We start from the raw sequence: 144,179 nt of genomic DNA on the forward strand, positions 1-144,179 counted from the left end.
AAAAAAATTGGGTGTGCACTAGGTGCGCATATTTTAAGTGAAACTTCTTCTTACTTTCGTCTGTCTGTCTGTCCGTCTGAGGGACTTCATTCGGGTATCTCTATCCACGTGCCGAGTATGGTTCCAATCGATCCATAATTAAGAAAAATCCTGGGTCCGTATTCTGTAACTTTGAAAACGCTAAGTGCTTTTAGACGCTCAACGTATATGACGTTAATTTTCGCTGAGCGCGCACTTAATTAACGATTTCGGTATTCTCGTCTGACGCGCTCAGCGTCATTACTGATTGCGCTGAGCGTTTTGAAAACGGTTGCCGTCAGTGAAAATCGAAAAAATTGTGATTTTGTGCGTTATCTTGCTCTTTGTGAAAATTACTACTTCTTCTATAAATTCCTCAATAAGTAATTGATAATTTACGACTTGGCAGCTATAAATATTGTTCAAAACTTCTAAAATGCTGAGAAGCGTCTTCAACACTTCCCTCGTATAATAAGAATAATGACATACCCATAGAAAAATAGCTTGACATAACTCAAAAATAGGTTATGAAATTCACGTAACATTGACATTTTTCATTGTTACATCCGTCAGTTATCAACTTTTGACTATTAGCTACATTAGAAATTGTGATGTTGCCAATATGTGCTCAACGCGTATCCTGAACACGATTCGCATGACAACGAGAATACCAAAATCGACTGCCTTGCGTTTCGCTGATCGAATACTTGCGCTCACCGCCTAGAAAGCGTAACGTTTTTGTCACAGTTACAGAATACGAGCCCTGATGATTTTGTCTATTTAGAGGTATCGGTTCGAAACATCGAGAGTGTCATTCTCAGCCCGTCCCCAATTATGCCAAAATCGTCCCACATTTTTCTTCAATATCGAATCGTTAGTCCCACCCTGATGAAGATGTAAACGTAACGTCCAACGTATCCAACTTTGCAGGGTTGGGCGTTTGGCACCGACACTCACGTTGGCTACCTCCAAATTTGGTCGCGATTGGCCATCAACTTTTTGACGTTTCTTACTTCAAAACCAACTAATCTATATTATTACATTTTTGGAAGCTACTTTTATTTGTCATAGTTGTTATATCTTTAACATTTTTCTCTATCTCTAATATTTTTTGAGATTCATTCTCTATCTCTAAAATTTTTTGAGATATTAAATAAAACATGTGTAAAATTGACAAAAACATGATCTTGAATAATCATTGGTAAAATCATGTGTTCAACATTTTAAAACATGAAATTTCGATTATACGTTAAGAAAAGTCGATACATGTATGTATAGTTCATACCAATTAAACTTTTAGTTACACGATTAAGCTTGAGCGGCACAGCGTTGCCCACTTTTACATGTTTTTTTTTTAATCAAAATATTTTAGGAAATAAAAATAAATTAATTATAAATACCGGGTGCGTCTCAAAAGTGGCTCACCCCTATAACTTTTTTATTTTTTCAGATCAACAAAACGAGATTTGGTATGTTAGTATATGACATTAATACACAATATGACATTAATACAAATTAGGATTGATTGCGGTATTCAATTGTTTTCTGTCACTTCCTGTTTCACCAGAAATGACTACAACTTTTGATTGTTAAATGGAACCATCGGTATATTTTTACTTTATTTGATAGAAAATGACACTTTGAATAGAATGACATACCATATGTCAACTTTTTTGACATTTTGGAATATGGTTTATTTGAAATTGCAATATGCGATTTATTACGACAATTTGACTCGAAATACCAAGTGTGTGATACTAAATTATTCGTAAAAAAATGCTTTTTCCAAATATGCTAATGAGCCACGCTCGTTCCATTTGAAAAAATTGAGATATGATTACAAATACGATTTGGGCATCTTTTAACCGGCCAGGACAAGACACGAATAACATTAGACGACCAAATCTATTTTTCCAAGGTTCCTTGATTACAAATTAGTGTTTTTAACACAGCCATGGCACTCTAGATTGAAATTTAAAATCCAATTTTGTTTTAAGCAAATATATCAAAAGTTGACATATGATATGCCATTCTATTCATAATGTTATTTTCTATCGAATAAAGTAAAAAAATACCGAGGGTGCCATTTAAAAATCAGAAGTTGTAGTCATTTCCGGTGAAACAGGAAGTGGCTGGAAAGAGTTGAATATGTTAATCAATCCTAATTTACGTCATATACTAACATACCAAATTTCGTTTTTCTTTTATCTGATAAAATAAAAAAGTTATAGGGGTGAGCCACTTTTGAGACGCACCCGGTATATAAACAGTCATTATTTACATCAACTAAACCATAGATAAAAGAAAATAATCTTCTATTAAGATAGATATGAAACTTAATAGTAAAATTTTGGTCAAAGCGCCCCTCCATGTTTTTAGTAGAGACCTTTAACCCAGCGCCTTCGCCTTTTCTGCTGCAAATATTTTTTATGTTTATATTTGATTTCAAAGGATTTAGTTTTAAAGTTACACTGATATATTAGTATATCAGAGTAACTTTAATAAAACATAAGAATATATATATATATATATATATATATATATATATATATATATATATATATATATATATATATATATATATATATATATATATATATATATATATATATATTTATATATATATATATTTATATATATATATATATATATATACTGATATATTAGTATATCATATATATATATATATATATATATATATATATATATATATATATATATATATATATATATTTTATGTTTATATTTGATTTCAAAGGATTTAGTTTTTAAAGTTACACTGATATATTAGTATATCAGAGTAACTTTAATAAAACATAAATATATATATATATATATATATATATATATATATATATATATATATATATATATATATATAAATATATATATATATATATATATATATATATATATATATATATATATATATATATATATATATATATATATATATATATATATATATATATATATATATATATATATATATATATATATATATATATATATATATATATATATATATTTTTTACAGTTTATTAAATATATATTTCGACTATAGGTAGTAACTTTAATAAAACATAAAAATATATATATATATATATATATATATATATATATATATATATATATATATATATATATATATATATATATATATATATATATATATATATATATATATTTTACAGTTTATTAAATATAAATTTCGACTACAAGGTAGAAAGTAAATCACAATATTTGATAAAACTTATAAGTATACCATTTTTACAGTTAATAAATAATAAAACTATTTCTGACTATGATATTTAAAATTTAGATAGATACAGTAAAACTTCCCATTTCGGCCACTTCTAAAAAGCGGTCACTTCTGTTAGCGGTCAATTTTCAGTTGTTTGAATTAATCTTAGGGGAATTCCTATATTAAAATATTTCTCAATAACGTTAATTCCGAAAGCGGTCACCGGCCGCTTCAAAGGTACATTTTAGGGAAAAACCCATTAAATTTATTGCCCCAATACCGGCCAAAAACCGAACCCTTCGAACCTTTTTTTTTGTCTAACAAGAGCTGTTTCAGGACACTTTAGGAAATTCCAAGCAATAAACATTTATAATTTGTTTGAGAAGTAGGTACAGAGAGTGACAAATACAATACAAATTCGTCAGTAGTTTGCTGAAATTTTTGGGAGATATAGAATCAGTTTAGTTTCTTACTCTGAAAGAACAGCAACCATGTCTTTGAAACGTAAACGTTTGTCTATTAAAGAGAAATTAAATATTGTCGCGGAAAGTGAAAAATATAACAGCAGTGCTCGAAAGTTGGCGGAAAAGTTTGGTGTTGGAAGAACGCAAGTGAACGACATTTTAAAAAACAAAGTGGAATTAAAAAAAATGTTTGAAGAAGAAGGATGCAATGCAGATAAAAAACGAAAGTTTCCTAAAACAGAAGGATTTGCAATCGATCAACTAGTTTACGAATGGTTTTGTAAGGCAAGGAACAAAAACATACCCATATCGGGAACCTTAATTCGGGAAAAAGCTCTTGAGGTATCTACATCCTTGAAACTTAGTGAATTTAAGGCTTCAACTGGCTGGTTAAATAAGTTTTGCAAGAGACATAATATTAACTTCAAAACAATTTGTGGTGAGTCTGCAGATGTGGATGAAGTGACTGTTGAAGACTGGAAAACAAAATTAACAGCAATCATTAAGGAATACGACACTAAAGACATTTTTAATGCAGACGAAACAGGGCTTTATTATATGGCAATGCCAAACAAAACCTTTGCTTTAAAGAATGATAAATGTGCTGGCAAAAAATCAGCTAAACAACGAGTGACACTGCTTTTCTGTTGCAGCATGCATGGTGAGAAGGAAAATCCGCTAGTTATAGGTAAGAGCAAAAACCCGAGATGTTTTAAAGGAGCGCATGTAGATAAATTGCCGATAGAATGGGTATCCAACAAAAAAGCTTGGATGACGACAGATATAATGACATCTTGGCTCAAAACCTTTGACACCAAAATGAAACGGCAGGGTAGAAAAGTTCTTTTATTTTTGGATAATGCCACGTCTCACCCAAAAATAGAACTTGAAAATGTTCGTATAATTTTTTTTCCTCCAAATACGACATCTCATTGCCAGCCGTTGGACCAAGGAATTATTCAAAATTTTAAATTAAAATATCGTCAATTTTTTATTAAAAGACTTTTGACTTTTACTAATACCGAAGAAACGATGGAAAAGGCTAAAGAGAGCATAAATTTGGCAAGTACTATGGTGTGGATAAGTACAGCATGGAAAAATGTTACATCGAACACTATAAAAAAATGTTTCCAAAAAGCGGGATTTGCAACCGTCAAAGGGGACGATGCATTTGACGAAGAGGACGACATTCCTTTAAGTCAGTTATCTTCAATTTTAAAAAACATGCCAGGAAGTCCAGATCTTAAAGAATATCTGACAGTCGATTCAGATGTCCCTACGGAAAATCCTAGTTTAGAGATGCAGGGAATAATCCAGGAATTTACAAACAACAAGGACAGACAGGACTCCACTCAAGCCGAAGAGGAAGAAGATGAAGGCCAAGACATTCTGTGTTCATCTATAAATAATATGAGTGAAGTATGTGAAAAATTAAGAGACATTCAGAATTTTTTGGTGATTCAAAACAAAGACGTACTAGCGGTTGATATTGCCCATACTTTGAATAAATTTGAAAGTGTAAAATACATATGTATACATTGTAAGTTTTTTTTTCAAAAATTCTTATGTAATAAAGTTTTTTTTGTAACAACTGAATTATTTTTTTGTGCCAAAAATCTAAAACTGAAGATCATTTATTAACACTTATTGTGTATTTGTACTACATGCTCGTACTTAATTTTAATTACTTTGCACGTTTCCAAAATAAAGGCATTTTACATTGGTATCTGTATTTTATTGTTCCCAATAGTGGCCACTTCCCTTAACGGCCACATTCCTTTGAAAATTTTTGTGGCCGCTATATGGAAGTTTTACTGTATAATATTAAAAAACATACCGGTATTTGCAGACGCAGGCCCAAATTCAATAAAAATAAAAAAATTTCCTGCGAAAATCGGGCTTTTTTCACAGAAAAGGTATTTTTTGATTTACCAACAATCATTGTCAAGTTGACAATATACAGGGTGTTTTCTAATTAGTCTAAAAAATTGTGGTGTGATTCCTTATGTGTTCTTAAAACAATTTTTATATAACCATTGGGTCTTCCTTTCTGATCTACAGGGTGTTAAAAACTAAAAAAAAATCGATATTTTGCTTAACATAAATGGTACACTACGGCTTTTTTAAAGAAAATATATTTTTTTCTTGACTGGCCATCCTTTTTCAACAAAATTGATCTTTTGAGTTTTTCTTGTTCATCAAACGGTTGCCGAGAAAAAAATAAATATTCTTATTAAGAGCCCGCCTTAAGCCGTTTTCAAATGATTTTTTATTTTTTAGATTAATTAGTAAACACCCTGTATATGCATATCACAGGCAACCAAATAAACTAGTAACCTCTAAAAATTATTTTTCCTGTTTTTAGTGAGTACTAAATTATTTTATCAAAATTTCACCATAAAAGTTTCCAGGCAATGAACTAAACTCACCTCTTTAACAATATTTAAGGGACATAAATGCCATTGTAGTAATGCTACCGTTCCAAATATTCTAATCAGGTTGCGATGGGGTTTTTGCATTAGCTATTAAGCTATACTTCGCACTAAAAGAGGTTCTAAAAAGAACAATGTTCGACTGCGACGGCTGCCAGTAAATTTTTTTAAGCTTAACACAATTCATTTAAACCAGAAACTTGTAATACATAACTAAAGTGTCAAAACGAAAGACAATGTCAGGAAATAAATAAGTAAATGTGGTAACTTGAAATTTTTTACAGCAAAGCTACCACCTGAATCCCCAGTGGGAAATTTAAATTCCAGTCAGTCAGCTTGGCGCCGAATATGTCCATGGTTGGCAACAATAATGAATTTAAAAATCGCGCCCTCGATTGCGTAACTAGAAGTTTATTTGGTATCACAAGGGTATCACTTATATTCGATCTGTCTAAATGAGCTTATTGGGTATTATCACAGAGAACATGTTCTCTGTGATATTATACAGGGAGAGCAAGAAAGTTATTTATTTCCGTTTGTTATAAAATTGCTCTATCTAAATTCTAAATTGATCTATTTAAATTTAACCCTATGCATGTTATTTAAAAATTCAAAAGATTAATAAAATACCTTTGCAGCGATATATCATGTACCAACGATGTATTCTATACCTAAACCTTCCGATTTCTTAATAGAGCTATTTAATAATGTTTACTGTCTTATCTTCCAAGAATTAGTTTAAGAAAAATATATGGTTATTAAAAATTAAAAAACAGCAAGAATTTGAAAATATATTTTTTAGGTTTACCACCAATAAGTTACAAATTCAATAAATGATTCTGATTATAATGACATCTTGAAACATATAAACGGAATACGCAAAACAGGACCTAACACCTAATGCAACATACTACAATAAATAATAATTTCTTTGTTTCAGTGCGTTTTTTCCAATATATTCATGTCACATTTTATTCTTATATTAATGTAATAATAGAAATGATATGTTCCATTTATAAACTTGATTGTTCCATTTAAAACATCTTAACTTCTTAAAAAGCTCCTTTGGAGTTCGTCACACTGTACTAATAAACGTAATCTCCACATAGCTCTTACATAACTCCTAAATCTATGACTAGCATTTTTCCTAAATAACAGAGAATTTATTAAGGGTCTGTTTTTCATAAAACATTTAAAATAATAAACATTTCAAGTTAAAAATGACTTTATTTAGTTGCATTAAAAAATCACAGACTAACAAAAATACAAAAAAAAATCATATAAACAGTCTAATAAAAAAGTCAAATCTACAATAGATAATATCAAAAAAAATATTATTCCTCCAAATGTGTGTGAATAGACTTAATAAATTAACAAAACACAACCAATACACTTTTAATATTACAACATTTTTGGAATGTATAAATATATAATTTATCACACTTTACAATAAAGAAACGCAAATAAAGTAGTATAACCTTTAGTCAATTCACTTCCAGAAAATATGAAAAGAAAAGACAATTTGATCTATCAATTTTTGGCTCATAATATTTTGAAGTTATTTGTTTTTTTTTTGAATAGTCATTTATATCCACAGCCTGTTTTACACCATTAAATTTCTTTTATCAGTTTCAATAGCCCCTATACACCAAATCTGCTGATAAAACTTTGTGTTTGTGTGGTGAGTCAAGCCTGTGACGAGCATATAAAAAATATTTATTTTTTGTTAAAAAAGTATAAAATAACAGCGCACTAAAACAGCTGTTAGTACACGTTAAATGCATTTAGTATAAGTAACTCTATGCTGAAGATCTAATAATGTAAAACAGACAATAGATTTTATGACACAAAAAAATGCCTATTATACAGGGTGTCCCAGAAATAAGTGCAAGTATTTTAAGGGGTTGTAGATCTGGTCAAAAGAAACATTTTTGCTCTTTACCATTTTTCAAATAAGTCCAAAATAACCGAGTTATTTTACTTTGAAAATTTAAACAAAAAATGCTTTTTTGCTTAAATTTTGAGAACTAATGGATCTTTTCTGGATTTTCTTTCATGTAAATTTAATATACAACCTATGTTGCCATATTATCAAGAAATTATGTTTTTTAACTTAAAACTTAAAAAAAATCAAAAACTTTTTCAAAAAATTCCAAATTTTCAATTTTTTTTTCGCAAAAAAAACTCATAGACGTGTTTCTGAGGCCGAATTTACTACCAGTTAAAATACTTGCACTTATTTCTGGGTCACCCTATATGTAGTCTCTCTGGAAACTAATTCAAACCAACTAAACCAAACCAAACTAAAAGTTCGAGATTGTATTAAAGTTTATAGAGGCCATACGACTATACTATTTTCAAGTTTTAAATAGGTACTTTCAGATTATACCAGAACTACATGTCAATTTCATTACATTAAATATCAAAGCGTATTGTAAATAGCAAATGACAACTTCTCTCATAGAGAAAAAGAGCATCAAACCTTAGACTTGTTGTTTTCAATTATCGGAAGGTTTCTTTCGAGGTAATGTTCCTAAATATAACTTAATATAATTCCTTAAAATAGATTTAATCTATGACTGATCTGCATTGTAAAAGTGTCTTTAGTTGCCGTGTAAAAAAATTTGCCATAAAAACAGTCATTTGTGGTACTCTACAGGATGGTCTGAACTGTATTCCAGAACTTCGGCAGTATATTCTGCAGATAAAAATAAATAAAAAAGTTCATATAAATGTATGTCAATGCTTAGTTTTGGAGATACAAGTGTACAAGTTTCATTTTTATTTCGATTTTTTTCCAAATAATTTATGAAGCGACATCAATATACAGGGTGTCCCAGAAATAAGTGCAAATATTTTAAGAGGTGATAGATCTCGATAAAAGAAACATATTTTCTCTTTATCGTTTTTCAAATAAGTCCAAAATAACAGAGTTATTTTACTTTATTATTATTTATTTATTTTTTTGAAAATTTCCAAAAAAATGATTTTTTGCTAAAATTTTGAGAACCACTGGATCTTTTCTGGATTTTCTTTCTTGTAAATTTAATCTAATATCTATGTTACCATATTATCAAGAAATTATGTTTTTTAACTAAAAACTAAAAAAATTTCCAACAAATTTTCCAAAAAATTTCTTTTTTGCGAAAAAAACCTCATAGGCGTGTTTCTGGGGTTGAACTACCAGTTAAAATATTTGCACTTATTTCTGGGACACCCTGTATAGATGAAAAATTAGTGTCTGGGTGTTTTTTGACATAAAAAATTTGATTTTGGTACCAATATGACTCCTATTTGTAGGAGGCGCCACTTACATGTGTTTTAACTGTTTTGAAGAGTAATATTTCTTTTATTAATTAATTTTCCGTGATTTTTTACGTAAAAAATATCTCTTGGTAAAAATCGCTACGAGCAACCGTTCTCAAGATATTTAGAACAGAAATAGTATGCCATTATTGACAAAAAATAAATAATGTCGAACTAGAGGAGGGGTTTTCTTTTCTTTCGGTTTTTTCCAAATAATTTCTGAACTATAGTCGATATTTGGATAAAAATTGATGCCGTGGACATAAAAAAATTGATTTCAATGTCAATATAACTCGTAGGTGCAGGGGGCGCCACCTACATCTGTTTTAATTGGTTTGAAGAGTAATGTTTTCAACCGTACCTGTATAAAACTACTGAGTGCAAAATAAATATCAAGTTCGGATACACCCGGAAGTACTGCAATTTTGAAAATATAGCCGAGTGGCATAAAAAGACATTTTAAAATTGAGAGTTTATTCTAAATATACTTTTTTGCTATATCAATCAACGAAGTGTCTTCAAGATATATAAATTAACCAAACTGAACATAAGGTTTTCATCTCCAATTAATTATATCATAACTGATATTTTATTAATGTCGTTAGTTCCAAAGAGCAATTAAGTTATGTAACTAAAACATATCAAAAAAGTAAATATGTTAAATGTGTAAACAAAAATGTAAATAAGGCCCACTAAACTCATAAACTGCTTTCTATTTTTTTGTAACATTGAATTAAAATTGGTAATCTTGGATTACTTAATTGGTAATCTTGCAAGCAGTCATTATATCTCTTCGTGTAATTTCCATTTAGGTACAAATATTGTTTAAAGACAAATGTTGTCAAAAGACAAAGATAAATAGTATCTTAGAGAAATATACAAGCATACAAAGTTTCAGGCAAGAAACATATAAGTGTGAGTTTACATGCATCCGTCATGTCTCGTCTGTCATTACGTCACTCCAGTCGTATTTAAGTATGAAATGTCATTTTTGAAATAAACCAATAAAATTTCATAAAATTATCGACGGACAACGCATGCCGAATCCATGTAAATCCAAACTAAAAGAAATACAGATAAATAGTAAGATTTTAAACTTAAAGTTTAATTAACTTAAGTTCCAATAAACTAATAATAATAATTAAGTTAATATTAATGAACCTACCCCAGAGTGACAAAAATAAGAAATAATAACCAATATAACCTTAAGGTATCAATTGAAGCTTACCAAAATAAAAAAATGATTTTCTATAATCTTACCAATAAGCAGAAAACTTTGTATAAGAGTAATTTCTCTTTACTGTCAACAATCTTACAGAAAATCTGAAAACCCCAAACTGTTTAAACAACCAAATATATACAGCAAAAAAAAATACATATGAATAATTGTTTTTAAAATTAAACTGCCACAGCCGCAATCAAACAGGACACTTTATAATTATTATTCTAATTCATTTTTCTCTAGCAATAATTTGTACATGCATAGCAAAAGTCTAACTTTCATCTTTGGTTGGTAATAGTTTTAGTTATTTTTATCCATAAAGTGTAAAAAGCAAAACTAATTAAAGTTACTGTAATCTTCATCACTTCTTACAAATTATAAAAAGTTACTATATTGGAGCTGTTTATTGATAAGGCGCGACTCGTAAAGGTTCAAAGATGGGTGGGATATTTACATGTAACTAAAACTAATTGAATGGCATATGTCAAAATATGTTATTTTGCTACTGGACACACTGGTGTAAATCAAGGCAAATAAACTGAACAGGTTTTCTCACTCTTCTTCTTACTATGGTTCTTCCTCCATAGGAAAGGAACTACCATCCTAAGGAACCGCGCAACAGCCTGGCTCATCTCTACCAAAGCCCAAGAGAGGGAGCGAGAACTTCTCACCTCTGGTCCGGCAAGGAGAGTAAAAAGCCAGGATGGAAAGCAGTCCAATACCGAGCAGGCAGGGACGTATCACTAGCTATGGCGCTATTGCTGGACAAGTGAAAATGGCAATGCTGCCAAAGGATTACCCAGAGGTTGTACTGACCACCGACAAGCAAACGCCTCTAGAAGGCGATATTGGACGAAGTATTAGCGAACGCATTGCACCGCAACGGTCAAAAAAATGTGGGTAAGCTGCGTTTTGCAGGGATACACTTTCGGGTGGGCATGCTCTTCATATATTGTGATTCTCAAAAATCGGCGGATCGGTTGGTGGAAACGCACCTAAGCTTAAGAATTGGAAAGGGCCGGGTTGCAGTGAAGGGAGAAAACATCTCAAAAGGAGCGACCATCATACAATGGAAAAGATACCATCTACCTGCTGACCCTTATCCATGCTCAAAACTCCAATGTGAGGATATCGAGTTGGCGAGTCATCAACTCGAGGGAGGAGGGTCAATAGAGTCAACAATGAGGCAATAGAGGAAGAGGGCCTCCTCTATTATAGATTCGGGACAACACCGTTATCAGGTCTAAGGAGAGACCAAGTTAAAGAGGTGGAGAAAATGGAGACGTGGGAAGGTGTAAAAACAATTTTGTGTTATTTTTTGTCCTATTCTTATTTTTCCATCCTTTTGAAATTAAATTCATGAAAACGTCTAAATAAATTATCAAACCAAAAAAAAAACACAAAAAAAAATCGCAACATCATAACAACGTTAACATCGACAACAGCAGCTCTAGCCCATTTTGTTTCTATGTTTACCATATCGCCAGCATACAACACATCTTACGAAAGCTGCTCCGTGAGGTAACATGCTAGAAATCATAGGCATTACGACTAAACGGTGAAATAAAACAGCGAATTATCAGCTCAGCCGTCGATTTTTACCTACCTAGAGCTATCTTGATTTTAAACAGAAGAAAATAATAAAAATGTATTCATCGACAATCCTGAATTGCCCAGAGTTACAAATTCAGTTACTATGTTTGTTAAGACTCTTACACCCTAATAATCCAGTCCCTAATAGTCCATTTAAAAAAATCAGATAAATCATCGACCAGATGATCTTAAAGACGAGTCGCGCCTGTATCAACCTTAGTAGTCATAAATACTGTAAAGTAACTTGTTTTCAAAGTTTTTAACAACTCAATCAAGATTTCATCTTCAAACAGCGTTCCAATTTTCAGCTCTCCATAACAAAATAAACATGTTAGGCTTATTTAAATAATTTGTATAATTTGCTGACACCGGACTGGGTAGGGGTGTTCCCACCGGCAACGGTACGTCGGTATACCTAGAAAGTAAGTTACGATAGCCCCTTCCTATAGTAGCGATAAGAGGAATGTTATCGTGACTTTCGTTGTTGCTCTTCGGCACTGCTAGAGGAACAATCAGTTTCACTTCTTCTTCGTACGGCCTAAATATCGTAGCTGGGCGCAGAGAATTTCTTTCCGCTATAATTATACAACCCCAAGTTGTTCCTATATAAAGCTCGTCGTTGAGAACTACCAAACTAGATACCTAAAATAAATTAGGGAATTAGATTTCAAATTAACGTAGATTATAAATTCAAACACATGCAAAATAATATTTTGTACGCGTTTTTCTTCAAAATTGATGCAGATTATCCTAAAAAAAATAAATATTATTGGTTATACACCTTTATAACAGTTTCGTTATCAATTAAATACTATCGAGGGACTACTCCAAATGAGATCGGATCAAATGACCCCTCTTTATCACTACCACAAACCATTCGAGGTAAATAAAATGGATTGAGGAATGTGGACAGATACAACATTCCTTCAGGATGGCCTAACCTGGTATACAGACGGTTCAAAGAGCGCTGAGGAAACAGGAGCTGGAGTATTTAAGGAAAGACCGAGGGTAAGCTTATCCTTTTCCTGGAGTAAATACTCAACCGTATTCCAGATAGAAATCTTTGCCATTCTACAATGTATGAGACAAAACAACAGAAGAACTCAGGTAAGCTCATCAATATATGCTCAGGCAGTCAGGCGGCACTTCGGGCGGTTATGAGCCCAAAGGTATTGTCGAGACTCGTCTGGGAATGCCTGAGTGAAATGGCAGGCTCTGGCACGAAGGAACAGAATTAAATTATTCTGAGTGCTGGGCCACAACGGCATCCAAGGCAACGAAAAAGCCGATGATCTAGCTAGACAAGGATCATCAGCTACCTATTTTAGACTAGATCCAGTACTTGGAATACCCAAATGTATGATCCGTAGTGCAGTAAAACTCTGGATCAGGGTAAAGCAGAATGTCCACTAAAGAAACAGACAAGGGCACAAGCATACCTAGCATAGGACCTAGCTCTAAAACCACAAAGGGATTGCTAATGCTTAGCAGGAATAAGGTGCGGATTACAACTGGTCTCTTGATAGGACCTATGGTATATATGGAGCCTTTGCTGCAGACTAAGATTTGCGATAAAGATCCTGAAACAGCAGAGGGCATAATATGTCACTGTAAGGCTCTGGATCGCAAGCGACACTTTTTATTTGGGCAAGCAAGGCTCTAACCGGAGGAACTATGCTCCCTTCCTATCAAGGACCGGTCTAATTTGGTGCAGGGTACACGTATAGGAGAATGGGTGCAGACATAGAAAGGGGTCAAACATAATAGGCCTCACAGGTCGCAGTGTTTCCGGCGTAGGACCGGCCCCTTATTAATGGCAAAAAAATCAGTTAAATTATTTCAATACTTTTTAAGACTAGAATAGTGACAATATCAACGTCACTAATCAATTTCTAATAAACGACAATTTTATATAAATAATATATAGGAAAAATGTTGTGTCATCAAAAAACTGTCATTTTACATTTGTCAGCCAAAGTTCATTTGTCATCAGCCCCTTTTGTCGCCATAATACTGACAATAAAAACAGTACACACCTAAATATTTTCTTTGGCTCTATTGCGTTTCTTATATTAGTTGAGCTTCATTTAGAACCTCAAAATTAGTAGAATAAATTAGTAGTTTAAATTAGAGTAGATTTTTGTTGTACTAGTAATTATAGTACTTTTCAATTAATAGAAAAAGTCAACAACAACTTTTAACCTTTTCTACTAATCATAATTGAAAACACTATTTCACTTGTGCAAGTAATGTAATTTTCCACCTGTCAAAAGAAATTGTAGTTAGAAATAAAGTTTATTGTTTTATAAGGAAATTATCAGGTTTCCCTTTAGATACAATTGACTACAGCAAGCTGCTGCTAGGATATTTTATTAATTTTAGCAAAATAGAACACAAATTTACCACAATACACCTTTACTTAAACCTTGTCCTGTGATGAATTAGTGTTTTATTTTGCTGTTGTAACACCAACCGGTTCAAACCCCAACTAATCTATTAATTTTAATTGGATTTTTTAAACATTGTGATTGCTCTCTTAAGTACCTATAGAGAAAATATTCATTAATTTATATATTTCCACTAATTTTTAGGTTCCGAATAAAGCATTATGGTTTTCAGTGCCTGTTTTGCTTGAAATTTTTATTATTATGATACACGGTTTTTGAAATATATCCGTCATTATTGTCAACAAATTGACCAGCGCAAAAAGACGGTTTTATTTCTGGTTCGTTTGTCAATTATATGAAATTTAATATCTGCCGACTCAGTTGAAGAATTGCTAAGTATATTATTCGATCATTATGTGGTTGTTATTACTAATTAACGATGTGTCAAATAATATCAATTACCTGGCAATTTGTCGGACTTAAATGTTCTTCAATGGCAATGGACTTGAGACTTTCTGAACAAGGTACCAACTTAGAACAATCCAATTTATTAACTATAGATCTTGATGTCACGTCCCATTGGTAAACCACGCATCCAGGTCTAACATACGACCATACAATGTTATCGACAGATACTAGGTTTATGACATCAACAATATCTATGACAGGCTGATAGTGATTCAGTACTTCATGACCTGTTACAACCTGATCTTTGATTAGGTAAATCGTTATCTGGCCATTGCTTCCGCCACACCATAATTCACAATTTCTATAAAAATCAATAATATTTTATTTATACCCTATAACAATCATAAAGATTGGCTATACCTTTCGTCTTTTATAATGGCACACATGCAGTTAATCCCTGAATTTAATCCTAACTCAGTCATTACAAACGTGCCCTCAGCTGCAGTGGGTGTTACAGGCCTTTGTTCAGAATTTACTAAAAATAATCTGCCATTTGAAAGTGCACAAGCCACTCTCTTCAAGGACGGGAGATAAAGTAGAGCTTGGATTTTGGTGTTTGGTTCAGTCTCTAAAGAGTAAAAGAAGAGCTTCCTTCCGTCACTGGAACTAAAATTTTATATTTTTGTATACATTTCAGTTTTTTTAATTGGCATTTATATTATGAATATTTATTTATATTTTTATATTATATTTATATTATTTTTTATATTATTGTTACGTTTTTCGTCGGTTCCGTGTGGATAGAAAGTCACAATTTATTTAAACACTATTTATTTAACACTAATTAACAAAAACAATAACGATAAAAGACTTATACAACTATTTACAAACGATTTATAACTAAGAATTTATTTTGAATTTTAGCGCGTCAACTGCACTGGTATATTTATAACTGCCCCCTGTAGGCCATTGCCGCCGGCTTTTATACCGACAGGTAAAGAACTCTAGAATAGTCCATAGATCGTTAGGTGCGTAGAGAAGATTTTCGAATGTTCTCGTATGTACTAGTCCATTCCAGTGGGACTCATGGACGAACATATGAATCATTGCGGTGTCTATGCGATGTTAAGGTCATCCGAGGGCGGGCCATATTGTGAGGTTAGGTCGAGTCCACACCGGCCCGCAACACTGCCCCCTTCTTAGGCACATGCTCGTCCCGAGATGTATACGGTGAATGAAGGTATTTGCAAAGCTGGCCCCTGGTACATTGCGAAGTCTGGTAGAAATAGCAGTCTACAGTTTTCTCTCCCGATCTCAGCTTTGGGTTGTAGCAGCAAACGAGGATCTCGATTCCCGTAAATCTGAACAAGACTTCAATCATGTTCCGGATTGTACGCCAACTCAAACCATCGAGTCCACACGCCAGCTTCGGAATGGCTAATCGTGCAATGTTGTTGTTTAGCAGGGCTTCTCTCAGTTCAATCAGGGTCTTCCATAGATTGAGATAAGTCGGCTTACTCGGGGACCATTCCTTGGTGACCAGGTAGAAGATGTGCCTTGCTTGACCATGTGCATTGTCGGTTAGCCTCAAGACGCTTCCAACCTCTGGATCCTGTCGGCGTAGTTCTCCGACACGCCCAAACTTCTCATTGAACGTCGCAGCGATTCCTCTGGACATCCGCAAATCTCGAGCCACACAATGAGCGAGCGAATAATCAGGAGGCACGGAAAAGAGGTCTCGTTGATCTTCTTTGGTTACACCATAGCGAGCCTTCTCACTGCTGTTGTATCGGGCCATGAAATCGTCAAAGGACATCTCCGAATCAGGGGGATCAAAGCTGCAGGTTCTCACGGTCCCAGCACGATCTTCTATTTCGCCTTGGTAGGGGCTCAAACGGTTGAAATGGACTACCCTCGGTTTTCCTTTTGGCAATTTTCTGATACGGTATACGACGTCATTAATTCTATCCATGACTTCGTATGGCCCTTCCCACGAGGATTGTAGCTTCGGAGATAACCCACGACGTCTCTGCGGGTTATATAGCCACACCAACTTCCCTGGTTGGTATCCTCCATGCTCAGCTTGAATGTCGTAGTGTTCCTTCATTCGGTCACTAGCACTTTGAATATTTAGGCGGACTCTCTGATGAATGTCGTCCATCCTTTGACGTAGTGTGTGGACATAATCTTCTCCGGCGACTTCTTCTCCCGGTCGGCAACCAAATTTCAGATCACAGGGTAGGCGCACTTCCCGTCCCATAACGATGCTGGCTGGAGTTTGCCCTGTAGATTCTTGGACGGATGAACGGTAGGCCAACAGGAACAGGTGAAGAAATTTGTCCCAGTCTCTTTGGTGGTCAGAGACTACTTTGGCCAGATAACGGTTGATAGTTCTGTTCATGCGTTCAACCATCCCATCGGATTGTGGATGTAGAGCAGTCGTCCTGGTCTTGCGGATGTTCAGGACTTCACAGACGCCTTGGAACAGATTGGACTCAAAGTTTCTTCCCTGATCTGAATGAAGCTCCATGGGAACACCAAACCTGCAGATCCATTCTTTAACAAGGGCATCAGCAATCGTGGACGCTTCTTGATTTGGCAACGCGTAGGCCTCGACCCATTTGCTGAAGTAATCCATTACTACCACAATGTATTTGTTGCCATCGTTCGTCTCCGGGAAAGGACCAGCCACGTCGATCGCTATTCGTTCGAAGGGACTACCAACATTGTACTGGCGCATAGGGGCTTTACCACGCTTTTGTGGCCCATTAATGGCTGCGCAAATGTCACATTTCTTACACCAGGCCCTCACATCTTCTTTGCAGTTCACCCAGTAGAACCGTTCACGCAGCTTGCCAAGTGTCTTGGTAACACCAAGATGTCCACCGCTGGTTCCATTGTGAACTTCCTCCAAGACTTCTGGGACCCTCTTCTTTGGAATGACGATCTGCCTTATTTCTTCTTGTCCCTCCGGTCTCTCGATCACACGGCGAAGTAGTCCGTTATCTATTACCAAGGAATTCCACTGAGCCCAGTACGACTTTACGTTCGGCGAATGTCTGCAAACTTCTTCCCACGTTGGTCTTTGGCCTGCGTTTTTCCAGTTAATTACTAAACCTAATTCTGGGTCACTGGTTTGGTCATTTGCAAGATCTTCGGGTTGCCAACTATCATTAACCACAGTTGTTCTTAGGAGTTTCACTTCTTTCTCTTCTGCTCGGGAACAATGCTTACAGTCCTTAGCGCAAGGTCTTCTGGAAAGTGCGTCGGCATTTCGATGGATTGCCCCAGCTCGATGTTCTGTGTCGAAGTCAAATTCTTGTAATCGTTCAATCCATCTAGCTACCTGCCCTTCAGGATTCTTAAACTGCAACAGCCATTTCAAAGCAGCATGGTCTGTTCCTAACAAGAACTTTCTTCCATAGAGATACTTGTAGAAGTGTTCCACGGCTTTAACTACTGCTAGTAATTCTCGTCTGGTTACACAGTAGTTCCTTTCCGGTTTTGACAAGGTCTTACTAAAATAACCAATGACTTTTTCTTGACCATCCTGGATCTGAGACAGAACAGCGCCTAACGCAACATTGCTAGCGTCGATATCCAATATAAAGTTTCCATTGCCAAGAGGGTAGCTAAGTATGGGCGCACTAGTCAGGGCCTTCTTCAATTTTCGGAATGCCTCGTCAGAATCTGAGTCCCAAGAGAAACGCCTCTCGCCTTCGGTAAGTCTGGTCAATGGTATTGCGATGGTGGCGAAACCCTGTACATAGCGTCGATAGTATGTGCATAGTCCCAAAAAGCTTCGTAGTTCATGTTTATCTTTAGGTATCGGCCACTCTTCCACTGTCTTGGTCTTCTGTGGATCTACCGCAACTCCTTGGGAGGAGACTACATGGCCCAAGTAGTGTACCTTTTCTTGACACAGATGACATTTCTTGGGGCTAAGTTTCAAACCAGAACTCCCTAGTCGCTTGAAAACTTCTTCCAAATTCTTCAGATGATGGTCAAAGGATTTCCCCACCACTATGATGTCATCCAGGTACACTAAACAGGTAGTCCAGGATAGTCCCTTTAACACAGACTCCATTAGTCTCTCAAAGGTAGCTGGCGCGTTGCACAATCCAAAAGGCATGACGGTAAATTGCCACAGTCCGGAGCCCACCGAGAACGCTGTCTTCTCTCTATCTTTCGGCGCCATGTCGACTTGCCAATATCCACTTTTCAGATCTAACGTAGAGAATATCGTTAACCCCGCCAGCGTGTCTAGAGTATCGTCTATCCTCGGCAGGGGATAACTATCCTTCTTGGTAACATTATTGAGCTGCCGATAATCAACACAGAATCTGGTGGTACCGTCTTTCTTCTTTACTAGTACTACCGGCGATGTCCACGGGCTGTTAGATGGTTCGATGACATCTTCTTCTTTCATTTCTCGAAGGATTTTATCAGCTTCTTCACGTTTGGCGAGCGGAAGTCTTCTCGGATTTTGTTTGATTGGTCGCGCATCTCCTGTATCAATTTTATGTTGTACTAAATTGGTACGACCTCTCTGTCCTGCTTCTCCTTTATCAAACACATCTTGATACTTGATTATCAGGTTTCTCAATTTTCTTCTATTTTCGGGAGATAATCCTTTAACGTTTACTAACTCCTTCACCATTTTGTCCGGAATTTTTGAAGTCGAAACTTTGGAGGCTTCCACGCTTCGAATGACTGAGGAGACCGAACAGCAGTACCCTAAAAGGGTTCCCTTCTTCAAGGATACAGAATAATAATTCGTGTTCATTATTCTCACCGGTACAGTTTTCTTCGCTCGCAGCAGGGCTTTTCCAACAGCGATCCCTCGTCCTATTTCGCTGTCATGGTTCCTTGGCTCCAACAGAATAATTCCAGGCAACCATCCAAAAATATCCCACAGCGCTCAGGGATCGAAACATCTTCTGCTACCACCACGCGAAGCGTCTCCTCACATTTTCGATGTAGAACCACTTCTTCTTCATTTATTTTTAAAATTCCCTGTTTGAAGTTTAGTTCAAAGCCTTTAGTGGTCATGATGTCCATTCCGAGAATAAGTTCATCTTCGATATCTGCTACTAACACTGGATGTTCAAAACTGGTGCTCCCAATAACAAAATTAAGGTTTACTTCTCCATGGACAGCAGCGGAGCCCCCCGTAGCAGTACGTAGTCGCCATTGTGTTGTTTTAACCTTCTTCGATGTTTTAAGAATGTCCGGTCTGATGATAGTTTTCGTCGCACCTGTATCCAACAGCATGGTCCGAACTCTCCATCAACAAAACCATCCACAAAAATGCTGTTGAATTTGTGTTGTAGCGAGGCGACTTGAACAGTTTTCGTTGGGGCATGTTGGGTACAGGTCGACGTGTGCCCCTTCATTTCGACCCTTAGTAGTTTTCCGACCTCGACGAAGCCGGTTCTTCGTTCTTCTCCTTACAACGGCTTCGCACGTGTCCCACCTGTCCGCAGTTCCAGCAACGAATCGGTCCCTTCTTGCCCATGTACTGGTCCATTATCTTCCGAATAATCCCTTCCACGGATTCGTCAGAACATTCGTCGATGGCCCGTACTCTTCCTAAAGACCGAGAACTTTGTTTCGCGGCCTCAAATTCTAGGGCACGTGCTAAAGCATCCACCAAGTGCGTTGGGTGGGCTAGGAGAAGTGCTTGTCTTGTCTCGTTGTCACGTAAGTCGTCGGAGAATGCCTGTACTGCCAACCGCTCCATAACATTCTCTGGCGTAGCAGGGTACGCAAGGCGAACGAGGCGGGCTACGTCGGCTTCAAACTCCTGCAGAGACTCATTTGACTTTTGAATGCGATTTTTTAGCTGGGAATGACATGTTCCAAATGAGCTTGGCCGTACCTCATTTCTAAATGTCGTACCAATTGCTGATAATCTCCCTGTTCCGATGGTGACAATGTCTGCAGAATATCAGTCGCATCTCCTCGCAGTGCGACAGTCAAAGCGGTAGCCTTTTCAGCGATTGTCCATCCGTTCGCTCTCGCAGCGGCTTCAAACTGGCAAAAATAATTGGCCCAAGCGGTTTTTCCGTCAAACTGTGGAGACTTAATAACTGACTTTGAGATATACTTATTTTCGACTAGTTTCGGCACCTCCGATGTTTCTTGACATTTTGGTGAATTTGACTTCGCTGTTTCTTCTCTTAAAATTTCGATTTTTCTATTTACATCTTCCTCAATCTCTGTTATTTTATTGTTAAAACTTTCTTCCAAAATTACTATTTTATTATTAAAGCTGGCCTGTATATCTTTAGAATTTTCGATGATCTTATCTTCTAATGTATTGATTAAATCCTGGGAATTTTCCATAATTTTATCACTGATTTTATTATTCAAATTTTCTTCTAATTTTTGTAAGGACGAGTCAAGGTCACCTTCCAGCTCAAAGCAAAAGGTGTCAGGATCCTCACCTTCTTCAATCAAAACGTCTCTCAGTCTGGCTTGCAGAATGCTTTTCTTTCCATCTGTCTCGCATTCCCTCTCTTCCAGTATGCATTTTAATTCGGACACTTTCAAGTCTTTCAACAATTTCTTCGGAGCCATTGTTAGTCTTTTTATTTTTTTAGTCTATCACACACGCCACACTTGACACCAATTGTTACATTTTTCGTCGGTTCCGTGTGGATAGAAAGTCACAATTTATTTAAACACTATTTATTTAACACTAATTAACAAAAACAATAACGATAAAAGACTTATAGAACTATTTACAAACGATTTATAACTAAGAATTTATTTTGAATTTTAGCGCGTCAACTGCACTGGTATATTTATAACTGCCCCCTGTAGGCCACTGCCGCCGGCTTTTATACCGACAGGTAAAGAACTCTAGAATAGTCCATAGATCGTTAGGTGCGTAGAGAAGGTTTTCGAATGTTCTCGTATGTACTAGTCCATTCCAGTGGGACTCGATTCTTCTCGAACGAATGAATCATTGCGGTGTCTATGCGATGTTAAGGTCATCCGAGGGCGGGCCATATTGTGAGGTTAGGTCGAGTCCACACCGGCCCGCAACATTATTATAAAATAATTAATATTTTTCTGTCAATTTTTCAATGTCGTCTGTCAAAATCGTCCCTTTTCTCGTTGGAATAGGCTGTACATAGATTCTCTATACACAAATAAAAGAGAAGCTTTAGCGCAAGTTGAAATGTCTCGTGAAATTACACTACAATACAGTAACAGTTATTACGGACGGTAAATTACGGACGTAGCGAGCCTCGGTCTTATATTTACTATGAAATAACAGCAAATAAAATTCAGCTACTTTCTTTAAAAGGTGTTAAAATATAAAATAGAGTCAGTTAATATATTGTTGCAAAAAAGTTAATATATTGTTGCGGACCCGACCTAACCTAACTATATGTCCCGCCTCCAGATGACCTTAATATCGCATTAAAGAATAGACACCGTAATGATTCATTCGAAAGTTCGAGAAGAATCGAGTTCCACTGGAATGGAGTAGTACATACGAGAACATTCGAAACCTTCTCTATGCACCTAATGATCTATGGATTATTCGAGAAATCTTTAGCTGCGGGTATAAAATCCGACGGCTGGGGCCTGAAGAGGACAGAAATAAATAGACGACTACAGTTGACGCGCTAAATTCAAAATAAATTCTTTCTAGATAAATAGTTATAAATTGTTTGTAAATAATTCTTTAAGTCTTTTATCGTTATTATTTTTGTTAATTAGTGTTAAATAAATTGTGTTTAAATAATTTGTGACTTTCTATCCACACGGAACCGACGAAAAACGTAACAATATTTATTTATTATCAAAAATACTGGTATGCTACTGAAGACATTAAGTAATACACAACTCGCGTATTTTAAGCTGACAAAAAAAATAATTTTTCAGGAACTGTCAAGAGAAAAGCCAAACAAAAGTAATAAAAAAGATATCGTCGTCTTAAACGTATGAATTGAATATAAAAATAGTATTTTACTCCTTCATCAGCCAAATCTAGTTATAGTCGGTTCAACGAAAAGACGGTAGACAGGTATCTGTCATATTAATTCACAGCCAAATTGAATTTTCTGTTATTTTTTGGATGTCAAATGTCGACATCTTTCCTGATTCTTTGGCATCCTTAATATAAAATATACTTACGAATATGCGTGAATAGTTCCACAACAATCGCCTATCCACACTGTATCACCTACAGTGCATGTAGCTGAGGGCCTTATAGGTAAAGACATAGTATGGTATTGCAACCATCCACGATCCGCAGCTAACAATAAATCCACTCTTGAATTTTCGCACATTAACCACATTTCAGAACCAGAAAGTCCATCATCTGAAAATCATCCATCATATAATTAAAAGAAATATATAAAATGTAAATAAAATATACGTACCGGTTATGTAAGTTAGAGCTGCACTTGTAGCAGCTACAACCGATGCTGGATGTTTCAGAGATATTATATCACATAAATGTGTAAATTCGGGAGCGCTAGCAATAGAAACGATTTGACTGGCAGAAGGTCTATCCTTGGGCTGTTGAGACCAGCAAAGTACCATCAAGTCCAGAAAATAACTTGGGTATAGAGTTTCCTAAATAAAAATGAATTGGAAATTATATTTAGTATCTAAAAAAAGTATTTAAAAATAATTAAAAACTTTTTACACTACAAAAAACATCGCTTTATATATAATTTTAGAAAATTGCACCAAAAATGAAAATTTAATATACGGGGTCTTTCAAAAAACATGTGCCGTCTCTCGTGGGGAGATTCCTCACGTAAAAATAAGATTTATTTTTCATATCAACATAGGTCCGATTCTGCTTTGTTTCCTAGCTACAGGGTGTTAAAGTCTTAATAATCTTAAAAAAAATTATTACTATTTTATTTTGTAGATTTTCTTGCAGTGCAGTGGCGAAATACCCATAAGATTTTTTTTGGACAGATGAATCCGCCACATAGATATAGACATTTTTTTCTTAATAATCTTTCGATTTATTATAATTTTCTTCCAAGTACTTTTAGTGATTCAAATAAAATTTTTTGGACAGATGAATCCGCCACATAGCTATAGACATTTTTTTCTTAATAATCTTTCGATTTATTATAATTTTCTTCAAAGTACTTTTAGTGATTCAAATGAAATTTTTAGGGCAAAAGTTACTATAAGTGCTACATATTTTAATGCTAAAAAAGTGTCGATAAATTTATCAGGAACGTACATATGGGTTATCACTGGAATATTTTTCCAAAAAAAACGTGCGCCACTGACTTTTATTCTTTTGATATCAAAATTGTATAGGCCGGTTAATACCAGTTAAAAGTATATCAAGAGATAACTTTTAATCGGCATTAAACTGCTTACACTATATCGCCAAAAAGAGAAAGTCAGTGGCGTACAGGTTTTTTTTTAGAAAAATATTCCAGTGATAACCCAAATGCACGTTCCTGGTAAATATGTCGACACTTTTTTAACTTTAAAATATGTCGCATTTATAGTAACTTTAACCCTCAAAATTTCATTGGAATCGCTAAAAGCATTTGGAGGAAATTAGAATGAATCGAAAAAATATTAAGACTTTAACAACCTGTAGCTACGAAACAACGCAGAATCGGACCTATATTGATATGAAAAATAAATCTTATTTTTACATGAGGAATCTCCTCACGAGAGATGACACGTTTAGAAGTCAATATTAACTAGATTTAAAGAACATTCAGCTCAGATAAGATATGGTAGACCGGATAAATCTTGCGTTGCTGAACATATTGTTGGTAAAGAACATTGTATAGATCTTAATAATTTAAAATTAATTAAACAAGTCTCAAATTACAGGCAATTAGATGCATATGAAAGCATCAGAATTAATAAATGTAAAGATAGTATGAACAGAGACAACGGTCCAATTCCTTCAAGTTCTTTGTTCCTGCTACTCTAGTGACGAAAATCTAATTGTTACGCTCGGTGGGCTCTGACTCGGTTGGCTAGATCTTGTCACGCCCACTCGGTGCCCACTGAGCGAGTATATACGAGTATATACGCTCAAATTGTAGATTGTAGTTTAGTTTTTAATCATCTGCTGATGATGCTGACGCTTGGTTAGCGAAACGAGCGTCCAGTGTAGAAATAAAAGTGTTTTGGTGTATTGTGGTGATTTAGTGTTTTATTTTGCTGTGTAACACCAAAGGTTCCAACCCTCAACTGTAATGACACGTTTTTTGAAATACCCTGTATAAGCGATACCAAATAAACTTTTAGTTACGTCACGTGTTGTGAAACTTTAAACTTAATTTTTTTTTACTAGCAGACCTTGCAGTCGACAATTTTTCTTTTTAGAAACGCTTTAATGGGGAGTGTACAAGATGCCAAAGCCGTTGATTAAGACCCGTTGAACGCCGTTTTTAAAATACATTTGGAGTGACTAATAAGTCTGATAATTATTGATCACTGAATGAAACAAAACGATTATTACAAACCACTTACTCTGTAAGTTAGTGGTGGTCTTCCGCCATCTAATATACACTCTTTAACAGACTCGTGGCCCTCAAACGGTTGGTGTAAAGTCAAAAGTTCATAGATAAACATTCCAAATGAGAAACAATCTACTTTCTCTGTATATTCCTCTTCTCCATTATATCTCATAATCTCGGGTGCCATAAATCCTTCAGTACCTCCAAATCCTTTTGTACCTGAAGGTAATGTTAAACGACTTATACCTAAAAGAACGTAACAATTTATTAATACAAAAGAGCAATACGGCATGTTATTTACCATAATCTGCAACTTTAATATGCACTGCCTGATCTGCATCGTCAACAAACGGAGGGGGCATTTCCCATACAAGAACATTTTCAGATTTTAAGTCCCTATAAATTATATGTTGTCTATGTAAATATTCAATAGCTTTTGCTACCTGGAAGAAAAAGCAGTTATTAATTCTATTTATTTATAAAACTAACTTATATAGAGATCGGGGAAGTTAGCAACTCATTGACAGCCGGAATTATAAAATACGATCCTGTTTGGGCTGCTAGAATCCTGCTTTATCCTGCTTCAAATCCCAACCCAGCCACACCTACCAATTTTGAGCTATAGTTACTTTATTTTGGTTGCTGACCAGTTGGCAACACATGAGAAGCAGGATCGCCGAAACTGGTTCCTGCTTGCGTTGCTATACCCCTGTTGCATCCTGCTCTAAATTTCATCCCAGCAACACTTGCTGTTTTTAAGATACAGCACGTTTAAGATTGGTGACGTCACACATAGCAACACAATAAAAGCAGGATGGCTAAAACAAGTTCCTGCTTTTGCTGCTATAATCCTGCCTCATCCTAATTCAGCTTACAAGATTTGACCAGAACAAACATACATAAAACTATAAATCATGAAAGATGACCATCACGTGACAATTGTACTGTTTATCAAAAACAATCGATACCGCCAATTCAAATGTATTAGACAGAGACAAAAACAAACAATCCAAAAACCACGGGAAATACATACATAAAGTAAAAGCCACGAATGTTTGGGAGTGATTCATCGGTCGCTACCATGTGAACTAATCTGTTCAAGGTCACATAAAACTTAATTCCAGTGCCGTGGTGCTTCAAGTCATATAATAATCAACATATAATCTGTTGTAATTTGTTGTTTTAACTGTCAAAGTCTTCTCAAAACATATATTTGGTTATAAATATAAACTGGAATGCCCCATTGGTCGCACTGCAAGCACACCAATTGACTGACGCACAAAAACGAATAAATCAAAGAAATGCGATACAGTATCGTCTTTGTCAATCACGCTAACATTTTAGAATAAGTAGGAGGAGCGCAGGCAAATGATTAGACCGGGCCTTTAAAACCTACGTCTGCGGTAAAAATTTACGTTTTTAATATAAAAATGATAGCGCGCATGTCGATTCTAACTTCATCAAGCGATGATTCACTCCCAAACATTCGTGGCGTTTACTATACCTACATACATACATACATTGCAAATTAAATAAAAGCTTTTAAAAACATTTACAACAGCTTTTATTTAAATGCTCTAAAAAGAAGAAAATAATTTTCTGTAACACTTTTACTATCAAGTTATAATCTCATTACACAATTTATATGATATAAAAACTTGTTGCTGACTTGTCCGCTAGGGCACGGAACGAAACGTAAAAAACAAAAGTTTAAGGATAGATTGACCGTCAAAAATACTTACGTTTCTTTAAAAAAACACACACAAAATAACACAAATCACACTTGTAAGAACTATTAATTCAAATTCATAGTAGGAAACTGGAAAATTTGAGGTTATGGTTCGCGTGTTAATTAAGGCGCTTTCGGATGCCACACTAAAAACTCTAGAGTTACTCTTGAGAACACTGAACCTGCCTTATTTTGTTCAACTGTTGGGAATAATTATTTATGGCTTGGAAGCTTATACATATTTTAGGCAAATAAAGCAAACAAATAGCAGCCTAAGCTGAAACTTATCAAGTTAAAAAAATCATTCCTAATCTTAATGTACAACTGATTACCAGGAATCCATTCGTTCTATTTTAAAAACGACAAGAGTGGCTGGTATAGGCAGGATTATAGCAGCCAAAGCAGGAACTTGTTTCAGCCATCCTGCTTATATTGTGTTGCTATGTGGGACGTCACCAATCGGACTTAAACTTGCTGTATCTTAAAAACAGCAAGTGTTGCTGGGACGAAATTCGCAGCAGGATGCAACAGGGGTATAGCAATGTAAGCAGGAACCAGTTTTGGCGATCCTGCTTCCCATGTGTTGCCAACCGGGAAGTCAGCAACCAAAATAGAAGTAACTATAGCTCAAAATAGGTAGGTGTTGCTGGGTTGGGATTTGAAGGTTGGAATTTGAAGGAGGATAAAGCAGGATTGTAGCAGCCCAAGCAGGATCGTATTTTATAATTCCTGCTTTCAATGCGTTGCTAACTTCCCTCACCTCTTATATAGGCGTAAAATAATATTCTGGGCCGAATTTTTTATAATTTGGTACGCTGTAGAAATTCAGCTGCTCTGTAAAAACCTACCTGTAAAATAATAGCCTGCATAGTATATGGGCCAACCTTCGCGCCTGATCTTCTGTAATGCCTTAATACCAAGTCCAACGCGCCCTGTGGAGCTAAATCCAGTACTAAAGCTAAAGGAGACGTACAAACACCGACAAACGGAACAATATTTGGATGTCGTAGGCTTAACAAAATATTAAGTTCTTGTCTGGCAGTACAATAAGCCTTGCAAGCATACTGTAATGGATCTCTGTCCCATTTTCCTTGAGATGCTTTATAAGCCATAATGGCAGACTGCCGTGCATTTGGGCCAGGTTGCACTGGTTGTAACATCTTCATAGCCACATCTATCATATTATTTGATCCTCTAACTTTGCACGTTCCTCTAAATACAAAACCAAAAGCACCACGCCCCAAAAGCCGTCCTTTTTTAATATTCTCTTTTTTAATTATGTATCTCTCGCCTAAATCAAGAAACATCTAAAACAAAAGTAATAAATTATATAAAAATGCAGTCTTAAAGTTTTGATCTGCCTACGATACCTACGAATATATGACAGTGGAAGTTGTGATTTTAATTGAAAAACATCCATAACATCTATACTTTTTTCGTCTGTTAAAATCAATATCGTCTGTCAAAACCGTCCCCTTACGTTTTATATCAAGCGAATTTTGGCGATAACAAAAGAACAATACTAACGGGAAATTATGTTATAACTTTTTACCTGTCAAAATCTAACAGCGCTTTCAGACGGAGCGGACCGTCCACGACGGACCGCCCCTCGTGTTTTTTCAAGATAGCCGTCGGACGAACTCCGTCGGATGGAGCATACGCGCCCATGTGAAATTGTTCATATAAACTCATGGTACTTTATGGTACTTGCTCGAAATAGCGGACGGTCCGTCGCGGATGCTCCGCTCCATCTGAAAGCGCTGTGAGCCCGTTTGATTACATATTTTCTTCAACGGTATTGTATAATATTAAATAAAACAATACAGTAGTTCAGATAATCTATAGCCAAAATTTAAAACAATTTGTTGACCTTGATACGCGTAATCGGATAGATAGGTATTCATACAAGTTAATAAAATCTATTATTTTAATTTAAAGGAGGAATGTTGGAGGCTAAATTTTACTTTATCTATATTATGAACAAGACCGAAATTTGTCTACGGTAATCGCAAAACATTTTCCGATGCTGAAGCATTTAAACAGTCGAAGCAAAGAGCTTGTGGCTTCCCTGATAAACTATTTTAAACGAGGACGTAACAATAAAGGTCCTTTATTATCCTTGACTGCAGTCAGAAAAGTAAGTTGACTGCTAAGTATATTATACCACTTTCAAAGTTATCTCTACGTTAGTTTTTAGTAAATTCTGTAATTATTAGTTTGTGCATTAATGACATCCTCTTGTTATTACTACTTGTGGTGTTGTAAGATGTACATCAATAAATAAATAAATAATTCATAATAAGGCTTAGAATAATCATAAATAACACTTAGAATATTTCATAATGGACTAGTTTATGCCAATATTTGATAAGTTAAATAAGATATAAAACAAATAAATCAATTAATTATTAAATTAAAAATAAAACGTAAAAATCTTTAAAAAATTATATAATAAATATATTGTTTCCCAATTTTACATTAAGATTCGTCTCATAAATCCATTACAATCTGACAGCGCTGTCGCCATCGCTTGTCACTCAAAGCTGATCATTTGCATCGGAAATTGTTTTGCGATTACCGTATGTAAATGTAAAGTCTGAGCAACGAGAGACAAAATACTGTTTTTAACTGTCAAAGTCTACGCCCATTTGATCATAAAACTTTTTGATCATACGAAACTTATAAATACCCTGATAATAAATTAAATAATACTCACAGTATCGGGTGCAACTCTCAGTAACTTAATATCACCGTGCAAAGGACACGTTACAGCTTTTTCAGAATAAGAAGCTAGAATACACTCCTCGACCATCCAGGAGTAATACAATGTATTTCTGGCAGTTTGATCTTCCAAGTGAACTGCAGGATGTCCTTCTACGGAGGCGTTTCGACTAGAAACGTTTGAATCTGGCCCTACGCCACTGTCACACTCGGAATTATACGACTCTTGAGACTGCCTCACTTTGTAATAATCCCTGTTATAATGGGAATTATCTAACTCTTTATCTCGATGCATCATGTCCTGACTCTGCGAACTAGAAGCGTGACTTGGATCCAAATAATCTTGATGACTTTGCCCGAGACACTGAGGACATGGAATTAAACGTGTCACTAAGAATTTGCCTTCGGATGTATGGACAAATCGAGTGCCTAATGTAGGATACCAATCCTCTAAGAGAATGTCAATGTGATCTACCGCCAGAGCTAGTAATTGAGTAGTAGATTCCTGCGTACATTCTATGACAAGTTCGTCTTTTATTTTAAATTGGCTTATATCTGCCCCATCTGTACGTTTTGGCTTGACAACTAGAGAATCAACGGGGAAATATATCTCTAGTATAGATGAATTTTGTAAGTCGACGTCGCACCATAATCCATCTTGTTTAATTTTAAACCTTAAATATAAAAAATGTCCTGTAGTTTGTTTATATTTATTTTTTTTAAACCAAAATTATACGTAGGTATTATGTTTTAATTTTTTTATATTTTTTATTACTTAGTTCATACATACTTTCGTAGATTAAAAATTCTGTCAAATTTTACATAGTTTGTATTTTTTAAATAAAATAAGAAAGTAAAAAATAAAGTATTTTATACATTCTAATACTTCAACTGAATAGACATTTTTTTCTGATATCAAAATTTTGTTGATACACATTTTCTTTAAAGATTTTGGAGAAATAAACAATTTTTGATAACAAACCTAATGCGGCCATGAAAGTGGCCATGTACACCATTTAAAATTATAAAGAGAGATATCTTAAAGCAACAGAGTTTGCCAAACTATCCACGAAACTGGCAATAATTAATAATGTTCAAAATTTAATATCAAATAAGCATTTTTTTTTAAATTGAACACCTTAATAAATATGCAAACTATTTTATTAAAAAAAACAGATACAGATTACAGAGGTATAAGCGATACCAATTATTAAACTTTTAATTACGTCAGCGAGCCATCTTATCCGATAGTCAAGCAGCACTAAACGCGATCAACTCAGTAACCATCAAATCGAAATTGGTCAAAGAATGCTTAGAGAAGCTGAACAAATTACGCAAAGAAAATAGTCTTTCCACTCTGGGTGCCAGCTCATCAAGGGATATAAGGCAATATGAAAAAGCAAATGATCTAGCTAGAAAAGGAGCGAACACTCCACTAACTGGACCAGAACCGTTCGGTTTTTCAAGCGGAAACCAACTAAAGCGGAACTGAAGAACCTGGAAAGCTCCATCCGTAACCTGGAATGGGAGCTAGTGTTCTTTTTATAACCGCTTTTAGTGCGAAGTGTATTATTGCAACTCATCGCAACCATATGAGAATATTTTAAACGGGAAAGAGATAGTAATGGCCTTTTATGTCCCTTAAGTGCTGTTAAGGAGGTGAATTTTGTTGATGTAAATAATAATAGTTTATATATCAGTGGCGGCTCGTCAGAGTAGGCAAGGTAGGCGGCGCCTACCCTAAGATTTTGGCAGAATTTAAGCGATTTATTACATTACATTATTTACTATTAATGTTGCCAATACATAAAAATACTGTTAATACACGGAAGTGTGTTTTAATAATCAATATTATTTTAATATTTGTGGTTTTGTATATTAACATATTCACTACCGCTGGCGTACGCTGGCCGCTGACTGTGCCGCTGCGTTAGTAAACACTTAATTTTGACCGTTGGAGTGCCTTTGTTCGGCGATTTCTACATCGCCTACTATCAGAGTCGATGCACGACGTACGGCAGTCTTCTGTCTCTGTCTAACTAGTAGTAGGTAGTAGGTAGCGACGCGACGTAAGTCGGGGTTATATCGTATTAAGGCGGGGCTTAGGCGAAATCTCCGGTCGCCTTCGCATGAAGTCGTGGAGGCTCGGTAGGCTTAGATGTTAAAGGGATATTCCGGATATTTCATAAGGAGATATCACATTTCGTTAAGGGGATATTTCATGATTCATTATACGTAGCATTTAAAACTTTTATATGAAAATTCAAAAAACGTTTAAAGCAAATTGGAAACATTTTCGGGCTTGTTCGAAATTATTAAAAATGATATAACCGGTTGTATTTCAGAACACGCCACAGAAATAAAAGATCCCGAAATAAAAAAAAGCGCGTTATTTTATTCGGTGCAAGTAGACGATACAAGATATTACAGAAGAAGAAGTCTCTGTGCTATTTCAATTCGATATGTTAATAAAAGCGGCTAAGTCAAATATCTTTGCGAATTTTATTTTATGAAATATTAGATAACATTGTTATACATTTAGAAATAAGGTTTGCAGATAGATACTCGTATGTCTCAATTATTTTTATTTATCTCTTGCAGATCCGAAATTTAAAGAATCCTATAAAAAATTTCCAACGCATTTAACATCTGATTTAACCAACTTGTTATATTGATACATTTCCAACTTCCAGCGCATTTAATAGTGATTTAACAAACAAAAAATGTTATTGGCCAACATAAATTAATAAATAAATTGCAGGTATTAATAATAGATATGATAAATTCGAGCATAAAATAATTTAAGGAGAATAATCCTGGAAATATATTTCCAGAGGCTTTCAAATTGTTTGTTTTGTTTGTTACTACACCATTTACAAGCACTTGGGTTGAGAGACATTTTTCATGTTTGAAATGCATTAAAATTTATAGTAGAGATTCCATGAAAAATAAACGTTTATCGCCACTTGCCTTACTTTCAATCTAAAAAGATCTTTTCACAGCTCTTCAACAATCTGATGATTTTACTGATATAATAATAAATAACTTTTCTTTATTAAGAGACCGACTCATCAATTTAATATATAAAACATAATTATTCTTTTTCTCAATACTACCAATTTTTAAGTTTGCGTGAATAAATAAAAATAAAATAAAATTCTATGATGTACTCCATAGTAATAGATAAAAAAAATAATAGATAAAATAGATTACTAAAAACTATACTTGTACATTATGTCATTACGTTGAATGCTGTTATTTTTGTTTTAGTTTTGTCCTAAATATTTTTGAGCTATGTTAGAGCTACCCAGAGATGACGACCTATATTTACAAACTGGGCTAGGGTATTATGTAAATTAAGGGGGGGGGGGCAAATAGACGCAACTAAAATTTTGTCGCCTACCCAGTCACACAGGTCACGAGCCGCCACTGTTATATATTTATAATTAATTTATTTTTGTTTCCTAAAATATTTTGATTAACAGAAAATATGTAAAAGTGAGCAACGCTGTACCGGTCAAGCTTAACCACGTGTCTAAATGTTTATTTGGTATAATGTACAGCTAAAATATACCTTAACATCTTATACATACTCCAGTATAAAGATATACCTCGGTGAAAGAATGGGAAAATACAGTATAATTCATATTTTCGACTATGAAAAGGGATACTAAGACACATTCATTTTGAAGATATAATTAGCCTAAACAGTTAAAGTTAAGCCAAATACAGTTAAACAATGCCAGCAAATTATCGCGTCTCTATGGCACATATTTTTTATATTTTAACACGTTAAAAGAAATAGAATGACACTGATAAACCGTAATTGAAATCAGATTAAAAAAACTTTCATGTCTAATAACTAAACACATTCCAGTCTAATTTTGTTAACATACTCCTTTTCTGGTCTTTTTATTCAATGAGGTAGTACAATATATTAACATATTTAAAAAATGTCAATTTAAAATCCACAAAAGTAAGTATGGGGTAATCTATGATAGATTAACAATGGCTCCAAATATCTTATAATCAGCTGTAACTATTTCAAAAAATAGGACCCTCTTCTCAAAAACTTACTTAAACTGCCTATAATGAGCTGCACTATTATGTAAAACTTCTTTAATGCGAAATAAGGTTATGTCTCCATATTTCAATTGCAAGCCAGTTTGCCAAAGAATCCATTCAGCCTTTAGATCTAAGCATTTAGCCAAATTAATATCGTGAGCTAGATCTTTAGGCAAGACAAAGAATGACCTAATAATATCGACTATTGTATCATCAGCTAAAATTCTAGACACCAGACGCGACCAAAATCCGGAGGGAAAATAAGACATTAGCAACAATCTTGTCATTGATTTATCTGACTGTCTAGACGAAACTTCATAAAAGATTTCTTCAATTGGTTCTGCTACAAGAACAGTTAAATTAATTTATCAGGTGGCAGAAATAATAATCCATGTACCTATAGATTTATTTGAACTACTTGGCATGGACATTTGAAACTCTTGTGGGCCCCCTTCTTTATACAGTACTGATTTAGGGGAAACAGTTAATTTTTTATTTCTTACAGCCCATCCTCTAGATCTTAAAGGAACCTTAAGAAAAAAATATTTAGTTCTCCAAGACTATACAGTGTGGTCTGAACTGTATTCCGGAAACATCAGCAGCATATTTTGCAGAAAAAAATAAGTAAAAAAGTTCATATAAATGTATGTACTTAAATGCTTAGTTTCGGAGATACAGAGTGTAGTGTCATTTTTATTTCGATTTTTTATAAATGATTTATGAAGAAACGTAAATATTTGGAGGAAAATTGATGTCTGGGAGTTTTTTGACATGAGAAATTGACATGATCACATGATTTTGATGTCAATATGACTCCTACTTACTTTTAGAGGGCGCCACCTACATATTTTTTAACTGGTTCGAAGAGTAATCACTTTTAGTCCGTACCTGTATAAAACCATGTACTGAGTAAAAAAATATACATTTACGACATTTTTTACGTAAAACCAGGTCTCTTGGAAAAAATCGCTACGAGTAATGGTTCTCGAGATATTTGTAATCGAAATTATCAATACCTGTCATCATTGACATAAATTAAACATGTTGACTAAATAGTTATTAGAATGAAATCATTAATTCGAAATATTTTTCTGCCAAAAGTTCGACAGAAACTATTTTATCGTCATTTCTTCGCAGAAAAACTTGATTAATTTAAAAAAATAAAAATTTGCGGAATTTATTATTTCAGTCAAATAACTATCTACTCAACGTGTTTATTTTTTGTCAATAATGACATGTATTCACAATTTCCATTCTAAATATCTTGAGAACGGTTACTCATAGCGATTTTTACCAAGAGACATTTTTTACGTAAAAAAAACGGAAATGTATATTTTTTCACTTTATACAGATACGGACAAAAAGTTATTACTCTTCAAAACAGTTAAAACACATGTAGGTGGCGCCCCCTACAAATAGGAGTCATATTGACATCAAAATCAAATTTCTCATGTTAAAAAATTCCCAGACCCCAATTTTCATCCAAATATTGACGTTACTTCAAAAATTATTCGGAAAAAATCGAAATAAAAATGAAACTTCTACACCCTGTGTCTCCGAAACTAAGCTATTTTAGGACATACATTTTTACTCATCATTTACTTTTATTTGCAGAATATGCTGTTAAAGTTTCCGGAACACAGTTCGGACCACCCTGTATCTTAAATAAGTGCAAATATTTTAAGGGGTGATAAATTTGGAAAAAAGAAACATTTTTTATTTGTCATTTTTATTTAAAATGAAATGAGAATAACGGAGTTATTTACCAACCTTCAGCACTATTTTTTTAAATTGCAATAAAAATACCAACAAAACGTATAATTTTTAATGCACTTTGCAAAATAAACTTCAATAGCGTATTTCGGGGGAGGAGATACTACCAGTTAAAATACTTGCATTTATTTAAGAGACGCCCAAATAAAGTTCTAATCCATTTTCAATAATAACATTATTACAGTACCTTTACTTTAACCATAGGTTGCACAGCTTGCCCAGGATACATTTGAGCAAGTATCATGTCTTCTTCTGAGGGAAGCAGTGAAGGTATTAGCAGTGTTCGGGAATCCCACGTTAGTGCCACCTCAAATTTATTCAGAAGATTGACGACGTAGCCCCTCGTATCGATAGGACCAATATTACTAGCTTTAAAAACGTGTTTGAGATCGTCTAACTTCATGACGCCAGTTCTTGCAAAAGGATTTATTTCTCGAATTGTCACTACGTGAGCTAACATATCGCACAACCACTGCGGATCAAGAAAATAAAGATCCTTCAAAGTAGCGTCATCATAATGAAGTAGTACTCCTAGAATGTAGACAAAAATAGTAGGCTTGGAAAATGTATCTTTCAGTGTAATGATTTTTAGATAAGTAGAAAAGCCAGATATTTCAGAAACTTTTTATTCGAATTTTTTATATAATTCCACAACCTATTGGTGGACATAAAATAAGCAATATAATTATAATAAACTTACCATTGTCATGCAAAAAAAGAGTAGCTTGGTGTAGTTCTGCCCAATCTCTGAATGTTTTGTTATATCTTTGTTGCATTTCTGCTATCACCATAGATTTATACTGCTCAGACGTCAACACTGGATCTAAACCATTTATTCTTCTTTCTGCTGCTATATAATTAACAACGTCTTCTAGAGCTAAATATGTCGCAGGTACCTTTTGTTCTAACAGCAGTTCCTTACTTCCTAAAAAATGTATTTCTCATTGATAGTTTGTTATGAATAGTACTATACGAAAAAAAAAACGGCGTCAGCGATGGCTATGAAATGAAGATCGCTGTCATTTCATATGTAAAATTATATGGAAAATGTAATCGATCGTCATTTCCAATGGAAGCCGTTTTTTTTTCGATCATACGGTATTATCTAATTTCACTCAATCCAATGATTTAAGTTTTACTCACTAGAAGAGCACTTACTCTGATAAAATCACAAATAATTCACAGCAATTTGAAATTTTGAACTAGTTAATAAAGACACACTGACAAAAAAGATTACCAAAAAATAGCAGAATGTGCAATACCAAAATAAAACATTCTGATATACAGAGAAGACCAGGCTACTAGTAACATAGCAAGCTGCCGGACGAATTTACGTTTACCCGATTTGGGTTCGTACTAGAGATTCACTGCCGGCTAGTCGGCTGGTCAGGCAGTACGCAGTTGCAGTTGTGCTTGGGCGGGTCGGTCGTGACACTAGGGATACGACGCGAGGAGTGCCGAGTATTTATTATTTTCATTTTAAGTGTTTACCTTCACTTAAGGTAACATTTAAAATAAAAATACTTAAATATTTATTATTTGAGTGTGTTTACAAGCCAAAATTAAAAATAAATAAATTCTCTAAACCCGAGAAAAAAATATTACTCTAAATAAAAAAAAGTGATAACAAGTGTTCAAAAAGACCACCTTCTTGTGCTAGACAGAAGCCTAGGCGGTCGTAAAATCCCCGTCTGACATTGGCTAACATATTAGGGCTAATAGTTTGGAAAGGCTCTCATATTTTTACTTGAAGCTCATCCAGATTATTAGCCCTATTATGACCATACACTTTGAATTTTACATAACCCTACAAAAAGAAATCATTGGGAGAAAGATCTGGTGATGTAGCGGGCCATAAAATAGTTCCATGTTCACTAATTAAACGGTTGGGAAAAGTATTGTTCAAATATTCTTGAACAATACGGGTATTGTGGGCAGGGCAACCATCTTGTTGAAACCAGACATTGTGGAATCTTTCTCCCAATAACTCACGAATTCTAGCGACAATCTGCTGCTGTAACAAGTCCAAATACTTTGCAACAGTTAAATTACCCTTTATAAAAAATGGACCAATCATATGCTCCCCTACAAAACCACCCGAAACACTTGCTTTAACTCCTGTTCTTCATTAATCAACACATCAGGCATTTTGTGTTTTTGTGCGGACACGCACCCATGTGTTTCAAAATTATTAATAACTCTTGATATAGTAGGTAAAGATGAAATTGGCCTGTTTACAAAAGTTTGTGGAAAAACTGTTTATATATCCCTTTGAATAAGAAGACTAAGGAAGGAGCATAATGCTATCCATGTATTCATGCATGGTGGGCGGAAAAAGGACTCTAGGGTGGCAATCCTTGACAGTTCTGTTTGACGATTCATTTGACACATTTGAATTTGATTTGAAATGTTGTGGATTTGTCAGTTTTTACGGAGCTTATTTTATGTTATTTATTATTTATTCTACTACTGATAGTTGTATAAAGGTAGTAAATCTAGATGGAAATTGTGGCAGAACTTAAATTAACAGTGACACTATCGCGATCTATCGAAAAAGACTCTAAAATAGTTGGTTGTGTAGCGTGCGGTAGATCTCGGCAAAAATCCAGTGAAATAATGGAACAACTTTTTGCTAGTAAGTGACTATATAATATACATACGTGTAGTAAACCGATCATTTATGAAATTCACTTAAATTAACTAATTATATATTTTTTCTTGCATTTTTGCTTTTATTTACTACTTGTCAAAGATTAGATGCCAAAGAATTTAGATACGTCAATTTGACTTACCTGCTTCAGTAGCATATCGGATGTTTATGGTTATAAATAATTATTATAACTTATCTATTTTCATTAGAATTTTATATTTTTATAACAATTTTAATAACAACCAACATTTATTCACAACGTAAAATAAAAAAAATTATTGACTCTACCCCACGTCTACCCCCGACATCATAGTTTTGCATTTTTTAAATAAAATTGGAACGGCACTGATAAACCGGAATTTAAGTCGGCCATATTTGAGGCCCATCGCGGTGGACCTAAGATTTTTGATATCCCCCTTCCTTAGTCGTCTTATTCAAAGGTATATCCCGATAAGACCTATTTTGGAAATACCATTTTACAATTTACAATTTGAATTTTCTCACGAACTTCGTAAACATCCATTATTTTACTAAAAAAAATAAATTTTACACGAGAGCTGTAGCGGGAATCTATGTATTCGTTTTGGCTATTAAAACACGAATAAATACAAATTCTGTAACATTCTTATTACATATCTACCTATTTTTATTTTACGATGTACTTAAACAGCCGTTAAACGGTAGGCTACTATGCCGTTAATAGATATTGTGACGTCGTTCATGTCGGCGGAAAGTAATGCCTAGCCTTAAGCTTTCTGCAAGAGCACCTGTGGGTCAGTGGCTGAGGCTATCGCTTCGTGAGTCGCCTACTAGCTGCGGTACCGTGCGGACGCAGTGTTCAGGGCCACTTGCGAGTGTTTTTTGCACCGATTTATTTATCTACCTCGCGCGGCGCGAAGATAAAGAAATATTTATTTTTTACTGCATTTGTTTTTATAACAATTCAAAATAGATTCATCTGAATCTAACTCAAATGTTTCCTGGATCGGGGGGATGACCCTCGACCATAATATTAACACCAAGGGATCTTCGGCACCAACCCAGGACACAACCAGCAAAATAGTGAAAAGGGCAAATAAGCTTGTAAAACTCTTGCAAACCAACATCAAAACCCGCAATTGTCAACATTGCGCTAGAAGTGTACTGACAATCACAAAGAACGCCACGTCAAAAAAGGTTGATACTGAGGCAATTAGTGTAACCCTCAAAGAAATCGAGCAGCACCTAGAAAAATTGCATGGCATCTCCGATACTGAGCCAAAAACATCCACCTCCCAAATAACCAAGGGGAAACACGAAGAGACTACCACGAGAGAAATGGACACTGCTTCAGTAAGCTCTGATCTATTTGTGAGTCCAAAAATCACAGTACCACTGTCTGCATTAATAAATAAAAGAAAACGAACGCCAGAAACAGCCACGGCAAACAAATTTAGTAGACTAAATAATGACGAAAATCTATCTTCGACAGATTCGGAAACAGACACCGAAACCGAAATAAAACGAAAATCAAAAAGTACGTTTAAGAAAAATTTTGAGAACATCAAAACCTCGAAAAAGAGAAAACCTCCCCCAATTGTACTCCAAGGAACAATCAATGATCACAAAACATGTATCCAGAAGTTCAAAGAACACATCAAAGCAGAATTTTCATTGAAGTATAATATAAATACTACAGTCATTCAAACCAACAATATCCAAGACTATGACAATCTGAAGAAATACTTAGAGAATGATAATTCAGGAATAGAATTTCACACATATACACCAAGAGACAACGCCTCACACGCCTTTGTACTACGCGGACTCCACAAAGATACTATCACGGAAAATATCAAAGCAACCTTAAAAGATGAATTAAAAATACCAATCAACGAAGTCTATAAAATGAAAACGAAGAACGAAAACTACCCGCTATTTATGGTTACCACAAATAAAAACGTCTTGCTAAAAGTACTAAACGAAAAAGCAAGCGTTATCGAATACACTAGAGTATACTGGGAACGTCGCAAAAACGATAGAATAATCATACAATGTCGAAGATGTCAAGTTTGGGGACATACAACCAACAACTGTAGAAGAGCCCCAAAATGTGTGAAATGTGCCGAAAACCACTATAGCTACAACTGTACAAAACCCCTAGACCAACCAGCTAAATGTGCAAACTGCAATGGAGATCATACAGCAGCCAACCCGGAATGTCCGGTATATAAGGAAAAACTACAAAGCTTAGAACACAGAAAATCTGCAACATCAGGGCCCCAAAAACAGACATACCGTTCAGCACCACCACCGACAGTCAACGCCTGGGAAGAAAGAAACAGAAGAAAAGAACAAGAGGCAGCAACGGTTACACAACAACGTAGCACCCAACCACCTAGATCAAACTACGCGAAAACAGACCGAGAGGAAGGTATGTTTAACGCCGACAATTTTATGAATTCCTACAGCGATGTCATTCGAGATGCTGAAGAAATAAATCGTATGATTAATTTTACTGAGTTAAGTCGAGCTTTGGCATCGCTGAAGGAACTCCTAAAAAATGCTCACACGGGTATGGAAGTGATTAGGGTTATGCTTGGCTTTGAACAAAACCAAGTCACTAAATACAACATAATACGCCAACAAGACTAAATTTTACACCTGACAAATAATGACTAAACTGAACATTGTACTGTGGAACGCCAATGGACTAAGACATAAAATGTCCGAGCTTATACACTTCTTATCAATATACAAAGTTGATATCATGTGCATAAGTGAGACTAAACTTACTGACATAGACCGTATAAAAATTAGACATTTTAGTGTCCACCGACAGGACAGGACACAAAGACGCGGAGGAGGTGTAGCAATATTAGTAAGAGCACGTATACCACATAAGCTATTAAACATTAACTTACAAAGTTCCGTAGAACACATCATTATCAAATTAAGTGATGATACTCATATTGTTGCATGCTATAACCCTCCATCCAACACACTGACTCACAATGACTTAGACAATCTTATTTCTCCTTTCCCTCGAGTATTATTAATGGGTGATTTAAATGCGCGACACATAGCCTGGAAAAATCACGTAAATAACACTAGTGGACTAAACCTATATACATATACGCTTAACAATAATGTTGCGCTCTTACACACCTCTACTCCCACCCATATACCCCTCAATGGCATGACCCCAACGTATATAGATATAGTATTAAATAAAAATATTACTCAATATATCCAACTATCCACAAAAAATGAACTTAACTCCGATCATCTTCCGGTATTTTTCTCAATATCAAGTAATATTAACACACAAAACTATACCAACCTAGCATGGACATACAATAATGCCAACTGGGATCAATATAAAAATCTTATCAATCAAAATCTTCAAATAAACAATAATATAAGCACAGCACAGGACATCAATAGAGAGGTGGAGCGTTTTACTGACTTAATTCAAAACGCTCGAGCTGTCATTGGTAAGAAAGTGCGTATCAGGCCTAGAGAAGACGTCTTACCTGAAGAAATAACGGACCTAATCAAAGCGCGGAACAACCTAAGAAAAATATGGCAAAGACATAGACGACCACAAGATAGAGAGCAATTCAATCTATTGTCCGGACAGATTACTCTAAAAATAGCTCAACACAAAAATAATATCTGGCAAACTAAATTACAAGGCCTAAATATAAGAGACAACTCTCTATGGAAAATGACAAAAATACTGACTAAAACATTTCGGACTATTCCGACATTGGAAGACAATAACATAGAAGCTTTTGACGACAAACAGAAATCCGAGATGTTCGCTAAGCAGTTTGCAACAGTTCACACTCCACGACCAAGTACAACTAACGAACAGCGAGATATTGATGAATGCATTACTAATCTACCTAGATCGGAAATGGATGAACAAGCAAAACGCGACACATATATATCACATAAAAACTTAAAAATGGCAATCAGGAGCTTTTCAAACAATAAAGCGCCTGGTCCAGATGGTATTAGCTACCTACTTCTTAAAAAATTGCCGAGAAAAGCACAAGTGCAGTTGCTGTATTTGATTAATGCGATTGTCCGAATCCAATACTTTCCAATTGCCTGGAAAGAAGCAATAGTAATACCAATATATAAAGTAGGAAAAGATGCAACGAAACCAGGAAGCTACAGGCCTATAGCATTATTGAATACAATGGCAAAAGTATCTGAAAAACTTATATTACACCAACTAACAAAACACGCAGAAAATAACAAAACATTGCCTAGTGAACAATTCGGTTTCAGACGCGGACACAACACCACTCTACTTGCTGCAAGAATGATACACGATGCACAGACGGGATTCCAGCGACAGCAGTCTACTCTAGCCTTATTTCTGGATGTGGAGAAGGCCTTCGATGCTGTCTGGCATGAAGGTCTTCTTTACAAGCTCCTCTTTATACATAATTATCCCCTACATATTGTAAATCTAATAAAATCCTATCTCCAAGGTCGTTACTTCCGAGTGAGGGTGGGCAATTCTCTGTCTTCTCAAAAACTTATACGCGCTGGTGTCCCACACAGGGCACAGTAATCGCACCACTACTATACTCTTTATATACCGCTGACATTCCTCGATATCCAAATACAAACTTTGGACAATACGCGGATGACACTGTTTTATATGCTTCCTCTTACTACGTGAATATTGCCAATAAACAACTGAAGTATCACCTATTGAGACTATTGCCTTATTTCGAAAAGTGGAAAATAAAGATCAATTCTACAAAAACGGAACAATTACTTCTTACACAGAAAATTAGTAACGTAACTGTCCATGAACCATTAAAAATTGATGGTACAGCTATTCAGCCAAAATCCTGTGTCAAGTATCTTGGTATTAAAATTGACAAGCGGCTGTCATTCGTATCAAATACGACCTATAGGATACAACAGACTTACGCAGCATTACAGAAATTGTATTCTTTACTGTCACCTAGATCGCATATGACGGTAGATAATAAAATATTGCTTTATAAAACTATACTCAGGCCTACCCTAACATACGCATGCCCAGTATGGATTAAGATCTCAAATAAACAAAGACTGCGACTACAACGGTTACAAAATAAGACACTAAGGAAAATCACCGGATATGACAGATATACTCGTATAGCACATTTACATGAAAATACTGGATTAGAGACAATAAACGAATTTATCGACACAATAGGACAAAAATTTTACAAGACGCAAATTTATAATTCGCCCCTAACATCAAATATAACGCAACAAAGGCAGCACAATGTGATAAATATGAAACATTTGCCGATATACTCACGGCTACCTATATATAGTGAGTAATGTTCTCAGACTCAGAGCATAAATTAAATAATTATAGACGCTGACCACAAAGACACACAAAACGTAACATCAATCACTCCTAAGTTCAGACTACTCTCAACCGTGTACATAAAATATGTACATCAGTTGCAGAATAGACTGAAGACTACTACATCACAACTAAACATACAAACAATAAAATTACCGAAAATCTACTAGATATTACGAAGGTTTTTTTAAGAGTTTTTTCCTCCGATTCTACGGATCTGATTTAAGTAACCAACATATTTATTAAAATAAAACACGTCGGCATTGCCTCTATACTCCCAATACATGTGTGAGCAAAAGCGGAACATGCAGTCCTCGCCCGGTCAATAAAAGAGCTACCTAGGGCAAACACCGGCCCCCCTGTTCACAGGGTTCGCTTAGGTGGTTGAGTGCTTCGTCAGAAGAACAACATACCATCTTATCATGTTATTTTATTTATTGTATATATTGTATATAGCACCTTTTTATTGTATTTAAGGAGACATTCTCAATAAATGCTTTGAAACTTGAAACTTGAACTATCGCTTCGTAAGCGAATGGTCCGGGTTCAAATCTCACGCCGACCAAGACTTTTTTATATTTTTTTTTGCTTATAGCGTGATCTTATTGCATTGGTTTCACTCTTTTTATTTGGGTTGGCTTAGTTAGTTATGGCGGGTTGGTTAGCGTGGTTATTTGGAGGGTGTTAATTCATTGGTTAGTTGATTATTTGGTGGGGTTGGTTGATTTTTACTAATTTATATTTGTTTTTTATATTTTTTATCAGTGTCGAGGTTAGTTGCGTTGGTTAAGTTGATTATTTGGTGGGGTCGATAGCGTTGGTTAGTCCTTATAAAATTTCTATATTTCATAAAGCCGTCAAGTGCGTCACATCAACGACGTCATACCTATTAACGGCATTTTAGTAAGCTACCGTTTAACGGGAGTTTAAGTACAGCGTTTATTTTTTCGCATTTTTTCGCCTGCTTTCTATCCGGCCGACGGGTATACGCTAATTCGTCCGGTTCTGCCTATGTTACTACTACGGTGGTCCGGTCTGTATGTTAATAACATGACATTTGATGTTATTCATAATTCGATTTTACCTCTAGTCCAAAATATAAATAAAAAACCTCAAAAAATATTTATTTTTAGCTATTTAGATTCTGTTAAATCACATTTTTTCATATGAACGATAAAACAAAGCGAATCTAATAAAAATAATTGCTGATGTTCTAATATTATTCCGCTTATATTAATTAAAATTACTCATGTCGTTAGATCGACTTTCTTATTTTACGAAAAAATATAATTATTGTTTCGTATAATGTACTGATAAGTGATACACATAAAACAGATTTCTTAAAAAGTTTTCTCTTTTGTTATTGGTCGATACATTTCTTCTATGCGGTTTTGCCGGATTTTGCACCAAAATTTCAAACTGCACAAGTAAGTAGGTGTTTACGAAAAATGTTGTCTAGGGTTGGGACTTTAATTTTCACAATTAGTTACTCATTTTACAGCAGCTGTAATAGATTCTTAAACAACTGTCGAACAGAAATGAGCATTACTGAATACCTTAGATACATTATCTTTGTTTATTATTTTATTTCTCGTACGAACAGACAACACTGTATGCCGCTTTTTATTTTGTCTCTCTGTCTGTCAACTGGTCGTATATATTTATCTCTGTCGTATGCATTACAGTACAGACCACGTTAATAAAGTGACCAGGGCTAGTATAATATGTAATATCATTTTAAAACTATAAAAAACAACACATTTTTGTTTCCACAATGACTTAATAGGAAAATTAACATATGGTAATCGCAAAACAATTTCCGATGCACGTGATCAACTTTGAGTGACAAGCGATGGCTCCAGCGTTGCCAGATTGTGATGGATTTATGAGATGAATCTTAATTTAAAAGCGACAAACAATATATTTATTATATCATTTTTTAAAGATTTTTACTTTTTTTTTAATTTAATAACTAATATTTTAGTAATTAATTGATTTATATGTTTTATAGTTTATTTTACTTATTACATATTGGCAAAAACTAGTCCATTATGAAGATTATTCTAAGCGTTATTATGGGTTATCTATTTGTTTATTGATGTACATCTTACAACGCCATAGTACTAACAAGTAAGAGGGTGCTATTAATGCACAAACTAATAATCACAGAATTTAATAAAAACTAACGTAGAAATAACTTTGAAATGGTGTAATCTGCTTATCAATCAAACTTACTTCTCTGGCTGCAGTTAAGGGTAATAAAGGACATTTATTGTCACGTTCTCGTTCAAAATAGTTTATCAGGGAAGCTACAAGCTCTTTGCTTCGACTGTTTAAATGCTTCGGCATATTTTCAATATACAATTTCAAGAAATGCAACACAAAAACTCGAAAATTTAGTTTTTAAAAGAACTGTTTGTGCTTTTAAAGTAGTTTTTTTAAAAGACTATGAAAGTAAGCAAAAAATGAGAATTACCCACAAAGATTCAACAACAACACGATATTATACAAAATATAGACTGACATTAGGATAATTGTCAAATAATAAACGATAACCTTGATGAAAACGGAGCAATGTGACCAACATAGCGATAATAAAATTCGGTTTAAATTAATTTTTGCAGCTTTAATCTAAATAAAATATCTGTTACAATCACTTGCTCTATAAAGTCAAATAAAGAGCTGCTCGGTATCAAATTATACAACAAATTTAAACATTTTTGCCAATATTTCATTTGGTCAGGTTTATAGACTTTAGTGTCAATGTCTATATGATTGATGACGTGCATCGAAAAATGGTTTGGGATTAAAATAGCATACAATTATTACATCTTACATTTACCTTACCTGGGGGTTTCAAGCTGAATACTGTATCATAAATTAAATTACATAACAATTTAATGTTATGTTTCGTTTTGCAACTAATTTCAATAGTATCGAGAACTCTAGGCAATCCACATTTTTCAGCATCGACGACATTTATAAACCTATCTCTGATTATTTGCTGATAATCCTCGGATATGTTTGGATTAAATTCTTGCACGACATCGTAATGAGTGCCGACTATAATCACTGGCGAGTTTGGAGCTCTAGCTTGAATATTAACGAGCCATTGTAAAATCTCGTTTATACCTCTATGGCCGTCGGTAATTTTCCAAACTACCAGGTAAAGACTTCTCTTTGACAAGAAATATTGATGTGTGGCATAATATCTATAAAAAAAAATTAAAGTATGCTTCTAAAAAGGAACAGTTTTTACATACTCCCTTTGTCCGCCAAAGTCCCAAGTTCTGAATACAACAGGGCCGTAGGTAGACTGATTTCGTATTTTTTTCTCGTAAACCCAGTCTCCAATATCCACTCCCACAGTAGACATATTAGTACCTTTGGATGTTTTCACGTTTATATTTTTGTTTCCCATTCTCTTTGCCCAATGCTATAAATAAGTATAACATATTAAATATAGATTAAAATTATATAAGGATTCTTGCCACTTAACTGCTGATATAGAAATTTAATTCTACGCTGTGTTTGTCATGATGCGGATCAACCTGCTCTCACTACCGGTTTCGGAGCCCTACTCCATCATCAGGTAAGCCTGGGCAGATCCACAAAATGACAACCACAGCGCAGAGATAGTTAATTCCGACTTGTCGGAAAGTGTCGGTTAGATATTAAGTCCCGAACGGGAGATAGCGGCCTGCGTGCAATGGTAGTACTCTCGTACCACCGAGGCGCACTATCGATAGTAAAAGGATGGTAAAAGGCTTTTTTTCAGGCAAGCCAAATTATAAAATAGAAAACAAATTTCTTGCAGTATAAGTATATAATAAAATTATATAAGAATTCTTGCCACTTAACTGCTGATATAGAAATTTAATTCTGCGCTGTGTTTGTCATGATGCGGACCAACCTGCTCTCACTACCGGTTTCGGATCCACAAAATGACAACCACAGCGCAGAGATAGTTAATTCCGACTTGTCGGAAAGTGTCGGTTAGATATTAAGTCCCGAACGGGAGATAGCGGCCTGCGTGCAATGGCAGTACTCTCGTACCACCGAGGCGCACTATCGATAGTAAAAGGATGGTAAAAGGCTTTTTTTCAGGCAAGCCAAATTATAAAATAGAAAACAAATTTCTTGCAGTATAGGTATATAATAAAATTATATAAGGATTCTTGCCAATTAACTGCTGATATAAAAATTTAATTCTACGCTGTGTTTGTCATGATGCGGATCAACCTGCTCTCACTACCGGTTTCGGAGCCCTACTGCATCATCAGGTGAGCCTGGGCAGATCCACAAAATGACAACCACAGCGCAGAGTTAGTTAATTCCGACTTGTCGGAAAGTGTCGGTTAGATATTATAATTTTATTATATACCTATACTGCAAGAAATTTGTTTCTATTTTATAATTTGGCTTGCCTGAAAAAAAGCCTTTTACCATCCTTTTGCTATCGATACTGCGCCTCGGTGGTACGAGAGTACTGCCATTGCACGCAGGCCGCTATCTCTCGTTCGGGACTTAATATCTAACCGACACTTTCCGACAAGTCGGAATTAACTATCTCTGCGCTGTGGTTATCATTTTGTGGATCTGTCCAGGCTCACCTGATGATGGAGTAGGGCTCCGAAACCGATAGTGAGAGCAGGTTGGTCCGCATCATGACAAACACAGCGTAGAATTAAATTTCTATAAGTTAAGTGGCAAGAATCCTTATATAATTTTATTATATACCTATACTGCAAGAAATTTGTTTTCTATTTTATAATTTTGGCTTGCCTGAAAAAAAGCCTTTTACCATCCTTTTACTATCGATAGTGAGCCTCGGTGGTACGAGAGTACTACCATTGCACGCAGGCCGCTATCTCCCGTTCGGGACTTAATACCTAACCGACACTTTCCGACAAGTCGGAATTAACTATCTCTGCGCTGTGGTTGTCATTTTGTGGATCTGCCCAGGCTCACCTGATGATGGAGTAGGGCTCCGAAACCGGTAGTGAGAGCAGGTTGATCCGCATCATGACAAACATAGCGTAGAATTAAATTTCTATATCAGCAGTTAAGTGGCAAGAATCCTTATATAATTTTATTATATACCTATACTGCAAGAAATTTGTTTTCTATTTTATTAAATATAGATATAGTCTGTTCAATGAGAGAATCCATGAAAGTGACAGTTGTTACTGTCATTTTTTGGATGTCGTCTGTCGAATTCTTCCCTGACTCGTTGGACAGACTAAAATTTTGAACAAGAGACTAAAAATATTTTTTGATATAAATTGCTGTTTTACTAATAATCATAGCAATATATTTTTATATAAATATTACATTAATAATTGTCACGAGCCGCTACTGCATATAAAACCTATAAGAGCAAAAATAACACAAGAAGCTGACATGCTAATGTAATTTAATATTCGTTTAGTTTGTTCACAAGTTAAATCCAATTTACATTGGAGACATTTCTTTTTAATTTTAGATTATCTATTTATAAAATTAAAAGAGCGTTTAAAAATAAATCTAATCAATCTAAGACAAAGTCATATGTAAAAAGACGTAATCATAGCAATAACTATAATCTGTTCAACGATAGAATAATTCATGACACTGATAGTTATTGTCTATCATTTTAATTCAAAAGTAAATTGATTTTTCTGTCAATTTTTGCACATCGTCTGTCAAAATCATCCGTTCTCTCATTGAACAGAACCTGTATTATTAACAAATGTTTCTGTATGTCAAGCGATGGCTGAACCTATTTTTTTATGTATATCAGTAAGACCATATAACGGAGAAAAAAGACCTCAGCGTTCGTTTGGGAAAGAGAATCGCTGCAATCGTTTCATACTGAAGAATAATTAGGTAAATGTATTTTTAGTTTAGAATGATTATATTAGAATAAATGAACAGAACAAACTATTCTAGCGAAATAAACTTTTTACCATATACAGGGTGTCTCAATATTTCGTGGACATAAAACAAACTACGTATTTTTGGAATCAAAATAAGTTCATTGGACACAATTTACCTCTATACAGAAATTCTTCATTTGTCCGTTAGAGGGCATCACACTTAAGAAAAAATAAACACATTTTTTTCAGATATTTTAACAACCGTTATTCCGATTTGAATGAAATTTTGGGTTCTATGTTTTGCTAAGTGCTTTAATATTTGACTTCACAAAAATCAAGAAGAAGTATGGGAAGGGCGAAAACTACCCCCACCCTTCATAAATTTTAGGATAAATATTTTCCAACTCAACCGACGACCAATATTTTTTCGTAAAATGGCCCTTCTAGTATTTACTACATTTTTTGTCTCTTGTAAAAAAAACACCACCGCTCATACTGTTTGAGGAAAAAAAATATTTTTCCGAGGCTGATATCCAAAAAGGGTTTTTTGTCACATCAAGCTATGGAGTTGCATAAAAGCCATTATGCTCTAATAATGTAATTGGCAAAAATATGGAATTTTATGTTACTACCACAAATTATATTTGACAATAAGCTGAAAAAAATAATAATTTTTAAATTAATTAACGTTCGGGTTTATTTTTTATTGATTCAAAAAATACGTAGTTCTGCTATGTCCACGAAATATTGAAACTTCCTGTATATTTTGTAGGTCTGCTTTGGAAAAATAAATTCTCCAACTTTTTTTTTTCAAAAACTATGCGATGCGGCGATTCTTACAAGTGACAAAAAATGAAGTAAACACTAGAATCATTTTACAAAAAGAAAATCTCTCGTCGGTGGAGTTGGAAAATATTTACACTAAAATTTATGTAGGGGTGGGGTAGTTTTCACTCTTGCCGTACTTTTTCTTAATTTTAGTGAAAGTCAAATGTTAAAGCACTTAGCAAAACATAGACAGCCAAAATTTCATTCAAATCGGAATAACGGTTGTTAAAATATCTGAAAAAATGTGTTTATTTTTGAAAGTTTGATGCCCTCTAACGGATAAACGAAGAACTTTTGTATAGAGGTAAATTGTGTCCAATGAACTTATTTTGATTCCAAAATTACATATGTTTTTTTCCAGTTGTATGTTCACGGAATATTGGGACACCCTGTATATGACAAAACTCAAACAATCTATTCTACGCGGTTTATAAATACCGTATGATCGAAAAAAAAACGGCGTCCAGTTGGCTGGGAAATGACGATAGATGACATTTTCCATATAATTTTACATACAAAATGACAGTGATCTTCATTTCATAGCCATCGCTGACGCCGTTTTTATTCGATCATACGGTATTTATTACAATATACTTATTCCTACGTCAAAATACTATATACAGGGTGTCCCAGAAATAAGTCAAGTATTTTAAGGGGTGGTAGACCTCGATAAAAGAAACATATTTTCTCTTTATCGTTTTTCAAATAAGTACAAAATAACGGAGTTATTTTACTTTGAAAATTTCCAAAAAAAAATATTTTTGCTAAAATTTTGAGAACCACTGGATCTTTTCTGGATTTTCTTTTTTGTAAATTTAATCTAACACCTATGTTGCCATATTATCAAGATATTATGTTTTTTAACTAAAAACTAAAAAAAATTCCAATTTTTTTTTTCGCGAAAAAAACCTCATAGGCGTGTTTCTGAGGTTGAACTATACTGCCAGTTAAAATACTTGCACTTATTTCTGGGACACCCTGTATAAATTTCAAAAAACAAAAGATATAGTGGGGACTGTAATAAAAAATGAAGAATGAAATTATTGTGCAAATCCACGTTGCAAATGTGCCTCGTGCCTCGTTTGCTTCCCTTTTTCTTTTTTCAGGATTACTAGTAGTTCATCGTTGCTGATTCCTCCCGTATTGATGAAGCCGGAAGGCAGAAACACTGAGTGTCTACGGGTAGTCATATTTTAGCCATGTCTCATGGTCAATACTGTAGGCTTGCCCAATAATTTCATTCAACTTTTTTAATAAATTTCAAATATATTCAAATTTCAAGATTCCATGGCTATATTGATAAATATATGGTCTGAATTATAAAAATTATACATTTTCTCCAAAAACTTGAAGAGATGGCTAAATATTGTGTATTACAGTTTATAGATGATTAAATTTTGCATCTGATTGTCACAAAATACACAGAGTGTACCATTTAAGAACAAGTTATTGCCGTTTTAAGCTAGTATAATTATTTAAAATTAATTTTAGACACCCTATATATGGAAGTATTACTTTTATTATTGCAGCACAATATTTAGTAAATAAAACAACTTTAGTGCATTATTTGGGTTCAAAAAATTAAATACGCCTAAAGAAATATCTTATTAAAAGTGAAAGGTACTAAATTTTCCCAAAATTGTATATGTTTCAAAAACGGTAAAATTTAAGTGTGGTAAACATTAATCCAATCTACAATTATTTATGTCGTAGAAACTAAAAATGTAATAACTCACAGGGTGTTCTGCTTTAAAAAATACAATTTTAATATCTTTTATTTATTTGGTACACTCTGTACCTTACGAAAATAATTTAATTTTAAATTGCAGCTCTAGTAGTCCCTAACGACCCAAATACTAACAATTTTTAATCGATTTAACTACAATAATTCGCGTAGAAGAGCGCGAATAACAATCTATCTATTACTATCTATTTTATTAAATCAAATAAATAAAAAATAGGTTAGTTGATTCAGTTAATTTCTTTATTCTCTTTTTAAATAACATAAACGCTGAACTCATAGATAAACCACTCAGGGCAAAGCCACAAATAAACATTCACAAGATGTATATTAGTAAATAACCGAACATAACCCCACTTACTTCAGGACGCCTTTTTGTCGTCCCCTCTTGCCTCAACTGTTCCAACAAGCTCGTTTTTCCGATGCCCTGAACCCCGACAATCATCAATTTCATCCTTGCGTAGGGCTTGGCATCTTCCAAGACCGACTTTAAATACCCAATAATGTCCATCGTTTTGTATTTTTTACTTTCGATCATAAATTTCAATGGATCTTGTAGCGAGCAACCACGTGTGTTTAAATTCCACAGGCGCGATAGCAATCCCATCTGAGGTGGGAGCTCGTTGATATCTATAAATAGAAAACGAGATCTATTTATTAATGCGGTGCTAATTTCAAGTTCAGAATGTTTTTAGAAAGCAACGAGATCGTTAAGAGATGAGAAATTACATCGATATACGCGTAATTTAATCAAAGTTTGATGGTTTTTACTGCAAAAAGTTTATAATAAATGTGTTGTTTCATTTTATTTTTGCAGATACTGTTGACTATTAATATTCAGCAAGAAACAACACATAGAGAATTTAAATTTAATTATTTCTCTGTTTTAGTTATATTTCCCACCAGTATTGTATTCAAATTAATTAAATGAGAGAGATTACATTATTTCTTTTATTCACATCCTACGTTTTAATTATAATATTTACACCTGTAAACATTATAAGGTCATATACAAAGTTTAAGAAATGATAAACGATATTCCGTAAATAACTTTTGTGCATATGTAAAATGCAGTTGATTATACAGGGTGGCGCACCTCATTCGCCTCGCTTGATTATACGAAAACGGAAAGATGTAGAAACAAAATATTTTATGGGTATATGTAGAGAGGCAATGTGCATAATTTAAAATTATTTTCAAATGTACGGAGTGTGTCAGAACTAAGATCCATACCAAAGTTATATTTTTTCTTATGCAACACACACCCGGTATTTTATTTCATTTTTGGAGTCTTGGACATAAAATAAGGAATTTATTATAAGGGTTTAATATGTTTAAAAGGTTTGGTTTTTGATATATTTAAAGGTATTTAAATATGCATGCTATAATAAAAAAGTTTGTTAACACCTTGTACATTACTTTTCGGAATTAATTTTTCTGCTGACTTTCAAGCCAGAGGAATAGACTTTACTAAAAAAATTATTGCTTCCTTAAATGTATACAGGGGTATCAAAAACTGCTGGTCTATTTTAAATATTTATTTTCCTTAAAACCTTCGTTATTTCAAATGCAACACCCTATACTTTTTAAAACAAATCGAAGCAGATTTAAATGCTCTTTCAAACTATATTAGGGTTTCCTATACCTACGTGGCTCAGATTTTGAATAAAAACCAATTTTTCAATAAAATTATTATCAAGATGGCTGGTGTCGCCATGGTAATTTTTTAGTGACACTTAGTAGCTATTTTCAAAATCGACATTAATTTATGGACTTTATTTAAATTTATAGCAGGTTATTTTTATTTAATTTACCTACAATAAAATTAACAAATAAGTATTTATTATTTTATCAAGAAAAATGAAGCAGTATCTGCTGGCGGAAGGATTAGTGATTTTATTTTGTGAGGACAATTGCTTGTTGGCTGCTGAAGGGTTTATGCTCAAAGATATCCAAATACTATATGCTCAAAGATATCCAAAGATATCCAACTACTCTTCCTATTTAACGGAGCTGATAGTGTGGTATATGAAAAAGCTATTAGGCAGAAACCTGTCGTTGGAATTGAAGAAAATGAATTTGCCTTAATCGGTTCTTTTATAGAAAATCCAATATATCAACAAGTCATCGTAATCTAAATCAAAGAACTACTTTATTTTTATTGATAAAATAATAAATACTCACTTACTACTTACTAAACTATTGTAGGTAAATTAAATAAAAGTAAACTGTTATAAATTTAAATAAGTCCATAAACTAATGTCGATTTTAAAAATAGCTACTGTCACTAGCAAATTGCCATGGCGACACCAGCCATCTTGATTGCCATTTTATTCAAAAATCGCTTTTTATTCAAAATATGAGCCAGATAGGTATAGGAAACCCTAATATAGTTTGAAAGAGCATTTAAATCTGTTTCGATTTATTTTAAAAAATACATAGTGTTGCATTTGAAATAACGAAGTTTTTATGTAAAATAAATATTTAAAATAGACCAGCAATTTTTGATACACCTGTATACATTTAAGAAAGCAATCAAATTTTTTAGTAAAGTTTATTTCTCTGGCTTCAAAGTCAGCACAAGAATTAACTCTGAAAAGTAATGTACAGGGTGTTGATAAACCTTTTTATTATAGCATGCATATTTAAATATATTTAAATAACTCAAAAACTAAAGCATTTAAACATATTAAACCCTTATAATAAATGCCTTATTTTATGTCCAAGAATCTAAAAATGAAATAAAATACTGGGTGTGTTCCATAAGAAAAAATATAACTTTGGTATGGATCTCAGTTCTGACACATCCTGCACATTTGAAAATAATTTTAAATTATGCACATTGCCTCTCTACATATACCCACAAAACATTTTGTTTCTACATCTTTCCGTTTTCGTATAATCAACCGAGGCGAATGAGGTGCGCCACCCTGTATATATTCTTTTAATTTTCTTCTAAATTATTAAATCATGTAACACATTTTAAGAAATAAAATTACGTAATCACTAATAATAGTGATAAGATATTTATATCAAAAGATAACAATGTTTATTAATACTGCCTTATCTGGCAGATGATTAAAAGTTTTACAAATATCTAGATTTAGGGTACTGTTAAATAAAAAAAATGAAACATTTTTTGTAAATTTCGCCACCCCTTTTGCATAATATACTCCTACATATACCGGGTGTTTTTCAAAAGTGGTGAACCCTATAACTTTTATAATTTTTTAAATACGACATAATTACAAATATGACATATTCAATTAGTTCGTTCGGTTCCTGTTTCACTGAAAATGTGTGCAGCTTTTGATTTTTGGTACTCGGAATTTTTTTACTATATTTGATAAAAAATGGCATTCTGAATAGAATGACATCATTAATATGTTAACTTTTGACATTTTCCCTTAAAAAATAGCATATTAAATTTCAGTCTAAATTACTACGACCATAAATGTAACAACAATTTGACTTGAAATACCAACTAGATATGTAATACTAAATTATTCGTAAAAAATACTTCTTCCAAATATGCTAATGAGCCACTCTAATTCCATTTGAAAAAAATTGAGTTATGATTAAAAATACGATATGGGCACATTTTACATACTACTACATACTGCCATTACTCGCTGACGAGTATTTGACACGCATCAGAAGATGGTCACGCAAGGCGTTTTCTTTCATGAGCCTTTCTGTGACTGAAAAGCCCAATACGTGATGTTATTTGTCTACCGCACTCCGGACATTCAAAAATCTCATTGTTTTGTTGCCTCTTAACTTTTTGGTTCTCGCTGTTAACTGAGTTTACAATTCTTCTCCATTGAGTCTATTGTGAGCTGCTACTTCCCACTCATTCTGCACATTAATCCCCTTTAAGTTTTCGTGGAAAATGTCCTTGTACCTTTTGAGTTGTCCACCTGGCCTCCTCTTACCGTCTACAAGCTCACCGTAAAGCAGTGATTTTGGTATGCGGTTTTCTTGCATTCTGCATACGTGACCAGCCCATCTTAGTCGGGATTTTGTAACCATGACTTCAATACTCTCGCAGTTAGCTTTTTCAAGAACCGATACGTTTGAGACGTGATGGAACCATTTGATTCTTAAGAGTTGTCTAAGGTGTCTCTGTTGCAGCTTTTTTAATGCGTTCATGTGTCGGCGGTACGGCACCCAGGTTTCGCTCCCATATAACATAGTGGGGATTATTATTGCTCGGTACACTGCAAGTTTCGTTTTTGTGCTCAGGTCATGGTTGTAAAAAACCCTGTCTTTTAATTTCCAGAATGCTCTTGAAGCGCTGCTAATCCTGTGCTGAATTTCAGAGTCGATATTGGCCTTTTCCGAAATCAAACTGCCGAGATAATTGAATTCCGCTACATATTCCAGTAGTTCTTCTCCGATTTTTATAGCATTGTTGTGATCTTCCGGGGGAGTGCACATGATTTTAGTTTTGTCGATGTTTAGCTTAAGGCCCAAAGCCTCGTATGCCCAGGTATATGTGTTCAACATTTCTTGTAATTGCTGTACAGTTTTTGCAACTAGAGCGCAATCGTCAGCGTATTGAAGTTCTGTGATGAATTTTGTACGTGTTTTTGCCCTGAGTCTTTTTATGTTGAACAGACCGCCATCATATCTGTATCTAATGCCCAATCCTCTCTCCTGCAGTTTGCTGTCCACTATAATGGAGAGCGCTGCCATGAATATGTTGAATAGGAGAGGCGCTAAGACACATCCCTGCCTAACTCCTGTATTTGTCAGGAAGGGATCGCTTAGTGATCCATGATGTGACACTCTTGACTGGTTGTTGTTATGGAGGCTTTTACACACTGTAAGAAATTTGTTGGGTACTCCGAACTTTTTCATAATTGCCCAAAGTGCATCTCTGTTCACAGAGTCGAAGGCTTTTGTTAGGTCGATGAAGGCAACATAAAGTTTAGACTGCTGTTCTTTTACTTTTTCCTGTAGTTGGCGGATGGAAAATATGGAATCGACGGTGCCGCGGTTAGTGCGAAAACCCGTTTGCGATTCCGGAAGGATTTTTTCTATATGTGGGTGCAGGCGGTTTGACATAATTTTTGCAAGAATTTTTCCGCCGATAGCCAAGAGTGAAATTCCCCGGTAGTTTCCACAGTCCTTTGTTCTTAAATATATTCACTATATTTGCGTTGCAAAAGTCCTGAGGTACCTCTCCGCTTTCCCATATGACATCGAAGAGAGCCTTAAGATGACCAATAAGTTCTTTACTTGCACACTTATAGATTTCCGCCGGAATCGCGTCACAGCCAGCTGATTTGTTGTTTTTAAGCTGTTTTATGGAGGCCTTTATTTCCTGTTCTGTTATTGGGATATCTAATACATCGAGGCTGTTATACTGAGGTATTGTGTTTAGCGCTTCCATATTGGGGTTATTTTCTTGGTTAAGGATATGGCTGTAATGCTCTTTCCAGCGGTTTCTGATTTGCTCTTCCTCTTTTAGAAGTTCGCCATTTTGTGCCATGATTGGGCAGCTTGCCTTCTTGGTTGGGCCGTACACTTCTTTTTACAGCCTCGAAGAATTTACGGTAATCGTGATGCGTGGCGTACTCTTGAATCTGATTAGCTTTCTGTGACCACCAGTTATCTTTTTAGTTGACGTAGTTTTCTCCGAAGCGTGTTGTTGGCTGCTTTAAAGTTGTCTACCAGCCTTGGGTTGTGTGGATTTGCAGTAACTGCTTGATGTGCTCTATACTTTTGTTCCAACAAAGCCTTATATTAGGTTGATTTTCGTTAAACCAGTCTGGTTGTTTCTTTTTGTTGGACTTTCCCAGAACAGCTTCGCTGGTTTTATGAATCGCATCCCTTAATTGTGTCCAGCCTTGTTCAGCTTCCAATATTGAGATTGAAGTTATCGGTGGAAGTGATTCTTTGATGGCTTCCCGGAGGGCGTCGGCGGTATTGTTGTTCTCTAGACCCCGTATGTTCAATCTGGTCATGTTGTTTTGCTTTTTACAGTGTGGATGTTTGGGTTTTAACTGGATTTTCATTTTTGAAATTAAAAGCCGGTGGTCAGTGCCGCATTCGGCATCTATTCTGGCTTTTGTGAGTCTAACATCTTTTAGATGCGTCCTTCGAACGATTACGTAGTCCAATTGATGCCAGTGGCCTGATCTGGGATGTTTCCAGGTACCTTTAAACTTGTCCTTCAACATGAACCACGTATTGGTGATGCAAAGATTATACTCTGTGCATGTTGTTAATAAGCGTTCACCATTGCTATTTACGTTTCCCATACCATGTTTTCCCAATACGTCAGGCCATATTTCCTGTTGTTTACCGACACGGGCGTTAAAGTCACCTAGCAAGATAATTCGTTCGTTCTTCGGAATTCGTTGGAGAGCATTTTGTAGAGTTTGGTAAAATTTATCCTTATCCTCAATTTTAGCGTCTAGGGTGGGAGCGTAGGCACTAATGATGTTGACGTAAGTTTTGTCTGATATGGGATACCTTAGGGTCATAAGGCGTTCGGAGACACCAATAGGTACTTCTGTTAATTTGGTTGCAATTTCGTTCTTGATTGCAATGCCTACGCCATGAATTCTCCTGTGTGTTGCGGGGTGACCCTTCCAAAAGAAGGTGTAATGCTCCTCAGTGAGACTACCCTCATCCGCAAAGCGGGTTTCGCTAAGAGCGGCAACATCTATATTTAGCCGGTGGAGTTCCTGTGAGACCAGTGCTGTTCTTCTCTCTGGTCGATTGGAGTTTGTCCTGTCCAGTAGAGTGCGGACGTTCCACGCCGCAAACGTGAAACATTGATGTTTTTTGTTTCTCCGATGATACGCTCGAGTAGGCACCCCCTCCCGGAGATCCGATTGAGGGGGTATTTTACCTCCGGATGATGATTTTGTCCCACTCGAATGTTCCATCATTGATGTGTGTAAGCTGCGTGAAAAGGTTTAACTGTGACGGTTACGCTGCCGCACAGTTTTGGCTGCAACTGTAGCACGGGATGGCTATGGCACAGTGAGGACCGCGACGATAGTTCCCTTGTGCTACGTTCTCGGCCGGCTAGGAGCAGTTCACTACTCCTCTTCCCCAGAAAGATGGTGGGTCCGAGGGATATATATATATATATATAGGTTATACCGCCTATACTCGGACGTCAGAGCCTCGTTTGTGTAAACAGGGTGCACCACGTGAAGGTGAGGTTGACTTTTGGGTAAGCTAGGCTATATGTATCGCCTCAATACCCCTTGCACCCCAATACCCCTTGGCACATTTTAACTGGCCAGGAAAAGACACGAAAAACATTAATAATATATTTTTCCAAGGCTCCTTGATTAAAAATTTTAATCAGGGCGGTTTTGTCATACGTCATAGCACTCTAGATTGAGCATAGCACTCTAGAATTTAAAATGTATTTTTTTTAATTGAAAATGTCAAAAGTTGACATATGATGTATATGAGTTGACATATATGTGTCAAATAAAGTAAAACAAAATACCGAGGATCCCCTTTAAAAATCAAAAGTTGTAGTTATTTTCGGTAAAACATTAAGTGACTGAAACTAATTGAATACGTAAATCAATCCCCAAATTTATGCCATATACTAACATACCAAATTTCGCTTTTTTTATCAATATGAACAAAAAAATTTATAGAGGTGAGCCACTTTTGAAAATCACCCCGTATATAAACCGTGATTACATGATAACATGTAAATACAACACGATCGAAAAAAGAACGGTATCAAAGACGGCTGGGAAATGACAATCGATAATCATTTTGGCGAGGTACATGTCATTAACTTGGCCCGTAGTCGTCTTTATATTTTAATGGCGCTTACTGCCAGTTGGCTTTAAGAAGGTTGTAATTTATTTTATATACCGAGTAAAAATAATTTTAAATGGTGTAGTCTAAAATTGGAAATAGATTTGTGTGTCCGAAAATGTACTATCCTTTTTTAATGCTTCTATATTACGTAGTATTCATCTTTGACAAGTTCTATGTCAGTTTTTAATAAATGACGACTAGAGATTGACCTCGCCCAAATTATCATCGATTGTCAGTCCCCAGCCGTCTTTGACGCCGTCGATTATACGGTACAATGTAAACAAAATATTGATATTAGAATATTGTTAAATAGGGAGAAAATCAGAGTTGGTCCATTTCTTTGTGTAATTAGGCGTCCACGTACATTAACAAAAAATTAAATAAATGACATCCAAAATATTTTTTATATTGAATCAAGATTTCAGAATTCAATACATCAGCTAGATTGAAAAAAAAACTTCAAAAGTGTTTAACCGATAAGTTCCATATTAAGCGGTCTACACACGTTCAACTAAGTTAACGCAACGGTCGGGCAAACTCAATTAGATATTGCTTCCATATTAGGTACTTGATATATCATGATATAATCAGTTGAATTTCGCTTTCTTTTAACTACTATGTCGTTAAAAAATAAGAAGTCGATCTTTCCCTTGCATTGTCGTTACCTATCACTATAACGAGACAAAAACGAAGGTTATGGACTAAAAAATAACTTGACAGACAAAAATTGAGTCATATATTTTCATTTTTTTATAATCAGAACTGACAAATCGGATGTTTGCCGCCAGTACCCCTCTTTACTCTTAAGTGTGAGTCTGATGCATATCCGTCTTGCATCGTCCGTCGTTGATTTAATACAATTTTATTGGTTTACTTCAAAAATTACAGTTCATACTTAAATATTATTGGAGTGATGAAACAACGGACGACGCATAACGGGTTCATATAAACTCACCTTAACGGTAGGTTTATATACATCCAGCATGCGTCGTTCCTCGTTCCGTCGTTCCGTTACCAATCGTGTTGAGGTATTATCCGTCGTTTATGAAATTAATCAATAAAATTCAATAAAATCAACGACAAAAGACGCAAGACGGATGTACATAAAACCGCACTTAAAAATGATTGATGTAATGTCATTTTAACAGAACATCAACGGTTTATAATTAAAATATCTGCTAAAAACAACAGTGTTCTTGCGAATAGTTGTATCTAGATTTTTTAAATAGTTTTTTTCTTTGCTGTGTTGGAACGGTTTGTCTCCGTTTTTGGAACAGGCCTAGGTTGTTCCACCTTACTGTTATTTAAAATATCAATTGTCACTGCTGAATGATTTCTGAATATTGGTAAAAGGTAAGAGGGTAACTATAAAATATTGAATGGGGGAAAATAGTGACAATAGACCCCCATAAAGGCGACATGCAATAAAATCATGCTTTAAAAATCTAATCGTTTATTATTAATTCACATAAATAAAGGCAGAATACTTAAATGCAGTCTTTTCGGGTCATTATTTATACGTATATACATGTACAATGAATACAAAATAAAAAAAGGGAGGGTTTCGCTCGTTGACATGAGACCTACTGGTTATATATACCGTATGATCGAATAAAAACGGCGTTAGCGATTGCTATGAAATGAAGATCGCAATCATTTTATATGTAAAATTATATGGGAAATGTCATCGATCGTCATTTCATAGCCATCGCTGACGCCGTTTTTATTCGATCATACGGTATAATAAAACACAAATCAAAACGCCGGGCGTCAAAACGAAACAAACCGAATTGCCAAAGTCGGATCCGATCGTGAAATGACCAATGACTTAAACCAACAACTGTCATCACGGTCATCAGAGGTTTTCTAATATGGCGACTTCCGTCCCCCGTTTCTTCTGTAGGTGAAATATAGAAAGCTTCCTTCCTTTTTATTCTTTATTCATTGGACTTACTGACTTATAATAAAATATTTATAATAAAAATTTAGAACTTACCTAAATTTCCACTTATATTAAGGACAGACAAATTGGTCAGCTCATTTATATTAGTAGGAATCTCCTTGATACTATTGTTACTAATATCTAACATAGATAAATTTGGAAAAATCAACCTAGCCTTTTGGGTTTGGGTATTCTAAAATATTTTTAAAATAAAATAGATTTAAAATAAATTAATGAAAAAACCTAACTCACCCTTTCTGTTTCATCGTCCTCAGTACTGCTAATATCACCATCGTCATCAGTACTAAGTTGAATTCTACTTAGACGATTGTCTGCTAGAATTAGAGTCCTTAAGTTATCCAATCTTAGATGCCTTCTATGAACACAGACAGAATGCAAGACTGTATGCCGCACAGATCTTGAAGAATGTCTTCTAACTGAAATTCATACCTTTTTCAGAGCGCATTAAAAAGCATTTATACTAAAAAAACTTGAGAAAAAAAAACCTAAAGAACTTTGATTACATCATTGTGCATTCTGTGCAAACCAATAAGCAAGTTAAATTGGTACATGGACAGATCCAAAAATAAAAACAAACTGGTGCTCAAATTCATTGCAGCAAAGCAGGAACTGAGGACACAAGCATCTAGGTACATCCCAACAATACAAAGGCTGAAAACTTTGCGCTTGCGCAATACGTGCGAATGGCATTAGTAAATTCTGAATAAATTTGAACAGGAAATTAGCAATCTTGCATTAAAACTTTTGCGGAGGAACGAAGTAACGCCTAGCTATAGTCTGGTTACAAAAGCAGCTGTGGCTCCATTTGTAAGGCGGTCATTTCGTGACCGGGGGGTCCCGGGTTCGAGTTCAACAAATATAGAATTTTTTATTTTTTTTATAGTTGTTTTTATTTTTATCAGCTATCGGCAATAGCAATCAAAACACACCATAGGCGTTTTTTTATTGCGGTGGTTAGTCTCTGGGGTTATTTTTTTTTGTTTAGATTGCACGCAAAATACCCGACCCAAAACCAATAATACGCTTGCACAAAGCTTTCCGGTATGTATTGTTGGGGTGTACCTACATGCTTTTCTGAGAAACTTCTGAATTGACAAGAAAATAAGGTTTGTCCAGCAAGAGAACGATTTCGCCAAAAGACATCTAACATGACAGTTAAATTAAATTAAATGAACAGAAAAATTTGACATTTTCAGATTATATGTACATACAGCAAAAACTTAAGTCTGTCGAAATCGTTCTTTTGGAAATCTTCTCTCAGTGGATAGACTTCAGAAGACAAGAATGAAAGAAATATAAATAAAATGGTACCTCCAACTTCCGACAATTTCCCTCTAAAAGCTGTATTATCCATATAACAGGCCAAATTAGCCAGCTCCATATTATCTTTAGCCTCAACCTGTGGAAGACTAGGCCAAACGGTAATCTGATTATGACTCAAGTCCAATTGCTTTAACGAACTCGGATAACTGGTAATGTGCGACATGGACCTTAAAGTATTAAAAGCCATATTCAGTCTGGTTAAGTTGACAGCTAAGCAAGGTAAAACCACCGGTATACTAGTAAATAGATTATGAGCCAGGTTGAGCGAGGAGAGCTGTGAGCATTTTTCGAATAGAGCCTCGTCGCTGTGTAATATTTGTTCCGTGACTTCGACATTTTTACTCCAAAGATGGTGACGATTTAGATCCAATTGTCTGAAAAGAAAAAAGAATGCATATTCTCTCTGTTAACACTACCTTAAAAATTAGAAAAATAAAAATGTTCAAAAGTAAATAAATTTGTCTAACATTGCTATTTGGTGTAATAATCCGATATTTTTTGAACATAAGCTACTTTTTTGTGAAAACAAAGATGCTGCTAGCAAACTTTTCATCCCCCTTAGTTTTCATGATACAAGGCGAATAAGAAAATGTTGCAAAATCACATACCCGTCGCATCTCAAATCTTTTGCAATTGACAACGCAACCAAAAGATAGAAACAAATTCTTATAGGACTTTTTAGCGAAATCCACTTGCTTAGTTAGTTGCTTACTTCCAATTAACCAATTAAACTATATTCGATACCAATTAAACTTTTAGTTACGTAATCGAGGGCGCGATTTTTAAATTCATTGTTGCCAACTATGGCAACATATTCGTCGCCGGGTTGACTAACTGGAATTTAAATTTCCCTCTGGGGATTCAGGTGGTAGCTCTGCTGTAAAAAATGTTAAGTTGCCACATTTTTTCTATTTATTTCCTGATATTATCATTCGTTTTGACACTTTAGTTTTGTATTACGAGTTTTTGGTTTAAATGATTTGTGTTGTGTTATTTTAGGGTTAAAAAAATTTACTAACAGACCTTGCAGTCGAACATTGTTCTTTTTAGAACCTCTTTTACTGTAATAACTTAATGTGTTAACTCTGTAGTAAGTAGCTCTGTATAATATGCCAAATACTAACGTTTATAAAAAAAGAGTTTACGAATTAAAATTGATATAATTATATACAGCTTGCTAAAAAAAATCAGGAAAATAAGGCTAAAAATAACAAAAATATAATACTTTAAATTTGACTAAAATTTTCTCCGTGGCCACTGGATTCCCCGTATAAAGTTCTACCAAAATCCGTTTTCACATTTTTGATGTTTATATCGAAACATCATATATTATATGATGTTTCGATATCTGACATATAACAGGTGTGTGAAACTGTAAAAAGTTGTTTGACAATTTTATTGACATATGAGAAATATCTTACATTGCAAAACATCCAAAATTACCCCCCTGTACAGTGATGCCAACTCGTGGGAAATTTGCCGGTTTGTGGGAAATTTTGAGGTCCAGAGGGAAAAGGGAAATTTCAACTCAAAACACCATATTCATGGGAAATTCTAAACTCATGTATTATTCTTAAAGAATAGTTATCGTATACGCATTTCTCAACAAAATGAATAAATTCAAACTAATATTACCGCAACTAAATACTCATTTTCGGTTGGCATCAGACATTATTCTTATAAACGCCAATATTTCTAGGGATGGTATATTTCGATAAAGGAACATGCGCAAAAAAAATTGAAAAGTATATTTCGAAATTTGTTTTGAAAATTTTTAAATTTTCAGTTAAAAAACGTAATATCTGTATTATGTTGACGACACTATATTGGATTTCAGAACTCTTAGAAGAGAGAGACCTATTTGAGAATTTTTAGAAAAGACATTTGGGGAAATTTTGACCGTCTTCGTAGGAAATTCTATTTCAGAAAGTTGGCAACACTGCACCTGTATCATGGAAATTAGGGACGCTAATTTTCTTTACACCATCTTTAGTTTTACAAAAAAAATAGCTCAGGTTAAAACCATAAGGTTCTATTTTTATTAATAAGAAAAAAAACTCGAAAATTGTAACTAAAATAAGACACTATACTCCTTGAAATACTCGATAATTGATAACTGCAAAAACTAACAACAAAATCCAGCTAAATAAAGAAAATGGCAGATAATGGAAGACCATCTTATAAATATCTCACATAGATATCTCCTTAAACAAGAATGATAGAAAACCCAATAATGCACTAGGTACTTCCCTCAACGCTTTTTAAAACAACGTTTCTTAATGACGCTTGTCTTAGGTTTCACTAAAGATACCACTATAATTTTTAACTATTGTAGCCATGTTGAAAAAGTAACACAGTATATTATACTCTGCAAAAAAAATCCTTTATGGATATCTCGCCACTGCACTGCAAGAAAATCTACAGAATAAAATAGTTATTTTTTGTAAACATTTCTGCGTTAAACCTAAACGGACGCTGCTTGTCAGAAGTTATGTTTACAGTAATACAAATTTGGCTAACAAAAAAAAAAGAAAAAAAATGCTTAACGTTTCGGAAAGTTATCTCTTTCCATCGTCGGAAGCAAAAAAATTACAAAGAATAAAGAAAAAAAAACATTTAAAATATTTAAATTCAACTATTCGAGAACGTAAAGTGTTTTCTTTTTTAAAACAGATACGTCTACAAGAAACCGTTGACGTTCTGTTAAAATGACATTTTTAACTTGATATTTAAACTTCAAAATTAATAATTACTACCTGATAGCAATTACTTAATAAGGTAAAACCAAAAAGCCCCAAACTTTCTGTATGATTATTTTTAAATTTTACGTATGTTATGTTTATTTATGTTATGTTCTTTAAAATCAAAGAAGCGATTACCATACATTACTAACATCTATAGATGCATGAGCAATACATTTATTTTTATTAGATTGAATTAAAAAAGCCTCTTTTATTTTCCTTTTAGAGGCTATCGCTTCTTTCATTATAATTTTGGCGTTATTAAAATTTATTCTGTGCCCTGTGTCCCAGGAATGCTGAGTATAAGTGTAAAAAAAGGTGTTATAAAAAGTTTATATGATAGGGCAAAAATAATATGTACAGACGACATTTCACTAAATAGAGATATAAACCACATAAAAAATACATTAATAAAAAACGACTATCCACCATATTTTATTGACAAAACATTAAACGAAATACAAACCCCAAATCATAGACACAATGATAACAATACACAATATATACAACTTACAATTCCATACATACGAAGCGTTTCGGAAAAAATAATATAACATACGAACATCTTTCAAAACACAAAATACACTTATAATAGATCCATTTTATCACATACTAAACCAATGAATACAGAACAACAAACAAAAAATGTAATATACCAAATACCCTGTGAATGCGAAAAATTTTACATTGGTGAAACATCTAGACCCTTAAATGTTTTTTAGGAGATTTTCACAAATCTAAGATTTGTCAGCATTCCTGAGACACAGGGTACAGAATAAATTTTTTAATAACGCCAAAATTATAATGAAAGAAGCGATAGCCTCTAAAAGAAAAATAAAAGAGGCTTTTTTAATTCAATCTAATAAAAATAAATGTATTGCTCATGATGATGTTAGTAATGTATAGCAATAGCTTATTTGATTTTAAAGAACATAACATAATAAACGCTATGGCTACAATAAACGCAATTTTGTGAGCAGTAATTTTTTTACCTCTGTATTCTTAATCACAATGACATGTTTTTTGGAGGTATTAATACTTACAAATAAAACCTTTCTTTCTTGCGATATCTCACGGCATGAATCGCATCTTCATTACCAATGATTTTATCAAATTCAGTTATTTCATTTTCCGAATCAACTTCTGCAAAGCTAGAAAGATGGCTATCACTTGAGCTAACACTCATTCTATCTAAATCTTCTTTGGTCTAAAAAATTTCATTTTTTTAGCAAGATCGCTAAAAATAGAATAGAAGGTGCAAAAAATAAATATTGTCTATAAATCTTTATGATATATGAAAATGAGATATTACTATCACTAAAGATGCGATCTTTTCTCAAGCAGGTAACGGACGATGTTCCATATTTCAATAGCCCTTAATATAGATATAATATATGTATCATTACAAAGTTTACTTACGTCAACAGATGCTCTAGGCAGATCTTTCAATAAGTTAAATGAAGCATTTAGTTCCTTCAATTTCGGAGCTAACCACATCTCAAACGGCAATAATTGTAATTTATTGTTTGAGACAACTAGAGTTATCAAGTTAGGTAATCTAAAAATTGCTTCAGGTATTTGATCTATCCTATTATCCTGCAAATAGAGCTCTTCCAATACGACGCAAGAATAATTTAGTTCTTTTTGCACGTTCGATTTTTTCTTTGAATTCTTTTTAGATGGAGATGCTTCCGGCAGCGGCAGTTTTTCGATTTTATTTTGAGAAACGTTTAGATACTTTAAACTTTGAAGAGAAAATACAGCCAATGGCAGAGCCGATATATTATTGTTAGAAATGTCGAGTCTTGTAATCGAAAACAAGGCTATATCGTAGCTCTTAGGGTTCTGTTTTAATTTTTGGTTTAAGCTTAGAGCGGCATCTATGAGCCATTGGGTTTTTATCTCAGACAAACCACATTTTTGATTGTGCCAATTTATCATTGTTGGTGTATTGGGAAATAAATTTGAGTATGTTAAGCTGGACACTGTTGAGAATATTGTCATATGAGAGTTAATGTTTTCGGTCATGGACTTCTTATTTATTTTATATTCTGGATCGGGATGGGCCTAAAAACAATAGGTTATTCATTCAATATTTTTTTTATTTGTTGCAAATTTTTTGCCGCAGCATATACAGAGTAATTCAAATTCGACCCCCACCACTGGAATCTCTATCTAGTATATCATTCTATTATTATAGAACTGTTTTATTATTTATATTTCTTTTTAATTTTAGATAGTATAGTTATAGTATGTTATTGTAAATTATAAAATTGTATAATAAATTGTAAATAAACTACGTTATTATAAATTGTTAGAAAACAAAGTTGATGATGATGGTTAGGTTAGGTTAGTTAAGTTCATGATGATGGTGAAAGAAGAAACGTCGGATGAAAAATCTGAAAACACTGTTGTGTAGCTGAAAAAAAAAGCGGCAATGAAAATGTGGCTTTAGTTTTAGGACACCTTGTCAAATAACGTCAGAAAAAAAAATAAAATCCTTAATTTTCGGGTTTTCACGAATATCACCGGAACTACTCGTTTTATATGTTTCTAAACAGCATATTAGTAGGCACTATAATGCACAACTTTATCCTAATTTAACCATCCTTCTTCATCCGATCTTCTATATTTTAAATACTCCAAACCAATGGGCACCTACTTCAGCGTCCTTCAGGCAAAAATATACGCTATTGAAAGATGCGTACAACGTATCTTAGATAGGAACTATCGGAAACAAGAAATAGCCATCTTATCCGCTCGTCAAGCAGCACTAAACGCGATCAACTCAGTAACTATCAATTCGAAGTTGGTCAAGAATCCCTAGAGAACCTGAACAAATCAGGCAAAGAAAATCCAAGTTATCCTACTCTGGGTGCCGCTCACCAAGGGATAGAAGGCAATGAAAAAGCAAATGATCTAGCTAGAAAAGAAGCGAACACTCCATTAACTGGACCAGAACCATTCCGTTTTCCAAGCGGAAACCAACTAAAAGCGCAACTGAAGAACCTGGAAGAGTCCATCCGTAACCTGGAATGGGAGTCATCCAACGATCTAAGACACTCGAAAAAGTTCCTCAGAACTTACGACCGAGAAAAATCAAAAATTTGCCTCGATTTAAGTAAGAACAATCTTCGGATTGTCACGGGGTTTCTAACAGGACACTGTCTCCTCAACGAACACCTCAGTAAGCTCAAGCTGAGAAACAACAGCGAATGCAGATTATGTGGGGAAAATGGGGAAACAGCAGAACATCTTATCACTGAGTGCGCCGAGACGACGACCATTCGTGCCATGAACTTTGGTACGGCTGATGTAGAGGATGGAGAGCTGACTTTTGTTACTGAGTAGTAGTTACAGATACTGGCTTTTGTGGAAGCGCTCAGACAGTATGATGAGTTATAACTCGTTATAACTCAAGAAAGGGAAACACACAATAAATCTGTAAGGTCGAAGTTATTAACTATTAATATTATTCTACAACCTGTAATGGGAACCCTTCAACGGTTTAAAATACTCGAAGAAATTTTTCAGAACTTACGACCGAGAAAAACCACATTTGCCTCGATTAAGTAAAAACAATCTTCGGATTGTCACGGGGTTTTTAACAGGAGACTGTCCCCTCAACGAACACCTCAGTAGATTGAAGCTAAGAAACAACGGCAAATGCAGATTCTGTGGGGAAAATGAGGAAACACCAAAACACCTCATCACTGAGTGCGTCGAGACGATAACCATTTGTGCCATGAAGTTTGGTACGACTGATTTCGGAGATAGAGAACTAACCTCTGTAAAACCGTCTCAGATGCTGGTTTTTAATGTTATAACTAGTTATAGCTCAAGAAAGGGGGACACAATAGATATGTAAGATTGCGGCGATTAACCCCCCTCCCATACATTCTATATCTCCTCTAGTTTTCGTTACCCTGTATATCTGTTAACAAAAATTTAAAAATACAATCGACCATAGAAATAACAGAAACTGAAAAAAAAATAAACAATAATGAAAAATTCGATTTATTAAATTTAACCTCTTTAAGGGCCCGTTCTACAAAGCAAGTATATACCAGATATAACCAATTCATAGAATATCTATAAAAATTTCCGTTCAAAAAGTATAAAATGTTCAGAGAATAGTTATTCAGAATTTATATTTGCATTGTAGAATAGGCCCTAAATGTATATTTTATTTGAACAGATGGTATATATGGGTTTAGGTTAATTATGGGAAAGTTCTTACTTTTGTAGACAGCAATTTAGCTATGAGCGTTTCATCCTTATTGGCAACAGCAACACTTAATGCTTTGCATTCGTCATCTCTAGCACCACGTTTTAACAATAAATCAACTATAGCCACATCGCGATTTTTGCAGGCTTCAACAAGTCCGGACGAAGTATAATTAACATCTTCATCGACTGAACAACAACCTACATCCTAAATAAATATTATGTTTACTTAATCTAACACTTTATGTACTATATTTAACTAGTTTACCTCATTTAAGTCATGATACGGTTTAATTGCAGCATTAGGATTGGCTCCCCCATTTAATAACGCTAAAGTTATGTCATAATGTTTACCCTTTATAGCTGCATGTAGAGCTGTTTCAGTGTTATTATTACAATACATATCAAAACGCAATGGGCAAATCGTTCTTGTATTGCCATCAAACTGTAGATTAAAATAAGTTAAATATTAAAGTACATCTAAAATATGCATACCTAACCTCAGATTCTGGAGAGCTGTCTTTAGTTAGATGCAGTTTTGACATTATATTCATTATGCCGTCAGATATTCGTCTTTTCGTAGGGCTTAAGATTGGTTCAGACAACGGGGTTAAATCATCACCCTACAAATAGGAATTTGTAATAAGTGTTCAGTTGTCATAATTTTTATAATTTTATATATCTACTGGTGTACTGGCACCACTGAGCACACTGTACTTAAACCACTTACTGAACTAGCTGACTCAATAATACGGGTCGCTTTGACTTTAAATTTTAAAATAGCTTCAACCAGTTTCTTGTTACCCAAAAGTGAAGCAACATAGAGGATATTTTGGCCAGTTGCATCGCGTTCGTTTACATCATAAGGCATAAAATATTCCCATTGTTCTGTAGAATCTCTACAATTAAAACATTAAAAGTCTTGAGTATAGCAATAAGCATCTTAGCAGACATTAAGAAAAAACAATCATAGTCTGTTCAGCTAGAGAATACGTGATTTCGACAGAAATATAAAAAATGTGACAAAAATTAAGGTCTACAAATTATAGTCTATTTCTTAAAGCTTGATAGCACAAGACCTTCATTATAAATGCAAAAGGCGATGAAAAGATGGGACCAATTCCATTTGAAGGGTATATGTTCCAATGAAATTCAGACAGCTTAACACTTTTGTAGATGGACACATTCGGTACGTTTGCCGAGAACAATAGTATTCTCAGATACTGACCGCAGAAGTGTCGGGTATTCGGGTTTTAAGATTTAGTTGTTGATGTCATTTGTAAATGTGAAATCAACACATCTCAGCATTTACAATAAAGAATACAAAATGCATTCGGAAGTATAAGAAAAAGAAAGTTCAAAGAGCTATAAATAAAATGGAACGAAAAATAAATTTGTGCAATAGGGAGGGCGGTAACCCTTTTGAACATGTAGAACATTAGAAATTAGTTTGTAGAAGTTAATTTATTTATAATAACTACGATTAATATTATGCAAATTATTAGATCGTAGACTGAGATTTCAAATTCACAATAAAAAAAAGTTAAAAATAATATCTTTAAAATTGCTGACTTAGATATTATTTGTTTGAATCTTTCAATTGGCTCGATTTTCCTTATTCAATGTTAATTAGTGCTGATCAATATTGTTGCGATTAATATAATCAGATTAAATAATTTAAAAAACAAAAAAATATAAGCAAGTATAAATTCGGAATAACTATTCTCTGAACATTTTATAATTTTTGAATGGAAATTTTAATAGATATTCTAAGAATTAGTTATACCTGGGTTAAAATTAGTTTAAATAAATTGTGTTTGAATGCCCGAAACAAAAAAAAATATGAAACTGTGGCATATCATTGTACTCAGGAGACCGAATTATATCAAAATCAGAAATAAAAAATGCAGATCCGTATTTAAAAAAATTAAGTTGGCTTTTGTATCTCACAAATTATCAACTAATTTGAAAATCTAAAAATACTATCAGATAGCCCTGATAAAGTGGCTATGAGAATGTTGTGACGGTTCTGTTTAGTGCGGGCAGTGTATAAATGTAAGCCGACGGCAGTAGCGGTCGCCAGCCCGGTGAAGAGGGGGGCGAGCGGACGAAAGGAGTCGAGGCGGCAGTCGGGTGTCGACCACGATTAGGGACACTTAGACTACGTAATTTTTTAGTATTAAGTAAAACTTTGTTATCTGAGTCAAATTAATAAATCGACCACTTGTGCACATGATTCGTCTTCTCTTCCTCACCCCGAACACCCAGACCCTGGGAGCAGTATCCGTCTAAGAGACTGCTGCATAAATTGGCGCTCAACTAGAGGCTTGAGGTAGAAGTTTGGAAAAAGAAATCCGGAAGGAGTTGCAGTAAAAACAAGTAGGATCGTTTTTTATTTACTTATAGTGGGAGTGTACATCATTGAGTACCTATACTAAAGAAAAATATTCTCTAAAGTGAGACATATAGAGACATAAAAGGAAAAACTATATTATTATTTTATTTGTGTTTTTATAAAAGAAGTTATTGGTTTTTATATATATATATATATATATATATATATATATATATATATATATATATATATATATATATATATATATATATATATATATATATATATATATATATATATATATATATATATACCTATATCATATTAATACAATATTGTTAATTTCATATATGTAAATCTTATATAAAAAGAAATACAATGCCTCCAAAAAGAAAATTGAAAAAGAACAGTAAATATTTTGAGGACAATGTTTCAGAGGAGGAAAATAGTCAGTCCGATTTTTCAGAAATATTTTTAAAATTTAATTCAGATATTGGAAAATTACAAGAAACCGTTGCTAACTTATCTTTAAAATTAGAAAATAAAAATGAACCAAAAAGTGATGTACAACCTCATATGCAGTCGCATACAGACAATCAAGGGCGTAGATAAGGGGGGGGGGTACTGGGGGACAGTACCCCCCCCCCTGACGCTTGACGAGATACGAGAATTGAAATAGTCATTGACTATTAAAGGATTTTTTTTAATTAATATCCGACATATAAAAACACTTTGTATGCTTTTAATTATGTTGATTTATCGTTTATAATATGTTCGACCTAATTAAAAGCATACAAAGTGTTCTTATTGGCCAGGACAGATTAGTGGGGTTAACTCTAATCAATATCCATAAAGATATTGAAATAAATGTTGATGCTGTTATTGATAGGTTTTCCAAACAGCGTACTAGAAAACTTGATTTTGTTTTGTAGTTTTATTTATAGTTTATAGTTTTATAGTTTTTTTTGATAGTTTAGAGTTTTTTATTTATAGTTTATAGAAAATTAACTAACAAACGTCGTTGTTTCATTTTTGTTTATGTTATTAACAAATCTATATTTTAATTTTTGTGTTATGTTTTTATATCTTTTTGAAGACAAAAAAATCGCCGTCGTTTTAATTCGACAAAAAAATTCCGACAGTGATTTTTTTGCGACTTAATCATAGTACCACCCCCATAGCATACACCTATCTACGCCCCTGCAGACAATGTAAACAATTTTAATTTTTATATATTAAACTGGAGAGAATTAGGGGGGTCGAATTTGAGTTTCCAGCCTAATGGGAAAGTTCACCCTATGGTGTTCTTAAGAAAACTCAAGAAAACTTTCATAGATGCTGGGGTACCTCCAGAAAAACAAGCTAGCTTAGCTATAAATTGTTTGAAAGGCTCTGCAGCTGATTGGGCAAGTCTTAGAGAACATACATTTAAAAATTTTAATGATTTTGAAAATGCTTTTGGCGATAGGTTCTGGGGGGTCGATAAACAAAGAGAGCTTTACCTCGAACTGAATTACGGTAAGTTGAAGGCGGCAAACACGCGGACTATTTTCTACACATGGTAAATCAGGCTAGTTTTTTATCAACGCCTATGCAGGAAAATAATTTAATTGAAAAATTATCAAAGCATTTTTCACCGGAAATAGAGAGGGGCATCATCACTCTGGGTTTTAAAACTATTGATGAAATTCAAAATTATTTATATAGATTAGACGAAGCCGACGCTCGGCAAAGCGATTTTTCCTACACGTCTCTAGCGGCGCGGCGAGATCAAAAAGTGAATGTGAACGGCCAAGTTAGACGCGGCGGCGCAGGCGGCGGCGTAGATCGGAGCGGAGACTTTTCGAGAAATAACGGTCGTTGGCGCGACAACAGTGATAGGAGGCCGAATAATTCGCGCGATGAAGGAAGGCAGGGCCGTATCGATGATAATATTTGTATGTTGTCGAATTTTATTGAAAAGTCTGAGGATTTATTGGCAGATTCCGACGGTGAAATTAGTAGTGAGGAAGATAACGATTTTAAATCACCTATTATACAGGGCGATATCTGTAACGAAAAAGTTGAAATTTTATTAGACAGTGGTAGCGAGGTGTCGGCAATTTCGCAAGATTTTTATGAAAGAATAAAAAGTAAACAAAATATTCCTATATTACCGGTTACAAATAGGTCGATAATGATTGCGATTGGTGTGAAGCCATATCGAATTAAAAATCAGGTCTTGTTAACAATTATTTTAGACAAAATTAAGTTTGATGTTCCGTGTTTAATAATTCCAAAATTAAATAGAGATATTCTATTCGGATCTGATTGGATGAAAGTATTCTCCGCGAAACTTGATTTTAAAAATAAGATGCTTAAGTTTACAGTAGACAAAGAAAATTATAATGTGAAATTTGTAAAACCGCAAGATTATACCGAGGTAGAATCTTTAGTTATAAATAAAATTGAACTAACTAGGAATAATAGTACTATTGACGATAAAGGAAAAATAAAACAAAGGCATGTTTACGATAGTACAGACCTTGAGTTAGTAGTAAATAAATCAAATTTAGAAAAAGATAGGGATAAATCTAAACTTTTAGCAATATTAACCGAATATAAAGACGTATTTTCTGAAAGTCCAGGGCTAGTTAATAATTATGTACATCATATTAACATGAAAGATACGGAATGCTTTAATCCACAGTTATATCCGATTCCTTTATGTTACAAAGCGGAAGTAAGAAAATATATACACGAGATGACAGAAATGGGTATAATTAAACCAGAGTATACAGAGTACGTGTCACCTTTAGTAATAGTTAAAAAGAAAGATAAAACTATTCGAGTTTGTTTGGATGCACGTTTTTTGAATTCTAAGATGAATAAAGATTTTGTAAATCCGCCTAATCCACACGAGATTTTATTTAATTTTAAATAAGGTCAAGTTTTAAGTACCATTGATTTAACGTCATCGTATTGGCAGATCCCGATTAAAAAAGAAGATCAGAAATATGTAGGGTTTATTTTTGAAGGATTATCGTATACTTTTAATAGAGTACCTTTTGGATTATCAACATCTATGGCGAGTTTAATACGCTGTCTGACCAAACTATTAGGGGTGACGGATTATTTACTGGTATATGTAGATGATTTAGTTATATTTTCTGATAGCATTGACCAACATTTACAGCATTTAAATATTGTTTTAAGGAAATTAAAATTAGTGGGCATGACAATTAAACTACGAAAATGTCAATTCTTTCGGAATGAGGTGCATTATCTCGGACATATTATTTCTTCTCAAGGGGTTATGATAGATAAAATCAGGGTAAAATCTATTAATGAATTTCCAAGACCGATTAATATTAAAGCATTGAGAGCGTTTTTAGGTTTAGTTAACTATGATAAAAGATTTTGTAATAACTATTCGGAATTAACATTACCGTTATTAAATTTACTTAAAAAAAATCAAACATGGAAGTGGACCGAAGTACATGAAAAAGCGTTTCAGGATATCAAAATGTTATATTTAAAGGTTACTATGGTATATCACTGTGACTTAAATAAGGAGTTTTATATCGAATGCGACAGTTCGAATTACGCAATCGGGGGTTGTTTATATCAACTTAATGATAATGATAAACAAGTTATCGCTTATCACAGTCAAACGTTAAAACCTCACCAGCATAACTATACTGTAACGGAAAAAGAATTGTGGGCTTTGATCTGCTGTTTGAAGCAGTGGAGATTTGTATTGTTAGGTCACAGGTTGATCATCAGGAGCGATCACAAATCTTTAGAATATATGTTAACTTGTCGATTGAAAGGGGCACGTTTGACACGATGGATTTTATTTCTGCAAGAATTTAATTTTGAAATCCAATATATAAGGGGTACAAATAATATTACTGCGGATGTCCTATCGCGCTATCCGGTTAAAAATAATATTAAATCTGAGTTTTTTAATGTTCAAAATACATCGCTAAAAAGTATTTCGTTGATGCAATTACCGGGCTATTATTCGGAATTGAAGAAAAATCTGAAAAAGTTACGGCTAGATCAATTAGCAGAACCATGGATTAAACGTAATATTAAATTACTGGAGGAAACTAATCATGAAAAAATATTAAATTCAAGGGAGAAACGTGTTATAAAGTGTTTTATTTTACATGAAGGGCTCTTGTTTAAGAATCATGATTTGGGATATAAGGGATATCGTCTTTGCGTTCCACAGTCTCAAGTTTTTGAGTTAGTTAAGCAACAGCATGAATATATCCGACATTTCGGGAAAACTAAAACCTTTTGGTACATGCAAAAATATTTTTATTGGCCGAAAATGAGTAAAATGGTTCGACAGATAGTAGCGGCATGTGAATTATGTCAGAAATCAAAGACTTCTCCTACTAATTTTGGTCCGACTCAAGCGGTGGTTCCGAAGAAACCAGGGGAATTAGTGTGCGTAGATTTTATGGGGCCGTTGCCACAAGGAAGGGGTGGTGTGACCCAGCTATTTGTTATCGTAGATGCTTTCAGTAAATATGTAAAATTATATCCTTTGCGGAGAGCTACCGCATCTGCTACACTAAAACGACTTTTTGAAGATTATATTCTAACGTTCAGAAACCCAAATGTATTCTAAGCGATAATGGTACTCAGTTCTCTTCTTTGCAATGGAATGAAAGATTAACAAATGCAAATATTAAAGTTAAAAAGATTTCAGTATATTTTCCGCAGGGTAATATTACAGAAAGATACAATAAGGAAATAGGTCGATTATTAAGGGCGTATTGTCATGAACAGCACACTAAATGGCCTAACCAATTATCTTGGGTTGAACTTTGTATTAATCATATCATTAATGAAAGTACAGGTTATACACCAGCATTTCTCCAATTTGGACGCACACGTCAGAATGTAGTTGAAAGATTTATAAGCTATCCTAAAGTTGAAAATGCACCGGTAGATTTAAACAAATATTGGATACTAGCCTATGAAAATCTAAAGTCAAAAGCAGAACGGCGAATCGCGAAACAAAATTTAAAAATAAATCCGGTTATTTTCAAACCAGGCGATTTAGTTTTGGTTAAGAAACATGCCCAATCATCTGCAGAAAACAAAATAATTAAGAAATTTATCTTACTTTATGAGGGACCGTACATTATTACTCGAATAGCGGGACCCAATTCTTATATAATTTCTACTAAAGAGGGTGAGGAACTTCTAGGGAAAAGAAATGTTAGAGATTTAAAACAGTATAAAGAATATAAAAATGACTAGAAAAAAAAAGACTGCATAGGAGGGCAATCTTAATATTATGTTAAAAAAAAATGTTAATTCTTTCGGAAAACAAAAAAAAAACTTGTTAGTTATTAGTGTTAGTTTTTGAGCAATTTGGTTTGCATTTACACTTATTTGTTCTTGTTATGTAAGCAGTTTTCTTTGGGATTATTTTATTTGTGAATTTTATACCATATTATTATGTTCTATTGGTAATGAGCTGTAATTTCTATGTTTGTCAGCTACTTAAATGTTTATACTCCGTATTTAGATTTAAGTAGGGGGGGTGATGTGACGGTTCTGTTTAGTGCGGGCAGTGTATAGTTACGAAGGATCCAGACAAAGAAGCCGACGGCGGTAGCGGTCGCCAGCCCGGTGAAGAGGGGGGCGAGCGGACGAAAGGAGTCGAGGCGGCAGTCGGGTGTCGACCACGATTAGGGACACTTAGACTACGTAATTTTTTAGTATTAAGTAAAACTTTGTTATCTGAGTCAAATTAATAAATCGACCACTTGTGCACACGATTCGTCTTCTCTTCCTCAACCCGAACACCCAGACCCTGGGAGCAGTATCCGTCTAAGAGACTGCTGCAATGTGCAATTAGTTTTTTAATTTTCTAAAAAGTAACGACAGGAAAAATATAAATGATTTTCAAAAAAATCTGTTTTTTTCCAAAAAAACTCAGCAATCCTTGAAATTTTTAAAACTTTTTTGATGGCATCTTGGTGAACATCCCAAGGCGCAACTTTGCTCCAATTTAACCATCTTACGTATACATACCAACGTATCTATTACGGTTTCCGAGATATCAATGCTCGTATCTCAAGAGAACAAGTTATTCAAGAGCAAAACAAGTTATTTTATTAAATAAAAAAAGTCGGCTGATGGAATTTGTAAAAGTTGCAGCGCCTATGGTTCATAATGTTTTATGGCCTCAAATCTTCTTGCTGTGCTATCAAGCTTAAGAAATAGACTATAATTAAACTGACGTGCATTCATTCATTGTGAAGAATATAATATATTGCATACCTGTATTTTCTAAGCAAGTGAGAGGGATACGGAAAATAGAACAGTAGTTCTAAAACCTGCACATGACCGTTAATGCAGGCGGCATGAATAGGAAGCCATCTTTCAACTGTGTGTTGCTAAAATCATTGACTTAATTTTACTCAATTACCTGTATAGTAAAAAAGTAAATGTTCTAATTAAGACCTTTCTTGAAATACTTCTGGACTATAAGTTTTAATTTTAATAAGTTTATTTCTAAGATTTTTTAACTGTACAGATTTGTATAAATAATCCGCTAGTTTTCAAATTTAAACAGTTCATAAAGAAAATCCTATAATACAATAAAAATATTCATACAAAATCACCAATATTTATTATTTCAAAAACTATAAAGCATTACTCTAATAAAATTAGTCTGTTAATATACCTGTACGAGCTCGGGAAATTTCAATAAAAGCATCTCGACAATATCACGATGACCCTGATAACACGCTATATACAAAGGAGAATACTTTGTTACAGAATGGCATCTACCATCCGCCCCATACTCTAGTAGGGTTTTAACTATCTGGCTATTACCAGCTTCACAGGCTCTAAAAGTTATAAAAAAATATATTTAAATATAATTAATTACAAATATGTATGTATAATACAAAAATTAATTTAGTTGCACTTCAAGACTACATTTTAAAATGTCATACATGACATTTATAATATATAACATATTATAACTACTTATTTAGCTTAACTGACAACTGATTGATTTACCTACTATAATAAGACATTTCTGTAAAAAGAGTAGGAGAATTTGTAAATATGCTATACCTATCTGCATTATTTATTATTAATGTATTTTCGAAACTCTTAGTTCTACTTACGAAAATAGTAATGTATTGGCACCACTAGGTGCCATGTTAATGATAAGCTCAGCATCTTTTTGTAAAGACAATAAAAGTTGCTGTACAGAATTGACATCTCCCTGAGAACAAGCATGTCCGATGGCAGCATGTATGTCCAATCTAATTTTTTCTTTGGCATCTAAAATAATATATCTAATAAATATATATAAATATTATATATATAAAAATATATATAAATAATAAAATAATATATATAAATATAATATATATAATAATATATATCAATTTCATAAAAGACCAATAATGCCTAAAATAAGTCAACGTATAAAAGTGTACCGCCGATACCGACGATAGCTCGAAGCGCACCGATCTAATGCAGTGCGCGGGCTTACATTTATTTCAACGTAAAATGAAAATCACGTGTCGGTCGATCGCGCCGATACCTCTTCAATGCGCGTAGAGCTTTATCCTGACCAAATGGAACGAGGATGGCTCATTAGCATATTTGGAAAAAACATTTTTTACGAATAATTTAGTATTACATATCTAGTTGGTATTTCAAGTCAAATTGTTGTTACATTTATGGTCGTAGTAATTTAGACTGAAATTTAATATGCTATTTTTTAAGGGAAAATGTCAAAAGTTAACATATTAATGATGTCATTCTATTCAGAATGCGGTATGATCGAATAAAAACGGCGTCCAGTTGGCTTGGAAATCACGATCGATGGCATTTCCTATATAAATTTACATACAAAATGAAAGCGATCTTCATTTCATAGCCATCGCTGACGCCGTTTTTATTCGATCATACGGTATTTCAAGTCCAATTATCTGTACACTTATGACCGTGGCACTCTGATTGAAATTCAATATACCATTTTTTTTAAATCGAAAATGTCAAAAGTTGACTTATGATATGGCATTCTATTCAGAATACCATTTTCTATCAAATAAAGTAAAAAAATAGCGAGTGTGCCATTTAAAAATCAAAAGCTGTAGTCATTTCCGGTGAAACAGGAAACGATTGAAACTAATTGAATACGTCAATCATTTCTCATTATGTCACATACTAACGTACCAAATCTCGTTTTTATCTAAAAAAAATAAATAAGTTGTGAGCCACATTTGAAAAATTACCCGGTATACAAAAAATATTCGTTTAATCCTTTTAGATATAGAAAAAGAATTGACTAAAATATGTATTATAAAAGGTAAAATAGGTATAATCACGAAAAAAAAACGAAATGCGACACTAATCAGCCACTCCTGTGTGAAAATAACAGAAATTAAAATAACAAAGTTAAATATCTTCAAGGTTACAATGGTGCAAAATTGTACCGCAAACATCCACTGATTAATATCTATAGTTTTTCAAATTCGGATTTTACAGCGGGTACGTGTACAGTCAAAAGTTTTATAGTGATGGAGTGATGACTCTATATGTCAACAGCGTTGCTCGTTTTATCGATAATAAATAATAAAGAAATAATACACATAAAATAACTGCGATCGTCAACTCTGACGGCAGCTTTTTCTATCGTATGATACCTACTTTACATGGGAAACATTTCCAACTACCAAAAAAAGTAATCCTCCAAGTGGTCTTTGGAATCACAATCGCTGATAATTTTTATCGGACCTACTTCCATAAGTCATTTATTCAAAAGTAAATAGTCAAAAGTAAATAGTTTTCAGGCTCAAACCGATTTTCAAAATATATTTATACTGAATAGATAGAATAGATTTGCGTGTGAATAATACTGATAATAATACGTGTGGATGATTTGCGTTGTTCGGACACTTTTTAACTTTCCCTATTTAAATACTAAATTAATTTTGACAAGTTTCATGGCAATTTTAATTAATAAACTTATTAGGGTAAACCTGGCAGAAATTATCAGCGATTGTCATTTCAAAGGCCACTGTGACACTGTTTTTTTATCATATGGTACAATATGATCTAAAAGATTTATGACCAAGCGTGCTCTGTATAATGACAGAAATACAACTTTTCTGGAAAATAACATTGGATGTTAAAACACTGCAATCATATAATTAATTTTATGTGAGCGGATAATTTATTGGTAACTAAATCAAAACAAGACGAAGAAAATAAACACGACATCGAACTAACAGAGGGTGTCCCAATATTCCGTGGACATAGAACTACTACGTATTTTTGGAATCAAAATAAATTCATTGGACACAATTTATCTCTATACAAAAGTGCTTCGTTTGTCCCTTAGAGGATATCAAACTTTAAAAAAATAAACACATTTTTTCAGATATTATAACAACCGTTATCTCGATTTGAATGATATTTGATTGTCTATGTCAGTGGCGTAGCGTGGGTTAGGGTCGCCCGGGGCGGAGAGCCTCTAGGAGAGAGGTTTGCTGCCCCTACAGAATCCGTCCGCCGCCCTAATAACAACTTTTTGTCGCCCCGCAGGCACTTGGAGGGTCGCCGCCCGGGGCGGTCTGCCCCCACCGCCCCCACCGTGCTACGCCACTGGTCTATGTTATGGTAAGTGCTTTAACATATATGACTTACACAAAAATCAAGAATAAGTACAAGAAGGGTGAAAATTACTCCCCTATATAAATTTTATTATAAATATTTTCCTACTCAACCGACGAACGATTTTTTTTCGTAATATGATCTTACTAGTATTTACTACATTTTTTGTCTCTTGTAAAAAACGCCACCGTGCATACTTTATGAGGAAAAAAATATTTTTCCGAAGCTAACTTCCAAAAAATGTTTTTGTCACATCAAGCTATGGAGGCGAATAAAATGTATTATGCTCTAATAATCTAGTTCGCAAAAATGTGGAATTTTATGTTAGTACCACCAAAGGTAACACAAATTATATTTGACAAAATCTGATAAAAAGCTTAAAAAATTTAAAAAAGTTAAATTAATTAATATTCGGGTTTATTTTTTATTGATGCTTTCTAACGGACAAACGAAGCACTTTTGTATTATATAAGGTATATTATGTGCAATTAACTTATTTTGATTCAAAAATACGTACAGGGTGGTCGAAATTGGTCTGTTTTAACAGAGAAAACCTATTTCCTGACTAGATAGAGCAAAACCGACATAGATGTCATGGACTCGATTTCTGACAAAGGTTTAATAGCGTAAACCGCCTGTTGATACTTTCACTGCCAACTGAGATACGGGGTCTTTTTGAATTTTTTACCATTTTGAAAATTGCCCATAACTTTTTTATTTTGTAAAACGTTATTAAGGCACTTTTTTAGGCACAATCCAGTGGCGTAGTCAGTTTTTTTCTATGCTTGCTCTTTTTGTCAGAAATAATAAAAATATAATTTTTTAAATGGAAATCATAGTTGGCTATGAACTTAAAAAAATGCTGGCGTTTTACCCTTTCCAATGATCTAAAGTTATGGACATATATTTCTAAGAATGAGAGAAATATTAGGTTTTTGATCTCTATATCGAAGCGGGCCTTGATTTTGTGTTGACCTACTTGCCTAATTATTTTTTATCACAATTTAATATTCTATATTATTATTTATCTGCATAATTAAAGCCTTTTGAAAAGGTAAATTAACATTCTATATTAGTATTAGTAATTACAATTGAAATCGATACAATAAACAAAGAATAAAACTAAAAAAAAGTATTTTTTGACTGACGAATATAGTTTAAAAAAAATCTTTTGCGCACAGAGTTACAACAATTTATTAGGCGAACTGATGTAATAAGTCCAAAAGCTTGCCTAGTAGCCTTCTGTAATTCTTCTCTCGTCCCAATGGTTCTTCCCTTATATATAATGCCTTTTAATTTCCCCCATAAAAAAAGTCGAAAGGAGTTACGTCACAGGACCTAGCAGGCGAAGATATGGGTTCCCTTGTTCCAATCCAATTCTCTCTAAATTCTCCATTTAATAGTGCAGTTGTAACCCTGGCTTTTAAATTGTAAATGGTAATAATTAATTGTAAATGATAATAATATAGAATGTTGATTTACCTTTTCAAAAGTCTTTAATTATGCAAATAAATAATGATATACAATATTAAATTGTGATAAAAAATAATTAGGCAACTATAGGTCAACACAAAATCAAGGCCCGCTTCGATACAAAGATAAAAAACGTAATATTTCTCTCATTTTTACAAATAAACACACATAACTTTATATCATTGGAAAGGGTTAAACGCCAGCATTTTTTTAAGTTCATAGCCAACTATGATTTCCATTTAAAAAATTATATTTTTTATTATTTCTGACTAAAAAAGCATAGAAAAAAACTGACTACGCCACTGGATTGAGCTTAAAAAAGTGCCTTAAGAACGTTTTTAGAGAATTTTATTATTCCGGGAAATACAAAAGTTACGGGCAATTTTCCAAATGGTAAAAAAATCAAAAGACTCTGTATCTCTGTTGGCAGTGGAAAACAGGCGGTTTAGGCCATTAAACGTTTCTCAGAAATCGAGCCCATGACATGTCGGTTTTGCTCTATCTAGTCTGGAAATAGGTTTTCTCTGTTAAAACAGACCAATTTCGACCACCTTCATCCACAAAATATTGAAACTTTTTTTGAACTATGTTGTAGGTCTGCTTTGGAAAAATAAATTCTCCAAAAATGTTTTTATCAAAAACTATGCGATATGGCATTTTTTACAAGAGACCATTTTACGAAAAAATTATCGATCGTCGGTTGAGTTGGAAAATATTTATACTAAAATTTATGAAAGGGGAATAGGTTAATTTTCATCCTTCCCGTAGTTTTTCTTGATTTTTGTGAAAGTCTAATATTAAAGCACTTAGAAAAACATAGGCACCCCATATATCATTATAATAAATAAATATTTTAAAAAATCTGTTTATTTTTTTCAAGTTTGATGCCCTCTAGCGGACAAACTGAACTTATTTTTATTTCAAAAATACACTAGTAGTAGTTCTATGTCCACGGAATATTGGGACACCATGTATATAATTAAATTACGAGTTAATATAATAATCTGGTGGTATGCAAGTATAAATAGTGCAATTTAATTAGCTAAATGTAAAAGCATTATTTATTATACTGAAAATTACTTGCCATCGTTAATATTAAAAGTAGCAAAATCGTCGAAAAAATATTCGCAGGCTTCAAACGCCAAATCGGCTGGCCCGCGATATTTCAGCCTTTTTGCCATTGCAATTTGTTTAAAAACGCACTACTATATCAAAAGTACAAAAATATATTCTCTATCGCAAAAAAATGTATAATACATTTTATTTTAAAGATTTCCGTACACTAATTCGCCCCTCAAAGAAACAGACTTGAACAGCTGTTTTGCAACCCCATACAAACGAAAAATCGATACAGGGATCACCGACGACGACGTAGCCATTTCGTGAGGAGACTAAACTATGAAAACACCGACACGGCGACACGCATAATAAAGGTGTTTAATTACTTAATAGCGGTTTCGTGCGTTTGTACGATTCTTGAAAAAAATAATCACAAGTATCACTTACGCTAGTAGGGATGTCCTTAGTTTTCCGTGTCACTAAACCAGCCGTTAAAATTAAACTTCCTCTTCAATAATAAAATAATTAGGGAGGTTAGAATAACTAGGAGAACAAGAGTAAAACAGCAGCGGGCCACGGTTTTGTACGTGCTGCCCATCTTCGTCGAAATATTAAGTAATTATTTGTTGTTTTTTGCGGTGATATAATGGGATGCGGTGATATATTGTTCGTTCCTGTCGCCGATATCTCGCGCAAGAGATGCAACTAGCGCGAAAGCGAGACGACGCAATACGAAGGCCCTATTATCACGAACCATTTCGAATAATTTCATAGCGTAAAGGTTTAAAGGTTATCAAAACGCCGACGAGGCTAGAAACGGCCTATCTAACAGGTCGCGTACTTTTGATTTAAGACAAAGTAGTAAGAGAGACACGGGTTTTGGAATATGTACACACAGGGCGTTCTAGAAAAACTATGACAAAGTTTGACAGATTAATTTCACATCGAGTGTGATCAAAATATTTTGTGTTCAAACAGTCTGCGGGCATAGATAATATAAATAACTAGCGTGTACCAGCGACTTCGTTCGCGTCGAATTAATCATTTCTAATGGTGATTATAAAGCAAAGTCAGAATTTCCATTATCATACAAACTGGATAAAATTTTCTCAAATTTATGTCAGCATGAGAAAAAACAATATGACGATATTATTATATAACTTGGTAATATTTGAGGGGCAGTTTCATCTCGTTGGAATTTGACTTTCGAAAAATCCGTTTGCCAAAAATAAGCTCAAGTCAAGTCAAGCAGTTTAAGCAGAATCGTGGTTAAGAAATTACCCAACTTTTTGGAACACCTCTATGATTTTTAAAAAATTTCAAAATATGTAAAAAACCAAATAAATTATGCTTGTCCAAGCGTTTTTCCGAAAGACTAACCGTTTTTTAAATAACAAATATTGTAATATTTGAGGGGCGTTTTCACCCTCTTGGAATTTCAGATTTGAGAAATCCCTCCTTATCGAACCTCTACACCACACAGTCAATCCGTTTGCCAAAAATCAGCTTTAAACGTCAAGCAGTTTAAGCAGAATCGTGATTACTCAATGGTCATATTTTATGAAACACCCTGTATAAATTTATAAAAAATCTTAAAATATGTAAAACAACAAAATAAAATATACGTGTTTAAGAGTTTTTCCGAAAAACTCACAGGTTTTTAAATAAAAAATATTTTAATATTTGAAGGATAGTTTCACCCCCTTAGAAATCGAGTTTCGAAAAATTCATTCTTATCGAACCTCTACACCCTAAAGTCAATCTGTTTTCCAAAAATCAGCTTTTTATTTTTACGTCAAGCGCTTTAAGCAGGATCGTGATTAATCAATGACCAGATTTTTCGAAACACCCTGTATACATTTTTAAAAAATCTTAAAATAAAAAAAAAACAAAATAAAATATATGTGTTTAAGCGTTTTTTCGGAAACTGGACCGTTTTTTAAATAAAAAATATTGTCATATTTGAGGGGTGGTTTCACCCTCTTGGAACTGGAATTTCGAAAAATCCCTTCTTATCGAACCTCTACACCCTAGAATCAACCTGTATGCTAAAATTGAGCTTCTTACGTTGAGTGGTTTGAGCAGGATCGTGATTAATCAGTATGTCAGTCACTTAAAGGATTTTATACATATGTATACTAGCGTGTACCCGCGACTTCGTTCGCGTCGGATTAATCATTTGTAATGGTGACGATAAAGCAAAGCAAGAATTTCCATTAACATACAAACTGGATAAAATTTTCTCACATTTATGTCAGCTTGAGAAAAAACAATTGAGAAACCCCCCCTTTTCGAACCTCTACACACCACAGACAATCCGTTTGCCAAAAATCCGCTTTAAACGTCAAGCAGTTTAAGCAGAATCGTGATTACTCAATGGTCTCAATCGTGATTACTCAATTTTATGAAACACCCTGTATAAATTTTTAAAAAATCTTAAAATATGTAAAACAACAAAATAAAATATACGTGTTTAAGAGTTTTTCCGAAAAACTCACCGGTTTTTAAAAAAAATATTCTAATATTTGAGGGGTGGTTTCACCTCCTTAGAATTCGTGTTTCGAAATATCCCTTCTTATCGAACCTCTACACCCTAAAGTCAATCCGTTTTCCAAAAATCAACTTTTTACGTCAAGCGCTTTAAGCAGGATCGTGATTAATCATGTGAAATGATGAAATACGTAAATAAAGTTTGTTTTTTTTTCGTAATTTCGGAGAAATGGTAAGGACTAGGAAAAAAAAGAGTTGTAGGGCGTCAAATTTTACATAAAAATGATCTCTATACGTTTTTTGTTCAAATCAAAATTAACCGAGATAGGGTGACTAGAAGCTAAGGGATGATAGTAGAAGTTAAAAAAAATCATGAGTTGCTGAAATTCTTTCAATTTTCTCGAAAATTATAAACTCCAATTCACATTTTTTTAAATTCTCCCCTGGGAAGGGTTGAAAAATTATAAAGTGTTTTTTTAAGTTTTGGGAAAGTAACCAGAATTAGAAAGAAAAAGTTCAAATTTATAGAGCGTCAAATTTTCCATAAAAATGTCTATACTTTTTTTGTTCAACTCAAAATTAACCAAGATAGGGTGGCTAGAAGCTAGGGGATGATAGTAGAAATTTAAAAAAAAATCATAAGTTGCCAAAAAATTCATATATTTAACAATTTCTTTCAATTTTCTCGAAAATTATAAACTTGAAATGAAAATTTTCGCTTGAAAACATTTTATTTTACCATTTTCTCTACTGCCGGTCAAAATTTCATTTTGTCATTCGTTCCCGCTATGTCTTACACGTATTAAACTCCAAATGCCGCGGCTCGTGACGCCAACAAGGTAAAGTATACTACGTATAGAAAATATAATGAGTTAATGTGCGATAGATATAGTTTATGTTGGCCAATGACCGCGTCATTCATAAAAGAATTTCAGTCATATCGCTGGAAAAATTTCGTTTGGGCAGTTTGGGTGTTTATAAAAACTCAAATTATAAAACTTATATAGGTATAGCCTAATATGTAGTTAAATTAACTATTGTTCTTTAAATCAAATTAAAACTTGGTCCAAAAAGTAACACAGGGTGAGACAAAATTAATATTGTACATTGGTCACCTTTAAACGCATGTTACTCTTTTATTTTAAATAGAACACCCAGTATATTATTCCGATATTCAATAGAGAATTCATGTCTCTTCAAAGTACTATTAAGGTTGCCTACCCCTCAACAAAGATTTTCCTAGATATTTTCATTTACATGATTTGATCTGAGTAGATCTTTATTGTTTGATAAAAACTAGGTGGTTGTGATATGTCTGACGTTACTTCATCGTAGTTGTCTAATTAGTCCGACTTTAACAACTAGTTATCATTTTGTGTCATTAGAGAACAACGGCATACGGTCGAGTCGGCCGCTGCTGGCACGTATACGTAGACGTAAAGAATCTTTTACATGTATAAAAAATAAAAAATAATAGAAATGCGCATGCGTACGTAAACGTTTACGTGTTTGTAGGCCGACTCGACCGTATGCCGTTGTTCTCTATTTAAAACAGAAAAAACTCACTTATCCTACATCACATAGAAATTATATGATTCTATTAGTTGGTGAATGCAGTGTGCATTCTGCAATTAATATAATACTTAAATGCTCTTGATTTTATCTAGTCTGGATATAAGGTCTAGTCTAGTTTAAATTATTGTAGCTGCTTTTCGAGGTAGCACTCCACATAAAAAGGCTTTCGAGGTAGCACTCCACATAAATTCCTTTTAAAATGAAAAGATCCTTTTGAAAAGACATCATTTTATGCAGTTAATAGGAAATGAGGCATTTTGAGCATATTATTTCATCTAGCTAATTTTTGTCACATAATTATAGGTTTATATCTAGTTTTAATATTCTATAATATAATAATATCTCCCGTATATAGCGTTTAACGCCTTGGGAGTAGCAAGGTAGAGCTTGCTATACTAGAGCCGTTCGGTATACAAGGAAGGTAATGTGGCTAGCACTACGCTTCAACCGCCTATTATTACCTCAAGATTGTGAATCCCAAGTACTCATTTAAGGATGAGTCGACCTAGGTACCCAAACTATTCTTATTTTAATAAAAATAGTCGGCTGATGAAACGCCGGGTGTGTGAATTGAACCCACACCTTGAGATTGGTAGACGAGAGCCTGTACCTCTACGCCACCGGGCACCTTAGTTTTAATTCTATAATAAGTAAAATATGTTTTAAACGTGTATTTTTTCATTATTGTTGAGTATTTTACTCTACAATCTTTAATTTTTGTTAAATTAACAAAAGGTATATCACACAGCCACCCTAGATTTTTTCAAATAATAAATATCTACTGATGCAAAATCATAAAAATTAAAATATCTAGGAAAATCTTTGTCTGAGGGGTTGGCAACCTTAATAATATTTTAAAGATATATAAATTTCTTATTGAACACCGGAAAAATATACTGGGTGTTCCATTTAAAATAAAGGAGTAACTTGCTTTTAAAAGTGAGTAATGTTCCAGATTAATTTTGTCTCACCCTGTATAACTTTTCAGGTCAAATTTCAATTTGGTTTAACATACAATGGTCACTGTATATCAGGCTATACAAGGTCAACTAAGATTTAGGCAGCTGTTATCGAAACAAAATTTACTCTTCATTTTCACAAAATGTGAAATATGTCAAAATCTTTAGATTTTAGGTATATGATCCTTTAATAAAACTCACCTTTATTTTTTTCCTAGAATCCGAAAATCAATTAATATATAGGGTGTTCCATTAGAAAAAAAAACACAACTTTGATGTGTAACTTTTTTTGGGGACACCCTGTATAATTCTATATATTTTTATAAAATGTTTTCAGTTAACCTACATATTATGCTGCCAAAATTTCATTTCGATATAAACTACCATTCTCCTTGGAGCTTCCGCGGCCTATGAGAGGCGCCACCCTGTACCTACAGGGTGGTCCATTAGAGCGAGGACATCCAATAACATTGAGATAAATATTTATTAATGTACTAAACAATAAAGAATTCTTACAACTCATTTTATGTGATAGTATTAAACAAGAATTGTTTAAATAATTATTTCAAATATTATAATATAAAAGACTTAAACTATACATGGCGTAAATGAATAAATGCCAAAAAAATCAGGAAGTGATTTCGTTTTAATAAATTAGTTAGTTTCAAGTTTTAATCTTCTGAAGATACTAACATACGCGTACCATCATGTCCAGTGTTAAAATATACTGTTTTGGTCTCGGTTTTGGTGTATAGTTGTAAACTAGTGTTTGAATTTTTTATAAAAAAAAAATTAAATAAAACATACCTGCCGCTTGCTTCAGTAGTTCAACAACTTTTATATGTCCAGATTTCTCAGATATGTCAAGTGCATTGAGATTGTTCATATCTTTTATCCAAATATCAGCATTATGCTGTATTAATATTTCACTATTTTTATAATAGCCATATTCAGCACATAAATGAAGGGGTGTCTATAATTTTATTAATAAATATTTAATACTAATTATGACTTATATATTTTGCCTTATCCTCTCCCCTTGGTCCACATGGTATATTAGGATCAGCTCCAGCATTTAACAGCAATTCTAAACATTTAGAATGTTCAGTTATCACAGCTGCATGTAAAGGTGTTCTACCCCAACTATCTTGCGAATTAATAAACGTTTGCTGTCCACCTTCAAGTAAGTCTTCTAATAATTCAGTATTGTCCCATAGGGCGGCCTAAATAAAAGTAAATACAATATATATAAATATATATATATATATATATCATAATACATAAAATATAATTATTAATGAAAACTTCAGAACAGATCGTTAACGAATAGCTAATGTTAAAGATTACCTAAAAGCTAAATATTAATAATTTTATTACCTGGTGTAACAACCGCCCTGGAAAATCTTCTTCTTCAGGGGATGAATCCAACATCTCAACGTTTATAATGTTTCAGCATATAGAATACATATCTTTGATCAATGATACATTTATAAATTGTTATTATAAAACGCTATTTGATACTCGATAAAAAATGCTATTAATTTTTTAATTTGTGTCACATTTGACACAACTGTCACAACAAATCAAAATAAAACAACAAAACGTCAAACGCAAAGAATGCTCTCTCATATCGATATCCATAATGTATCGATACCATGAATAAACGACAATAACTACGTTCATCATCAAGTAAAAAATGTCCCATTAATCGAAAAACATTCAATACCTAATATAGATAAATATATTTTTGGTAAAGGTGTGGATCCGGTGGCTGACCTTGAAGCCCATATTTGCTGCATTTGATCATCGATACTACGCTAGCGCACATCGTCGATGTTGCCAAATTGCAGTTTATTTTCGAATTATTTGCAGTTGAAAAATTTTTTTTAGTGTTAATCATGCGTTAATCAATAATAATACAAATTCTATAATTAATTATATAATTTCAGATTTATCTTGATATCCAAAATTAAGGTAAGAAGGATAATGAGGATTATGAAATGAAAGTATTATGAATATATAAAATTGTAATAATCACAGATGAGATATGGAAGTGGTTGAATAATAATAACATTTATTTATATATTTACATTAAAATTAAAAATTATCATTTACGATTTTTTTCTTAATGGGTTTAAACTTATTAGAATTGTTTTATTTCTTTCAAGTTATTTAATTTCTAGTTATTTACAGACAGGCAACAATAGTTTTGATTATCTGTATTGATGTTTTGAAATACAACCATGACGAGTCTTATAGAACAATACACGTCAATGGGAGATAGAGGTAACATATTTTACCTATAATGTTACTAATATAATATACTTTCATTATAATGTTTGTATCATAATTTCTTAAAAATATCAAGTCAGTGGATTAATAGCAATTTTAGACATATATTTTATCGAAGAGTGTGTTGATAAGACTAAAATAAGCTTTATGTTTTATCTTTTTCTCTTTAGAAGGGAGATTGTTTGTGTCGTAGAATACATTACAGTATTTAATATCGTGTACTTTGATATTATTTTCTTAATTTACTGTAATTTCGTTTCCTATAATGTCAAATCTTGACAATATGGTGAAGGTTGAGTTTTGATCTTATTAGTTTTATACCTGTGTTTATACAAGAGCAAATTAAGACTTAGTTTGTGATTTATATTAAGATCTTTCTTATAATATTTGTTATGTCTTAATCTTAATACTATATTATGCTTTGTCTGGAAAATAAATGTTAAAATATCTTAATTTTGCATATCCTATTCCATCCTTCCATTAGGAAAAATATGGTTTATAAATCATATTATGCTAAGAAAATCACATAAATTAGGTGTAAGAATAGAGAAACCTTAAGGTAGCAGTAAAATTAATGCAATATATGTATAAGCAGAATTAAACAAGGTAACTGTTAATGTTGCTGAAGCTGATTCTACAATTTTAATTACGGAGGCTAAAAGGCCTTTTAAGGCCTCCGTAGTTTTGATGGGATGTTAAAAAAAACCTATTATGTACATGACATGGAGCTACAGCATTTAAAAATTAAAAAAAAAAAGAAAAAACTTGGACATATCCCTTTTAATTTCCCGAATTTTTAATAAAGCCCTTTTTAAATGTAGCATAATAATCTAGAGCAATTAGATTAATTATAGAAATCTAGAGTTTTACTTCTATTTAATTTTATTGACTATGAAAATACATAATAACCGTTCACGTGTTGTGCGAAATATTAAAATAATAATATAAATCCTTGATATAAAAAATAATATACCGCGGACTATGATTGAAAAAAAATAGCGTCAGCGATGACTATGAAATGAAGATTGCTGTCATTTTATATGGGAAATGTCCTCAATCGTCATTTCCCAGCCAACTGGACACCGATTTTTCGATCATGAAATTTTTTTTTTTCGATCGTGAAAAAACACTGAAAAGCACATATTTGTTTTCTACTGAAAACAATTCCAAAATAACTTACAATCTGGCAACATAGAAGATGTGCGCATGCGTAGTGTCTGTGACTATATGCAGCAAAAACTCGTTTCAAGGTCAGCCACCGGATCCACACCATTACCACGGCATATAAATCACACAAAATATTTGGCCTTATTTGGTAAATGTGTGCTTTGGTTAACCTTGTGCGTCAGTGCGTCGCCCAAGGATATGCGTCGCCATTCGTTGTCTTCGTCATAGCGCCATTTATAAATTTTGGAACAATGTTAATTAACTTTTAAACAAATTAAAATAAATGTCTTTAGCCTCCATAACCAAAACTTTGACCAAAACTATGCAATGAAATCATGAAATGTTTTTTTTTTATTTTTGTATAATCTACTATCCAGAGATGAGGTGCCGTGGGATAAATTCACGCGGGTGCCGCTATCTATAAAAATTTAAACTAGCAATTAAATTTATTATTTCAATGGTCCAAAACCAAATCATATTTTTTTTTAATTCAAGTTCCTATTTATATATTTGAAAATGTTTAGAATAATTTATTTCAAATTTAGCTTGGAAGCCAAAAGTTTAAAAAACATAAAACATATTTTTTGGTATGATTCATAATTACTTGAGTAGGTATACCCCTAGTAGGTATACCCCCTAGTATTATAAATTATAAACAATGGTAATACCGGTAATACTTAGATAATTTAAAAATTTAGTACATTTAGCCTTGAAAATATATTAAAAAGCCGTGTCCCGTTTTTTCTCACGTGTCCTGCTTTCTAAAAATAAAAATCTGGATTCCTTATCTATGACAATTTGACAAAGATGTATAACAGAGATGTACCTATATTATACCTAAATTTTATTGTAAAACTCAATTGTGATACCAGGTTCTCAATTTTTTACTAAAAATCAACTTCTTATCAAACTGCAAACAAATTTTTGGACTCAATGAGAATGATAAATTTAAAAGGAATAATCTCATGATTAACTGAACAGTAATCTATATTGGTGTTTTTCAACAACTATAAGTAGAATAAAAATAATAATTGGCAAAAGTATACCCCATTGAATTAAGCAATACTGTCTATTTAATACTGTTCTTCGGTTTTTTAAAATATGACCTCTCCGAGAATCTTCTCTTTTGATTCATAAATTGATAAAAGTTTTTTTTTAAATAACATATATTATTTCTTTGCTACCTAACAACTTCCTGATTTAAACTAAAAAGAACTATATCATAAAACAACAACCTTTAAAACAGAACTTAAAAAATTACATTATACAACATTCTTGATTAGCAGATGCTCCTTCTACATTATTGACACCTTTTGGATTTCCTGCACTGTCAAAAGAAAATGGCATGTCCAAATTACCTACTAACTCAGGTGGTGGTTGACCATAATCTTGAAGCTTTTGCATAAGTGCCAAAACTTTTGAAAATCTTTTCTTTTTTACTTCCTTACTATCTGTGTCACTTTCACTATTTAATTCTTCTAAAATTTGTTCCATGCTTTCTTTTTGTTTCTGATATCTTTCAATGTCTTCTTTGCTTAAAGAGTCTTTATTCTTTTCTAAGTACTCTGGCAATTGATCCACGAAAACTTGAAGGCTTGGTCCCAATACTTCTTTAGAAAGAAGCCCTTGCATCATACCCTCCATAAAAGGAAGAATATCCCCTTCTTGTCTGCTGCTGCTTCCTCCAAACATTTTAAGCAAATCATCTTCATTGAAAGGAGCTTTTAGATTTCCTTGGTCCTGATTTAAATCGGCTATTGCTTGTGAAATGCTTGAGGCAAAGTCAACAGATTGGTCAGACACTTCTCCAGGATTTGTAAGAACTTGTTGAGCAGCATTTGCCATTTCTTTTAATTTTTCTTGTATCAAATCTGTATTACCCTGTGCATTTGATTCGCCAGTGCTAAGAAGATTTAAAAAGGTTTCTTCGAACTGCATGGTTGCTTGTTGAACAAAATCTGCAGACCATTCTTCCGGTACAGAATCTACATTAGATTCCTTTTTTTGTTCAGTCGTTGCTACTTTTTCTTTAGACGATACACCACTGAAATCCTCTAATGCACTGTCCAAAAGGTCAGCTAATTCTTTATCTTGAGAGCGTTCTGAATTATCTTCAGCACTCATCTTTCGCGACTTAGTTTTAAAAAGGAATTATTGAAAAATTTCTGTCATCCAATATCCAACACAGGCTACAGGATGACAGATGTGAGATGACACATGACACAAGACCAGAGATATGGAAGTGGCACAAGACACAAGGCTAATTTTGTCCATAGATTCAGATACTATAATATCACTAACTTGAAGTCTATGGCATAGATAGGAAATGTCTATATTTTAATCGCGTAAAAAACGTCCTTCATTTTCCTTTCATTTATTTAACGGAAATCTTTGTGGAAATAGAATGAACTAAGGTAAAAACTAAATCCACAAATTCGTTTATATCTGGTTTGACGTTTACATAATTTCCACACTTTTTAAAATATAGATTCAAATACAAATTTTAAAAATTATTTCGATACTCTGTCGATACATCCAACCCTGTTTTTGGCACAGATATTTATATCTAACTTATTTACATTTTACCCATAGAAAAAAGGTAATAAAAATACTTTCTCTATGATTTTACTATAAATATTATGTGATTCTGTGGTTTATATTGTCAAAGTCAAAAAGAAAAATGGTATAAAAATGGTTAAATAGAAAATATAAATGTTTATAGTGTGATTTATAGAAAAACACGAAAAAGTCCATCAACAAGTTATATGATTAGATCACTAAATACTTTAACACATCGTAATAAGTATATGTAACTTTTGTTTAACTTCCTAAATTATCGAAATGGATAGTCGAGCAAATATGAGAGAATGGGAAGTTGTTGCAAAATCGTCAGCTACTTCTAAAATTGTAAATATGTTTAATAGACCGGGCCAGTTAGAAAAAATTGACCAAATTAAACAACAGTTTACACGTAAAAAGGCTTCCGTTGAAGCTCTTTTAAAATCTGCCATGCAACAGCAATTGGATGGCGTTAGAGTTGGTATAAGTCAACTACATAACTGTCTAGAACAATCTACGGAAATTAATAACAGTGTGAAAAAGACATTTAATCTATTCAGTGATGTACCGAAATTATGTAATGCTTTAAGTGAAGTCAGAGATGAGAATATGAAGCATTCACAATATGTAACAGCAAAGGAGAACTTGAAACATATTTTTACAGTACCTGAAAGTGTAGAAAAAACTAAACAGTGGATCAATGAAGGGAAACTTTTGCACGCACATCAGTGTTTAAGAGACTTGGAGAATTCTAGGGATGACTTATTATATGAGCTTCATAAATTACCAAATCAATCTGCACATGATAAGTCACTTTTAAAAGCTTATTTTGCTGATGTTGAAGAATTGTCAAATTTATTAGAAAAACAGCTGGTTTTTGTATTAGCAAGAACGTTAAATACTGTAAGAAAAGATCCTGCAGTCATTGTTACTGCTCTCAGAATTATTAAAAGAGAGGAAAAATCAGATGAAATAGCAATGAAACAAGAAAAACAAACTGGATTTTTAGCTCCAGGGAGACCTAAAAGGTGGAAGAAGATGGCATTTCAAATTTTGGGGAAAACTGTTGAGTCTAGAATTGAAGGCACTCAGGTGGAAGATAGAGATGATAATAAGTTATGGCTAATAAGATATTTGGAACTGATAAGACAACTATTTCTTGAAGATTTAAGGGTTGTTAAATCTCTTTGTGTCCCTTGTTTCCCTCCAGATTATCATATCATTGATACATACCTCCAAATGTATCACAAGTCATTGTCAAGTCATTTACAGGAAATTATTCAAAATGGGCTTGAAGGAAATGAATATGTTACAATATTATCTTGGGTGTTGAAAACATATCATTCAAAAGAAATGCTTGGACATCCTGATTTAATAGAATTTACCAAAAAAATGGATCCCCTGTTACCACAACCAGTAATTGGAAATTTAGAATCAAGCTACTTAAAATACATTGGGAAGAACTATTCAGAATGGATGGAGAATACATTAAAATCTGAAAAAGAAGAATGGAAATCAAGTACAACTCCTCAGTCTGAGATTCAGTCAAGGGCAACTGTCCCACTTATAATATTTCAAATGATCAATCAGAACTTGGAAGTTGCCAAAACTATTGGCGATGAAATGACCCTAAAGGTTCTAATTTTAAGTGTTGAACAAGTTATTAAATTTAGGGATTCATTTAGAGATGCTGTGATAGAATTTAAAAATAAATATTTTGAGGATCGAAAGCAGGTTCCCTATTTCACTCAATATATGATTATTATACTTAATCAGTGTATGCAATTTGTTGATATGGGATCACAACTAGAAAAGCAATATTCAGTCACTTTAACTGGTCATAATATTAATGAAAATTTTAATAGACTACGTGGTACTTTCATTCAATTAAGAAACGAATGTGGTACTTTCTTATTGGAAGAATTATTTATAGACTTAGATCAACATTTTGAAAAACTTTTTAACAGCCAGTGGCTTACAACATTAGATACTGTTGATACAATTTATGCCACTTTAGATGACTATTTTCAGGATTACAACCATCTTGTTGATACTAATTATAATTTTATAGTTGATCAAGCAAAGCATACAGTAGCTAAACGATATTTGGTAGCTATGTTGTCAAAGAAAGTTTCCTTTAAACTAGCGGAGGATTGTGTTGCAGCAGCTAAGAAAATTGTACGAGAAATTGAAAGGTTAAATAATTTATTTAGTAATTTAAGTAGATGTTCCAATGAAAATGATGAAGATCCTTTTGAAGTTATTATAATGCTATCTGAAGTTGTTAAAAGTGATGAAGACATGTTATCATTTGATCTTCACAGAGTAGTCGAGAAATATCCTGATATAACTGAAGACCACTTATATAGGTTGTTAAGTTTACGTGGAGACTTGTCTAGATCAGACATTAAGGATAAAGTAGCTCACGTTGATAGACCTAAAGTTTTTCATAGAAGCAGTATATTTAAATCTCTGGTCTTTCCTAAGTTAGTTAATATCAACTTAAACTTTTAAATTTATAAAAGTACTAATAAGAAATGTATTAATTAGTGTAAATTGTTTATTTAAAAAATATATATTTTTTGTTACAAATTAATCCCATTAATTAAATAAATTGCCTCGTTGGCACAACCACATATTACTTTATTTTTATTTAAATCTAAAGTATTGATTGATTTTCCCAATGTGGGCATTAAAGTAAATACTTCTAGTTTATTCTTAACATTATCTGGAGCCAACCAAACGTTTACATCACTATCTTCTAATCCCATGAAAGATTGATGTTTATTTTTAGTTGACCAGTGCCATATTTCACCTGCACTTGAGCAACTAAATAACTGATCTGGATGATCAGGATGAAAGTGGATTTCATTTATTGAACCTTCATGTGCATTTAGAACATTTACTGGGAAAGTGTTCTGTCTTAAATCCCAAGTTGTAATAGCACCTAGTTCATCTCCTAAAATCATTCAGTTGTATTAACTAAAATATAGTACAAGTAATACAATCATGTATTATGATTTAAAGATATTAGGAGACTGCCGGAGAAACTTGCTTAATATTACAACTTAAATATTTTCTTACCAGCAATAACTAAATGTCTTTGAGTTGGATGAAATATCAAGCACGTAGGAGTTACTTGGTCTCCACTAAGCATGAAAGTCTTTGTTGGAGTATTAGTTTGCGATCTTAAGTCCCATATTTTCATTTGACCTCGTAAATTGCTTGTTAATATCTCGTTGTGCTTTAAAAATAGTACACAGCCTAATGAACAACTATCAGCATCATCTAGAAAAGGAAACCTTATGTTGGGGATAAGGCCTTTAAATTCTTATAACATATTTACCTATGCTTCTAATAACATTTTTTGACTGAGCTGTCAATACGTTTATTCTTCCATCTTCTCCAACACTAACAAGGTCATTTTCATATATTGCTAATGCAGTACAACAACTAGCTTCCCCATTATTAAAATAATGAATTTTATCCCACTCCATGTAATTATTTAAAAGCATATCACCACTAGACTGGACTGCAATATTCATTAGGTGCACTGATCCTGATGATGATGCACATGCAAAATAGTCTTGATTTATGAACTACAAATGAAACTAAGTGTCAATATAATGCATACTATATTTCATTTAATAAAACAACTCTTAACTAAAAACCTTAAAACCTTTTGTATACCTGAATATCTGCAACATCACCATCATACATGTAAGAAGATATTGTAAAAGGATAAATATCATTCTCTTCATCATTTTCACAAAAATCCCACAGTTTTATAGTATTTTTTTCATTGTCAATACTACCAGTTACAAACAAATTCAAAGATTGTATTCCCCCTGGTCGCCATCGTATTTTATTTATTTTCTCTGAAACAAATGTCCCATGAAGATTATGAGACATATTAATTGAGGCACTATCTGAATGCATTTCGGATAAAGTCCTAGAGAGTGGCCCTAAATAAAGCTAAAACACAGTATTAAGATAATAATTAACTAATGATAATAATATAATAAACCTGATAATTCTTGTAATTATGTTGTGTAAAAAATGTTTAACTTTTCTATATTCGTATCGAGGTACCTACATAGACTTTCCTAAATAAATTGAAAAAATTGATAAACTATAAACAACTATAAACCCGGTAAAAACTGTACCCATTTTCTAGGTTATTTTATATTTTTAATTTTTTTAAGGCTTTTTGCGAACATCATAGTTGATCTATGGCCATCATATAAATTCATACTTGGAAGTATTTAAGGGATGGATCGATAAATAATATCGATTCGGTGTGACAACTATGCAGGGTTGTGCTCAAAATATGTAGTATTTTTACGTGTTGATGTAAAATATACAGTCAAAACCACAGTCACCAAAGAGGAGATTTATCTCATATCGCTGACGCTATTTTTTTTCAATCATAGTACGCGGTATATTATTTATATTATTATTTTAATATTTCGCACAACACGTGAAACGTGAACGCTTATTATGTATTTTCATAGTCAATAAAATTAAATAGAAATAAAACTCTAGATTCCTATAATTAATCTAATTGCTCTAGATTATTAAGCTACGCTTAAAAAGTACTTTATTAAAAATTCGGGAAATTAAAAGGGATGCGTCCAAGTTTTTTCTTTTTTTTTTAATTTTTAAATGCTGTCTGGCTGTAGCTCCATGTCATGTTCATAATAGGTTTTTTTAACATTCCATCAAAACTACGGAGGCCTTAAAAGGCATTTTAGCCTCCGTAATTAAAATTGTAGAATCAGCTTTAGCAACATTTACAGTTACCTTGTTTAATTCTGCTTATACATATATTGCATTAATTTTTCTGCTACCTTAAGATTATCTCTATTTTTACACCTAATTTATGTGATTTTCTTAGCATAATATGATTTATAAACCATATTTTTCCTAATGGAAGGATGGAATATAGGATATGCAAAATTAAGATATTTTAACATTTATTTTCCAGACAAAGCATAATATAGTATTAAGATTAAGACATAACAAATATTATAAGAAAGATCTTAATATAAATCACAAACTAATCTTAAGTTGGTCTTGTATAAACACAGGTATAAAACTAAGATCAAAACTCAACCTTCACCATATTGTCAAGATTTGGCATTATAGGATACAAGAAATTACAGTAAATTAAGAAAAGAATATCAAAGTACACGATATTAAATACTGTAATGAATTCTACGACACAAACCATCTCCCTTCTAAAGAGAAAAAGATAAAACATAAAGCTTATTTTAGTCTTATCAACACACTCTTCTATAAAATATATGTCTAAAATTGCTATTAATCCACTAACTTGATATTTTTAAGAAATTATGATACAAACATTATAATGAAAGTATATTATATTAGTAACATTATAGGTAAAATGTTACCTCTATCTCCCATTGACGTGTATTGTTTAATAAGACTCGTCATGGTAGTATTTCAAAACATCAATACGTATATAATCAAAACTATTGTTGCCTGTAAATAACTAGAAATTAAATAACTTGAAAGAAATAAAATAATTCTAATAAGTGTAAAACCATTAAGAAAAAATCCGTACATGATAATTTTTAATTCTAATGTAAATATATAAATAAATGTTATTATTATTACAATTTTATATATTCATAATACTTTCATTCCACAATCTTCATTATCCTTCTTACCTTAATTTTGGATATCAAGATAAATCTGAAATTATAAAATTAATTATAGAATTTGTATTATTATTGATATACTCAAAAAAAAATTTTTCAACTGCAAATAATTCGAAAATAAACTACAATTTGGCAGCATCGACGATGTGCGCTTGCGTAGTATCGATGAGCAAATGCAGCAAATATGGGCTTCAAGGTCAGCCACCGGATCCACACAAGATCCACACCTTTACCCCAAAGCCTTTATCAAGCTTTGCAACCAAATCAGTAAATTTTGGGATATTCCTTATTTACAATTTCTAGGCTTGTTCGGTACGAAACACTCGAAAACCAAAAAAATTGTACATTCCTATGATCGATACAAGGATCGATACTATATCGATACACATGACAACTGTGTGACAACCACAGAGTGACAACTCGTATCACATGTCAGGTGTTGAGTTTTGAGTTGTTTTTAATAATTTTTAAATACACTCCATATTTTTAAAATAAGTGAAAATTTGTTTGGTTAGTTTGCTGAAGTTTGCCGAAAAAAATATTTTATAAAAGGGTTTTTAGTAATTCTTGAGTAAATTGAAGAATATTAAATCAAAATAATGATTCCTACTTCACGACTTACACGGTTAACCATTAGTAGAAATATTTTGAAATTTTCAACAAATAAATTCTATAGAAATATAAATATAAATTGTTCCAGAAGAAATACGAGTTAGTATACTTTTAAAATATTTAAACTAAAGATTATAATTAACATTTTGTAAGATGTGTCTAAATAATTCATTTATACATAGTAAGAGAATTAGTTTATGAATAGTAAAGAAAACAATAATTTTAGGCAAATTGTGTAGCTATAGATATCAACATACAGATGCTAAACAGAAGGATGAAGACTACCATACAATTATAAAGAATACAGAGAAAGCTACAGGTATGCCATATAAAAATTCAATAAAATATTTACTTACAAGATCAAAGCACATAATTAATATCGTTTTGTTAGGGGAAAGTAGTCAACATGAATTCCAAGCTGAAACAAGAATGTTGTTAGATATTGTAGCAAGATCATTATACTCTGAAAAAGAAGTATTTATAAGGGAACTGATTTCTAATGCAAGTGATGCATTAGAAAAATTTCGATATCTATCTATTTCTGATACAGAAGGAACTAGTATAAAAGATAGAGATAGATCATTAGAAATACATATTTCAACTGATAAAACTGCTAGGACATTTACAATACAGGTAAAAATATTAACAATTAGTTTCAGTACATATTTTATTTGCAAATTTTTATAATGTAAAATTACATATTAAATTTATTACAGGATACAGGAATTGGTATGTCCAAAGAGGGATTAACTCAGAACTTAGGAATAATTGCAAAATCAGGGTCAAAGGTAAATCAACAAAGTACTTATTTTTTTAAATATACCTAATACATAATTTTTAGGCATTTTTGGAAGAAATAAAACAAAAACAAGCATCAGGCGATAATAACATAATTGGACAATTTGGAGTTGGATTCTACAGTTCTTTTATGGTTGCTGATAAAGTTGAAGTTTTTACAAGAAATGCAACTGATGAACATGGATGGAAGTGGACCTCAGAGGGGTAATTATTTTCTTAATATTGAAGTTATCAATATCAAGAAATTTAAAATATTCATAATACAAGACTACTTAATGACTAATAATATACTATATAAATATCAAATAAAATTTTTCCAACCAGTTATTTATTTATAGAGTATAAATATAAGTTATGAATTTACTCATTTGCCACCCTTATCTTGTAATTAATTCTACTTATAGTTATTAATTTTTAGGTCTGGCACATATGAAATCCAACCAGCAGAAGGTGTACAATTTGGAACGAAGATTATTCTCTATTTAAAAGGCGATTGTCGCGAATTTGCCGATGAAGACACAATTAAAAATATAATTACAAAATACAGTAACTTTGTTGGAAGTCCAATCTACCTAAACGGCAAGAAAGTTAACATTGTACAACCAGTGTGGTTGATGGATCCCAAGTCAATCACCCCACAACAGCATATAGAATTTTATAAATTTATTAGTGGCAGTTATGATGTTCCAAGATATACATTACATTATAAAACGGATGTTCCTTTATCTATATCTGCTTTACTATATTTTCCTGAAGGAAAACCAGGTAAATACTTTTTATACATATGTAAAAGTACATTTTGCCCTATTTTGTTCCCCTCTTTTAAGAAAACATGCTTCATATGTATTAAACAAGGGTATTACTTATTTGAAGGCTTTGGAAATTATCAGTAATTATGACTTTAATCAAGTTTAAGCAAAGAATATTATAGTTTTAAGAACTCTCGTGTGGAAGCTTTAGTGATTTGTCATACGGTGGCGCTTTTGAACATAATCGAAGCCTGAAAATGCTAATATTTTAAATTTTGAGGACTACGCGCGGCGATATTTCGTACGGTGTTGCCAAACATATTTTATTTCTCGATATTTAAAGAAATATGTATTGATTATATATTTAGTATATTCGATAGTACATGAGGCATCCTAAGGCTATGAAAAAAACGTAGCTATGAAAATAAAATTTTAGATTTTAATTTTTTGTACCTTCTAATAAAAATTACTTCTATTCCAATAAAAATTAACTAGTATGATCATGTGTTATCTGTGTGCTAGTATTAGGAAACTGGAGTAAATAAGGAGAATATTAATTCGTTCTCTAAGATGAGCACTACTAAGTAATTTTTAAAATTCGACCCATAAGGGGGTGTAATTAGATAAAGGGATGTAATTATACAAAAAAAATCTGTACCTACTAGGAGTATGAACTTTTGCACAGATGTGGCGCATTTGAACATTGATAAGCGATTTTGGAAATGTATAGCCTAAGGGTAGTGAAACTGGGGGTGAAATTTTTGTACAAAAGTGTTAGTTCTAGGAGTATGAAATTTTTGTACAGAGTTTCCTTAAGTGACGAAAGTGAGTACCTAGAAGCTAAATTTTGACATTCATCCCTTAGAAATAAGGGATGAAAATTTGTACAAAAAGGTTAAAATCGGTTTTAGAAGTATGAATTTTGCAGACGTTCCTTATGTAACGTAATTTAGCATTAAGAAGCAATTTTTGGAAATTCGCCCTCTAAGGGTGTGAAATGAGGGGTTGAACGTTCTGGAACAATAAATTCTGTTCAAGGAATATGAGAATTTGCGCAGAGGTTCCTTATGTAGCGTAACTGAATAATTAGAGTGATTTTTGGAATTCATTCCTTAAGGGGGTAAAACTAGGGGTGAAAATTTGTATAATTTTTTTATGTAAAATCCGTTCTAGGACTAGGAGTATGAAATTCTGTTCAGAGGTCCCTTAAATGATGAAAGTGAGTACCTAGAAGCGAATTTTAGGCATGCATCCCCTAAAAAATAAGGGATGAAAATTTGTACAAAAATTTCTTAAAATCGGTTTTAGAAGTATGAATTTTGCAGACGTTCCTTATGTAACGTAATTTAGCACTAAGAAGCAATTTTTGAAAATTCGCCCTCTAAGGGTGTGGAATGAGGGGTTGAACGTTCTGGAACAATAGATTCTGTTCAAGGAATATGAGAATTTGCACAGGGGTTCCTTATGTAGCGTAATTGAATAATTAGAGCGATTTTTGGAATTCATTCCTTAAGGGGATAAAACTAAGGGTAAACATTTGTATAATTTTTATGTAAAATCCGTTCTAGGACTAGGAGTATGCAATTTTGTACATAGGTCCCTTAAATGATGAAAGTGAGTACCCAGAAGAAAATTTTGGACTTGGACAGCCTAAAAAATAAGCACTCCCTATAAAACAATTAAAATAAAAAAAATTGTCTAAAAAATAAAACAAAAGTTGGGGTGGACCACTCTTATCACTTAGGGGTCTAAAAAATAGATAACAACCTGGGAATAGGTTGTGACCAAACCAAACCAAACCAGACCTACTGAATATACATATAAAATTTTATCAAAATCGGTCAATCGGAGATGGTAACAAAAAACTTAAAAAAAACAACCCCTATTAAAAAATAGGGGATGATGGTAGAACGGTGAAAATTTAGGGTTGTTTGTATTTTTTAATGCCAAATAAAAAAATTAAAATATTTTTTTTTCAAAAAATAAAAAAATAGGGGTGGGCTACCCTTACCACTTAAGGGTATAAAAAATAGACAACAAACTATTTTCAGACCTACTCAATATACATAATAAAATGTCATTAAAATCGGCCAAGCCGTTTCGGAGATGGTATCAAAGAACAACCCCTATTAGAAAATAGGAGATGATGGTAGAACGGTGAAAATTTAGAGTTGTTTGTATTTTTAAGGCCAAATAAAAAATTTTTTTTTTTTCCAAAAATAAAAAAATGAGGGTGGGCTACCCTCTCGGCTACCCTTATCACTTAAGGGTATAAGAATAGATAACAACCTATTCTTAGACGTACTGAATATACAAATAAAATTTTATCAAAAACGGTTAAGCCGTTTCGGAGATGGTAACAAAAATCTTAAAAACAACCCCTGTTAAAAAATAGGGGGATGATGGTAGAACGGTGAAAATTTAGGGTTGTTTGTATTTTTTTAATGACAAATAAAAAATTAAAATATTTTTTTTTCAAAAATAAAAAAATGGGGGTGGGCTACCCTTATCACTTAAGGGTATAAAAACAGATAACAACGTATTCTCAGACCTACTGAATATACATATAAAATTTCATCAAAATCGATCAAGGCGTTTCGAGATGCTAACAAAAAAAAATTAAAACATCCCCTATTAAAAAATAGGGGATGATGGTAGAACGGTGAAAACTTAGGGTTGTTTGTATTTTTAATGCCAAATAAAAAAATAAAAATATTTTTTTAAATAAAAAATGGGGGTGGGCTACCCTTATCACTTAAGGGTATAAAAAAATATATAACAACCCTGTTTTCAGACCTACTCAATATACTTATAAAATTTCATCAAAAAATCGGCTAAGCCGTTTCGGAGATGGCAACAAAAAAATAAAAAACAACCCCTATTAAAAATAGGGGATGATAGCAGAACGGTGAAAATTTAGGGCTGTTTGTATTTCTTAATGCCAAATAAAAAATAAAAACATTTTTTCTTTTCAAAACTGAAAAAAATGAGGGTGGGTTACCCTCTCGGCTACCCTTATCAGTTAAGGGTATAAAAATAGATAACAACTTATTCTTAGACGTACTTGAATATACATATAAAATTTTATCAAAATCGGTTAAGCCGTTTCGGAGATGGTAACAAAAATTAAAAAAACAACCCCTATTAAAAAATAGGGGATGAAAGTAGAACGGTGAAAATTTAGTGTTGTTTGTATTTTTTAATGCCAAATAAAAAAATTAAAATATTGTTTTTCACAAAATAAAAAAATGGGGTGGACTACCCTTATCATATTTAAGGGTATAAAAATATATAACTACCTATTCTCAGACCTACTGAATATACATATAAAATTTCATCAAAATCGGTTAAGCCGTTTCGGAGGAGTACGGTAACCAAAACTGTAACACGGGAATTATATAAGATAATATTATATGTAAACTGCGGAGTGCGGAGAACGGAAAGACTGATTATAGCAATAGATAAAATTTAAAACTATAATTTAAAACTATTCAAGAAAGTACACACAAAACATGGCAACGCCGCGCGTCTATTCGTTCAATTCCGAGCAAAATAGCGAGGCTCCACGAAGTTGTCCCATCGACAGGTCAGATTTTGATGCCAGACGAGACTTCTAGGGTATTAAGATATTCTTTGGTTTAAGTTAAAGAAAAATAAAACATAAAAATTTTCGAAAAAATAAATAAATATTAAAGTAATAAATAATATTAAAAATATTTTCTAAAAGACAACAACTTTATAAAAAAATGCATTGATGAAAAATATTTTTTTTTTCAATGTCCAAATGTAATTTTTGTACATAAAATGGAAATTATTTAAAAAATTGTACACTCAAGTATATGTATAGCATTATATTCCAAGTGTCTGGAGAATTTCATGTAAAATGTAAAAATTATTATATACAGGGTGTCCCAGAAATAAGTGCAGATATTTTAACTGGTAGTATGTTTCGGCCTCAGAAACACGCCTATGAGTTTTTTTTGCAAAAAAAAATTGTTGAAAATTTCACTTTGTCACTTGTTTATTGACCTGAGATTTTTCTATGGTGTATCTAAACCTTGCAGCGTTGCCACTTCCTACATTATCCATATTCAACATATTAATTTGTCTTCACATCCACTGTAATTTTAAATTTGTACACAAAAAATTACAAATATTAATTCTAATCATATAAGTGTCTATTACTAACAATTCTAGAAACAAACCACATTAATTATTTTTACGCATACCACATTTTTATATTTATATTTTTAACTACATATACTTAAAAAAATAACTCTTAACATTGTCATATTACGAAGTAGTTACAATAAAAAAAAAACACTCTTTTAAATATTTCGTTTGTACTTACCCTTTCAATGAGAACCAAACTGGGTAAAATTATACATATTATTCATACTGAGATCACATAAAAGCAAATACCAACATGTTCAGACAATACCAACAAAATCAGACAAATAAACCGTATACGAACGACACACAATAACTCATATCACGGATTTTAGATTTCACTAATTATAGCATAATATACTTCTTTTGACTATCTGGCAAAACAGGTGGCAAAACCAAAAACCCTTAATAGTCGGTTATCGCCAACAGTTCTTAAAATATAGCCATTATTTTTCTCAACTCGGTTATTTTCAATTTATTTTAAAAATGGTAAAGAGAAAAGATGTTTCTTTTGACCAGATCTACCACCCTCTAAAATATCTGCACTTATTTCTGGGACACCTTGTATATGAAGTGTTTGTTTAAAATAAGCAAATTGACACTCACTAAAGGTTAAACTGGAAGTATTAGAAAGTGGAAAATATTTTAAAGCATAATAAGAATAAGTTCATCTGGAAATACCCTTAATTTGAAACATTTAATTTTATATCTAAATTAGGTCATAAAAACATTTTTGAACTTGTTTCTGAACTCTGAACTATTTCTGAAAAACTTTGTTCCTGAACCAGTTGCGTGAAAAACCTCTATATTTTATCAGCTTATCAGTACTAAATGTACTAAAGAATATATATTTTTTAAAGGTTTATTTGAAATGTCTAGAGAGACAGAATCAGGTGTAGCTTTATATACCAAGAAAGTTTTAATAAAAAGTAGGACAGACAATATTTTACCCCAATGGTTGAGGTTTGTGAAAGGAGTTGTAGATTCAGAAGATATACCGCTAAATTTGAGTAGAGAATTGTTTCAAAATAGTAATTTAATAAGGTAAGTATCAAATAGTGATCAAGTCATGAAATTTTATTACAAAAATATATTTTTATATTTAAGTATTTTTTTTTCTTAAATTATCTACTAGTTGTATACTTCTTTTTTTTTAGAAAACTGAGAGATGTTCTAACAGCTAGGATTATAAAATTTCTCTTAGATCACTTAAAAAAGAATCAAGAGGAATATGAAAAGTTTTATAAGGACTATAATATGTTTATTAAGGAAGGAATCATTACAAATCACAATCAAAAAGAAAAGGTAATTAGTATTATAAATCATTAATTTATAAACTTAGCTATATTCTTTAGAAGAAATAAAAAATACTCCCTAATAATATAATTTAGACTCAATTACTTTTATCCTTGTTTATATATTCTTAAAGTTGCCCAACCGACTAGACAAAATGTGCTGCCAACTGGAGGACAAATTGTGAACCTTTCGGGGCGGAGTCAAAAATATCGATTATTTTCGTTATTTTCCTCAGAGCAATGTAATAATATAGCCCGGGTTTCTGCGAACTTTAATAGTGATCAGCTGATTAATAAATTTAAACGAAACTTTTATTTTATTGTAAATTGTGGATTATTTTTGCCTGTTATTTTAAGAATTCTAAACCGTATTAACAAAGAAATTATTATTTCGATATGTTGGTACATTATTTATAATTTATGATAATGTTAATTTTTGATAATTAATCAAAAAAAGTTACATACCTATTTTAATTCGATTTAATGCAGGTTTATTAAAGAATCATTTCATTCTTAGATTATTTTATTCTAAATTGATCGTTTAACGAATTTTACGATATTTTTTTAAACATAAAACTTTAACTTAAATTTTTATTTTTTTTTAACATAAAACTTTTTACATTCTTGATTAAATGTTCAAAAAATTGCAACTTGCTTCAATATTATTTGACATTAAAATAAATATATTGTACTTAATACACCATCTAAATCTTTATTACACCAATTAAATCTTTATTAATGTAAAATATGGCCAGAGTTTTAAAATCAAGTTTACTTTACTTTGTATGTGTGAAGAATTATAAAAACTAAAAATTTCATTATTTTAACTCACACACAAATCCCGTTAAACCATAAAACTTTCTAAAAGCAGGATACATGTGTAACTGAAATAATTCAAGTACATTTTCATTAAAAAAATGTATCAGGAAAATAATTTAATTAGATAATGCAAAATTTATTTTTTATTCTGTTTCATATTATGGTCTTCAGTATTTTCAATACACAGGGTGTTTTCTACGACGTTTTCTATGGGTTTCTCGAAAACTACTGCAGATAAAGAGTCGGTTAAATGGGGAAAGAATTGCAGTTTTGTGAGGTCATAAATATGCGCCTTTCAGATTTTTGAAAAAGTTCATGGATTACTAGATATTTCGAAAAAAAACTTTGGCTATTTTAAAAATTGTCCCTAATTCCATTATAGTCTATTTTAATCAAAAAGTTTTCAGATAAAAGTTGTAGATAATCACATCCTTAATGAGATTGCGTCCTCCTAACGTCGTGAACGTTATTTTACGTTTTTAAGAGAACGGTTTTCAAGACATGTTAGAAAAGTTAAATTTAGATAGTCGCGCATCAATAGGGTGGTTCCAATATGACTTTCATTATGAAACTTCCCCCCCATAATGAAAGAAATGATTTATATCACAATTATGCAAACTCAGGGATCGGAAGAGGTGGATGGTGGACCAATTGCATGGGCCCCCTCGAAGAGGCGGTACGGGAGAACATTTTCTAAAATAACTTAAGTGTATGGGGTAGTGATATTATGAAGTTTTAGTTTGCGTAATGTAAATCGTAAAGAACCGTTTAATAATATATTCTGTGTTTTTATGTTATAAATCATAACAGAGTAAGAATACCATGCCAACTAAGTGAAATTAGCCAAGAAAGAAAAGAATTGGCTATAACTATAACTCTGTATCTAACTGTAATTTTTCGATAAAAACATATATACCTATATCGCTAAAAGCTTAAAAATGGTGATTTTTATGAAGTCATGGCCAACTATGGTACTCATTAGGTATGTAATTATCTACAACTTGTATCTGAAAACTTTTTGTCTAAAATATATTATAATGGAATTAGGGACAAGTTTTAAAATAGCCAAAATTTGTTTTTTTCGAAATATCTAGTAAGCGATAAACTTTTTCAAAAATCCGAAAGGCGCATATTTATGACCCCGCAAAACTGCAATTCTTTCCCCATTAACCGACTCTCTATTTCCAGTAGTTTCCGAGATACCCATAGAGAACATCGTAGGAAACTCACCCTGTATAGTATTTTGAAACTAACTATTATTATTATTTGACTAGTTTAATTTGATTAATAACTATATTATTTGACTAGATTAATTTAATTTCAAATAAATTTGATCAATTTTTTTTCGTATATTCTGCTACCAGAAAACCAAGATTATATGATAACGCACTTTTCAACGAAGTTGAAGGAAGATATAGTGTATCTATCACAATACTTAATAGAACTACTACAATTACAAGAAAAACAAAAAGAAGAAATACCCAAATACCCCTTCAGCTACTACTCAACTACAAAATAAACGAATATAATCTCTTAAAAACACTACACAACTACTTATTCTTATATTCTACACTGAACAGATTATCAATTTGATTACTAATTTATCAAACAAAAAGAAAAAATAACAAAATTATCCCTTCACCTACTACTTAACTACAAAATAAACTATAAAAACACTACTAAACTATTTTTGGTAGACTACACTAACATGCTACACTAAACACTATAATTAAACTTAATAAATTAATCTAATTTTACCCTACAACTGCAAAGAAAAAAGAAATAAGAACATTTTCTAAAACTAGAAGAAACAGAACTTCCATACGTGCGACCAGGATAATAGGTCAAGGGGACAAAGAATATAAAATACTTTAAAATGTGCATTCAGAAAGAAAAAATACCTCGAAAATTATCCAAACAAACATTTGTATTTTTTATCAGTGAGAAACATCAGCCTCGTCGGCGTTGAAGAATTTGTCGGGTATTTACAATGGTCGAATTGTATAATTGCCAGCTTTTATAGCATATCTAATAGACAAAAAGTATCTGGTCGATTAGTAACCAATTGGCACCGTCCGAAAATTATCGATTTTTATTTTCTCTGTTTTTATTGGTAGCTTCAAAATTCAGAGTAACAAAAAAATATTTCTGTAGGGAAACCGGTCCTGCCATCTAGTAGTCTTAGTCCATAAACGTCTTAGGTTGATCTACTTTAAAAATATATATACAAGGCTTTTATATACAAGGTATACTAGACATAATGTTTCTTCTTCTATTTCTAGTGGGATACGCTATATTCTATATTACAAATCAACACAGGGTTTATCACTCGGTTTATCATCTTTGTGTTTAGTTGATCAGTTCCTATACCCAAAATCAATATTTTTTGAAAGTAAAACACGGATTTCGTTTTCCTTTTTTCATTAATTTTTTCATTTAAAGTCTTAAGTAAAAAGTTCACAATAGACATGTTCACTAATTTCTAATTTCAATGAATTTCAATAGCTACTACATATGAGTAAAAAAACATGGCACTCAAAATTTTTCTTATAAACTATAATTTTCTCACATAAACGCAAAACAAAATTGAGAAATGCAGCAAGGCTAGAAAACGTACCAGGCACGAGGCTACTTGTTTTTGACGTCACTGCTTTGATCGATCGATGGCGTCCGTACGATCGTGCACGTGCCGCATTGTTTTTGCAGATGTTCGCGAAGGTGTAAATTGTTTATTTTCATTGTTTTGGTGTTTTGAAGAAGTAAAATGAGTTCAAATAAGTGGTGTTTTGTCCCTGGGTGTTTTAATACTTCAAAAAATACTCGACAGAAGCTTAAATCGTTACTTTGCGCCCCTTGCTTTTAATTCTTATTTTCTACTTTTAAGTGCATTTAATTTAAAGCTTGTTTTCAAAAAGGTTTTTTATCAATTTTTTTACTTGTAAATTTTTCGCTTAATATGGGTCCTATAGGGTGTCCAATTTAAAATGAGGTACATGGGGATCTCTCTCTTGGAAACCGTTGAAGATACAAAGTCGGTTAAATGGAAGCAAAGTTGCGTATTTGTGTGCCCAAAAATAATCTGTTTATTTTATTTTAAATTCATACCGTTACGTAGATACAAGGTGAAAAAGAAAATATGAACATTTTCGGAAAACCACCATATTTTCTTTATAATTGGAGCTAAGGTAATCAACATTTCAATATATGGGCAAGGCAACATGGCAATTTTAAAAATGATATCAAAAAAAACTTAGGCCTTCTATGTTGCGCACGGCCGAGGTCAGCTTTTATTTTTCTTATGAGCGCCATATTTAAATTTGGCATTTTAAAAATCCTTATTAAAAATGTTTTCAACCATGTATTTCAATATGACGCCCATAGGAAAAGCAAAAGTGCACTTCGGCCATGCGCAACGTAGTACGCCTAGACTTTTTTGGACATAATTTTTAAAATTTCCATATTGCCTTACCCCTATGTTAAAATTTTGATGACCTTAGCTCCAAAAATAAAGAAAATATGGTGGTGTTTAGAAAATGCACATTTTTCTTTTTCTCCTTGTATTTACGTAACGGTATATGAATATTAAATAAAATACACCTAGATTATTTTTGGACACACAAAAACGCAACTTTTCTATTTAACCGATCTTGTAACTTTAACGGTCTTCAAGATCCCCATTATTCCCCATGTAGGTACCTTTTTTAAACTGGACACCCTGTATACGTGTGCGAATTTTCAGGTCAATACAATTAAAATATAAGATTTGGCTCCTTCTCCTTAATACGGCCCTGTATCAGATCAACAATACGATAATTTTACATTGTCTTAGCTTCTATATACGCATGCAAATTTTCAGTTTAATATGATAATTAAAATTTAAAATTTGGCCCCCTCCTCCTAAATACGGGCCTCTGACAGCTCAAAAACTCAATAATTTTGTATTGTTAAAAACCAAGTGTTGTTTGTTATCGCTTTCAAGTAAATCTGTCCTCCATCTCACTAAGTAGCTTTGTTTTTAAACTAGTAATAAAGTCCAAATATTAATCACAATAAACCAAATTTAATATACAAACTACATCCGAGCACAACGCGATATGTCGTATTCTAGCTTGTTCTGTTAGAGATTCCACAGCGTGCAGACAGCACCGTTTACTCACGCGGAAATACCGATCGAAGCAGTGACGTCAGGCCAATAGGTGAGCGTTTAGCGGATTCAAACGATTACGATAATTACGCACGGATTTTTGAGGCATAAGGCTTTTACGGAATGTTATGAAACTTTGCATACTGAGTTTAATGACATAATTTTTAAGTTTTTAATGTCATAATGAATGATTTTATGAGAAGTAGGCACGTTTTAATTTTTTTGTGAACATTTCTATTATGAAATATTTTCAATTTAGAAAAAATAGAGAAAAAAGTGAGAGAAATTGTGATTTTATAATTTTATAAGTCTTGTATACAGTATGTCCCCGGATTCTCTTTACACGAGGAAAACGTTTTTCATCATTAACTTTTTGAGAAAGTGCATTTTTCATAGAAGTTCTTGCTTGTTCTAAAATGGTTAATCCCATTTATACTTTTCCAAATTTCCATATCTACCATTCTAGAGAAAAATATGAAAATATAATCCTAAAGTTCAAAACGCGTTTCTGTCTGTGGTAATATTATTTCGTTTTCATTCTTTAATAGATGAATAGATGGTTTTTATAAATTTTGATTTACGTCATATTTTTTACTAACTAAAATGTTAAAGAAACACATAATTTATAATCACATTATCCTTAGCATTGAACTGATTAAATTTTGTGCTTCTTTAATATACGGGATGCGTCTCAAAAATGGAAATGACTACACTTTTTGATTTTTAACATTTTTTGACATTTTCGCATATGGTTTATTTGAAATTATAATTTACGGTTCGTAACGAAAATTTGATTTGAAATACCAAGTGTGTGGTATCAAATTATTCGTAAAAAAAATGCTTTTTCCAAATATGCTAATGAGCCACCATCATTCCATTTGAAAAAATTGAGATATGATTAAAAATACGATTTGAGCATTTTCTAACTGGCCAGGACAAGACACTAAAAATATTAGACGATCAAATCTATTTTCCCAAGGATCCTTGATTCTATTTTCCCAAGGACTCTAGATTGAATTTTAAAATACGATTTTTTATTAAGCGAGAATGTCAAAAGTTGACATACGATATGTCATTCTATTTAGAATGTCATTTTATATCGTTAAAGTTGTAAAAGTTGTAGTTATTTCCGATGAAACAGGAAGTGACCGAAAACAATTGAATACGTCAATCAATCCTAATTTATGTCATATACTAACATACCAAATCTCGTTTAGGTTATAAAGTTATAGGGGTGAGCCACTTTTGAGACGCGCCCGGTATTAAAACAGTAAAAAATAAGAAGTTAATCAAAAATAATAACCATCTATCAAAGAAAGAAAATGCTTCATTTATCTATGATGAATATATAAAAATGATATAACCATAGAAACGCGTTTTGATTTTTAGGACTGGGAGAAAAAATTCAACTATATTTTCATATTTTCTTCATTTTTCTGTAAAACGGTATGGAAATTTGGAAAAAATAAACATAAAATAGTTTTTCCTCTTAAAAAGATGATCCGGGGACATACTGTATATAGAACACTCCATATAGATTAAGACATGGTATTTTTGGAATGTTTTTTTTTATTGAATATGTACAAAATATTGGTTATATTTTTAGGAAGATGCAGCTAAGCTACTACTTTTTGAATCTTCACACTTAGAACCTGGCAAAAAAATCACATTAGCAGATTATATTACTCGTGCCAAAGAACACAGAACGATCTTTTATCTAGCTGCTCCTAGGTAACTAAATAATAATGTTCCTAACAATTTTTATAAACTAAAATTATTTTGAGCTATTGAATTTAATATATTACTCAATCATCTTAATTTTAGCCGTAAATTGGCAGAATCTTCGCCGTATTTTGAGTCTCTGAAAAAGAAACAGCAGGAAGTTTTATTCTGTTACGATCCTTATGATGAACTAGTTTTAATGCAACTGCAACAATTTGAAGGATATCGATTAATTTCAGTAGAAAAAGACATGAGAGATGATAAGGCTGCAAGTGATCTTACTAATTTAGGTAAGCAGTGTTTTATAATGATCTAAATAATTCAGTGTACTACACATATACACTCAGATGCAAAAAAACGCAATGGAAATTTTTTTCGTCATATTTTTTTACTTTTAGTTCTATTTTCATGAACTTTTTAGCAACCTGTATACAGGGTGGCGCACCTCATTCACCTCGGTTGATTATACGAAAACGGAAAGATGTAGAAACAAAATATTTTATGGGTATATGTGGAGAGGCAATGTGCACGATTTAAAATTATTTTGAAATATACAGGGTGTTTCAGAACTAAGACCCATTTCAAAATTATATTTTTTCTTATGGAACACCCGGTATTTTATTTCATTTTTGGATACTTGGGCCCAAAAAAAGTCATTTATTATAAGGGTTAAATATGTTTAATACCTTTGGTTTTTGAGATATTTAATTATATTTAAATTTGTAAGCTACAATAGAATAGATTGTTAACACCCTGTACATTACTTTTGAGAATTAATTCTTGTGTTGAGTTTAAAGGCAGAGAAATAAACTTTACTGAAAAATGTTATTGCTTCCTTAAATTTATACAGGGGTATTAAAAATTGCTGATTTCTTTTAAGCATTTATTTTACATAAAAACTTTGTTATTTAAAATACAACACCCTGTATTTTTTTAAATAAATCGAAGCAGATTCAAACGCTCTTTCAAATTATATTAGGGTTTCCTATACCTATCTAGCTCAGATAGTGATTAAAAAGCGATTTTTCAATAAAATGGCAATCAAGATGGCTGGTGTCCCCATGGCAAGTTTCTGGTGACAGTTAGTAGCTATTTTCAAAATAGAAATTACTTTATAGATTTATTTAAATTTATATCAGTTTATTTATATTTAATTTACCTACAATAGTTTAATAAATGATATTTATTAAATATGTATTATTATTATATTCTATCAAGAAAAAGGAAGAAGTAATTTTTTCATTTATTTTACGATGCCTTGTAGATATATGGATTTTCTATAAAAGAGCCAATTACGGCAAATTCATTTTCTTCACTTCCAATTACGGGTTTCTGTCTAATAGGTTTTTTATAAACACTACCAGCTCTGCGAAATAGGACAAGTAGTTTTTCAAAGGAACGCTTATCGAGAAGATTCCTATTTGGATATCTTTGAGCATAAGCCCTTGAGGCCAAGAAGCAATTCACAAAATAAAATCACTAGTAACATATCCATTCGTTCCTCCAGCAGATGCTGCTTTATTTCTCTTTATAAAATAATGAATACTTACTTATTAAACTATTGTAGGTAAATCAAAAACAAAACAAAATAAAATCACTAGTAACATATCCATTCGTTCCGCCAGCAGATACTGCATTATTTTTCTTTATAAAATAATGAATACTTACTTATTAAATAATTGTAGGTAAATCTAAGTAAACTGTTATAAATTATAAGTAATAATGTCCATAAACTATTGTCGACTTTAAAAATAGTTACTAACTGTCACTAGAAAATGGCCATGGCGACACCAGCCATCTTGATTGCGATTTTATTCAAAAATCGTTTTTTATTCAAAATCTGAGTTAGATAGGTATAGGAAACCCTAACATAGTTTAAAAGAACATTTGAATCTGCTTCGATTTATTTTAAAAAATACAGGATATCGCATTTGAAATAACGAAGTTTTTGTATAAAATAAATCTTTAAAATAGATCAGCAATTTTTGATACCCCTGTATAAATTTAAGGAATCCATACCATTTTTCAGTAAAGTTTCTTTTTCTACCTCCAAACTTAGCACAAGAATTAATTCTGAAAAGTAATGTACAAGGTGTTAATAACCTATTCTATTGTAGCATGCAAATTTAAATATCTTTAAATAGCTCAAAAACCAAAGATTCATATTTAACCCTTATAATAAATGCTTTTTTTTGGGCCCAGGAAACCAAAAAAGAAATAAAATACCGGGTGTTCCATAAGAAAAAATATAACTTTGGTATGGATCTTAGTTCTGAAACACCCTGTATATTTCAAAATAATTTTAAATTGTGCACATTGCTTCCCCACATATACCCATGAAATATTTTGTTTCTACATCTTTCCATTTTCGTATAATCAACCAAGGTGAATGAGGTGCGCCACCCTGTATAAATCATTAATCAACTTTAATTCATAAACACAGTTTTTTATAAACTTTAGTATTTTGCTTATTATACAGAGTTAATTGAAGGGTTCTTTTTTAACCTAACTTTAAAACACCCTGTGCAATAATTTCAGAGCCATGTCTCTCTGACTCCTGAGCATTTTATTTTTTGACTCATATCAACAAATGCCTTTATTAATTTCTAAGAGCGAAATATGAACTTGCCACCAACAATTTGCAAATTTTTCAACTATCATTACTTTATGATGTTATTTTTTACTATCACGAGATGGTTTTCGTGACTATTGTCGTAATGTCATATCGACACCGATTAGAACTCTATATTAAAATTTAAAAAAACGTTAAAAATTAAGGATACAGGCTTGGTTTTAATAAGTATTAGTAACACTAACAGGATATTAAAAAAATCTAACTGTAATAACTACGTATACAAACAAAAAACTTTTAGACGTGCGTCGGTTAATACTGTTAATGAGGCTGTAAATATATTAATATAATATTAACATAATTTCAGCCATCTGCACCAAGGTCAATGACTTTTGCACAATCTTTGACAGTAAGAACCATATTTAATCGTACACAATAATAATCACCAAAGCCACCTCATCATTACAAAGAGTTATATCAAGAAGTAACGATAATTGAAAAAATTGCAAAATGTTTGTGGCAAGTTCGTTTTACTCTTAAAAATTAACCAAGGCATGTGTTGACATGAGTCAAAAAACAAAATATTCAGGAGACATGATTCTCACCGAAAAAAAAAATTTAAGAAAATTTGCTCACAAAATTATTGCACAGGGTGTTCTAAAGATAGGGTAAAAAACAACTCTTCGATTAACCCTGTATAATAAGTCAAATTCTAAAGTGTATAATATACTGAGTTTACGAATTAAAGTTGATATATTTATATACAGTTTGCTAAAAAAATCAAGGAAATAAAGCTAAACATAAAAAAATATAATATAAACTTGACAAAAAAAATGCCGTTGCGTTTTTTTTTGCATCTGATTAATTTGATACTTTGATTTTATTGTAAGGTTTAATTTACGCAATTAAAATATATGTTTCAAATAATAAATATAAGCTTCTGTTTAATATTTGTTTCAGGTGAAGACAGTTTACAAAGAAGTGAAATTAACGATCTTTCTGAATGGATTAAGTCTAAACTTAGTGGTAAAGTAACATCTGTAAATGCTACCACAAGACTGGAAAATCATCCTTGTGTGATAACTGTGGAGGAGATGGCAGCTTCTAGGCATTTTATCAGGACGCAAAGTCACGGTTTGCCCGAAGACAGAAGATACGCCATCTTACAGCCACAACTCGAAATAAATCCTAGGTGAGTAAAGTTTATTCACTTAATGTTGACAGTCAAGCTATTATTTTACTTTTCTGTTTATTATTGCCATACAACACAAACTCTTTCAGTTCTTTACTTTAATAACAACCAAAAAATACTTAATGTCTATATTGTCTATATTAAAACATAGAGTGAAGTAGAGTATGTTCGCCTTGCTTAAAAATGAGATTATATATAGAATACAAAGTGATATAAAGGTGCGTAGATAACGATCTCAGCAAGGGTTATGATGAAAAAACCAAGAGGATATATTGGTCAGAAAGTGTCAATGACATGACGATCTCTTAAATGAAACGCAACAAGTTATTAAAGAGAATGCTGTTGAAGCATTTGCTATTGTTTATTTCGTAATAATTTATAATTATGTCAACAAAATTATTAGTGTAAAATGTAAAGACATTTAAGCGGTAGTTAATAATGGAGTTTTACCAGCTGTACACTTTCTTGTGTGCGAATTTACTGACTAAAGCCCTCCAACCTCGTCAAGGTTACGTTTCGGGGTCTACTCCATCGTCAAGACGGCTTTGGTAGATTTTCTGGCTAGACCTGACAAGCCTTTATGCAGAACATGCACGTTAAATACCATATGGTACTTTTTGATGGTTTTATTTTGATGGATCACATGCATTTTTGCTTGAAGCTGGTGAGATCGATTATTAATCGCAGTAAGTGATGTTTCACATGAAGCGGACCGTCCGTCTGTACGTTCTATGTGTTTAAATACGTTGTTTCACATGCGTAGATTGGCACACACAACACAGGTAAGTACACCATCGGACCTTAAAAACATACGCGATCAACGAGGACGGTCCAGGTGAAACAGCGCTAAATCCAATAGGATTTCATAATTTGAAAAATAAAATCAGACAATTACGCAAATCCAATAAAATGCCATTATCTGTTAAGAGTAAGTTCGTTAATGAAATAGGAAAAATGTGCGTTGAAAGGACTATTTTGACGAAAATGAGAAAATGGAGCCTTCTTTTGAATTAAAATGTCAGACACAACTACCACTCACCACTGTCATATATTTTCTTGTTGACAAAGTATTACAAAGATTAGTGATTACGTTTATAACGTTTTGTTATTAATGGCGATATTTTCACAAAAATTACTAACTTTTTTTTCTTTTAATAGGCACCCAATTATTAAGAAATTGCATCATTTAAAAGGCAGCGATCCTGTCTTAGCAGAACTTCTCATAAAACAGGTAATACATTTTTTTGTTCAGATGTCTCATAAAAAAACAAATTTAAAATGAATTATAAAGATTATTATTTGTTTTGCAGTTATTTGTTAATTCCATGGTTGGAGCCGGGTTGGTTGAAGATCCAAGAGAACTTCTCACGTCGATGAATGAATTACTCGTCTCTGTTTTAGATAAGCATTAATTAAGTTGTGGTTGTGTATAGTTGTTAATCTTTTTTGTACATATGATTATTGATCTTAATCCGAAGTTGGTATTCTTTACCAACGAAAAACTAATTATTAATTAAAACAAGTTCATATAAAATAGACTTAAATAGTTTTATTTTAACTGCCTTTTCAGTTATCTAATATATTTCTAACAATTTGCAACCTAACCAAAATTATTTTTTGATTTTAAAAAGTTGCGTTTTTATAAATTTAATGTAATTTTCTTGTCGTTTTTATTTATTTTTATTTCACTTTCTAGCGGTTTAAGTAAATAACTGGTTCAGGTAAAACCTTACAAGTTCTATATATTTAAAATATTTTACTACCTCAAGTAACAGCCTGCATGTATGGTACTAAATTTCTCTGAAACCCTATATGACCTATTTCTCTAGTCTTTTTAACATGTTCTGGGTTCTTAATTTTGTTTATAACCGTGAAATTTTAATAAAAATTTCGAGTAAAGCTTGATTTTCATGCATCCGTTGTCCGACGATACGATGATACGATATTCATTTTATTGGTTGAATTTAAAGACTTCTATTGGTTAGAAACGGTTATCCAATCGAAGCCTTTAAATTCAACCAATAAAATTAATATCGTATCATCGTATCGTCGGACAACGAATGCATGAAAATCAAGCTTAATTCATAAAAAAATTGAAAAATAACATATATGTAACGTGTAAGACAGAGAATAATATAAATGACCAGTTGACAGACAGAGAAACAAAATCAAAATCGGCCTACAGTGTTGCCGGCTTTTATGTTTGTAGGAAAATTTGTGTAGAAAAAACAAACAAATTTTAAAAACTTTCATGTCTACCACTGAAATGAAGATAATATATCTAAGCTAAATATAATCTCTTACATCTGTAGTAAAATGAGTAACTAATTGTGAAAAATAAGGTTCCAACCCTAGATGCATCATTTTCCATAAACGCCTACTAGTGCGGTTTGAACTTTTGATGTAAAATCCAGAAATACCGCATAAACGAAATGTATCAACCCATCTTTTAACTCTTTTTTATACATTTGATTTTCCATTAAGCCGTCTACATCACTGTCTTCCACGTTAAAATCCAGACCACACTTCTAAAATGACCAAATCGGTATATATTGTATTGATTTTTTGTCAATTTTCAAAAAATAATTTAAATTTTACAGCAGTACGCTGTTTTTTAACACAATAGCATTGCTATAAGTTGACAATATCTAGATAATTATACAAACAAAACTACTTTATTTCTATAAATGCATAAATGCATTCATGCTAAACCTACACTATCAGAGAAAAGTACAACTTTTCTGATAAATTGAGATATTCAAAATTAAATTATTGTCTAATGTCTATGGATATTAGTAACTATGTAGTTTAAATAATTTTGGTAGGCTGCTGTTACAGATAAAATGGTATTGTCTTCAAACGACCAAAAGAAAAGGAAAAAAAAAACAGAAATAACACAAAAGAAGTATAAAAATATAAAAACAATCTTAATAATTAATAGGATATCTATTGTTAGCTATAACTTTTTGACAACGACGCGGCATTAATAAAATTAAGCTTTGGACAGCAGTAATCGTCATTTTCGACGAAACTTCCTTAATTTTATCAATTAAACATGTTTATTTGCGAACCTTGTAGCTCGAATACGACGTTCTACCTCTTCCCACAGATTTTCGATGGGGTTAAGGTCTGGTGATTGATAGTTACTGAAAAACCTGAACATTATTTTCCTGAAACCACTCCTGAACAAAAGGAGATAATGTTGTAGGTCATTATCCTGTTGAAACAAAAATCGTAGATGCATCTCTCACTCAGCATAAGGCAACATCACGTTTTGGAGAATGTCTCTGTATAGTATTTCCGGAGTCAATTGGAAGTATTGAGACTCTGGAAACTTAATATCTTCCTAGTGATACCGACAAAGACAGTAATTTTTTCAACATGCCCTCCTGAATTAAACCGTGAAATTATTTTTGTCACACTGTATTTTGGCAAATTAAACTGCTTAGAAATCGTAATCTTACGTTTCCCTGCTAAAATGGCGTTTATGACCATAATAAAAAATAGGTATCTTTGAATATAGCTGCAGACTCGGGGTCCGAGCATTGATATCTCGGTAACCGTAATAGATACGAACATGGTTAAATTAGAGCAAAGTTGCGCTTTGGGATGCCATCAAAAAGTTTTAAAAATTTCAAGGATTGCTGAGTTTTTTGGAAAAAACGGATTTTTTTGAAAATCATTTTATGTTTTCCTGTCGTTACTTTTTAGAAAATCAAAAAACTAATTGCACATTCTCATAGCCACTTTATTAGGGCTATCTTATATAATATTTTTAGATTTTCAAATTAGCTGTTAATTTGTGAGATACAATGAGATAATAATGGGGCCAACTTATTTTTTAAAGTTTTGAAAGAACTCAATCTCCTGAGTACAATGATATGCCACATTCAATATTTTTTTTTCGGACATTTGAACACAATTTATTTAAACTAATTTCAAGTCCGGGTCTTTTTTAAATATTTAATCTATCCATCGTTACAATATTGATACTAAGCTTTCAAACTTAACAATGACGTGGGGTAACATTGAATACGGAAAATGAAATGCAATAGAATAATAAAAAATAATATGAAATAAATAATATAAAATATAATCTACCTATATAAAATGCTAATGTTTATCTGTGTCGTCTCTACTGAAGTAACGACTTGCCCTAGAAAGTTGCTTTTTTTACCAAAAGATAGTTAATTGGCTCTTCTAAAAACTGTCGTCGCCGGATTTTTTGTTTTTCATTTAATTAAAAAAATAAAATAATAATTATTTTTTTCCTGATGTGGCGGATGCGCCAGGCTTCAAATAGTATAATGTTGCGAGCCGGTGTGGACTCGACCTAACCTCACAATATGGCCCGCCCTCGGATGACCTTAACATCGCATAGACACCGCAATGATTCATTCGTTCGAGAAGAATCGAGACCCACTAGAATGGACTAGTACATACGAGAACATTCGAAAACCTTCTCTATGCGCCTAACGATCTTTGGACTATTCTAGATTTCTTTTACCTGTCGGTATAAAAAGCCGGCGGCAGTGACCTAGAGAGGGCAGTTATAAATATACAGTTGACGCGCTAAAATTCAAAATAAATTCTTAGTTATAAATCGTTTGTAAATAGTTCTATAAGTCTTTTATCGTTATTGTTTTTGTTAATTAGTGTTAAATAAATAGTGTTTAAATAAATTGTGACTTTCTATCCACACGGAACCGACGAAAAACGTAACAATTGGTGTCAAGTGTGGCGTGTGTGATAGACTAGAAAAATAAAAAGACTGAAAATGGCTTCGAAAAAATTGTTGAAAGACTTGAAAGTGTCGGAATTAAAATGCACATTGGAAGAGAGGGAGTGCGAGACAGATGGAAAGAAAAGCATTTTGCAAGCCAGACTGAGAGAGGTTTTGATTGAGGAAGGTGAGGATCCTGACACATTTGCTTTGAGCTGGAAGGTGACCTTGACTCGTCATTGAAAAATTTGCAAGACAATTTAAACGACAATTTGAATAGTAAGATAATTAATTTAGAAGATAAAATGACGGAAAATTCCCAAAAATTAGAAGATAAAATCATAGAAAATTCTAAAGATATACAGGCCAGCTTTAATAATAAAATACTTAATTTAGAAGAACGTTTATATAACAAGATAATAGAAAATTCTAGGGAATTAGAAGAAAAGATTATAGAGAATTCCACGGAGCTACAAGACAAAATAGCACAGATTGAGGACGATGTTAACAGAAAAATCGAAATTTTAAAAGAAAAAATAGCGAAGTCAAATTCACCAAAATGTCAAGAAACATCGGAGGGACCGAAACTGGTCGAAAATAAGTATGTCTCAAAATCAGTTATTAGGCCTCCACAGTTTGACGGAAAAACCGCTTGGGCCAATTATTTTTGCCAGTTTGAGGCCGCTGCGAGAGCGAACGGGTGGACAATCGCTGAAAAGGCTACCGCTTTGACTGTCGACTGCGAGGAGATGCGACTGATATCCTGCAGACACTGTCACCATCGGAACAGGGAGATTATCAGCAATTGGTACGACATTTAGAAATGAGGTACGGCCAAGCTCATTTGGAACATGTCTATCATTCACAGCTAAAAAATCGCATTCAAAAGTCAAATGAGTCTCTGCAGGAGTTTGAAGCCGACGTAGCCCGCCTGGTTCGCCTTGCGTATCCTGCTACGCCCGAGAATGTTATGGAGCGGTTGGCAGTACAGACATTCTCCGATGGCTTACGTGACAGGGAGACAAGGCAAGCGCTTCTTCTAGCCCACCCAACGCGCTTGGTGGATGCTTTAGCACGTGCCCTAGAATTTGAGGCCGCGAAACAGTTCTCGGTCTCTAGTGAGAGTACGGGCGGTCAACCAATGTTCCGACAAATCCGTGGAAAGCATTGTACGGAAAGTCATGGAGGAGTACATGGGCAAGAAAGGACCGACTTGTTGCTGGAATTGCGGCCAGGCAGGACACGTAAGAAGTCACTGTCAAGAAAAAGACGTGGACTCGGTTTCGCCAAGTGTCGAATCAAAGGGACACATATGGAGCAGTACCCAACAGGTTCCAACGAAAACTGTTCAAGTCGCATCGCTACAACACAAGTTCAACAGCATTTTTGTGGCTAGTTTCGTGGATGGAGAGTTACGGACCATGCTGTTGGATACGGGTGCGACCAAAACGATCATCAGGCCGGATATCCTTAAAACATCAAAAAGGATTAAAACAACACAATGGCGACTACGTACAGCTACAGGAAGCTGCGCTCTCATCCATGGAGAGGTAGATCTTAATTTTGTTATCGGAAGCACCTGTTTTAATCATCGAGTGTTAGTAGCAGACATCGAAGATGAACTTATTCTCGGAATGGACATCGTGACCACTAGAGGTTTTGAACTAAACCTCAAACAAGAAATTTTGAAAATAAATGAAGAAGAAGTGGTTCTACATCGAAAATGTGAGGAGACGCTTCGCGTGGTAGTAGCAGAAGATGTTTCGATCCCTGAGCGCTGTGAGATATTTTTGGATGGTCGCCTGGAAGGTAAAACGAATAATGGGAGTATTATTCTGTTGGAGCCAAGGAACCATGACAGCGAAATAGGACGAGGGGTCGCTGTTGGAAAACCCCTGCTACGAGCGAAGAAGTCTGTACCGGTAAGAGTAATGAACACGAATTATCATTCTGTATCCTTGAAGAAGGGAACCCTGTTAGGGTACTGTTGTTCGGCCTCCTCAGTCATTCGAAGCGTGGAAGCCTCCAAAGTTTCGATTTCAAAAATTCCGGACAAAATGGTTAAGGAGTTAGTAAACGTTAAGGGATTATTTCCCGAAGATAGTAGAAAATTGAGAAACCTGATAATCAAGTATCAAGATGTGTTTGATAAAGGAGAAGCAGGACATAGAGGTCGTACCAATTTAGTACAACATAAAATTGACACCGGAGATGCACGACCAATCAAACAAAATCCGAGTAGACTGCCGCTCGCCAAACGTGAAGAAGCTGACAAAATCCTTCGAGAAATGAAAGAAGAGGGTGTCATCGAACCATCTAACAGCCCGTGGACATCGCCGGTAGTACTAGTAAAGAAGAAAGACGGTACCACCAGGTTCTGTGTTGATTATCGGCAACTTAATAATGTTACCAAGAAGGATAGCTATCCCCTGCCGAGGATAGACGATACTCTAGACACGCTGGCGGGGTCAACGATATTCTCTACGTTAGATCTGAAGAGTGGATATTGGCAAGTCGACATGGCGCCGAAAGACAGAGAGAAGACAGCGTTCTCGGTGGGCTCCGGACTGTGGCAATTTACCGTCATGCCTTTTGGATTGTGCAACGCGCCAGCTACCTTTGAGAGACTAATGGAGTCTGTGTTAAAGGGACTATCCTGGACTACCTGTTTAGTGTACCTGGATGACATCATAGTGGTTGGGAAATCCTTTGACGATCATCTGAAGAATTTGGAAGAAGTTTTCAAGCGACTAGGGAGCTCTGGTTTGAAACTTAGCCCCAAGAAATGTCATCTGTGTCAAGAAAAGGTACACTACTTGGGACATGTAGTCTCCTCCCAAGGAGTTGCGGTAGATCCACAGAAGACCAAGACAGTGGAACAGTGGCCAATACCTAAAGATAAACATGAACTACGAAGCTTTTTGGGACTATGCACATACTATCGCCGCTATGTACAGGGTTTCGCCACCATCGCAAAACCATTGACCAGACTTACCGAAGGCGAGGGCGTTTCTCTTGGGACTCAGATTCTGACGAGGCATTCCGAAAATTGAAGAAGGCCCTGACTAGTGCGCCTATACTTAGCTACCCTCTTGGCAACGGAAACTTTATATTGGATACCGACGCTAGCAATGTTGCGTTAGGCGCTGTTCTGTCTCAGATCCAGGATGGTCAAGAAAAAGTCATTGGTTATTTTAGTAAGACCTTGTCAAAACCGGAAAGGAACTACTGTGTAACCAGACGAGAATTACTAGCAGTAATTAAAGCAGTGGAACACTTCTACAAGTATCTCTATGGAAGAAGGTTCTTGTTAAGAACAGACCATGCTGCTTTGAAATGGCTGTTGCAGTTTAAGAATCCTGAAGGGCAGGTAGCTAGATGGATTGAACGATTACAAGAATTTGACTTCGACACAGAACATCGAGCTGGGGCAATCCATCAAAATGCCGACGCACTTTCCAGAAGACCTTGCGCTAAGGACTGTAAGCATTGTTCCCGAGCAGAAGAGAAAGAAGTGAAACTCCTAAGAACAACTGTGGTTAATGATAGCTGGCAACCCGAAGATCTTGCAAATGACCAAACCAGTGACCCAGAATTAGGTTTAGTAATTAACTGGAAAAACACAGGCCAAAGACCAACGTGGGAAGAAGTTTGCAGATATTCGCCGAACGTAAAGTCGTACTGGGCCCAGTGGAATTCCTTGGTAATAGATAACGGACTACTTCGCCGTGTGATCGAGAGACCGGAGGGACAAGAAGAGAGAGGCAGATCGTCATTCCAAAGAAGAGGGTCCCAGAAGTCTTGGAGGAAGTTCACAATGGAACCAGCGGAGACATCTTGGTGTTACCAAGACACTTGGCAAGCTGCGTGAACGGTTCTACTGGGTGAACTGCAAAGAAGATGTGAGGGCCTGGTGTAAGAAATGTGACATTTGCGCAGCCATTAATGGGCCACAAAAGCGTGGTAAAGCCCCTATGCGCCAGTACAATGTTGGTAGTCCCTTCGAACGAATAGCGATCGACGTGGCTGGTCCTTTCCCGGAGACGAACGATGGCAACAAATACATTGTGGTAGTAATGGATTACTTCAGCAAATGGGTCGAGGCCTACGCGTTGCCAAATCAAGAAGCGTCCACGATTGCTGATGCCCTTGTTAAAGAATGGATCTGCAGGTTTGGTGTTCCCATGGAGCTTCATTCAGATCAGGGAAGAAACTTTGAGTCCAATCTGTTCCAAGGCGTCTGTGAAGTCCTGAACATCCGCAAGACCAGGACGACTGCTCTACATCCACAATCCGATGGGATGGTTGAACGCATGAACAGAACTATCAACCGTTATCTGGCCAAAGTAGTCTCTGACCACCAAAGAGACTGGGACAAATTTCTTCACCTGTTCCTGTTGGCCTACCGTTCATCCGTCCAAGAATCTACAGGGCAAACTCCAGCCAGCATCGTTATGGGACGGGAAGTGCGCCTACCCTGTGATCTGAAATTTGGTTGCCGACCGGGAGAAGAAGTCGCCGGAGAAGATTATGTCCACACACTACGTCAAAGGATGGACGACATTCATCAGAGAGTCCGCCTAAATATTCAAAGTGCTAGTGACCGAATGAAGGAACACTACGACATTCAAGCTGAGCATGGAGGATACCAACCAGGGAAGTTGGTGTGGCTATATAACCCGCAGAGACGTCGTGGGTTATCTCCGAAGCTACAATCCTCGTGGGAAGGGCCATACGAAGTCATGGATAGAATTAATGACGTCGTATACCGTATCAGAAAATTGCCAAAAGGAAAACCGAGGGTAGTCCATTTCAACCGTTTGAGCCCCTACCAAGGCGAAATAGAAGATCGTGCTGGGACCGTGAGAACCTGCAGCTTTGATCCCCCTGATTCGGAGATGTCCTTTGACGATTTCATGGCCCGATACAACAGCAGTGAGAAGGCTCGCTATGGTGTAACCAAAGAAGATCAACGAGACCTCTTTTCCGTGCCTCCTGATTATTCGCTCGCTCATTGTGTGGCTCGAGATTTGCGGATGTCCAGAGGAATCGCTGCGACGTTCAATGAGAAGTTTGGGCGTGTCGGAGAACTACGCCGACAGGATCCAGAGGTTGGAAGCGTCTTGAGGCTAACCGACAATGCACATGGTCAAGCAAGGCACATCTTCTACCTGGTCACCAAGGAATGGTCCCCGAGTAAGCCGACTTATCTCAATCTATGGAAGACCCTGATTGAACTGAGAGAAGCCCTGCTAAACAACAACATTGCACGATTAGCCATTCCGAAGCTGGCGTGTGGACTCGATGGTTTGAGTTGGCGTACAATCCGGAACATGATTGAAGTCTTGTTCAGATTTACGGGAATCGAGATCCTCGTTTGCTGCTACAACCCAAAGCTGAGATCGGGAGAGAAAACTGTAGACTGCTATTTCTACCAGACTTCGCAATGTACCAGGGGCCAGCTTTGCAAATACCTCATTCACCGTATACATCTCGGGACGAGCATGTGCCTAAGAAGGGGGCAGTGTTGCGAGCCGGTGTGGACTCGACCTAACCTCACAATATGGCCCGCCCTCGGATGACCTTAACATTGCATAGACACCGCAATGATTCATTCGTTCGAGAAGAATCGAGACCCACTAGAATGGACTCGTACATACGAGAACATTCGAAAACCTTCCCTATGCGCCTAACGATCTTTGGACTATTCTAGATTTCTTTTACCTGTCGGTATAAAAGCCGGCGGCAGTAGTAGCCTAGAGAGGGCAGTTATAAATATACAGTTGACGCGCTAAAATTCAAAATAAATTCTTAGTTATAAATCGTTTGTAAATAGTTCTATAAGTCTTTTATCGTTATTGTTTTTGTTAATTAGTGTTAAATAAATAGTGTTTAAATAAATTGTGACTTTCTATCCACACGGAACCGACGAAAAACGTAACAATAATATAAACAGTCAAATCATTTCCATGGAAGATGGATTGGAAATGGTAGTTAATATATAGCAGTATAATGGCACAGATTAGGTATCCTATAAGTATACAGATAAAAATCTTGTCCCTAATTTGTGGTACGAAAATTGTTTTTTATGACGATGTGCAAACGAGTCAAATTTCCTATGCGCAAAAATAAACTCGCGTAAAATAACAATAAACAGCGTAATAGAGAGATATCGCTAAACCGAATAGCGTGCATGGACGTTAATATGGCCAGGTGTTATTTCCTTTACGTGAGGTGGTATTAACTCTCTTCATTTATAGTTATCGGATCGGAAAGAATTCTGATCGCGTCGCGTCCGCTATTTAAACTTAACCTAACTTTCAATTTAAAACTTTGAAATTGTTTTGTTTACTAGGTATTTTAAAACTAAAGGGCTAAAGTGCTTATTTCCAGTGCTTTATTGTTCAACGTCTGCCAGTGGGTTTAGGGCAACAAGCAACAAATTCTCTTAGAAGGGCTAAGTCGTCATCTGCTGTAAACCTAAGACTCTTTATAGGTTCTTTCGTATTGGAAGAGGTGGAATCCATATTTTGGGCTATATTTATTTAATTAAAACTAATCCCAGCTACTTAAATATCTAATTACCTAATAAAACTAAAGCAATAATTCAAAACAATTCAAACATAACCTAAAATAAAAGATCTCGCCGGCCGGCTCCGGTTGTCAAATACCCGCATATGCCCATTTAAGCAATTTTTAAACGTTATCAGAGGTTGTTTAGAAAGAGCGCTTGGTGTAATTGATCCGCAAATTACGTCAGGCGGTAACGTTATTAGCGAGTGTTGCGTTAAAAATTGACTCGCGCATATCGTAACCATGATATGGTACGCGTAAATACTGGATGACGCTATTCGGTTTTCCGATATCTCTCTAATAACTGTGCCGGTCAGGCGCTGTGCACAAATCTAGAGGCCATAAGTGGGCGTGCTATGTGCGCAAACTAGTCACCTAACTAGTGCCTGATTCCGAAAATTGGAACCACGAAAAACAATAAAGAAAAAACAAAGATTATAATCTGTATAATCTGTGATAATGGCCAGCGAGGTTTCTGGACCTGTCGTCAAAGGGCGAGGGGGGGGGGATTACTTGACGTCATTTGTAAAAGTGAAATCAATATATCTCAACATTTACAATAAAGAGTACAAAATGCATTCGGAAGTATAAGAAGAAAGTTCGAAGAGCTATAAATAAAATTGAACGAAAAATAAATATGTGCGATAGGAAGTCTGGTAACCCTTTCGTTCGAACATGTAGAGCATTAGACTAGTTAACTAGTTTGTAGAAGTTGATGTATTTATAATAACTACGATTAAAATATTATGCATATTATTAGATCGCCCACTGAAATTTCAAATTCACAATAAAAAAAGTTCAAAATAACATCTTTAAAATGTTAACCTGGATATTATTTATTTGAATCTTCCAGTTGGCTCGATTTTCCTTATTCAATGTTAATTAGCGCTGATCAATATTGCTGCGATGAATATAATCAGATGAAATAATTTGAAAAAAAAACAGAGTCGGACTTGAAATTATTATTTGAAATAATAAATAATTAAATAGTTTTGTTGTTGTTAAGGTACGCAAAACAAAAAAAAAGTATAAAGTCTGGCATATCATTGTACTCAGGAGACCGAGTTCTTTCAAAACCTGAAATAAAAAATGCAGGTCCGTATTTAAAAAAAAATACGTTGGCCTCTGTATCTCACAAATGATCATTTAATTTGAAAATCTAAAAATACTAACAGATAGCCCTAATAAAGTGGCTATGACAATGTGCAATTAGTTTTTTGATTTTCTAAAAAGTAACGTCAGGAAAAATAAAATTCTTTTTAAAAAAAACGTTTTTTTCCAAAAATTCAGCTTGGTAAACATCCCAAAGCGCAACTTTGCCTCAATTTAACCATGCTTTTACCCCGAATATATAGCATCCTGTATAAATTGAAAATTTAGTCTATAAAAAATCAGACATAGGTTTATCCTTGGACTATATAATTGAACTTCTTATTTTTATCTATACGTTAAATACTAAGTAAATAGAAGTAATTCTTTAACTGCGAAGTAGGACATCAAATAAGCTTAATGTAATATTTACATCAGTATTTTGACATATTATTATCATCATTAATTTATGTCATAGTTAATTTATAATTACATAACAATTAGGTGTAGAATATTAATTTGAATTTTATTTTATTTCAATTACTGAAGAATTTAATAATAGACACCCGTTTCATGGTAATTTTTTCTATATGAGATACTAATGTCCACATATCTTAATTTTTTATTTAGGCCAGTCAATCTGGAGGTTGGGGTGGAAAAAATTAGTAACCAACCGGTGTCAACGGGAATGTGTAGATAATGATCTATTTAACCCCCCAAAAGTCCCATTCGGTCCCAGTGGGGGAAATTCGAAAAAAAACGCAATTTCAAATATCTCCGTTTGCATAACTTTTTTCGAAAAAACTAAAGATATATTTTTTGTAGAGAATTAAATTTAGAATATTTACCTTTAATCATTTTTTTTCTAAAATAAATATTAATAGAGATAGAGCAATTTTTTACTATACGGTTTATAAATTTTCCAGTTTTTTTAAACCAATCAGCTATAATTTTTGTATCAGATTGCCTTTTTGATCTTTCTTCCATCCATATTGTAAAGTATCTAACTTGTTACCAATCCATTCTTCAATCTAAAAAATACATCTTATAACATTTCCTATAATAGATATATCTTTACAGTTACCTGAAAGTAGGTATATCTTGAGTAAATGGAGTTTTGCAGAGTTCTCAGTTGGAGGCAAATTAGCTGAATTAAAGGTAGTCTTAAGGGCTTATCTTGATGTAATCCTTTTGTATAGAGTGTATCTCAGATGGTTAATATGTTTAATATAGTTTGGGCAGTGATATAGCTTTAAAAGATAATTTAATCCTGACTGAAACAAGTCATCTTTGTTGAGATTTTTTTTTATAAAAATACGTCGAGGTATTGACAAAGATCGTCATCTTTTTTCAGTACCGACAGGCGCATTTTTTTTGTTCCAGTCAGGATTAAATTATCTTTTAAAGCTATACCACTGCCCAAGCTATATTAAACATATGAACCATCTGAGAATCCCTTAAGACCACCTTTAATTTAGCTAATTTGCGTCCAACTGTGAGAACTCGGCAAAACTCCATTTACTCAGGACATACTTTCAGGTAACTGTAAAGATATATCTATTATAGGAAATGTTATAAGTTGTATTTTTTAGATTCAAGAATGGATTGTTAACAAGTTACCTGGCCTCTGTGGAGCCGTCTCAGATACTGGCTTTTGTTAAAGCCCTGAGACTGTATGATGAGTTATAACTCGTTATAACTCAAGAAAGGGGAAAGCACAATAGATCTGTAAAGTCGCGGTGATTAACTCCCCTCCTAAACATTCTACATTTTACATTCTAAATCCTTTACAATATGGATGGAAGAAAGATCAAAAAGGCAATCTGACACCTATTCAATCAACAGAAGATGTGGCGCCTCCTGAGTCCTGACCTACTAAAATTATTTTATTGCAATTGCAAAGAGAGTCAATGTTCTAAAAATTGCTCTTGTAGAAAACTGGGTTTTGCATGTTCTTCAAAGTGTGGTCAGTGCTACGGGAATCAGTTACACAAACTTTTGTATTTTAGTTGAGGCTAAAATGTCGCTCAGGATGACATCATAGTAGATTTTATGTAATAACTTTAATTTAATAATATTTTTTTTAACAATAATTTTATTTAATAAATAATATTTAAACGTTATTTTTAATTGTTTTAATGTCTAAATTTATACTTGGTTTATCTATTTTAACACTATACTGTTAACGCAAAAATTTTAGCGGATTGGTTTAAAAAAACTGGAAAATTTATAAACCGTATAGTAAAAAATTGCTCTATCTCTATTACTATTTATCTTAGAAAAAAAAATGATTAAAGGTAAAATAAATATTCTAAATTTAGGTCTCTACAAAAAACATATCTTTAGTTTTTTCGAAAAAAGTTATGCAAACGGAGATATTTGAAAAAAAAACGAAAAAATCCAAGATGGGGGCCATTTTTTTCAAACTTCCCCCGCTGAGACCGAATGGGACTTTTGAGAGGTTAAATAGGAGATCATTATCTACATATTCCCGTTGAGATTGGTTGGTTACTAATTTTTTCCACCTTTACATATAATACTCGGGTGCGTTTACTGGCCTAATGCTTAATCTAAGATCTTAATAGATAGCAAGATATAATATATTTTTATATAATCCTTTAGGTACACGCTATATTTTACAATAGCGCAAGTTTCTTCTGTACGGTATTGATTTGCGACAGAGCATATACTGCTCCATCTGGTTTCAAACGTACAAGTTTTGCATTTCTAGTGATTACTGATTTTTGAATTATTAAGAATCTTTTTGTTTACACTACAGGTTAGAATAATTAGGTAACATGTAGTAATAACATTAAAGTTTATAGAAAGACTCATTGCATTGACATGTATTTGTGAGCAATATATATATAATATATACTCGAGTTAAACATGCTTCACAATGTTTGAATATGTAAGAAAAATAAATAACATGTAAGTATATAATGAATATTTTTATTTTACTATTAACTATTAATAACAAATATGGATTCAATAACGGCTTCAATAAATATCTATAAAACATGTATAAATAATATTAATTAATTGTAAAATTCGGTACAAAGTTTAAATATTGATATTATAGTCATATTAAACTTACACACACACAGTTATTTTATTTATTACTGATCTATTAACAATAAATATGCCTTTAACGTAAGTTAAAAAAATAATTTTGCAATATTTGTTTTGATTAGTGCATTGTCATGTTCTCTCTATTATTAAGCGTTAATCGGCATAATATCTAGAATTTTCGGAATATTTTATAAATAGGTATTATACATTATATACAGGGTGTCGCCTATCATACGCCGCGGAGGCTCCAAGGAGAAGGACAGTTTGTATTGAAATGAAATTTTGTGAGTATATGTAAATTACAGTTGAGGGTTGGAACCTTTGGTGCTACACAGCAAAATAAAAACACTAAATCACCACAATACACCAAAACACTTTTACTTTTACACTGGACGCGCGTTTCGCTAACCATGTTAGCATCATCAGCAGATGATTATAAACTGATATTCTGATTATTAAACTGATAGTGTTTTTATTTTGCTGAGTATATGTAGTTTAATTCAGAGCACTTTTTAAAAATATAGAAAGTTCTACAGGGTGTCCCCAAAAAAAGTTACATATCAAAGTTGTGTTTTTTGTAATGGAACACCCTATATATTAATTGATTTTCGGATTCTGGGAGAAAAATAAAGGTAAGTTTTATAAGAAAAGTATATGACTAAAATGTAAGGATTTTGATATATTTAACATTTTCTAGATATAAAGAACAATTATTAAATTACAATAAAAGCTACCTCAATTCGAATTTACCCAGTATAACCTAATATACTATAGTTAGATTAACTATTGTACTTTAAATCATATTAAAACTTGATCCAAAAAGTTATACAGAGTGGGACAAAATTAATATTGAACATTGGTCACCTTTAAAAGCATGTTACTCTTTTATTTTAAATGGAACACCCAGTATATTATTCCGATATTCAATGGAGAATTCATGTCTCTTCAAAATACTATTAAGGATGCCTACCCCTCAAACAAAGATTTTCCTAGATATTTTAATTTACATTATTTGAACGGAGTAGATCTTTATTATTTTATAAAATCTAGGTGGCTGTGATATGCCTGACGTTACTTCAACATAGTTGTCTAATTAGTCCAACTTTAACAACTAGTTTATCATTTTGTGTCAGTTAAAACAAAAAAATTTCTCAGAAATTTGCCGAAAATGCAAACTTATCCTACATCAGAGAGAATTGATATGATTCTATTAGTTGGTGAATGCAGTGTGCATTCACCAATTAATAGAATACTTAAATGCTCCCGATTTTATCTAGTCTCGGTTTTTTATGGGGATATGTTAAAGACAGTGTTTACAAAACTAGACCAACTATTGTCGACAACATGAGAGAAATTATTGTAGCTGCTTTTCGAGGTAGAACTCCACATATGGTAGAGGGGTAGGCAACCTTAATAATATTTTGAAGATATATAAATTCCCCATTTAATACCGAAAAAATATAATGGGTGTTCTATTTAAAATAAAGGAGTAACTTGGTTTTTAAAGGGATTAATGTTCCATATTAATTTTGTCTCACCCGGTATAACTTTTCGGGTCAAATTTCAATTTGGTTTAACATACAATGGTTAGTATAACTAAATATCAGGCTATACAAGGTCAACTAAAATTTAGGTAGCTGTTGTCGAAAATTAAAATTTACTCTTCATTTTCACAAAATGTGAAATATGTCAAAATCCTTAGATTTTAGGTATATGCTTCTTTAATAAAACTCATCTTTATTTTTTTCCTAGAATCCAAAAATCAATTAATATATAGGGTGTTCCATTAGAAAAAACACAACTTTGATGTGTAACTTTTTTTGGGGACACTCTGTATAATTCTATATATTTTTATAAAATGCTTTCAGTTGACCTACATATGCTGCCAAAATTTCATTTCGATATAAACTACCGTTCTCTTTGGATCTTCCGCGGCGTATGAGGGGCGCCACCCGCCACCCTGTACATACATATATATATATATATATATATATATATATATATATATATATATATATATATATATAAGTATATATATATCAATTATAACCAATTAACAAAACTAAAGAAAATTCTTGGGGATAGCGGTCTAGAGGCAAAAAATTAAACAATTTATTACAAACGCCGAGCTTTCGGAAAATATATTTCCTTTTTCAAGGCTAAAACATATCACAAAAGTCAACATTTATTTTTTTTTTGTCAGTTGACTTTTGTGATATGTTTTAGCCTTGAAAAAGGAAATATATTTTCCGAAAGCTCGGCGTTTCTCTAATATATTGTTTAATTTTTGCCTTAGATTATATATATATATATATATCTATATATATATATATATATATATATATATATATATATATATATATATATATATATATATATATATATATATATATATATATATATATATATATATATATATATATATATATATATATATATATATATATAATAATAAATAATATTTTCTTGCCTTTAGCTGTGTATTTTTTCTAATTTCGAAAAATCGAAAGTACAGAAAAAATTAAAAAATAAATAAAAAAGTAAAAAGAAAATTGTTTTGCTTGTCGTAAGGGGGAACCAAGCTCCACTCCCACAACCGGTTTCTGGGCCTACCCTTCATCAGGTGGGCTGTCCAGGGGCTGGTTCTCACCGATACGGCAAGCAAAACTTCTTCTATATCAACAGACGATGTCGTAAAGTGTCGGTGAGATATTAGTGCATCTCCATCCAAAGGTGGTAAGAGCGTTTTTCGGCCCGCTCAAATATATGAAATGAACAAAATTCTTACAACTTTAGTGTATATTAATAAATAATATTTTCTTGCCTTTAGCTGTGTATTTTTCTAATTTCGAAAAATCGAAAGTACAGAAAAAATAAAAAAAATAAATAAAAAGTAAAAAAGAAAATTGTTTTGCTTGTCGTAAAGGGGGGAACCAAGCTCCACTCCCACAACCGGTTTCTGGGCCTACCCTTCATCAGGTGGGCTGTCCAGGGGCTGGTTCTCACCGATACGGCAAGCAAAACTTCTTCTATATCAACAGACGATGTCGTAAAGTGTCGGTGAGATATTAGTGCATCTCCATCCAAAGGTGGTAAAGAGCGTTTTTCGGCCCGCTCAAATATATGAAATGAACAAAATTCTTACAACTTTAGTGTATATTAATAAATAATATTTTCTTGCCTTTAGCTGTGTATTTTTTCTAATTTCGAAAAATCGAAAGTACAGAAAAAATTAAAAAAATAAATAAAAAGTAAAAAGAAAATTGTTTTGCTTGTCGTAAAGGGGGGAACCAAGCTCCACTCCCACAACCGGTTTCTGGGCCTACCCTTCATCAGGTGGGCTGTCCAGGGGCTGGTTCTCACCGATACGGCAAGCAAAACTTCTTCTATATCAACAGACGATGTCGTAAAGTGTCGGTGAGATATTAGTGCATCTCCATCCAAAGGTGGTAAAGAGCGTTTTCGGTCAAATATATGAAATGAACAAAATTCTTACAGCTTTAGTGTATATTAATAAATAATATTTTCTTGCCTTTAGCTGTTGTTTTTCTAATTTCGAAAAATCAAAAAATAAATAAAAAGTAAAAAGAAAATTGTTTTGCTTGTCGTAAAGGGGGGAACCAAGCTCCACTCCCACAACCGGTTTCTGGGCCTACCCTTCATCAGGTGGGCTGTCCAGGGGCTGGTTCTCACCGATACGGCAAGCAAAACTTCTTCTATATCAACAGACGATGTCGTAAAGTGTCGGTGAGATATTAGTGCATCTCCCGTCAAAAGATGGTATTTATTAATATACACTAAAGCTGTAAGAATTTTGTTCATTTCATATATTTGAGCGGGCCGAAAAACGCTCTTTACCATCTTTTGACGGGAGATGCACTAATATCTCACCGACACTTTACGACATCGTCTGTTGATATAGAAGAAGTTTTGCTTGCCGTATCGGTGAGAACCAGCCTGGACAGCCCACCTGATGAAGGTAGGCCCAGAAACCGGTTGTGGGAGTGGAGCTTGGTTCCCCTTTACGACAAGCAAAAACAATTTTCTTTTTACTTTTTATTTATTTTTTAATTTTTCTGTACTTTCGATTTTCGAAATTAGAAAAAATACACAGCTAAAGGCAAAGAAAATATTATTTATTAATATACACTCAAAGCTGTAAGAATTTTGTTCATTTCATATATTTGAGCGGGCCGAAAACGCTCTTTACCATCTTTTGACGGGAGATGCACTAATATCTCACCGACACTTTACGACATCGTCTGTTGATATAGAAGAAGTTTTGCTTGCCGTATCGGTGAGAACCAGCCCCTGGACAGCCCACCTGATGAAGGGTAGGCCCAGAAACCGGTTGTGGGAGTGGAGCTTGGTTCCCCCCTTTACGACAAGCAAAACAATTTTCTTTTTACTTTTATTTATTTTTTAATTTTTTCTGTACTTTCGATTTTTCGAAATTAGAAAAAAATACACAGCTAAAGGCAAGAAAATATTATTTATTAATATACACTAAAGCTGTAAGAATTTTGTTCATTTCATATATATATATATATATATATATATATATATATATATATATATATATATATATATATATATATATATATATATATATATATATATATATATATATATATATATATATATATATATATATATATATATATATATATACGGGTACATACATTATTTAAAAATCTAATAAATTGAGAATACAAATACAAATTTCCCAGTATCGAGAGGACAAAATTGTCAACTAACTACTAAAAACTGAAACTACTGAAACAATTTTGTCTACTAACAAAAATAATTTTTTATCTTAAAAAGAGTTTATTTTCCTTCATAGTTACAAACAGAAATAAAAAATAAATTAATTTAAATAACCGCGGAATTATGATTAAAAAGAAGACGTCAAGTTACTTTAAAAACGCCGAATGAAAGATATTCACCATAAAATATTTTCAATATTTTAGTATTTGCTGAATATATTTGAAATAGATGTAATTTTAATTATAATAACTGAACATCCTTATATTATTCCACTTTTAACCGGTGATAACTAACCCCATGTATGTAAAATCCACACATTTTATTGGAAGTCTTGTTTATTTTTAATATACAATGTGGTCTGTATTCCGCAAAACTTCGGCAGCCATATTCTGCAGATAAAAATAAGTAAAAAATTTCGTATAAATCTTTGAATAAGAAGGTATAAATGTATGTTCAAAAATGCTTGGTTGGAAATACAGGGTGTACAAGTTTCATTTTTATTTCGATTTTTTCCAAATAATTTATGAAGTAACGTCAATATTTGAATGAAAATTGGTGTTTGGGAGTTTTTTGACGGGAATTTTGACTCCTATTTGGAGGTGGCGCCACCTAAATGTGTTTTAACTGTTTTGAAGAGTAATAACTTTTCTCGTCCGTACCTGTATAGAACTACTGAGTGAAAAAATATTCATTTTCGTGATTTTTTACGTAAAAAATGTCTCTTGGTAAACATCGGTTCGAGCAACCGTTCTCAATATATTTAGATTGGAAATAGAAAATACCTGTCATTATTGACAAAAAATAAACATGTTGACTAGATAGTTATTTGACTTAGTAATGATACCCCATTTGGGAACTTTTCTAAAAACTCATCTAAAAAGTTTTATAAGCTTGAATAACAAATTATATAACAAATTAGACCTTCTGAAGATATCAAAATATTTATTTATTCATTTTTATTTTTAGACCTTTTACAAATTTTTATTTTTAGACAAATTATACTTCCTTTATTATTTTGCTATTTAAATCCGTGTAGGCATCTAGATGTGCGATTTTCTCCGATAGTAGCAGCACCAAGCGGAGAATGCACCAAGCCTCTACTAAATATCAAAACTTTTCCTCGTAAAACTTTTCCAATTTGTTTGTCCGAATTACATTCCTGCTATATTTATCGTATATTGACATTTGTTATGATTTATGATATACTCAAATAATAAAATAAACTGCACTCCTTAATTAAATGGGTACCAATCCGTACGAACTCTGCGTTGAAGATCTTTTTTGAAGCTTCTTTTATAAAAACTATCAATATTGGTGCTCATGGTACAAAGAATACAAGGTATGATATTGCGCAGGTTGGTCGCTACGTCACAGGTGATAACAGGCGCTATTGGTCAGCACGCTCCGCGCGCCAGTTCAAATCGTCAAGATATTGTTATAAACCTGTTTTTTTGTTTATATCCCGTCATTGAATTATCGCTAAGCAAGTTACTGTGGAGCAGTGCGTAAGGAGTCGGGCTAGGAAGCGAGAGACCGGAGTTCGAATCTCGGCCGGGACATAACTTTTTATTTATTTTTTAAATACTGTTGTATTATTATTATATTATTAGTTTATTTTTGTGGTATAAAAAAAAAGAACTATTTATTCTGTTATTTTTAATCTCCGGTATTAATATAAATTGATTGTTGGTACAATACCTCATTTAATATAAAATAATATTCTACTTTTGAAATGTATCGGGCCCAATTGTACCTAAAAGTAATATATTTTTAATGATATACCATATTGTAAACTATTTAATATTTCAGTCACTTAAAAAGTTAATTTGCATTGAATAATTGCCTACCATTAAAGGAAATTTGAGCTATATAATCCTTGATGGGCATATTCTGGGTATGCAAATACTTTCTCTAAATTTTGGGTTTCGTTCAACCGATTTATTCTCAAAACCTGAAACATCTACATATAAAAAGAAGCAGAGGTCACTAATTATAATAAACTTCACCCTTGGAATTACTTCCACTAATTATAATAAACTTCACCCTTGGAATTACTTCTATCACAATTACAATACATTTATCTGAATTGGCATTTTCTACTTTTCGATGGGAAACAATAAAATTCCCAACATTTTTTAAATGATGTAACAATTCCTCTTGTGGTTACTTTTCCATATATTATATCCTCATCTCTGTCCTTATGTGAAATCAGAGGCAATTAACATGAAAATTATTTACCATAAACATCGCAAACTAAAAACCTAATAAAAAATTTTATAGGTACCAAATATAGAAATAAATTTAGTATTCTTACCTATTATGGTCCAAAGTCCAAATCCATGTTAATAGATAATTATTATTTTTAAATATATTTTTTTGGAACTTCTGGTTTTAGTAATTATTAAATTAAACGAACTAAAAAGTCTTAAAAATAAACAATTCTTAACCATAACCCCAAAAAAATGCTGATCTCCTGTCAACTTTCTTTATTTTTTATTTATTCCTCATTTTCCTAGTGACGTCACAGGTGGTATGCGCGAACTGAACGAAATTGGAGCCGCTATCGATCATACCTTGTATTCTTTGTACCATGATTGGTGCTTTTACGCATATTATCCTCAAACATGGGCCAAAAAAACGCCAAGCTACTATAACGATCGATGATAACTCTAGCGATTTTTATAAGAATGTTTTTCTTCTAATAATTGAAATTACATTTTAATGTTTTAATTGTTTTACATTTTTAATTTAGTACAATGGAGTATGATTTAAATATAGCCACTTTTCATTCCCATTATAGAATAATTAAATCAAACTGTAAATATAGTAATCTAATCTTTATGTGACAGTTTTCAAGGCATTTCAAAAGTTTTCAAATGTACTATGTCACGCCATAGATATAGTCTATAAAATGAATAACTTTGAATTTTGACCGTTATTTTTTACCAACATGGCAAATATAAAATCCCTCTATCCAAAAAGTTACTGATATTCTTTAAAATGAGTGCCGGAGCGAATCAGATAGGTAACTCTTTTTACTTTCGTGAAATAGAAAAGGAAAATAACAAAACAAGTTACAGTTCAATGCGAAACTTATGCGAAATGTCATAATTGACAAAAGTAAAATGTCATCAGCCCTTTCACATTTCTAAATATCAGACCAATGCCGGCTCTAATAGAACAGCCTCGGAGCGAGATTTATGACGTCACGCTGGTTAGATACAACGGATTAATAAATATGTTGTAGAATACATGGAAAACATAATTATTCCTCGTATTTTTGGTTTGTACTTTAAAACTGATATAGTTTACATGAAATATACATAATATACAGTTAATAAATACAATATATATATATACCTATTTATAGTAATAAATACTTTGGCAAATAAACTATGAACCATACAAATGCAGCAAATATTTTACAATATAGCTACAAATAATGAATAGGTAGATAAGATAATGGGTAAAATGTAAAATATATTTTAGATTTTGGGGTTTGAAAATCGATCTAATTTAATAAAAAACATTCAATATCTACTAATTGTGATGTATTATTATTTGCATTCACAATATTTATATGTATATTTTGCAAGCATTAATGTTCGAAAAATTATATTTGCAAATAATACAACATCATAGAAAAAAAGGCGTCAGCGATGGCTATGAAATAAAGATCGCTGTCATTTTATATGTAAAATTATTCTAAAATTTTTGATTTTCTTGGGATTTAGGTTCGGGAAAAGCACTGATTAAATTTTCATTTGGTTTTTCATTATTTTTTTTGGTTTAAAAAAAACGTTATAGCCTAAAATATATAAAATAAATAAAAAAAATAAACGTTTATAGCCTTCATCAGTGTTGTGTCATATGAAAAAAATAGTGTCGATTATAATCCAAAAAATTACATATACGAGGAATAATAATTATGTTTTCCATGTATTCTACAACATAATTAATCCGTAGTATCTGACTAGGGTGACGTCATACATCTCGCTCAGAGGCTGTTCTATTAGAGACGGCATTGCATCAGCATGGCCGCAAGTTGCTAATCTAATAAAATTTACACTAGAAAAACCCGCGGGAACTGTCAAATTCAAAGTTATTCGTTTCACAGACTATATATTCGCTTTTCTTATATGCTATGTAACAAGTCGAATTCTGAGCTCTATAGAAGATCTGTTTATAAAAGAAAACACCGTATATTAATTAAACACATAAATTGTTTTAAAACTATCGGCATTGGTGCTCTGGGCTCTGGGCCCCCGCATCGCCCGCATGATTACGGTA

General features: G+C 33.1%; 5 protein-coding genes across 7 annotated transcripts; 2 read left to right on the forward strand and 3 right to left on the reverse strand.

Moving 5' to 3' along the window:
• Positions 1–10,935: 10,935 nt before the first annotated feature.
• Positions 10,936–91,470, reverse strand: LOC115887262 (leucine-rich repeat serine/threonine-protein kinase 1). Of its 2 annotated transcripts, XM_030906643.1 has the most exons (31): positions 91,268–91,470; positions 90,916–91,113; positions 90,698–90,863; positions 79,832–79,991; positions 79,381–79,546; positions 78,975–79,090; positions 71,079–71,247; positions 70,849–70,971; positions 70,617–70,793; positions 70,362–70,556; positions 67,541–68,188; positions 67,165–67,328; positions 63,369–63,754; positions 62,289–62,473; positions 62,091–62,229; positions 52,647–52,915; positions 47,122–47,294; positions 46,706–47,070; positions 36,541–36,765; positions 36,028–36,371; positions 34,465–34,597; positions 34,080–34,410; positions 29,998–30,676; positions 28,130–28,588; positions 25,854–25,995; positions 25,566–25,798; positions 23,477–23,672; positions 23,229–23,415; positions 15,495–15,740; positions 15,129–15,435; positions 12,565–12,921 (listed from the first exon to the last, which is right to left on the reverse strand). In XM_030906643.1, exons 1-31 carry the CDS (start codon positions 91,319–91,321, stop codon positions 12,565–12,567), a joined length of 7,692 nt encoding a protein of 2,563 aa, XP_030762503.1. In that variant the 5' UTR covers positions 91,322–91,470. The 2 variants fall into 2 exon arrangements, with proteins under 2 accessions (XP_030762504.1, XP_030762503.1); XM_030906644.1 differs by lacking the exons at positions 90,698–90,863; positions 90,916–91,113; positions 91,268–91,470 and adding an exon at positions 85,314–85,564 and having other exon boundaries at positions 10,936–12,921.
• Positions 91,471–94,409: 2,939 nt separating this feature from the next.
• LOC115887260 (peroxisomal biogenesis factor 19) lies at positions 94,410–95,575 on the reverse strand. Its single transcript, XM_030906641.1, has one exon. The coding sequence runs from the start codon at positions 95,471–95,473 to the stop codon at positions 94,607–94,609; it is 867 nt and encodes a 288-aa protein (XP_030762501.1). The 5' UTR covers positions 95,474–95,575; the 3' UTR covers positions 94,410–94,606.
• A 421-nt stretch (positions 95,576–95,996) lies between these two features.
• LOC115887251 (exocyst complex component 3) lies at positions 95,997–98,544 on the forward strand. The gene has a single exon (XM_030906626.1). The coding sequence runs from the start codon at positions 96,191–96,193 to the stop codon at positions 98,420–98,422; it is 2,232 nt and encodes a 743-aa protein (XP_030762486.1). The 5' UTR covers positions 95,997–96,190; the 3' UTR covers positions 98,423–98,544.
• On the reverse strand, positions 98,457–100,135 carry LOC115887252 (nucleoporin Nup43). Of its 2 annotated transcripts, none has more exons than XM_030906627.1 (5): positions 99,936–100,135; positions 99,599–99,883; positions 99,255–99,507; positions 98,993–99,196; positions 98,457–98,867 (listed from the first exon to the last, which is right to left on the reverse strand). In XM_030906627.1, exons 2-5 carry the CDS (start codon positions 99,845–99,847, stop codon positions 98,494–98,496), a joined length of 1,080 nt encoding a protein of 359 aa, XP_030762487.1. In that variant the 5' UTR covers positions 99,848–99,883; positions 99,936–100,135; the 3' UTR covers positions 98,457–98,493. The 2 variants fall into 2 exon arrangements, with proteins under 2 accessions (XP_030762487.1, XP_030762488.1); XM_030906628.1 differs by having other exon boundaries at positions 100,005–100,092.
• Positions 100,136–101,981: 1,846 nt separating this feature from the next.
• On the forward strand, positions 101,982–121,203 carry LOC115887255 (heat shock protein 75 kDa, mitochondrial). Its single transcript, XM_030906636.1, has 13 exons — positions 101,982–102,303; positions 102,431–102,523; positions 102,596–102,837; positions 102,921–102,992; positions 103,046–103,206; positions 103,421–103,767; positions 108,782–108,965; positions 109,079–109,226; positions 115,786–115,910; positions 116,004–116,191; positions 119,434–119,665; positions 120,824–120,896; positions 120,976–121,203. The coding sequence occupies exons 1-13, from the start codon at positions 102,192–102,194 to the stop codon at positions 121,075–121,077; spliced, it is 2,079 nt and encodes a 692-aa protein (XP_030762496.1). The 5' UTR covers positions 101,982–102,191; the 3' UTR covers positions 121,078–121,203.
• The last annotated feature ends 22,976 nt before the right edge of the window (positions 121,204–144,179 follow it).

The sequence above is a fragment of the Sitophilus oryzae genome, unplaced genomic scaffold, assembly GCF_002938485.1.
Source record: "Sitophilus oryzae breed Bouriz unplaced genomic scaffold, Soryzae_2.0 scaffold_557_pilon_pilon, whole genome shotgun sequence".
NCBI lineage: Eukaryota > Metazoa > Arthropoda > Insecta > Coleoptera > Curculionidae > Sitophilus > Sitophilus oryzae.

Excerpts from the sequence above, each read along its gene's own strand:
- LOC115887262 (XM_030906643.1), bottom strand. The coding sequence starts at position 91,321 with ATGTTGGATTCATCCCCTGAAGAAGAAGATTTTCCAGGGCGGTTGTTA. Across the intron at positions 70,794-70,848 it reads ACAGCTCTCCAGAATCTGAG|TTTGATGGCAATACAAGAAC; the intron begins GTTAGGTATGCA and ends TTTAATCTACAG. Across the intron at positions 12,922-15,128 it reads TAAGTCCGACAAATTGCCAG|GTATCTAGTTTGGTAGTTCT; the intron begins GTAATTGATATT and ends AATTTATTTTAG.
- LOC115887260 (XM_030906641.1), bottom strand. The coding sequence starts at position 95,473 with ATGAGTGCTGAAGATAATTCAGAACGCTCTCAAGATAAAGAATTAGCT.
- LOC115887251 (XM_030906626.1), top strand. The coding sequence starts at position 96,191 with ATGGATAGTCGAGCAAATATGAGAGAATGGGAAGTTGTTGCAAAATCG.
- LOC115887252 (XM_030906627.1), bottom strand. The coding sequence starts at position 99,847 with ATGCATTCAGATAGTGCCTCAATTAATATGTCTCATAATCTTCATGGG. Across the intron at positions 99,508-99,598 it reads GTGATGTTGCAGATATTCAG|TTCATAAATCAAGACTATTT; the intron begins GTATACAAAAGG and ends TTTCATTTGTAG. Across the intron at positions 99,197-99,254 it reads AAATGTTATTAGAAGCATAG|ATGATGCTGATAGTTGTTCA; the intron begins GTAAATATGTTA and ends TTCCTTTTCTAG.
- LOC115887255 (XM_030906636.1), top strand. The coding sequence starts at position 102,192 with ATGATTCCTACTTCACGACTTACACGGTTAACCATTAGTAGAAATATT. Across the intron at positions 103,768-108,781 it reads TTTTCCTGAAGGAAAACCAG|GTTTATTTGAAATGTCTAGA; the intron begins GTAAATACTTTT and ends TATTTTTTAAAG. Across the intron at positions 109,227-115,785 it reads ATCACAATCAAAAAGAAAAG|GAAGATGCAGCTAAGCTACT; the intron begins GTAATTAGTATT and ends TTATATTTTTAG.